We start from the raw sequence: 123,804 nt of genomic DNA, 5'->3' as shown, positions 1-123,804 counted from the left end.
TTCAAAATTACATTTCACTTTGAAATGTATTTGCTTTTCTATTTTGTTATAAATAATAAAGAATAGGCTGGAAAGTAAAATTAAAAATATAAAAGTTGAAATAATATACAGTAAAATAGAAAATCAAGAGATGACAAGACAAGAAAAGACAAAGATGTTCTTATTTTTCATTTTGAAAGGACTTTTCATTTTGAAATGGATTTGATTTTCTATTCTGTTATAAATAATAATGGAATAGAATAGATTCTAAAATATAAAATAAAGTAGAAGATCAAGAAATGAAAAGTCAAAACCCATTTGAAACATTTTGATCAAGTTATCCCATTTCAATGTTTAATTTCTGAGTGATTTTCATTTTGGAATATATTAATAATATAGTAGACTATACAATAAAATGCAATATATAAAAATGAAATACAAAATAAAATTCAAGATCAAGAAATGACAAGAAAAGCAAAGTTGAAATTGAAATGGAACTTTCTGATATTTTGTTTTGTAATTTATTGGATTTCATAGTCTATATACACTAGAAGATAAGATAATGTACACACACACACATTGTTTCTCTTGATCTTATATTTTATTTTAAAATATTTATTTAAAATATTTATTATTTATAATGAATTATTTAAAATATTTATTTTAAAATAAAATACAAGATCAAGAGATTAAAAGAAAAGTTGACACAGGACTGGAACATTTTAAGCAGATTGAAAAGTTCTAACTTTTCATTTCAAAATGTATTTTAGCTTATAAATTATAAAATAAAGTAAACTAAAATAAAAAGAACAATCACATGCAGAAAAGTGGAAATCAAAACAAAAATGTTTGGCTCAGAACAATACATTCCAATTTTTTTAAAATTTTGCAATGATTTTTCATTTTGAAATGTATGTTATATGATACGATAGAATAGCATAGGAAAGAAAAAAAATACTATGAAAGTAGCAAGAACATATACCAAAATTAAAAGAAAAAATCAGATTCAAAACTTGAATTTCTCAACAATTGGTTTCACAGGAACTTTTAAAATCTAATTTTAAAATTAAAACAGCTTTAATTGGAAGGAATTTCCTCTACATCAAACTATTAAATGGCAACAGTGGCAGATTTAAGGGGACCAGTGGATACTCTGGTCTTTTTTCTTGTTAAAATACTCTCTGACTTTAACTTGCAATATAGTTTATGTGTTTGTTCACATTTAATGTGGTGGGAACGTAGTGTCTAGGGATTCAAGCGCAGAGTCTGGAGCCAGGATTTCTGGATTCATTTTCCACCTCTGGGAAGGCAGTGGGATCTAGTAGATTAGTGGAAGGCGGGCTTAGAGGCTAGACTCATGGGTTCTAGCCCCCCCCCCCGGCAGAGGAGTGGGGTCTAGTGGGTAGAGCAGGGGGGCTGGGAGCCAGGACTCTTGGGTTCCTTCCCTGGCTCTGGGAGGAACATGGTATCTAGTGGTTAGAGCTGGGAGCCAGGACACTTGAGTTTTATGTCTGCCTTTGGGAGGGGAGTAGTGGCTAGAGGTGATAGGACTGGAGCCAGGACTCCTGGGTTCTATTCCCAGCTCAGAGAGGGAAGTGGGTCTGTGGTGAGAGCAGCGAGGGGGCAGGTGTTGCAGTCTGCTCCCAACTCTGCCACCATAATGTGTCCTTGGGCCAGTCACTTGGCTTCCCTCAGTTTCCCCCAGCTGTCAAACATGACTTGAAAGTCTTTCCTACCTCACAAGGGGATGCTGTGTGAAGTCACAAGGGGAGGGGTCAGGGTCAGTTTAGGTGAAGGAATTACAGCCCTCCCCAGTTTCAGAAACACATATACACACCGTTGTGTGTGGGGAGGGGGCGGTATCAATTCTGCTTTCGATGTGATGTAGCTTCCCACAGCTATTGTTAATAAAAGCCTTCAATGCAAAAGAGTCTGTGTCTATTCACAAATCAAGGAAATAAGGGGCTCTCCCTAGCTCCTCCCACATCATAGGATTTCAAAGCAGGTAGGTCCCTGTACAACACAATCCTCCTTTTTTTGTTGTTCCAATCAGTCATGAAATGGCATGTCTTGTACTAGGCAAATAATGGATATTTCGAAAATTAGTGCGTGGAGGGATTCATTTTGGGTTGAAGCTAAAAATTAGATTTTCAGAAATTTTTGGAGAATCAAAAATTCCCCAAAAATTTCACTTTGGGCCAAAGGAAACGTTTCTTTCAACAAAATTGAAACATTTCAACTGTTTTTCAACATTGGAGGGGAATTACATTGGAGCGGATAACAAGCGGAGTGCCCAGGGGTCAGTCCTGGGGCCAGTTTTGTTCAACATTAATGATCTGGAGGATGGGGTAGATTGCACCCTCAGCAAGTTTGCAGATGACACTAAGCTGGGGGAGTGGTAGATACCCTGGAGGGCAGGGATAGGATACAGAGTGACCTAGACAAATTGCAGGATTGGGCCAAAAGAAATCGGATGAGGTTCAACAAGGACAAGTGCAGAGTCCTCCACTTAGGACGGAAGAATCCCATGCACAGCTACAGACTGGGGGCTGACTAGCTAGGCAGCAGTTTTGCAGAAAAGGACCTGGGGGTTACAGTGGGTAAGAAGCTGGATATGAGTCAGCAGTGTGCCCTGGTTGCCAAGAAGGCTAACAGAATATTGGGCTGCATTAGTAGGAGCATTGCCAGCAGATGGAGGGAAGTGATTATTCCCCTCTATCCGGCACTGGTGAGGGCACATTTGGAGTATTGTGACAAGGTTTGCGTTCCCCCCACCCACTACAAAAAGGATGTGGACAAGTTGGAGAGAGTGCAGCGGAGGGCAACAAAAATGATTAGGGGGCTGGAGCACAAGACTTATGAGGAGAGGCTGAGGGAACTAGGCCTGTTTAGTCTGCAAAAGAGAAGAGTGAGGGGGGATTTGATAGAAGACTTTACCTGAAAGGGGGTTCCAGGGAGGATGGGGCTAGGCTGTTCTCAGTGGTGGCAGATGACAGAACTAGGAGCAATGGTCTCAAGTTGCAGTGGGGGAGGTTGGATAGTAGGAACACCTTTTTCACTAGGAGGGTGGTGAAGCACTGGAACAGGTTACCTAGGGAGGTGGTGGAATCTCCATCTTTAGAGGTTTTTAAGATGCGGCTTGACAGCCCTGGCTGGGATGATTTAGTTGGAGTTGGTCCTGCTTTGAGCAGGGGGTTGGACTAGATTCCTCCTGAGGTCCCTTCCAACTCTAATGTTCTATGATTCTATGATTCTTATTAAATTACAAGACATTTTGAACAAAGAAGTCATTGCAAACCGGGGGAGGGGAGGAATCAAAATGTTTCAACCGCTGTGAAACAATTTTGATTTTTTTAAAAATCAGTTGAAGGAACTCTCAAAATGTAACATTGTTTAGAAGCAAAAACCTCCAAATGTGCAACCACTTTTAAACATTTTTGAGGTTTCTTTAAATGAAATTAAGCACAGAAACAAATGCTCATTTTGAATTAGAAAAAAGCAAAACTTTTCAGTGTTGTTTAAATCTTTTTAATGGTTTTCCTAATAGAATCAAAGGAAATCTCAAAATGAAAAATCAAAACATTTTGTTTAGAAAAAGACTAAACAAAGAGTTTGATTTTTTTCTGACTTTGTTTTGATAAAAGAAATTTAGCAAAACCAACACAAATTTACAAAACATTTTCTAGAGATCTCCAAACCTGCATTTTTTTTCTGGCTTAACAGTTTTGATTGAAAAAAATCCCCCTCAGCTCCAATTGTGTTATCATTAGGCTTCAGAATTAACAAATGATTACAATATAGGGTAGCAGGACACATGCCTCTTGGGGCTACCATGCCAGGCTCACAGCAGACTCAGGCAGATGCCCCCTGGTCAGTTCAAACTAAGGCCCAGTGGTCACATTATTGTCATTAGGTTTCAGAGTTAACACTCTACTGAGCGCATCACATTCTGTCTGCAAGCCAACTGTTTGTTCAGGCTGCCTGCAGACTCAGACAGCTGGCATTGCATTGGTTACACACCGTTCTGTAACTATCATCACAATAAAATTTGGATCATTAGGTCTATGGGTCCCCAATCTTAGTTGGGGTGGCTCTGTACAGCACCCAGCACAATGGAAGACCTGATCTTGGTTGGGATCTGTGCAGCACCTGACACAATAGGGCGCCAATCTTAGCCACAGTCTGTGCAGCTCCTGATGCTATGAGTGTCTCAGGGGGTTATCTCACAGATATCATCATGCATGCCACATTTTTTCAACCTCTTGCAATTTCAGATCACTGCCTGCCCACGCCCAGCAATTGTCATATAAACCTCCAAAGCTCAGAAAGGATTAGGAGCCAAGGGCGGTGTTGTTGATGGTTGTGACAACGGGTGACGTGTCACCAACACTCAGCCGCAATCTATGCTGATCGCGATGGGAGATAAATTGGGATCTGGCTATACCAGTTAGAGGAGAATCCCAGTTGCCAGCTTCTGGATTTTCATGCTGCCTCCATCTTTGACAGCATGACTTTCCCTGCTGGCCTTAGAATTGGAGACAAAATTCCCATCCTGTTAAGAAGCATCTGAGTGGAAAGATCTAAGAGGTCATGGTGGAGAAGGAGCCCAGCGTGAGCTCTCAGTGCAGCTGTAGCTCAAAGGGTTCATGTAGTGCTTTTACTTCTGTACCAGTGAGACCCATACCAGAACACTGTGTCCACCTCTGGTGTGTGCATGTTAAACCAGCTGTTAAAAAAATCAGACAGGAGCCACAAAAATGAGCCGAGGGCTTGAGAAAAAATGAGACACTTACAGAGCTCGCTCTGTTTAGCTCAATGGAGCAGTGCCTTGATTAGGGGGGATCAGAGAAAATCCTGGACACTCAAGGGCTTCTTTCACCTTCATCTGGTGTCGAAAGAAAAGTTCCCAGTATCTGTGTCGTGGGGGAAGTTTGCATTCAGAAACCACATCTTTCCTGTATTATGACCAAAAAAAAATGATTTAAAATCCCAGTGTCATGAAAAAAGTCACATTAACTATATGGGGGGGATCTTTTTCCCACAGATGCCTTCAGAAACTAAAGACAGTTCTTCCATGTTTTAGGTGAAAATAAACCCCCTTTATTTAACTAGCAAGTTGGAAGAACTAACAGGAGTCTCATTCAGCGGGAGCCTTGGTGCAACTTGCCCCTGTGAGCATCAGTGTGGCGTGGTCGGTGCACACAAATTCACTGCATTCTCCATGTGGCTTCCAGCGCTTCTGGTCCGCTGAGCTCGGGCAAATATGACAGCGGCCACTGCTGCGTTGGCTAAGGAGCTGGTTTTTACAGTAGCTGAGGGGCAAGATAATAGGGCCACACATTTGGGGCACATTTGTGGCCCACTCATTACCCGGGAGTACCCAGGGCTACCTCATCACCGCCTGCCCACTGAGTATCAGCCCCCTGAGTCCACCACTGCGGGCAACGCAAGCACGTCCCAGTAGGCCTACGCGGGTCCCGCTCTCTCTTTATGGGTTAGCAGCAGGCACGCTTCAGCCCCTGAGCATCTCCCCGGTCTGCAGGACCCTCCCAGGATTTACAGATCCACTGCTTCCAAGGAAGGAGAGCGCCCCAGTTTACCAATCCCCCTCAGAACATGGCTCCGCTTAACACTCAGCACTTAGAGAAGCCAATAGCGACACCAGGCCCGTGTGTATTTAGCACAGCAGAGAGAGTCTAGTGATAGCAAGTAAAATCACCGGAAACAAACGGTTGCGTGGAAAATAAAGCCATAACCGCCTTGTAGAGCCCCCACATAGCTAACAAGATATTTTCCTGTCTAGCTAAGTATTGCTCACTGGAAGATCCTTACAGCGATTTACACCCTGATTGGCTGTGATCCTCTGGCCACGAGGCAAACATGCGGTCCACTTACTTCCTAGGTGAAGGATCCCGCTGCAGGTCCCTTTGCCGCAGAACAATCTGTTGTCCATATTCAACAACCCAGCGCCCCCTCCCTGCTGATTGTGAAATCTACTATCTGATTGTGAAAAAGGAAAGCTACGGGACAGAAAGATCTCTTGCTTAACACTGATTGACCTTTGCAGTTGCACCTAAAGGGAGAGTCAGGGGTTTATAAATGAGTAATCGCTGACAGAGCCCAGCTGGGGGAGAAGCTGGGAAAGGGCTATAAAGAGAGGAAGTTTGGAGTAGCCAGGAGAGAGCCTGCAATCACTCTCTGAGAGAAGAGAGGTGGGAAGGAGGAAACCTCAGAGAGAATAAGCCCTGGGATTCTCACCCTGGAAGAAGGGTCAGCCCCAGAGGAGCTGCGGGGAAAGGAAATCTGAGAAGGCAGGTGGGAAGAAGCCCAGGGAAACAGTGGCAAGGAAAGGGACTGTGCGGACCGTGGCTGCTGGTTAAGGGTCCCTGGGCTGTGTTCCCCTACTAGCCACAGGCACAGGACCATGAAAGGTGCCCTTGGGACAGCTGATCCAGGGAGACTTTGATACTGCAGAAGTGGGCGATGATACAGTGAGGTGATCGGACAGCCGAGTGGCAAATAGGTGAATCACAGGAGGAGAGCTCTCCTTGGTGCCGTGCAGGATGGATGCCATCATGCCACGCCTGGCCAGGAGGAGGTGCTCTTTCAGTTAGCAAACCCCATCGCAGGGCTACGTTGTGAGGCAGGCAACGCCCCATCACACAAGTGACCTGGCAGGGAGCATTGTCCTGTCCAAGGCACGGGCGCCTCCTGCCTACACGTTAAGGTTTGGAAACCAGAATTTGTGCTGTAGATACACAACTCCTTTGATATTATCCATGCACGCCATTCTCAACGGCTCTCGACAGAGACCTCACCTGCCCCCCCTTTGGAGAACTAACATTCAGACACCCGACCTAGGGGATCCCTGTGAAACCCTCTGCACCCTGTGCCCTGTGCCAGTGAGCGGCCAGAAGTCAAAGGGGTAATTAACCACTGAAACAAGCCCTGACAGGCAGTGGCATATGTCCCATCCCTTGATGGCTTCCAGTCCAGCCTGGACACCTTTCTGGAAAATGCTTTAGCCCAGCACAAGTTACAAAGCTCAACATGGTGGGGAGAGAAAGTGGGAGAAATTCTCTGGCCTGTGAAATGCTAGGTGATTGAACAGCCCCTTCCGGCCCAAACTAGCTATGATTCAGCTTTCTCCCTGTGCATTGGTCCTCTGTCCAGAGATTTGGCATCCCTACAAAATGCAGTCCATTGCTGCTTCCCTATCGGGCTGGAGTGTCCCCATGGCACCAGCCGGTCCCTAGAGGGCAGTATCAAGACGCCATGCGGCATTGGCTTACCAGCTACATTTCTGAATCATGTCGTCCAGCCCACCCACTCATCCAAGTCCAACAGGTTACCTGTTGAGCTCAATGAGCAAGCACAAAGCGACAGCCCTCATGAAAAAGGGGAAAGAAAGCGAGCAGACGCCGTGCTTTGCTTATACATGCTCCATGCCAGGGACTGCATTTGTAGCAGGCCCCGGCATCGTGGGGCCCTGGTTAATATCACTTCCCTGGATCTGTTTGATGATCCAGCATTTCATAGAGATAGGAGTCTGAGCTCTGGGAGCCTGGTAGGAATCCAGTGCGATGCTGATGCCAAATGGATTCTGATCTCAATGGCCCCCAGGGATAAATCTGGAGTGACACTCTCCCCCCCTCCACACACACACACTCCCTCCAGATGCCGACACACAGCAGCTAAAGAACTGGCCCTGCTACCCTTTACAGGACATTCATCTCTTGCTCAGAAAGCAGGAGACACAAGAATCGGAGCAACTGGCCCACCTCTGAGATCAGCCCCTTTCCACACCTTCCCTGGAACCTGCAGCAGGAAGCAGATGTGAGGCTGTGATGGGGAAGTCACCTGGGATCTTGCATAGCTGGGGTGGGATGATAAATCCTGAAGATGCAGGTAACAAAAGGAAGGTAACAACAGTCGTCATCGATCAGAGGTGTAACCCTTCTGCCAGTCGCAAACAGCAGCAACCAGGGCCAGGTTCAATATCTAGGGGGTCCTTTCAACAACACAACACGAAATCGGCTCGAGCCCCCACCCAGTCACCTGGGACAATTACACACCACCCCTGGGGTGCCTCTAGAGGCAACACATCCCCTCTCGCAAGCACCGAGACTGAGTGTAGAAAAGAGACTTTTGATTAAAGGTGACGGAAAGTGCGGGCCCCTTACTGAATGGGGGAGGCAACCTAGTGACAGAGGATGTGGAGAAAGCTGAGGTACTCAATGCCTTTTTTGCCTCTGTCTTCACAGACAATCTTAGCTCCCAGACTACTGCACTGGGCAGCACAGAATGGGGAGGAGGTGAACATCCCTCAGTGCTGAAGGAACAGGTCCAGGGCTATTTAGAAAACTTGGACATACACAAGTCCCTGGGACCGGATGCAATGCATCCAAGGATGCTGAGGGAGTTTCCTGATGTGATTGCAGAGCCATTGGCCATTATCTTTGAAAACTCGTGGTGATTGGGGGAGGTCCCAGACGACTAGAAAAAGGCAAATATAGTGCCCATCTTCAAAAAAGCAAAGAAGGAGGATCCGGGGATCTAGAGACTGGTCAGCATTAGCTCAGTTCCCGGAAAATCATGGAGCAGGTTCTCAAGGAATCCATTTTTTTAAGGTTTTTAGATTTTTAAATCTATTTAGGTTTTTAAGCTGCGGCTTGAAAAAGCCCTGGTTGGGATGATTTAGCTGAGGTTAGTCCTGCTTTGAGCAGGGAGTTGGACTAGATGCCTCCTGAGGTCCCTTCCAACCCTCATCTTCTATGATTCTATGATTCTGAAGCACTTGGAGGAGAGGAAGGTGATCAGGAACTGTCAGCATGGATTCACCAAGGGCAAGTCATGCATGACCAACCTGATTGCCTTTTTTGAAGAGGTGACTGACTCTGTGGATGTGGGGAAAGTGGTGGACATGATATAGCTTGACTTTAGCAAAGCTTTTGATATGGTCTCCCACAGTATTCTTGCCGGCAAGTTACAGAAGTATGGGTTGGATGATTGGACTATAAAATGGATAGAGAACTGGCTATCTCATCGGGCTCAATGGATAGTGATAAACAGCTTGATGTCTAGCTGCCAGCCAGTAACAAGCAGGGTGCCCCAGGGGTCAGTGCTGGGGCCAGTTTTGTTCAACATCTTCATTAATGATCTGGAGGATGGGGTAGATTGCACCATCAGCAAGTCTGCAGATGACACTAAGCTAGGGAGAGTGGTAGATACCCTGGAAGGTAGGGATAAGATACAGAGGGACCTAGACAAATTGGAGGATTGGGCCAAAAGAAATCGGATGAGGTTCAACAAGGACAAGTGCAGAGTCCTGCACTTAGGAAGGAAGAATCCCATGCACTGCTACAGACTGGGGGCTGACTAGCTAGGCAGCAGTTCTGCAGAAAAGGACCTGGGGGTTACAGTGGATAAGAAGCTGGATATGAGTCAGCAGTGTGCCCTGGTTGCCAAGAAGGCTAACGACATATTGGGCTGCAGTGGCAGGAGCATTGCCAGCAGATGGAGGGAAGTGATTATTCCCCTCTACTTGGCACTGGTGAGGCCACATTTGGAGTATTGTGTCCAGTTTTGGGCCCCCCCACTACAAAAAGGATGTGTACAAATTGGAGAGAGTCCAGCGGAGGGCAACAAAAATTATTAGGGGCTGGAGCACAAGTTTTATGAGGAGAGGCTGAGGGAACTGGACTTTTTTAGTCTGCAGAAGAGAAGAGTGAGGGGGGATTTGATAGCAGCCTTTAACTACCTGAAAGGGGGTTCCAGGGAGGATGGAGCAAGGCTGTTCTCAGTGGTGGCAGATGACAGAACAAGGAATAATTGTCTCAAGTTGCAGTGGGGGAGGTCTAGGTTGGATATTAGGAAAACCTTTTTCCCTAGGAGGATGGTGAAGCACTGGAATGGGTTACCTGGGGAGGTGGTGGAATCATCATCCTTAGAGGTTTTAAGGCCTGGCTTGACGAAGCCCTGGCTGGGATGATTTAGTTGGGGTTGGTCCTGCTTTGAGCAGGGGGTTGGACTTGATGACCTCCTGAAGTCTCTTCCAACTCACATCTTCCAGGATGAATAAAAGGGGGAAAATAACCCGGCAGTAACTTGCGAAAATGCCACAAGCAGGATTCGCATGCATAAAACCATGAACAAAACACCCACCCCAGAGTATGTGGGGCAGTTTCCTTTTACCTCAGGTTCTTCAGACGAGCAACAAGAAGTTCCTTTAATGTGCCCCTCCCTTCATAGCCTCCCACCCAAAGGTGTTGTCCTTAGTCAGGGCAGACCAGAATCTAGAGGTGCAGCTGTGGAGTTCACCTCCCACCCCACCTTGTTCACACTGCTGTCTGGCCACTATGTTACGCCGCCCCGCTGGACGCCTTCCGTCCCGCCAGCTGCCTTGCCGGCCGCTCGGCCCACTGCTCCGATACATACCTTCATCTTTCGCTGCCACCTGTTCCTTGCAGGTCAGTCTCCTGAGGTTCCTTCCAGCTCCCACTGATTTTCAGTGCTTAGGGATGGTCTACTCTACAGACTTTTGTTGACCAAAGTCAGCTTTTTGTGGCAAAACAGTGGTGGCGTACTCACCACGTGAGGTAGAGCTGTCCTTTGCTTTGTTGCATTATACAGCTGATTGAAGGAATAGAAATGCACATCAGTAGCTGTGTTTGCATGTACTTCCTATTCCCCTGTGCAGCTAGGCAGTGTGGTGGAAAAGTGTGTTAATACACATCGAGATTTCATGGGAATCCTCCAGAGAGATCTCTAGGAAACTTTCCTGGAGGGACTCACCAATCCTTTGCTGGAGATTCCTCGGCAGAGCTGCTTTGTTTCTTCCCCCATTGTAGGAAACTTTCCCATGCCAATTGGCAATCACTTGTGCAGGGACCAAAACAGCACACAGGTGAGCATCATAGTGACCCTGTTTGAAGCTGCTTGCATGGAGGAGATGCACCTTGCATCTCTGCTTACTCTCAGGAGTGAGATATCAGCTTCTATGGCCCTTGCCTTTTGAAAATGGTGGCACAATTTGAAATTTTGTCCCTATCTACCTGCATCAATACCCCAAACAACCACTCAGAACCTTTTCCCCAGGCACAACTCACCATGCCCACCGTGATCATCGAGCTGTGCGCTCACCAGAGGACAGTGAGAAAGAGGTGTATTTTTACATTAATGTATAATGCTGTTAGTGCACTGACAATCATACTTCTGTTTATTGTGCTTATACAGATGTGCCCTTGAGGAGAAACCCCTCCACACCTGCCGTGTGCCTAGGGCTGATAAGAAAATGAGCACGGAGAAGCAAAAAGGAGATGTTCCAAAAACTCCTCCAGTTCTCTGAGGTGGAAAAAAAAGAAAAAATGGCATGTATGTGTATGAAAATCAGAAAATTAATAGGCAGGAGAAGAGAGAAAACCAGGAGCAAGAGATAGCAGGTCACGAGGACATGATAAAAGCCAGGGAGGAGCATATGGAGCTGCTAAAGTCACCTATAAAAATGCAGACTGAATTCATGCATGCTCACCGCTCCTTGCAGCGAATACAAGGCTGCTTTCCATACCCTCCCCAAACTCCACCCACACATTCCTACCAAACTCCCAGCCCATCTCGGGACCCTATTCACTCCACCTCTTCAGAAAGCTTCCAGAATGATAGCAGGACTTACTCCCAGCTGTCATAGCCCACACTGCTGCTCACTGGTTGCTCCCCTCCAGCCAAGCTGTTGTGAATATTTGTTATTTAACAAAGTCATACTCTGTGAAGGATAAGCAATCATTATTTGTCTCTTGCACACGGTGGTTTCAGTTTACATTGATACACAATGCAAGATGGATAGAGGTCATAGCATGGCACAGTGCTGTTTACAAAAATATTTTATTGGTGCTCATTATCAGAATGGTTCCTCAAGGCCTTCCTGATTCAAATGGCCCCTTGTAGTGCACCTCTAATAGCCTGACATCTGGTTGTTCAGAGTCATCTGCAAGGCGATCCACCTCTGCGCTATCCAGGGGGAAACTTTTCACCCTTAGCTTCACAAATATTATGGAGCACACAGCAGGCAGCGATAATCATGGGGATATTTTCTTCATTTAGGTCTAACCTGCCATAAAGGCATCGCCAGCAAGCTTTTCATCAGCCAAGCGCACATTCAATGGTCATTCGGAAGCTGCTCAACCTGTTATTGACGCGCTCCATGCTGCTAACCAGGTTGCCAGTGTAAGGCTTCATGAGCCATGGCAGTAAGGGGTAAGCTATGTCTTCCAGGATCACTATGGGCATCTAAACATCCCCCATTGGAATCTTTTGGTCTGGAAAGAAAGTCCCTGCTTGCAGCTTTCTGGACAGGCCAGTGTTCCTGAAGATGCGTGCATCATGCACCTTCTCTGACCAACCCAAAATGGTGTCAGTGAAATGCCCATGATGATCCACAGATGCTTGTAGTACCATAGAGAAGTACCCTTTTCTATTGATGTCCTCCATCGCAAGATGGTCTGGGGCCAAAATTGGGATATGCATCCCATCTATCTCCCTACCACAGTTAAGGAATCCCATCACTGTAAAGCCATCCACTATTTCACGCACATTTCCAAGACTCACAGTCCTTCATAGCAGAATGCGATGAATAGCCCTGCACACTGGTGATAACAAAGCTCCAACGGTGGACTTCCCGAAACCAAACTGATCAGCAACTGAGCGGTAGCAGTCTGGAGTTGCCAGCTTCCACACAGCGATTATCACGCGCTTCTCCACCAAAATGGTAGCTTTCATTCCAGTGTCCTTGTTCCAGGAAGATGGTTTGTGTATTCAAAGGTTCTGCAGCCACTACTCATCACCCCAGACCTGCATAATGATGCGATCCCACCACTCAGTGCTGGTTTCACGTGCCCAAAAGCGGTGGTGCACTGCGTGCAGATGCTCCATGAATGCAAACAGTAATCCACCGTTGTTTGTTTGCATGGCACACAGCGGATTAGACTCCTCGGATTCCTTTTCCAGTTGGTAGCTCATGATATGCTGCATGACCAGCCGCGATGTGTTCAGCACACTGACAACAACGGAGGGGAGCAGTGCAGGATCCATCTTTTCAGCTAGAGATGGCGAGCACAAAGGAAACTGGGGCCATTGAAAAATGCCACGAAACGCAGTCAGAAACCCATGGAACGACAGGACGGAAATCACTGCATCGTGTGACGCTGAGCCCGCACCCATGATGCTCTGTGATCCTCTCCACCTTCCCACAACTCCTAGTGGCACAAGATGGGGAGTGGCACAAGATGGCACTGCCCACAGTGCACTGCTCTCGCTGTCGATGTGAGAGCACCAAGTGTGGGCCACTTCGGCGACACGATGAGTGCTGTGTGAACAGGCACAAGTGCTGTAATTGTAGCACTTTGTGATCAGTGCTGTAATTTGCGTTGACAGCACTCTCTAGTGTAGACAAGACCTTAGTGGGGAAACTTCACTGAGAAGGCAGGCTGGGCAGGAACGCTCTCCCCCAGCAAGTGATTTCAGCTCACTTAACAAAACAAAAAGGCTCCAGCCAAAGGGATCATTTGGGCAAAGCAGTCCCATCATGCTGAGCACCTAAGCCGGCTGGGTGCGCTCATGCAAATACAGTCTGGTCCTGCCACCAATTCACCTCCCCCCAGCCAGCTTGGGAGGGGAGAGCTCATTCAGACCCTGCTTATAGAGGAATATGCGTCACCTAAGGAAGGCATCTGGGTTATCGCTTCCTCTTGATATACGGCCAAAGAGGCCGGTTGGGCAATGACAGCCCAGCGGGAGGACAGGCTCAGGGACATTTCTGGGCCGAGGAGAGTTTGAGAGCTGATTTGCACGGCTGTAAGTAACTGAAAGATATATAGAGCGTTCTAGGCACTAGACCCCCACTCCCCTCCCAGCCCTAAAGATAGAACCCAGAAGTCCTGACTTCCAGCTCCCCTGCTGTAACCACTAGACCCCACTCCTCTCCCAGAACCAGGGATAAAACCCAGGAGTTCTGGCTCCCAGTTCCCCCTCTTCTCTAGCCCATGGATTGCTTTGCCTCACGCACTGAAAGGTCGGGAAGTCAAGGCCTCTCTGGCAGAGACAGGCACTTCCCAGGGAGGCAATCCGCAGTAATAATGGCCTTGCTTGAAGGCTTTCCAGCTGGGCCTGGTGACAGGTGCATGATTTATGGGAGCCGCCCTGTGATGGGCTTGTCCTTGTAGCTTGTCCCCTCCCTCCTGTTTGCCACGCTCAATCATCCAGTCCTGTCAGGATGCTGGGCAGCATTTCATGCTGATCCCTGTGATGTAATATGTAGTCCCCCCTCCACTCCCATAGCCAGGGCTAGAACCCAGGAGTCCTGGCTCCCAGCCCCCCTGCTCTAACCACTAGATTCCACTCCCCTCCCAGAGCTGAGAATAGAACCCAAGAGTCCTGGCTCCCAGCCCCCCACCCCATTCTAACCCACTAGACCCTTTTAGCCGGGGACTTAGGAGAAAGGATCCTTGTAGCCAGAGTCCTGTGATGGGGCAGGGGTCTGTATTTGCCCTCTAGTGGTCAGAGTACTATTTCCCTATCCCCCTAGTGCCTCGAATCCGCGGGGCCGGCGGTAGGGTAACCCGTGTCATCCCACTCCCTCTCCTGGGTTCCAAACCAGGGCCATGGTGCTGGCAGTTCAGGTTAGGCAAAGCCATCACCAGCCTGCTCTGTGAGTCACCTCCTACAGCCCACTCCCCCTTCCCTCTCCAGACGCCCAGGGCGGTCCAGCTGTTGGCTTACAACACGTCTTCAACTGAAAGGGGTCCAGCTGTTCTTCTCCCTCACTCACAGGCGGGGGCTCCGCTGTTTCTCCCCCCACAGCCTGCAGCCTCCTATAAAGGTCTGCTCTGGGCGGCATGGGACATCAGCTGTACCCCTGCAGGAGCTAGCAGCATAGGTCTGCTCCCTTTTCAGCTGCACCTCCACAGAGAGATGCTCTTGGCCATCTGTTTCCCAGTGTGGGGTTGGTACAGCCCATCATGGCCCCTGAGACACAGTCCTTCTAGCCAGGGCCCCTGAGACATGGTCCCTCAAGCCAGACCCCAGATGATGTCTTCTATACCAGCTCAGTTGTGCTGGGATAATTTGCAAGATGCTTTGCAGCACGGGTGCCTTGAAAAGAAGAATTCCATTTTGCAAAAACAAAAAAAAACAAAAAACAAAAAATGGAGGTTCCTTTCAATCCACATCGTCATGAAACTCAGATCCAGCTTCAAGTTCTCACGGTGCCTAATTTAGTAAAGGGACGTGAAGTGAGGCCTTCTACCTCTCAAATGAGTGCTCTGCACACACCGCTATTGGTGCTTCTGGGACCTTGCTCTAGAAAGCGGTTTTCAACCTTTTTTCATCTGCAGACTCCTTACAAATGTTGAATGGAGGTGTGGACCCCTTTGGAAATCTTAGACATAATCTGTGGACCCCCAGGGGTCTGCAGACTACCTGTTGAAAACCACTGTTCTAGAAAGTCCATCCTGGACTTAAGAAATTTTCCCGACAAAAATGTCATCCAGTTCAAGATGTTTATCTGAAAAGTTTTGCCAAATCAGCCTTTTCCAACCAAAAAAGGTTGCAGTGAAACTTTCCTAACCAGCTCTGCTGTAGGTTGGTCTTCCACATGAGCATAGTCCAGCTGATATAACTCACAAGAGACACTATCTTGCAGAAATGACTTGGGTCTTTCTCAAATGACCATACAGATATTTTAGGAACTGAGGAATCATCAGATTGGCTCAGACCACGAGACATCTAGTTTAGTCTCCAGTAATGGCCAGTACTAGATGTTTCAGAGGAAAGTAGAGACTCTCAGTAAACAGATGTGGGAGAACCTGCACTCTCAAGATTCCCATCTCAGCTTCTTCTCTAGGCAGACAATAGCCTTGAAACAGGTGTTTTAATATCCCTTCTGAAATTGTATCATCAGTTCTGAGCACTCTGGATATTCTTGTTCTCAATAGAAATGTCCAATCCCTTTTGTAAGTCTACGAGTTGCGTTACTGAGTTCAAGCATGGTCTAGCTAGCCCTGAAACATGTCCTCCACAGTGACCCATACCAGAGCTTCAGAGGGAGTGCACAGAACAGGGTGATTTTGAAGAGACCCACCCCTGTTCTCCCATCCTGGCTTCTAGCAGTCAGAGATTTAGGGTTGCCCTGATAATGAGGTTGCATCCATGACCATCTTGGCTACTAGCCATATATCTAGCTTTTTTTTTAACCCAGTTATATGTTTGGCCTTCACAACATCCTCTGGCAATGAGTTCCACAGGTTAACTGTATATTGTGTGAAGAATCACTTCCTTTTTTTTTTTTTTTGTATTAATCCCGCTGCCTATTAATTTCATTGGGTGACCCCTGGTTCTTCTGTTATGTGAAGGGGTAAATAACACTTCCCCATTCACTTTCCCCACTCCATTCATGGTTTTATAGACCTTTATCACTTTCCCCCTTGGCTGTCTGCTTTCTTAGTGCCCCTAATATAGAAGTCATTCCATACTCTTGACCATCTTTGTTGCCCTTCTCGGAACCTCCTTCAGTTTCACTATGCCCTTTTGGAGATAGGGCAATCAGAACTGGAACCAGTATTCAAGGTATGGGTGCACCATGGATTTACACAGTGGCATTATGATATTTTCTGTCTTGTTTTCCCCCCCTTTCCCAATGGTTCCTAACATTCTGTTAGCTTTTTGACCACTGCTGTATGCTCAGCTGAAATTTTCAGAGAACTATGCGCGATGACCCCAAGACTCACTTCTTTCTTGGACTCAGCAACACCAGGGACAGGGAATCCTTCTGACTAATCACACATTGGTTTGGGAAATTATTTCCTTTTTCAATTTTGGTTTGGGAAATTGGTTTGGGAAATTTTGGTTTGGGAAATTATTTCCTTTTTCACTTTTTTTGTTAATTGAATCGAATGTCCCCATTTCCTGGATTATGAAGCATGATGGATTTTTTGGTTAGCTGGCAATTCCAAAAAACCTGGGGAGGGAGGGAGGTGTTTAAGGTGGAACCAAAAATGAATTTTTTTTTAAACTTTCAACAAATCACGGGGAAAATTTGTTTCAAGTCAAAGAAATATTTTGTTTCAACAAAATCAAAAGGTTTTGTTTACATTTGGACCATTGAAAATGTTTTTATTTACAAAAAAAAAAAAATCAAAGGAAATTTTGAAAGAAAAGGCCTCCTGTGGATGTCCAGGTTTTATCCCTGGCTCTGGGAATGGAGTGGAGTCCATTGGGTTGGTGTGGTGGAAGTTGGGAGTCAGGACTCCTGAGTTCTATCTCCAACTCTGGGAGGGGAGTGGGGTTAAGTGGTGGGGGGGTTACAGCCAGGACTCTTGACCTGTATTCCCAAATCTATCAAGTCTCTTCCCTGCCTCAGTTTCCCCCTCTTTCAAATGTGTATAACACCACCCACACATCCTTTGCCAATCACACCAAGACTTGGGCCTGCAAAGCTCCACCAGGCACAACTCGCTCGCCTGTCATGATTATCCCAGGCAGACTACACATGACAAAGAGAATTCCAGCAATCTGCCTACACGTCCCATTGTCCCTCATCCTCCTGCAACATTTCTAGGTTTCACTGTCCACCCACTCCAATTACAGAACAATTTCCTGGCCAATTGTTCCCTCCCTTAATACTCATTGCTCTAGGCGCCGTGGGCCAGAGACACCAGTCCGACTGGACTTTATTTTATTTGTTTATTTTGTTTTACTGGTATCTCCTCCCAGAGTAGGCGTATCAATGAGTCAGCTGTTGGGTATGCCATTCATTGATCAAGCTACCAGTATCTCTAAGAACCAGAAGATCAAGCTCTCTTATCACATAAACTTCTCCACCCCTCTTGATTTTGTGCCCTGTAGCCTCATGGGCCATTGTTCTAGTGAAGTCAGATCTCACGATAAGGCAGGGTTTCCAGTCCTTTAACCATTCTCGTGACTCTTCTTTGATTCCTTTCCAATTTATCAATATCCTTCTTGAATTTTGGGCACCAGAACTGGACGCAATATTCCAGCCGCGGTCACACTAGTGCAGAGGTAAAATAATATCTCTACCCCTACTTGAGTTTCCCCTGTTTATGACTCCCAGGATCACATTAGCTTTTTCGGCTACAGTTCAAGTTCTCGTTATCCACCGTGACCCCCAAATCTTTTCCAGAGTCACTGCTTCCCAGGAGAGAGTCCCCCATCCTGTAAGTATGGCTGACATTCTTTGCTCCTAGATAGATCCATTTACATTTAGCCATGTTACAACACACACTGTTTGCTTGTGTCCAGCTTACCAAGTGATCCGGGTCACCCTGTCTTCTTTATTTCCTACTCCCCCAACTTTTGTGTCATCTGCAAACTTGATCAGTGATGATTTTACATTTCCTTCCAGATCACTGAGAAAAATACAGGTCCTTGCAGGATCTCCCCCGTAAACACAGCTACACCCTCCCGGTACATGTGCATTATAGGTCCCCATCCTGTCTCCAATCTGCGGAGGCTATGTGTTGTTAAAGCTCCTAGCTACAGCACCTTGAACCTGTTGCTCAAGTTGCACCAGCGCATGCTCTCGGTTCTGGAGAGCCCCAGTTTCATCCGTGGTGGTGGCCATCTCACACCTGCTCAGTGGTGATTCCCTGTTTCCCGCGGCATTTTGAGACAGAAAGCCAGCTAGATCGAATATAAATTCTATCCAGGGTTTCTGTTTGTATATCCAAAGATTGCAGATGCCTCTGGGGCCCACAGCATCACCCTGGGAGCTCTCTCGCCAACATAAACTCATTCAGGGCTGGGTTACAAGAGGGCTGTCTGTAACACATGGGAGGTGACTCTTCCACTGACGGGGCCTCAGCTGGAGAATTGTGTCCATTTCTAGCATCACACGTTAGCAGAGATGTGGCCAAACTGGAAAGAGTCCAGAGGAGAGCCATAAAAACCAGGGACAGGCCTAGAACCTGGGTCTCCAAGGTGCTGCCTAGCCACTACAATGTCACTCAGCAGGGGTGTGGATTAGCACATAAACCCTGTGCAGATAAATATCACAGGAAGTTCCGCCTCAAGGCCAGACTGACAGCTTCCCTCGTGGTCCCTGATTGGTCCAGGCCCTTTTATTTAAGCCCAGGAGGAATTCCAGAATGCATCTGTGCGACCAGGTGGATTCCCTCACCAGCTGTAGTGATGGATCTGTCTCTTGGCTTGCCTTTTGGCGTCTGACTCCTGGCTCTTCCAAGTGCCAGTCATGGCAAAGACAACCTGTGAGGAGAGGTTGAAAGAATGGGCCCATTTAGTCTAGATAGGAGAAGGCAGAGGCAGGAGCTGATCATAGTCATCAGATAGGTTCAGGGCTGGTAGAAAGAGGACGAGGATCAATTGCTCCCCGCATCCATTGAGGGTGAGACAAGAAGGAATCAACTCAGTTTGCAGAAAGGAAGATTTAACTTCGAGATTAGGAAAAAAATCTAAGACTAGCTCAGCACTGGACCCAGGCTTCCAAGGGAGGTTAGCGGATCCCCGCCATTGGAGATTTCTAAGAACAGGTGGGACAAACAGCTGGATGGTCTAGATTTAGATGGTCTTTCATCAGCATGGAAAGCTGGACTAGATGACCTGCCAAGGTCCCTCCCAACCCTACTATTCTGTAAGGAGGGATGATTTCGCCTTCCATTCGCCTTGGTGCTTTGACAAAGCCTTCAGCTTCGAGCAGGACTGTGTTTGTCTTTGGATCAAGGACTCACTGGCTGGCACCTTCTGGTGTGACAGACCCATGATGAGTCCTTCTCAGCAAAGTGCAGGCGCTGGACTCGACGTGAACTCCCGCTGGAGAAAAACAAGCTGATAAATATCTTTCCCTGTGGCATGCATGGCACACCCTTCCCTCGCCCAGTAATACACAGCCTCCTCAGCTGTCCCTGTAGGGTCATGGTGAATAATATGGGTTGATTACAGCCACTGCTCGCCTGCCATCCCCAGACTCTTCACAAAAGTTAACGACATTAGCCTCGCACCGCCCCCGGCGGAGATCAAGTGAGCATGTTAGCAGGAAGGAAAATGAGATACAGATTTGCCTGAGGTCACAACAGGGGATAGAACTCAGGAGTCCTGGCTCCCAACCCAATCCCTGCTCTAACCACTAGACCTTATTCCTCTCCTAGAGCTGGGGATAGAACCCAGGAGTCTTGGCTTTCAGCCCCACTGCTGTATCCCACAAGACTCCACACCCCTCTCAAAGCGAAGGAAAGAAGTCAGCGGGGTCTGGGCAGGGCCCACCACAGTAGGGGGACCAGAGCCACACCGTATCTGTGCAGCGCCTGACATGACAGAGGCCCTGATCTCAGTTGTGGCATCAAGGCCTTGCTTAATTATCGTGTTCCCAGCCTTCCTGGACCCAATTTCATGGTAACTTTTGAAGCTGTTAAAGGGCAATTACAGCCATACAAAAAAGTAATGCCTGGGGGATTCCAGCAAAGATCCTTTCGGCATGCTAGGTGCTGTACACCAGAAGATAGGCTGGAAATAGGCCACTGGCCAGTCCCAAGCCTTCCTCAGCTTTTACCGAGGGCTTGGCACGGTAATGGCGAGCTGGCTGCTGAAGAGTTGTCGGCTGCCTCTTCTCCTGGTGTAAGGAGACAGAAGTCACCGGTGTTATGCAAAGGGGTTCAATAGCTCCTGACCTCACCAACCGAGTCGACTGGCTGAATGTGCTTGTTTTGCGTGACACGCCTGAGTGAAACCAACGCAAAGGAAGCAGCTGGGGATGGATCAAAGGCGTGTATCTGCCTGTGCTGAAAATGTCATCACAAATTTTACTCCAGTGGAGTCAGGGCCGGATTCTGATCTCAGTGACCGTGGTGTAAACCTGAAGCAACCCCACTGACACCAATGGAGTCAGGGCCGGATTCTGATCTCAATGACCGTGGTGTATACCCGGAGCAACCTCACTGACGTCAATGGCATAAGGGCCAGATTCTAATCTCAGTCACGGCAGTGTAAACCCAGAGTAATACACTGACGCCGATAGAGTCAAGGCCGGATTCTGATCTCGGTGACTGCGGTGTGACCCCAGAGCAACCCCACCGTTTAAAGGTGGATTAGTCTAAGCAGTGGGGTCCCCCCAGACACAGACATTTTGCAGGGGGGGCCAGTACAATTGTGCCCCTTTTCCCCTCCCTGACCCACTCGGGCCTGCAGAGGAGGCTGAAAGGAAAGACCCCGTGGTGCTCTTTGGAAATTTTGGTTACGCCATGAAACCCTCCCAGCTCCACCACCTCTGCAAGGCCCTTATGGCAAGTGGGGGGAGCTGGCCGGGAGGGAGCAGTGTGGATGTCGGGGGGTGGGGAGGCACAACCCGGCAGGGCAGTGGGATGTCTCAGAGCAAGGGGGCAGGGCGGAGGGAATGTTATAGGCGCTGGAGCAGGGACAGGGAAGCCTGAGCAGTTGGGGTGGGGGGTGTCACAGGGCTTCTTTAAGGAGAGCCGGTCCAGCTCAACCCACCTGCTAGTAATTAACTGCCCAGCTAATTGGCCAATGAGCCCCTGGCCCTGATCCAAGGCACCGGGGCCCAGTTGGAGGGATTTGAGGGGACCTGGACCAAGGAAGATCTCCCAAGGGAAAGGAGGGTAGGAAGGGATCTCCCAGGCAGGGGCAGAAGGCCCAGCCAGACAGGAGCCGTGGGCACCAGGAGAAGGGCTGGGATCAAGGTGTGGGGTGCCCTGGGCATGGGATGGCTGGACTCCGGTGCAGTCTGTCCCCGTGGGGCCTCGGCCGCAGTTGCTGTGCAGAAAGCAGACCCTCAGAAGCAGTCGCCCTTCGCTACGTCTCATTTCCACTGTCGTAGGCCCCGCTCCCCAAAGGCGCATAACTCCCATTGCACTAGGAGCTGGACGTTATTTATTCAGTGCATTACGGTAGCACCCACGCCAGGCTCAGGATAATCCTGGCCAAGGAGACAGCGGCAGTGGAAAGACCAAGGGAAGATCTGGGCTGTGGGACATGGGAATGCTGAGAAATTATGTGTGGAGAACGAGGAAATCAAAAGCCCCTAAAACTTGGTTAATGTCGAATTAAGGTTGCCTTCCAGATGGTGGGTAAATTTAAATGGCTGAGAAACCAGGGAAGTGAAGGGTTAAAGTAACACCACTTTATAACCACCACACAACCCAAAGAGAAAGTACACGCTACGCCCACAAGCTTAGCCTTCATGCTGCCCTCTTTGAGCGATCCCCCCTCATGCCAATAACACACATCCGAGCAAGAGATGAAATGTTTTAACTGACATTTTTTTCCAGTGAAAATAGAGCTTTGATGACCCACAATAGTTTCACAAATTTGTGTTATAAGAACAATCGTAGTGGGTCAGTCCAACTAGCCCGGGTCCTGTCTTCCAACAGTGGCCAAGGCTTCAGAGGGAACAAACAGAACAGGGCAATCAGCGAGTGCTCCATCCTCTATTGTCCAGTTCCTGCTTCTGGCAATCATGGTCACCATGGACTGCTTCCTTCTCTTTGTTCTCAACCATCTCCATGATCATTGGAAACTGCTTTCTTTTGTGTACCTCTTTCTTCTTGCATGTGTGCTCTCTCCACGTGCTGTCCTAGCTCTGCCACAGGTAGCTGATGCAACATACCTCAAGAGCACTACCCAGAAAAATCCTAGACTCAGTTCGGTAGCGAAGGCGCTCGGCTAGGTTTCTTGCCAATGAAGCATAGTCCTAGCTCCCTGGATCAATGTCTACAGGTGCACTAACACGCGGGCACATTACGTAGGAGGTGGCTCATTCAGCAGCAGGAATTTTTGCTGCCCCTGAGGCAGGACGAAGAGTTAAGGCAAGGTACCCTGACGCTGATAGACTGAGACAAATAACTAGAACACACAACTTACGTACGACCTGGCGTGTTTCATGCCATTTGTTTGTTACCTCCCCTTGTTTATCTTGTCCCTATTCATTCTTCTGTCAAACCATCTGATCTCAGACTAGATTGGGGGTGTATCTGCACTAGCTGTAATATTTACATAAATATCTTGTGCCTAGTACACTAGCAACAACTTTGCCAAGTTCATGTATAGGACAGTGAATTTGTAAGCATCTGCTTTAATACCTGGTCTGACATTGGTTCAGGCCCCAGATCTTGCACCAGGCCCAGTGCTCCCAGATCTCTCTCTCTCTCTCTCTCTCTACTACAGTGTGGTTGCAATACAGTGTGGGAATTTGGATTTGAAATGAAGGCTTCCTGCCTCTATCACTGTGACCTACCCACCGCCAAGTCCTACTTGTTATAGAATTTCCTGAACCTATTATTAGTGACTTGTGCAATTTGCCCTCTAAATCGATCTAAAGGCAACAACATCCTATGTCATAGAATCATAGAAGATGAGGGTTGGAAGGGACCTCAGGAGGTATCTAGTCCAACCTCCTGCTCAAAGCAGAACCAACCCCAACTAAATCATCCCAGCCAAGGCTTTGTCCTGGGTTCCAAACTACCCCAGTCTTTGCCTTGAGGTTTCCTTCTGGGAAGCTGCCCTCCCTCTCTTGGCGCTGAGCTCTGGGCCTCGCTACCAGCCTCCCCGCAGGACTCAGAGCTGAACCGGGGTGTACTTGATCTCTCAAGGTACACATGCACCTCACTTCAAATTGCAGATCTAGCTGATCCCTGCCATCATTCAGAGCAGCTGCACCTCACACCGTGAACGTGGCGGGAGCGCACGGAGATGAATGTTGAAATTCAAATCCCTGGAACGCAACGTGAAGGATGCCACCTTCTCCTCATCCTCCTTCATCTCTCCTTATTGTCGAGCCATGGATTTTAAGCCCAGAAGGACCATTAGATCACTTCGTTGGATCTCCTATAAAACATAGGCCATTCAATTTCATCGAGATACCCTTTTGCGGAGCCCGGTAACTTCTGTTTGACTAAAACGTCTCCCAGAAATGCAGCCAGTCTGGACCTGAACCCATTGAAAGTTGGGGAATCCATCACTTCCTGTGGGAATGCGTTTACTTTTCCACCACCCTTCCTGACCCATTCCCAGGGAACAAAGCAGAGCTGGGCAACCTTACTGTGCATTAATGGCATTATTGGGCATTGGATAGATGGATAGATAGATAGATGTGGTGTGTGGGGATGAATGGATCAACAGATAGATGGATAGATAGATAGATAGATAGATAGGTAGATAAGGATGAATGGATAGTTGTGTACAGGGATAGATGAATAGATGAGTGGGTTTTGTTGGATTAGAGCAGGGGGGGCTGGGAACCAGGACTCCTGGGTTCTATCCTTGGCTCTGGGAAGGGAGTGGGTTTTAGTGGTTAGAGCGGAGGTGGGGGTGGATCTGGCAATATCAGGACATCTGGATTCCATCCCAGATCTAGGAGAGAAGTGGGTTTGAGTGAGTCAGAGCCTGGGATCTGGGCACCAGGACTCCTGGGTTCTATCCTGGTTTGAGGAGGGGAGTTGGGTTCAGGGCCATTTTAAGATCTTCGTAGGTCCTTCGACCAAAATAACTAATTTGATTTTAAGATATTAATAAATAGTTTTTTAAATTAAAAAAGAAATTATATATCAAAAATTTTTCGTAGGCACTGAAAGTTTCTAGGCCCTAGGCACTGTGCCTATTGTGCCTAATGAATAATACAACCCTGGTTGGGTTAGGAGTTAGGACTTATGCTAAAAGCTTGCCACAAAAGAAGGGCCCCTGCATAGGGAGATCATCTCCCTAATTGGGAGCCTCGCCCCAATAATTACAGCCTTCTCAGCATCTGCTTTTCCAGGAAGTGTTGGGCAAACAAGGCCATCCAGGCAGAGTTCCAAGATCCTGGCTCTCTTCAGATCTTCAGTGAGGTCCGAGCCACCCACCTAGCACCCCCTGGCTCTTTTGCTACTCAACTGACCCCAGCTCCCAGGAATGGGGAGTTAGCCTAGGGGATGGGGGATTCATTGAAATCCCTGGCAGGAAAAATGGTGGGGTCAGGGAGAATTAGCTGGGTTTGTCTCCTTTGGGCCTCATGCAACCCAGACAGGAGGTGGGAATAAACCCAGGAGTCCTGGCTCCCAGCCCCCCCAGCTCTCACCCACTAGACCCCACTCCCCTCCCAGAGCTGGGATAGAACCCAGGAGTCCTGGCTCCCAGCCCCCACTGTTCTAACCACTAGCCCCCACTCCCCTCCCAGGGCTAGAGATAGAACCCAGGAATCCTGTCTCCCAGCCCCCACTGCTTTCACCCACTAGACCCCACTCTCCTCCAGGAGCCGAGGAATTGCTTTAAAAATGTCTTTTCTGTTGTTTGCTGGTTGTCTTCTGAGATGTCTTAGTGACTCACATTGAGATATTTCTCAGCAGCAGGGACGAGCACAAGGGGGGGAAAGCAGGGGTGCGGCCTCTCCAATAATCATTGGGGCCACAGAACGAATCCAGCCCAGGGACTGTGGGGGCGGGGGAGGAGGGGCCAGCGAGCTCCTGCCAGGGCTGGGGCTGGGGGGGAAGCAAGCTTCTCCTAGGACAGGGGAAGTGGGGGTGGGAGGGACACAGAACATGCCCCTCCAAAAGGGATCCAATGTAAATTCCTGCACACGACCCTGGTCGGGAGTGACCGGAAGAGCCCTTATCCCCCTCCCCCTCCCATGCTACTTGTGTGTTTAGTTAAATACCTGTCAACAAAAACAAATGATTATTTTAAACAGTCTGAAAAAATTCAGTTCCCCTCTAACTTCACAGGGGGCACGTCCACATGTCCAGCCCTGCAGCTGCGCTGCTGCTCTACGCCAAGAGCAGAGAGCTCTCCCGTCGGCATAACAAAGGCACCACCACAAGCGGCGCTGGCTTCTCGTGGGTGGGAGAAGCTCTCCCGCCGACACAGCCCTGTCCACACCGGTGCAGCGGTTTATTCGCCCCCTCGTCCCCCTCTGAGCAACGTAAGCTCTGCCGACATCAGCTGTAGCGTGGATGTAGCGTGGGGTTCACGGCCTTTGTTCCTGCACAGTCACAGTCCTGACCGGTTTGCAGCCTGTCACAGAGACTTCCGGATAGCCTGCAGGAGCAACGCTGGAGTTTTGTTACTCTAGAGTACCAGAGTATTATCCCGCACAAAAACACTGTGCTCTTCTGCAGTAATAATCGGAACAATTAATAATACTCTGGTATTCTACAGCAATAATACAATTAGATGTAGTCGTGCATGAAAGTACTCTGTTATTGTCCAGAAATAATACCACTGATTATTAGTACTTCACAAAGGTATTCTTGTATTCGCCAATAACAATACAGCTAGGCTATTAGTAGCATGCATAGGTACTCTGGTATTCTCCAGTAATAATACTGTTGGTACTGCAGAAAAGACTCTCATTGGAGAATTACTGTAATATACTAAAGGACTTTTGTAGCCCTGTTAAGAATACTAAACGTAAGAGTGAGTTTACTGATGTATTGTTGTAAAGAAGCAGAGCACTGTTTCACAGGACTAATACTTAACCGAGAGTATTGCTGTAGTAAAATAATGATGGAACTGGAGTATTACTCAAAAATAACAGAGGATTTTCTATAACCCTGTTAAGAGAACTCCAGCAGCCGGGGACTTATTGGAGTTCGGTTATAAAATACTTGAGTCTTTTGTCTCTGTGACAGGTTCTACAGCACTTATGCTTCTCCTTTTGTGAGTACGACAGCATGTGTGAGCTTGCTGGAGGTATTGCCTGCATATATTTGTACAGTATCAATAACCTTATTGGAGTCTTACAGCAGAATACTAAGGTATATTTTATAGCCCTATTGAGAGGCTTGAGGTTTTTATCCCAGCATTGTCATAGAATTTACCAGAGTGATTTTTCATAGTACTACTGAGGTAACTACAATATTTCTTATCAAATACCAAAGTATTTGATGCCCTATGAAGTGCGCCACGGTGACAGTGAATTTACTTATTAATGTGGAATACCGGAGGATTATTGCTCAGCACTATAATAATGTCTTTAGAGAATTGTCTATAAAGAACACCACAGTATTAGTGAGCTTATTGAGCTACTGCTGTAGGGTACCAGATTTTGTGTATGGTGCCGGTAATCTAATTGTAATATTACAAGAGTCCTTTCGCATGATACTGCAATAACTGGACTATTACTCAGGAATACCAGAGGATTTTTTGTAGTTCGGCTTCCATACTAGTAATCTTACTGGAGGATTACTTTAAAATATCAGAGTACTGTACCTTTTGAAGCACTGAGTATCATACTGGATTGTAGCATATCAGTAAAATCTAAGAGTATTGTGAGCATGGAGTATTACTGTAAAGTATTAATGTGCCTTTTGCTGTTCTATAGAGTATTATTCTACCAGTGAGCTTGCTGGAATAGTACTATAATATACCAGAGTATCTTTCATAGCTGTGTTAAGAGTACCAAAGTCCTGGCGATCTCTTTGAACTACTACTTACAACACCAGTGTATTTTGCAGTCCTATTAACAGTGAAAATACTAATGATCTTACTGGAGTATTCCCATAGAATATAGGAGTACCTTTTGCACCTCTATTCCATGTTACTATATCAGTGAGCTTGCTGGAGTCTTACCACAAAATCCCAGAATACTTTCTGTCGTCCTTTTAAGGCTACAGTAATGTGGGTGATCTAAATAGAGTATTACTGGAAAACACCAGAGCACCAGCTGCATTTTTCCAAAGAGTACCACAGTACTAGTCATCTTACTGGATGAATAGCGAAGAATTCTTGGTATCCCCATTAACAGCATTTATGTTATCAATGAGCTTGCTAGACAATTACTCCAAAATACTGGAGCCTCTTTTGTAGTCATCATTAGAATACCATAGTATTAGTATTCTTACTGGAATAGCTCTGTAAAATACCAGAATACCTTTGGAAGTCCTAATAATACCACAGTACTAAGATTTTCCTCAGAGGATTACTGTACAAACACCAGAGCAACTTTTGCAGCTCCAATACATCCCACCCCGCCACTGAGCTTGCTGGAGTGTTACTGTGCCATCCCAGAACCCCTGCTGTAGTAATGATACAGTAGAACCTCAGCGTTACAAACGCCGTAAGAATGGAGATTGTGCGTAACTCTGAAATGTCTGTAACTCTGAGCAAACCATGATGGTTGTTCCTTTGAAAGTCTACAACTGAACATTGACTTAAAGCAGCTTTGAAACACTCCCATGCAGAAGAAAAAGGCTGCTTTCCCTTTATATTTTTAGGGGTTTTCATTTAACATAGTACTGTGCTGTATTTGCTGCCCCCCACCCGCAGCTGCCTGATTCATAGATTCATAGAAGATGAGGATTGGAAGGGACCTCAGGAGGTTATCGAGTCCTACCCCCTGCTCAAAACAGGACTAACCTCAGCTAAATCATCCCAGCCAGACCTTTGTCAAGCTGCAGCTTAAAAACCTCTAAGGATGGAGATTCTACCACCTCCCTAGGTAACCCATTCCAGTGGGTTCACTACCATCCGAGTGAAAAATATCCAGCCTAGACCTCCCCCACTGCAACTCGAGATCATTGCTCCTTGTTCTGTCATCTGCCAACACCGAGAACAGCCTAGCTCCATCCTCCCTGGAACCCCCTTTCAGGTAGTTAAAGGCTGCTATCAAATCCCCCCTCACTCTTCTCTTCTGCAGACTAAACAAGCCCAGTTCCCTCAGCCTCTCCTCATAAGTCAGGTGCTCCAGCCCCCTCATCATTTGTGATCTTCTGGTTCCAAACAAGGTGTGTGGGTGACTGGTCAGTTTTGTAACACTGAGGCGCTACTGTACTAGGAATTGATATCACCGTATTTGTGTCTTACCGAAGTATTACTGGGCCCCTTTTTTCAGCGCCAATTTATTAGGGCTGTACCAGAGTGCTGCATTATTAATGGCGGGGTATTGCCTCAAGCACTTACCCCCCCAAATCAGGGTCCCTGACCCCGGCTGCAAAGGAGGGAGTCCAGGGAAAGGGGAGGATCGGGAGAGGGGAACCAAGGGAGCAGCTGGTGCACATCTGGCGAGCGGCAGCAGGGAGGTTTGGGAAGAAGGAGGGACATGTGCCGACAGCCACCCAACCTGTCGGTCAGCATTCTAGGCAGACTAACTGGATGGATATATAACCAAGCTGGGGTGCACACCCCGTCCTGGCTGGGTGCATCGCCTGGAGACCTGGCTGCTTCTCTCTCTGGGAGCTTTGGGATCCCCTTTGGGTTCAGTGATTGGAGCCACTAACGAGCAGCATGGGGCAGCAGAGAGCGGAGACCAGCGGGTTTTGCTGGGTGAGCAGAATGGGGGCCCTGGTCCTGCTCGCTGGGCTGATAGGTAAGAGAGTCTGTCTGTCCGTCTGTCTCTGAGTTCTCTGCCTACAAAGAGGAAGTGGGGAAGCGGAGAGGCATGACTCCTGGGTTTTCTCCCCAGCTCTGGGAGGGAAGTGGGGTCTAGTGAGTAGAGCGGGGGTGGGAGGGCTGGGAGCCAGGTCTCCTGGGTTCCATGCTTAGTTCTGCAAGTCAAGGGTGGGAGGCATCCATTGAATGTGAAGTATTCTCTGCACTATGGCAAATCCACAACTTCTTGTTGCTGGTGGAGTCAGTTTAACTAAGGCCTTGTCTACACAAGCGCTTATGCTGGCAAAACTTCTGTCACTCAGGGATGTGAAAAAAATACCCGCTGAGTGACATAAGTTTTGCCGGCATAAGTGCTTGTGTAGACAGCGCTATTTTGGCAGGAGATATTCTCCCACTGACATCGCTACCGCTGTTCATTTAGGTGGTTTTATTATGTCGGCGGGAGAGCTCTCTCCTGGTGACATCATGCAGCTACACATGCGCTGTTACAGCGGCACAGCTGTACCAACATAGCTGTGCTGCTGTAAATTTTAGGTGTAAACTAGCCCTAACTTGCTGCATTGGCTGAGAGTCTGTTTTCCCTGTTCTGATTCTGTGTCAGTATCAATCACTGGTTGCAAAATTGACATCAGATTGCAGTAGCTGGGTTGTTAAAATGCTTTGGTCCACAAAAAACCAAATATACAACATTCTGGGTCAAGTCATTTGTAATGGAAAAATCTTTGTCTTAAAAAAAAAAATTGGGATCCAAAAAATGCCAAAGTCTGGGTGGAAAAAAATATTTCTGGAGGAAAAAATAGGAAAAAACATCTGTGTAAAAAAAATTGATTAAAAGAATGCAAAAATCTGGGTTGAAAGACATTTTTGGTGCAGGGGGGAAAGGCAAAAATTTGCCCAGAAATACTAAAGTTTGGATAACAAAAATTGAGATGGAAACTGGTTTAAAAAAAAAAAAAAAAAAAAAATTGGTGGAGGGAAAAAAGCAGTAACTTGTCTAAAAAAAGAACTACTAAAATCTGGGTCATACATTTTGGGGTCAAATTGCAGTTGAAAGGGGAGTCAGTTGAAAAATGCAAAAATCAAAGTTTGGTGGGGAAAAAAGTTAAGATTTGTCCAAAAATATTAAACTCCGCAGCAAATGTTTGGGTTGAAAATGTAGCTGGATCCAAAAATATCAAAATCTGGGTCCAAAAAAAAATTGTGCAAAAATGTAACATTATTTTAGTTAAAATAATGCAAAACCAAAAAAGCATATATTTTTTATTTTGGCACAAAAATGGGTTAAATTGTAATAACTGTCCTAACTCTGTGTCAATACCACGCTTGCTCTACTGTGGCTCATTTCATACACAATTTCATACACGCTTTTGGTTATGTCGCTGGGCTCTTTCTCTGAACTTTTGGTAGCAACCTTTATATTGAGTTTCAAGTCCATTCTTGTCTATGTGACTCCTCCCTATTCACTGTCGCCTGCAGATTTAAGTCGGGATCTGGTTAAAATGCAGACACCGTGTAGCTGTTTCCCAGAGCTGCTCTGCCCCAGAGGTGGCTATCTTTCTTCTCAGTTCCATGCTCTGCCCCCATTTGAAACTTCTCTCCTAATCAAATGAAGCCTCTGACACGTGCTTTTGAGTCCCGTGACTGTGCTGGGCGCTGCACATACACATAGAGAGAGACAGTCCCTGCCTCAAAGAGCAGACAGTCTAAACAGACAAAGGCTGGATCATTCTTGCCATTTTATAGATGTGGAAACTGAGTCCCGAGCAAAGCATTGACTTTGCTACAGTCACACAAAGAATCTTTAGCAGAGCTGGGAAAAAAAATCCAGGAGTTCTTGCTCCCAGCCCCGCCAGCTCTAGCCCACTAGACCCCACTCCCCTCCCAGAGCTGGGGAGAGAATCCAAGAGTCCTGACTCTCCTGTCCCGAAATGCTCCAGACTTATGCCAGGGGATAAAACTATCTCGCTGGTACTGCTGCACTGCTTAGCTGATGCCCGACCTGCCCGCACACCACAGCCGAGCTGTGCCAGGCGACCAGCTGTGCCCATCATGACCACCACAAGGCCAGGGAAGATAAGCTGGGTGCTGTCTTCCCAAGCCCTCATCCCCGGGTCCAGGGTGCAAGTACCGGCCGGCAGAAACCCACGCCTCAGGGGAAGTTGAGTTGGGCTGTTTAATTGGCTAATGAGGGACAGCTGTAATTCTTAACGAGCCACTGCCCCAACAAGCCTTGCAAAAGACGGGGTCATCCATGTGTGCCATGTGGGCGGAATAATGGGTCTCCAGGGCGCTGGCTGCCAGCTTACACAATCGGAAGGGGTGGAAGGAGGGGGCATGATACCAGGTTGGATGGGCCCATGGGTCTGATTCAGGGCATCCAGGATGAGAGCGGGATACCAGGGTAGACGAGCCTGTGGATCTTATCCAGGGAAGCAGGAAGGATTAAGGATGCTTGGGTGTGCCTAGCACAGAGACGCGGGGTCCTGCCGGTAGCCAGATGTGTTATGACATGAAAGGCCGAGCCACATTCCACGGTACTGGAGCTCCCGCCTCTATCCCTCACTTCTTTCTCCCTAATCCTGGGTAATTGCCGCCCCCGTAATTAAACACAGGGCCATGAAACCAGCTGTGATGTGCCTGCTCAGCTCCCATCACGTCCCTGGAATGTGGACCTGCCTCTGGGAGCAGCCGGGGGACAGCCCTAGTGCCCAGACCCTCAATTCCAGAAGCAGCACAGGGGTGTGAATCTGAGGCATGGAGCCAGGGGAGTGTCCCGAGTATGCCCGAGACTTCAGGCAGCCTGAGCCAATCGCTCAGAGAGGTGGGAACCACCTTGAGTGAAACCAACACTGCCTGAGTCTGCAGAGAGCCTAAACCAATTGCTCCAAGCAGACCGAATCAGAGCGTGGTGGGACACGGTTTCCCATCCCTCACATATTTTCAAGAGTTTTCACTTTTTTCCTGTCTGAAATCAGACTGAAATGTCAAAATCCTGACAATATTAGTGAACTGAAACAAACTTTTTTTTTCCCCCCCCATATTGGGTCAATCAAAAAGTTTCTTTTTGATTTCCACCTTTTCCTGAACCTTTTTTTTCCCCCCACCCCCCATCACATCTCCTTAAATTTCCAAACAAAAATCTTCTTGAGGCTGGAATTTTTCAGTCCCAAAATGTCCAAATCAAACATTTCAGATGGCTCGAAAGACTGTTTTTTCTCGAGTTTGTCTCAGGTAGGGAAATTTGACCAACTCACACCTATTTCGCTAAGAGTTCCCGTTTTCACGAATGGGCATATTTTAATGGAAAAAATCCCAAATGTTTCCAATGAACTCTATTCAAAAGTCAGATGGCAAATAAAAAGAACCCCATGTTATTATTTTTTAAAATCTCATTTTTATGATCTTGTCCTTGCTTGGGACCTGGCTCGTGGTTTTGAACAGTTAAGGCTGGCAATATTTTACTGAACTGAATATCTATGGAAGGTAGGAGAGACTGACCAGCTGGTGCTGAGATGCAGCCACCTCTGGGGTGGGGCAGCTGGGGAACAGCCATATAGTGACACCACAAGGGATTGGCTCACCCGGCACTGAGATGCGGCCACCTCTGGGGTCGAATTGCGTAGTGGCTGATCTCTCTGCTGCCGCCTGGTGGTGAATGGGTGAAAGGACCCTAGAGCAATCACTACTGAGGCAGCTGCACCTAGGTAGACCGCCTGGTTCTCCCTCTGACCCTGCCTCTTTGCATTTCAGGTGCCCAGCGAAGTGAGGCAACCAAAGGTGAGTCTTGAACAGCTCTGAGTGACCACCACAGCCTGCGATTCCCCACCCTCTCCACAGCCCCCTGGGCCAACCCGATCTCAGCCAGGATCCTATCTTCTGTCTCCTTTCTCAGCAGCCTGCGGGCAGCCCCCCGTAAACCTGAACCGGATCGTGAAGGGGCAGGACACAGTGGAGGGCGAATTCCCCTGGCAGGTCAGCCTCCAGTGGAAAGGGGTCCACGTATGCGGCGGATCCCTCATCACCGATGAATGGGTGGTCTCGGCCGCTCATTGTTTCTACCAGTGAGTAGAGGGGTTCTGCCCCCGCCCCTCCAGCTCTGCCAGTGCCCCTCACTCCCAACCCACAGCCCTCTGCTAGCCCAGCCCTGGGCTCCCCCCAACTCTGCAGGTGCCCCTCACTCCTGATCTGCCACTGATGCGTTTCTCTTCCCCCCACCAGAGTCCGGAACCTGTCCCAGTACCAGGTGGTGCTGGGGGCCCACCAGCTGTTGAATCCAGGCCCCAACTCGCGCACCTGCTTGGTCCAACGCATCATCAACAACCCCCACTATGCTGGGCGGACCACCAGTGGAGACATCGCCCTGGTCCACCTGGCTACGCGGGTGAATTTCACAGGCTATATCCTCCCCATCTGCCTCCCGGATGCCTCCGTCTTCTTCCCCCCAGGCAAACGCTGCTGGGTGACCGGCTGGGGACACCTGCGCTCCTGGGGTAGGTCGGGATGGGAGGCCCGGGGCAGGGATGGGGCTCTGGAGTAGGTCTGGGGGAGTGCAGGACCAGAAGGATGGAAGGTATTTGGGACTGGCAGTGATCAGGAGATCTGGAGTCTGAGTGGTGGGTGAAAGAAAGAAAGAAAGAAAGAAAGAAAGAAAGAAAGAAAGAAAGAAAGAAAGTCTGACCCTTCATGGTAAAACAGGGGACAAAGAGTGAATGAAAGCATTAAAGAAAAGAAGGAAAGGAAGGAAGACGTAATGTGAAGGCGAGTGGGGCGCACAGACAGAACTACAGAGTGTAAAAATGAAAGAATGAGTCCCCAAGTTAAAGACAGGGGGCACGGCGGAGAAAGAGAGAAAGAGATGATGAATGAAAGAGTGAAAGAACCTTGGACTTAAGGGGAGGGAGCAAGAGAACGAACGAATGAGAAGACAGAGGAAGAATGAGAGGGTGCTCTGCGGAGGGGGGTGACGCTGCCCCCCTTAGGCCGGCCTGAGCCTAGTGCCTCACCACCAGCTCTTGGTGCCCCTTGCAGTAGACCTGCCCCCCCCGCAGACCTTGCAGAAGCTGCAGGTGCCCATCATTGACTCCAAGACGTGCAGGTCCCTGTACCAAACCAACATGCAGGGTCGGCCACCCTACAGGGAAATCCAGGATGACATGATCTGCGCCGGCTACGCTGAGGGCATGAAGGACGCCTGCAATGTGAGAGCCCTCTGGCCAAAGAAATCAGAAGTCCTGGCTCCCAACCCTCCCCCAATCCTCTAGATCCCACCCCCTCCCAGAGCTCGGGAAAGAACCCAAGAGTCCTGGCTCCCAGCCCAGAGAGCAGGCGGGTGTATACAGGGTCCCATCACACAGCAGGCCACAGCCACTAGACAAGACCTGGCTTCTGTGCAACCAACCCTTTTGCAGCATCGTAGTGCAATAGTTATCCACCAGCCAAGCCCCATCCCAGACGTGGCTGCATTTCAGTACTGGGCGAGCCATCCCTTTGTAACACCGTTGCCTGTGTCCAGCTGCTCCATCCCAGAGGTGGCTGCATTTCAGAGCTGCCATCTGCACAGACCCTCCCGACCAAGATCAGGACCCCTGTTTTGCTGGGCAATGCATTGATCCTGACCGAAATCGAGGCCCCATTTTGATTAAGGAAATCTGTGGAAGTGCTCATAATAGTTCCCAAATCCCCTGGTTCCCAGTCCAGTGCACTAACCCTTCTCTCTCTGCTCCTTAGGGTGACTCCGGTGGCCCTATGGTGTGCCTGGTGAACGAGGCCTGGGTGCTGGCCGGAGTCGTCAGCTGGGGTGAAGGCTGTGCCAACAGAAACCGCCCCGGAGTCTACAGCCGCCTCACGTCCTACCAAAATTGGATCCGGGAATATATCCCCAACCTGGAGTTTGTCAAGGATTCTAATGGCCAGGAACCTCGTGACAGGGCAGACATAAAGGGGCAAAATCACCGTGAGAAAGAGTTCATGTGTTTTGATAAAAAGGAGTAGCTTGGCAGCTGGACATCACATCGACGGATAAATAGATGTGTGTTCATATACGTGCCAGAATTACGGGTATTTGTGGAAATGGTGTGAATTTCCTGGAATTTCAAACATTTGACTTTAGGTATCTCTAAATATTTCAGGCCTTCTGATGTTTTGTAAGTGAATTGCTTACGGCTTTCGCAAAGTTTTTTGTCTGGGAATTTCCTTAGTTTATGTGATCTGCAAAACCTTGCTGCAGTTAGTTATATTTTTCTTCTGATAAAGCATATATTTTGCTATCAGAGGTGCGGTAGCTTTTTTCAGTCACACACAAGATAATGCAGCATTCCAATATTTCACCACCGGAGTGTATGACTTCTTTGGTCCAGAGACGTTTAGCTGACGGAGGTTGCACACTCTGCTGGCTGTGCCGTTGGGGAAACGTGACCTTCTCAGCAGCTGTTGTTAGACTCCTTCGCCCTTGCATTTTTGACACAGCTTGGTGACTCTGCAGGCAGTGTTTGTGGAACCCTTGGTCCAGAGAGATTAGTCTCAGGGAGTCTTCATTCTTGGATGAAGTTTATAAACTCTGTGTCCTTGGGTTGAAGTTCTCAGAAGGTTCCACATGTGGTAGGAGATAACAGGGACAAATGAGTCTCTCCTCTGCGAATGCCAATCCAGATCCTTCTCACCACTTGTTTAACAAGGGCTCAGGTCCTCAAAGGGGCTGAATTTTAATGGGAGTTTGAAGATCTCGGCCTAGGAGTCTGAGCTGAACCCTAGAGAAGCCAATGGCTCATTACTGTTGTTTGGTTCTCCAGCTCCACCAAGGGGAAGAGCAGAGGGAATTGTCTCAGTTTTCAGCAAGGCTTAGATATCAGGAAATATTTCCTAAATCTAAGGTGAGGTCAGTGCTGGACGAGGTTTCCTGGGCGGTCCTGGAAATCCCATTGCTGGAGGTTTTTAAGAACAGGTTCAGGCTGGACAAACACCTGTCAGGGAGGGTGTTTGGTTGACTTGGTCCTGCCTCGGCATGGCGAGAACAGAAAAGATGCCCTCTTGTGGCCCCACCCAGTCCAACTTTTCTGTGACAGGCACCTCTCGAAAATTGACACATCCTGAATTGTTCTCCTCCCCCAGAGCTCACCTCCAATCCGCTGGCCACTGTTGAGGCCTTTTTTTGTTGTTTAATGTTTCCAGCGTGCGTGCTGGATATGCTCACGACTGGATTCTTCTTTCTAAGCCAATAAAATCCTTTCATCCCAAACGCAGCCTTTCCGAGTTAATAAGCGAGGGAAATAAACAGCAGCTGGGAGGCCCTTCTGTTCCAGACATTCAGGGTGGGAGAGGCTTAACTTCAGATCCTCCGGGTTTGTTTGTTTTTTTTTTGGGTCTGCCATTAAAACTGGTCCAAGTTGCAACGGTAGCCACAACTCAGAGAAAGCACAGACAGGGCGTCTCCGTCGGGGAATGGATGGTCGGGGATGGTCCTGCCCCGGGTGGGGGATGGGCAAGGTGAGCCCAGATGGGGCATCTCCGTCACGGCTGCAGGACAAGCTAACGGGTTCACTTTAGTGCTGGCACGACGTTCCCTTCCCAGAGACGGGAATTCAGGGTCCCCTGGCCTCCAGCCAGTTCTCTGCCGCAGACTCAGGTGGGGGTTGCGCAGGGGATAAGAAGGGAACACGTGCAGCTGTGCACATCTGGATGTGAGCCAGAGACACAGCTCTCCCCCCACCACCCTGCAAGGCCCAGAGGCGCTGGGAAAGGAGGCAAAGAGGTGAAGGGGGAGCTGGTACAGACAGCTCCCTGCTGGATTACTTCCAGCCCTGGGTGAGCTTGTGGGCACCAGCCAGATGCTGCCGGCTCTCACGGTTGAGCTGAAAGCTATATTAAAATCAGAGAGGACATTTAACCCTCTAGAGCTTGCACTTAGGATCCTCCCTTGAGGCTGGGGTAGTGTGTGTATGGATTGAAGCCAGGAGTCCTGGCTCCCAGGACCCCCTGCTCTAACCACTAGACCCTCCCCTCCCTTCCCAGAGCTGGGAATTGAACCAGGAGTCCTGGCTCCCAGCTGACCCTGATAGCCCCCAAATGGAGCCTCCGTCTCCGCCAGGCAACATTGCTGGCCCAGGCCTTTTCACACGCGAGCCTGCGAACGGCGAACAATATGTTCACGCCAAGCTCCCTGGAGGGCGTGGATGTCCTTAGCTCAAGCCATGGCTGAGATTCTCCCCCCCCCCCCCCTTTCATTTCCTGCCAGATGTTGCGTTTTACACACAACCCCTGAGCTGTGATTTATAGACTGTAAGCTGATCCCCGGCCTTTGGGGGTGTCGGGGGGGGCGGGGAGCGGAGCTGCTGAGTGGAAAACACAGGAAGACGGGAACAGAGCTAGCCGGGATCCAGGTCGGCTCCGGCCATACAAATCAGGGGCTCCAAACTGGGCTGGGACAGCACAGAGCACCATGGAGGTAACTTGCACCTGGGGCGCTGGGCGGGGGGCTGGAAAGTAGGGGGCAGATTCAGCTAAGTGAGAGCAGAGGGGGAGCTGGGAAGTGGGGCCACGCACTGTCTTATATCGCATTAAGATCTCTGCTTCTGCAAGTGGGTCTGTTTCAATGCTAGCAGGCAGCAACTGATATAAACTCTCGTTATCCAGCCAGCCATCGTCACATGGATCTAGTTAGCAATTCCCGGACATCCCTTCTCGCCCTCTCTATCTAGCCATACCCATGCATACCCCTTTCTATGTACCTAGCTGTCTACCTATCCCCATAACTCATTTCTCTTTATCTATCTATGTATCTATCTATCTATGTGATTAACATAATTAATGCCAATCAACATGAGTTTATGAAAATAGTTCTTGTCAAATTTACTTGAGATTTTTGTTGCTGCGATTACAAGTTTGAGTGATAAAGGTAACAGTGTTGATGGAACATATATAGACTTCTGCCGGACATTTAACTTCGTACCGCATGATATTTTGATTAAAAACCTAGAAAGATTTTTTAAAATGTCCATGGCCCACATTAAATGGATTAAAAACTGACTAACTGATAGGTCTCAAAATGTAACTGTAAACAGGGAATCGTCACCGAGCGGGTGTGTTTCTGGAGGGGTCCCAGGGAGCAGGGAGCGGGTTCTTGGCCCTACGCTGTTTAACATATTTAACATATTTATCAACGACTTGGGAAAACCATGAAATCATCACTGATAACGTTTGCGGATGACATGCAAATTGGGGGAACAGTAAACAATGAAGAGACGAGTCACTGATACCCCGCAAGCTGGATTGCTTGGTAAACTGGACTCAAGCAAACTATGTGTTGTAATATGGCTAAATGTAAATGTATGCATCTGGGAACACAGAACGTCGGCCGTACCTGCAGGGTGGGAAGCCGTGACTTTGAAAGAGATTTGGGGGTCATGGTGGATAATCAGCTGAACATGAGCTTCCAGTGCCAAAAGGACCAATATGCGATCTTTGGCTGTGTAAACAGGGGATTGTCGAGGAGAAGGAGAGAGGTTATTTTCCCTCTGGGTTTGGCCCTGTGCAACTGCTGCTGGGATCCTGTGTCCAGTTCTGGTGCCCACCACCCAAGAAGGACGTTGATCAATTGGAGAGGGGGTCAGAGAAGAGCCATGAGAATGTTTGAATGACTGGAAAACCTGCCTTAAAGTGAAAGACTCCAGGAGCTCAATCTATTTAGCGTAACAAAGAGAAGGTTCCGGGGTGACTTCATCCCAGTCCATCAATACCTAGATGGGGAACAAATATATAATAATAGACTCTTCCATCCAGCAGAGAAAAGGTCTAACATGATCCAACAGCTGAAGGCTGAAGCTAGACCAGTTCAGAATGGAAATAAAGCATCAGTTTTTTGCAGTGAGGGGAATTAACCATTGGGAAGTGAACATTTGGAAATGGCGAATTAAAGCGAGGCACTTCTATGACAATCAGGGTCCAGCCACCTCCAGGGAAGAACAAGAATAAGCAACTGAAGCAGCTGTCACTGGATGCCCAGCGGGTCTTTCATGGAACGTGAGGGCCGGTCGGAGCGCCGTAGCCAGGGTGTCCGTGGAGAGCCTGGTCGTTGTAACCATGGCACCACTGAGAATTCAGGCAGGTTTCCCTCCTTCAGGGAGGACGAATTACAGGGGAAAAGTCCGAGTGTCGTACTGGTCTGGGAGAGTCCCAAAACATCACCAATTTCCAGGCTATGTGGAACTATTCATTCAATCTCGGGGGTGGGAGGAGGGGAATATATGGGGCTCTGCCCCCCATCATCTCAGAGCAGGGAGAGGGTGTGACTCAGGGGTCTGTAGATGAAGATCCTTTCCTCACTCAGTGTCTCTCTCTCTCTGGTTGCTACAGGCATCCTTGCTGGTCCATTTCCCGCTGCTCCTCTTCCTCCTGGCTCGGGTTCCCACGACCAATGGTCAAGCCATCAATGGTCCAGGTAAGTCCCGACTCCCATTCCAAGCCGCATCCCGGCTGTGCGTAGCCTGCCCTGTCACCTGCTAGCGACTGGCCAGGGCATAGAGGCCCTAGAGGGTCAATGCGGTGCTGCTAGAGGGCAGAGCTTGAGAGTGCATGCCCAGCTCAGGATACACTGCGGAAAGGGTCTTGCTAATGCTCTCTCCACCGGGCAGCCCAGCAGAAGTTGTGTGCGGACGAATCCTTCCCCCTGGATTGTGAGGACATCTACGACCAGGGATCAGAGCTGGACGGCTTCTATCTGATCTACCCATCCGGCCCCAACATCCCTGTGCCGGTCTACTGCGACATGACCACGGACGATGGGAAATGGACGGTATGCAGAGGCATGGGTACAATCCCCCCACACACACACTCTAACCACTAGCCCCCACTCCCCTCCTAGAGCTGGGGATAGAACCCAAAAATCCTGGCTCCCACCCCCCACCCCCCACCCAGCCCTGGGTGGCTCCCCTGCCCCATTCCGGTAGAGATCTGTCCCTGATTGGCTCAGCCCTAGATCCATCACCCACAGAGGTTTCAGGCCATAAGAGACGTCCTGCCAGACCTAAGGCAGGGCCCCGGCATCTGACCCCTCCCTCTCCATCACACCTCCAGGTGTTCCAGAAGCGCTTCAATGGCTCAGTCAGCTTCTTCCGGGGCTGGAACGACTATCGGTTCGGATTCGGCAGGGCCGACGGGGAGTACTGGCTGGGTAGGTGATGGGACTGGTGCCTGGCCCCGCAGCCGGCAGGGTCAACCTCCCCCGGCCAACTCATCCTACCCGTCCTAATCTCTGCCACACTGTCCCTCCACCCATCCGTCGCTCTGTGCCTGTCCACTTCATCTAACCTATCCATTCACCCCTCCATATCTCCCTCCATCCACCCCACCATGTCCCCCTCCATCCACCCATCCACCCATTCATCCACACACTCCCCTCATCCCTCTATCTACTCTATCTATCCATCCATACCTATACACTCTCCCCCTGTTCCCATTACAATCATGGAAGATGCAGGTTGGAAGGGACATCAGGAGGTATCTAGTCCAACCGCCTGCTCAAAGCAAGACCAACACCAACTAAACCATCCCAGCCAGGGCTTTGTCAAGCCGCAGCTTAAAAACCTCTCAGGATGGAGATTCCACCACGTCCCTAAGTAACCCATTCCCGTGCTTCACCACTCTCTTAGTGAAAAACTTTTTCCTAATATCCAACCTAGACCTCCCCCATTGTAACTTGAGACCATTGCTCCTTGTTCTGTCATCTACTACCATTGAGAATAACCTAGTGCCATTCTCCCTGAATCCCCTTTCAGGTAGTGAAAGGCTGCTATCAAATCCCCCCTCACTCTTCTCTTCTGGAGACAAAAAAAAGCCCAGTTCCCTCAGCCTCTCCTCATACATCTTGTGCTCCACCCCCTAATCATTTTTGTTGACCTCCACTGGACTCTCTCCAATTTGTCCACATCTTTCCTGTAGTGGGGGGCCCAAAACTGGACACAATACTCCAAATGTGTCCTTACCAATGCTGAATAGAGGGGAATAATCACTTTCCTCAATCTGCTGGCAATGTTCCTACTAATGCAGCCCAATATGCCATTAGCCTTCTTGGTAACCAGGGCACACTGCTGACTCATCTCCAGCTTCTTATTCACTGTAACCCCCAGGTCCTTTTCTGCAGAACTGCTGCCTAGCTAGTCAGCCCCCAGTCTGTAGCTGTGGTTGGGATTCTTCCTTCCTAAGTGCAGGACTTTGCACTTGTCCTTGTTGAACCTCATTCGATTGCTTTTGGCCCAATCCTCCAATTTGTCTAGGTCACTCTGTATCATAACGCTGCCTTCCAGGGTATCTACCACTCCCCCAGTTTAGTGTCATCTGCAAACTTGCTGAGGGTGCAATCTACCCCATCCTCCAGATCATTAATGAAGATGTCTCCCCCCATCCTGTCCCCAACTTCCCTGCTCCAGCCCCACAAGCCACCTAGGCCAGATGCCCTGGGGGGAGGAGGGGATGGCTCTGAGCCCACAGCAGCCTCCTGTCTTCTGGGGTGGGGAGGAAGGAAAGGGGCTTGTACCAGAGCAGGGGGCTTTGCAGAGGGGGGTGTCTATCATGCTTGGTCAGACCCTCTGTCCTGGCCCCAGGGATGCCCACCCCCAAAGATTTAACCCTTTCCCTGCTGGATCACTCCCAGCACATACACAGCCTCCCTCCCCCACCCCGCGGTTAACACTTTCCCTGCTGGATCCTCACACACGTTCCCTCCCCCCGCCCCGGCGCAGGCCTGCAGAACATCCACCTGCTGACCCTGAAGCGGAAGTACGAGCTGCGCGTGGACCTGGAGGACTTTGAGAACAACACGGCCTGGGCCAAGTACGCCGATTTCTCCCTGTCGCCCCACGCCATCAGCGCCGAGGAGGACGGCTACACCCTGCACGTGGGGGGCTTCACTGATGGCGGGGCAGGTGAGAGAACCCAGGCGTCCAGGCATGGGACCCACGGAACCCCAGGCCCCTCCTGCAGGCAATGATTGAACCAGGGGGTCCTGATTCCCACCTTCCTGGTCCAACCCGCCAGCCCCCACTCCTCTCCCAGAGCTGGGGATAGAACCCAGGAGTCCTGACACTGATGAAGAAGTCAGTGTTAGTCTCCTCTGAGTCAAAACCCCAGCTATCTCACCCCAGAGGTGGCTGCATCTCAGTCCAGGCAAGCCAACCCTGGGCAGTGTCCCTGTGCGGCTGTTCCCCAGCTGCCCTGCCTCAGAGGTTGCTGCATCTTAATGCTGGGGCTTGTTGTCCTGCCACTCAGAGCCCTGACATCACCCCCTCCACCCCCTCGTCCCCGCTGTATTGTGAGTGCAATCCCACACCAGATGAGGCAAGGGGACCAATGGACACTGATGCCGTCGCTTGGCAACCCTGGTCATCCAGTTCCAGAGACCAATCCCAGAGCTTTGATGGGGTCCCGGGGCCTTCCTTAGCTTCCCTCTCATCAGCCAAAAACCACTGAGGAAACCAAAGGAGGCCAGGAATGGAGATGCCCCCATCCGGGCCCATCACGTCGTCCCTTCCCCTCTCTCTCTGTCTCTGTCTCCCCCCATCCAGGTGACTCCTTATCCTACCACAACGGGCAAAAGTTCTCCACCTTTGACCGCGACCAAGATCTCTATGTCCAGAACTGCGCCGCCCTCTCCTCTGGAGCCTGGTGGTTCAAGAGCTGCCACTTCTCCAACCTCAACGGCTTCTACCTGGGCGGCGCCCACCTGTCCTACGCCAACGGCCTCAACTGGGCCCAGTGGAAGGGCTTCTATTACTCGCTCCGCAAGAGCGAGATGAAGATCCGGCGCATCTGAGCAGCCGGGTAGCTCCCGCCTCCCCCGGGATTAGGGCCAGGGAGCCAGGTGGAGTTAGGGGGAAGGAGTGGCGGGGGGCAGGGAGGAGAAGGGTGGAGCCGGGGTCCAGAAGGGGGGTGGGGGAGGAACCGTCGGGATTGGGCCTGTAGGAGTGGGCGCCGGGGCTCACTGGGGCTGGGGACGTGAGTTTGAATCCCGGCACTGGGGGTGCACCAGCCCGGTCTCAGGGTTTGGAGAAGAGACAGCAGGGGGGCTGCGGGTCAGGACTGAGGGGCCCTGACAGAGTTGTGATGGGCGGGGAGCCCAGGTCTGGGCTAGCAGGGGGCTGCAGGTCGGGAGTGAGGGGCACCCACCCCAGAGACTGGCTCCTGTCCCCTTGTCCCCCACTCTCTGTCCCCTAATAAAGCTCTGTCCCCTGAGACTCCTCTCTGGCTCTTTGCAGGGCACGGGGAGGGGGAGGATGCTGGGGGTGAGTCGTAGCCCGAATCCCTGCCAGAACACGTGGGGTCCCCCAGTCCCTGCCAGAAACTCTCCCCCTCACAACAGTCCTTGGAGTGACACAAGGTGTCAGCTCAGTTTGCCCCCAAAGGCCTTGCATTGGGGAGAAGGGCTGGGGGTGCTGCCATCCCGGACGCCTGGGTCCCATTCTTCATCCCACTACTGGAACCGCCTCTCCCAGCCCCATGTCAGGTTTTGGCGGGGTCCCATGTTAGCCAGGAGGGGAGGGCCCCAAGACTGGGGGTGAGATGGAGGCATCTCAGAGAGAGTCATCGCTGGTCACAAGTCTCAACCCTGCCTCTCCTGCTACCCAGTCCCACAATGCATCGCAAATGATCCCACCGTGCCTCCTGCAAGGGGCCTATGGAGAGACACCACAGGCATCCCACAATGCACTAGTGTGGTGGCTCCCTGGCATCTGAGCTGCCCTTCTTCCACAACACACGGCAAATTACCCAGAAGCCCCTGCTGCCCTGCCCCAGACAGGATGGGATCCCTAGTGTCCCTCGATGCACTTAGGTGGCGGTTTCATGGCTTTGCCCCACAATGCATTGCAAATTTCCCAGCAAGCCTTTCTGCATTGAGCTGGAGAACCATCACCAGTATCCTACAATGCACTGGTGTGGTGGCTCCATGGGGTTCGCGCTACCTTTCTCCCACAATGCAATGCAAATGTCCTTGCTGCATGACGCTGTACAGAGGGGCCTCACTGGTATCCCACAATGCTTTGCTGCACAACTGTCCTTGTGTCTGCCTCCCTGAGGGAGATGGGCTGGGCTTGGACCCCACAATGCATTGCAAACTACCCAGCAGCCCTAGCTACAAGGCCCCATTCAGGTTAGCATCGCTAGCCTCCCACAATGCACTTGGGCATCAGCTACATGGCTGCCTCCAACAATGCACTGCAAATTGCCTAGCAGCCTTTGCTGCACCGCCCTGAACAGGGTACAGTCACTAGCGTCCCACAATGCACTGCATGGAGCTGCTCCCTCCCCTGCCCCCAGGGGCATTGTGGGGGCGTGGCTCAGGGCTGACTCCTCTCAGGCCTTGCCCTGCTCCTGGGTGCCAACCCCTCCACAATGCCATCCTTCCATCAGCCTCCAGGCAAAAAGTCTCACTCCAACTGGGGGGCTTGGCTGGCTCAGGGGGGTGGGGAATGGGACACAGGCCTTTCCCCTCTAGGGGGTACTAGGTCTGACTCTCCTGTCACAGTGCTAGGTGCGGCACAAAGACATCACCCCTCTCGTGCTGCCTAAAGAGGGCAAAGATGGAGGGAAGAGGAAAAAGTCTCTGGCATCCACACGGGGCTCAGATTTCCGGGCAGAGACTCTGCGCCACACGCTCGCCACAGTTACTCAGCAATCACTCACGAATTTCCCTGGACACTGAGGAGCCACCAGCAGAGCGGGCAAAGGCCCCGGCCAGAGTGGTGCAGGGCTTGCCACTGCAAAATGCAAACGCCAACAATAAACAAACAGGGCGGAAACTTGCAGAGCCGGCGCCCCTCAGAGGGGAAAGGCCCCGTGTCTCGGTCCCAGCCCCCCTGAGCCAGCCAGCCCCCCCGGGACAGGAGCTAGATTCTTCCTCCTGTGCTTGTATCCCAGATTTCTTGGTCAACGCCTGGGCGCAGACGGACGTTCCAGTCCTAGAGCTGCCCGCTTCTAGATCCCGTAAGGCCCAGCTGTTCCCTCCGTGCATACCACTTCCCACGGCTTGGGGGACCTAACCAGACGCGGAGCCCTGAGCAGAAACAGGCATGGACGAGAGGATCTCAGAATATCTTCCACTCCGGGAGGAATGACACGGTTTAGAGGAAGGTGCCCCGCTGGGCAGAGTGGGGGAGAGAACCCAGGAGCCCTGGCTCACAGCCTCACTGCAGGGAGAAGGGCACGGCAGAGGGGTGACCTTGGTGGCCGGGAGGGCATGGTCCCGGGAGAGCAGGGCTGGGCAGATTCCGAACTGGGCACGGCTCAGAGAAACTGGACAGAGTCCGACCCTTCGGCCTTAGCACCTGCTGCTGCCCCTCTGCAGGGAATCCGTTGGACCAACCACAAGATGCTGCCTGGCCCTCTCCCCATCCCCCTCCCAGAGCCAGGAGAGAACCCAGAAGTCCTAGCTCCCAACCCTCTCCCAGCTCTTACCCACTAGACTTCACCCCCCCGCCCTGGGTCAAGGCGAGAACCCAGGAGTCCTGGCTCCCAGCCCTCTCCCCCCCGCTCTGACCCACCAGACGTGTCTAGGCAGCTGTGTTTCCTGGCTTGCTGCTGTTATATCTGGCCACTGCCCAAGGCCCTGCAGCCAGAGCGAGACAGCTGGAGGGATGAGCTCACGGCACACGGGGCCCGGAGACGCCGTTCCCCGGCCAACAGCTCCGCCGGGCCCCTGATGGGCGCCCAGCCTGTATCCCTACGTGCCCCAGGGGGCTGCAGGCCAGCAGTGAGGGGCACCAGCAGAGCTGAGGCCGGGTTGGGCGCACTGGGCCCATCTAGCCCGGTACCCCACCTCCCTGCTAATCCAGATGAGACTCCCCCTCATTCTATTTAACTTGGTTTCTCCACCCCACCCCACCCCCACTGCATGTATCACACGGAGCCAGCCCCTCCCAGGTGATGATATGATCCCTCCCCATTCCCCACCCTATGCTTGTGCCCCCCACCCTGCTCCTCCTCCCCCACTGCCAGGACCCCTCCCAGATCCTCCCCCCCCAGCTCTTCCCACCTCCCCCATTGGGGGATCCCTCCCCCATCCAACCCCACCAACCACCCATTGCCCCTCACCCTGGTCTCTGGTCTCCCTGCAGCCTGCGCCCGCCCCTCCCACGCTGGCCGGATTGTGGGGGGCAGGGCAGTCACGGAGGGAGCATGGCTGTGGCAGGCCAGCCTGTGCCTCCTGGACTCACAAGTCACGCATCGATCAACAGTGGGTGCTGACAACCCCAGAGGTGACGGGGGCAGGGGTGTCCCGGACACCTGGGTCCCATCCCCTGGGGAGCAGGGCGACGGTCCCAAACGTCTGGGTCCCAAACCCTCACTCCCTGTGGGATCTGGGGGCTCTGCTGAACGGGCTGCCTGGGTCCCATCCAATCACGTCCCCCGGGGGCTGGGATTGATGCCATCCCGGGCGCCTGGGTCCCATTCACTGCCCTGGTCTCTGGGAGCTCTGCAGGGGCTCCCCCCCATCGCCTGGGTTCTATTCCTCATCCCAGGCTCTCCCCTTGCAGCCTCTCTGACCCCGCCCTGGAGACGCCTAGAGGAGACGCCTGCCAGGTGAACGCCGCCCTCCAAAGGCTGCTCCCTGTAACTGCAGCCTCCCCCGCCCTCTAGTGGCTGCTCCCTGTTACTGCAGCTTCCTCTCCCCACGGCCCTGTGAGTTAACCATTTAGCTCCCGCGCCGAAGGCAGGGAAATGGGCTGCTGACGGGCGTCACGGGTTCAATTCATTGCACTGTCTCTGGGAGAAATCATCCAGCAACCCTTGCTGCACGGCACCTCAGCCTTCCCACAATGCATTGCGCAGCTCCAGGGAAATTATTGCAGTGCCTCAGCCTTCCACAATGCACTGGGTGCTGGGTGCTGGAGGGGGGATTACTCAAGGACCATTGTGGTGTGGTGTCTTGAGCTTCCCACAATGCAGTGGGGTGGTAGCTATGATTGGCATCTCCTGCTCTTCCTGGACCCTGTAAGCACAATGATTTTGAACGGGACTAGGAGAAATTCCCCAGTAGCCCTTACCAAATGTAGGGGGATGTGACAGAAGACCCTTGGCTGAGTGGGGGATGGGGGACCCCAAAAGGTTGAGGGCAGGGAGGGAAGACCCGGGGAGGGCGGTATTGGTGTGATGGGAGCTTCCCTATCTGGGTGGGGGAGAGACAAAGGGGACCCCAGATGGGTGGAGGAGGGAGAGATGACAGCCCCCTGGCTGAGTGAAGGAAATGGATCCCCAACTGGTTGGGGATGAGGGAGCCCCACTTGGGTGGGGGAAGGAAAAGGGGCACCAGCCCTGCCTGGGTGACTAACTCCCCACCTCTCTGTTTCAGGGTGACTCCAGGGGCCCCCTGGTCTGCCCATGGCGGGGAGCCTGTCTCCTGGCAAGGATAATGAGCTGGGGGTTCTTGTGTGCTGCCCCCAACCAAACAGGGGTCTACAGTCAGGTCAGTGCCTCCAGCCGCTGCATACGGGAGCACGTCCCAGATACGTCCAGAGGTGATTGGATACTCCAGCGCCTCCTGCAGGGTGAACCCAGGCATCCTGCCCCAACCAGCTGCTGCTGGCTGCTTCCTGTGGGGAATGGGGGCGGAAAGCCTGGTAAGGGGTGCCACGCTGCAGGGTTATTCCAGGGCTGGGGGAGCAGTGGGCTGTGGGTCAGGACTGAGGAACACCGGCAGAGCTGGGGAGTGGGGGGGACCAGGATAATTCCTTTCATGTTCTTTTGTTGCTTTATTATAACTACAATTTAATCATATAATTATTTAATACCAATTTATAGGTTTAGCACATTCTAATGTGCCGAGTAATGGTGACTTCCTGCTTGTGGCATATGTAAATAAGGCAAATTAAAACAGAAATGGGGGGTAGAGGAGACTGAAGCCACAAATATGTTGACAATCACACCCCCAACTCCTGCATAACAGTGACACCCGCCTGGTTTGCTGTGGGCCGGGGATACAGATCTTTTTCATTCGTGAATGTTTCCAAGGCAGAAATGGTATAAAATAGATCTATATTTTAGGTTGGGGCAGGGGGAACATGTGTCTGTGTGTTTGTGTCAGGAAAAAAACTGGTTCAAAACCTGTGTGTGGACCAGAATGAATATGACACGCTGAGCAGGGGACTCAGCTTTGGCGCCTCCGGCTTGAGTAGCTGTGCCTCAATTTCCCCTTTTTAGAGGGAGTGTCTTCCCTAGCTTCATTCAAGTCTGCACCAAGGGGGGCACTTCTCCCCACCCACCACGCCAGAGGCAGCGGCCTGCTGGGTTGGGCCCGTGGGTCAGGTGCAGTGGCACTGCCAGGCCAGTCTTCCAGATTATTTCCCATCATGCAACCTAACCTCTTTGTGCCCCTCCTTGGCACCCCCATTTCAAGTGTGTCTTTGCAACAGGCATCCTAACTGGGTGGGGGGAGGGAAATCACCCCCCGGCCCTCCAGGTTAGACCTTCGTTGGGCAGCTGGCAAATTTATGCCCTATCTTACAGATGTTGCATCTCAGGTCTTTGGGATCCCTTGGCTGGGTCTACATAGGTTCGCCATCCTGCCCTCAGACCCAAGAAATTACCCCTTTGCACCCAGTGAGTAGTGATAGAATGTGAATAGGTAAACTGAGTCACACTGAGCATGCCTTAAAATTTCCCACACTCTCTCTCTAGCATTACAATGCCGCTGCAACCACCATTCATGCCAGACCCAAGCTATCCCCGGACCAACCTCAATCATGGCTGCACTAATTATTTCCAAGAGAAAATGTTTTAAATATTTTATTACACTGAAGCAAATAAAACTTCCAGTAAATTTTTAAGAACCAACTTTGGAGAAGTGGGGTCTACTTTCCTTTTGATTTAGCTTAATTTGCTCTGTAGAATCAAAATCCATCTTTACTCCTAGACAGAGACATTTATACTTTAATTTTTTTTTTAAACTAAGAAAATTCTCAGCCAAAAAACCTTTGTTATGCTGAATAAATTCAATAAATTGTTAACCATGGCCTTTCAATCCTTGATGCCTGATTTTATTTAATTTAATTTGGTCTCCACTGAAGAATACACTCTTTCTTTATAGCTAGATGTGATGTAGTGGTTAAAAAAAAGAAGAAGAAGAAGAGGGTACAGTAAATTTGATATTTCCCAACTGAGATGTTAAACTCCATATACCGCAAAGGAGATACAGGTAAACTCCATTTATCCACGCTTACCCTTGAAAACACTACTCATAGATAGGAAGAGGTATTTTGTTAGAAGACCCTGCCTTTCTGCAAATAATTGGAAATTCCAAGACAAAAACTTTGTGAAGTGAAGGATGTAGTTACATATCCTTATATTCGAAATCTATTGGAGATGTACATTTAGCAAAAGGTTTTGTCGTTGGAAGAAAGATGGGGAGCCTGACCACACAGGAAACCAGTTCCTAGTCTTGACACACTGGGAATGCAGCCGGAAAGCCCCTTGCCATACAGAGCTAGGCAGGGGGAACCAACCAGCATGAGCGGCGTCTTTTGGTGGTGTCCCTCAGGAAGCAGGTCAGACTTGCAGGAGGAAGTGGCTTGACAGCATAGTACCTGGGAGCATGAGGGCTACATGGATGGATGCCCACGGAGATGTCCAGGATGGGGGATGCTAGCTGACTAGAGAAAACTGCAGCAGCCCCAGAAAAGGATGGGGAACCAGCTGCTGTGTGGTATGGAAACTGGCTGCTGGCTGCCTTGGGGAATAGACAGTGCTTTGCTCTGCCACCACCCCCAGCCAGGTTCCCCGTCTCCAGAACCAGCATGATGTCGTGGAGACAGGAGACGAGGGGCAGACCCTAACAGCTGAGGAAGCGGAACCTGCCCCCAGGCTGGGAGGTTCTTGGCCTCCACATCCAAGACGAGACGTTGGGCGCTAGTGGTTGAAGACACCCTTCTAAGGGGGCTGCCCTCTGCTGACCTGATCTGGCTGCCTGCCCAGAGACCATGTCCGAGATGTTACGGAAAGGTCACCGAGGCTCATCCACCCCTCTGACCACTACCCCATGCTTCTCATCACCGTGGGCATGAATGGCACCATCCAGTCTGGTCCTGAGCAGAGCAGCAGTGACCATAGAGCAGGAGCGAAGGTGAGGGGCTGGGGTGCAGGTTGTGTTCTCATCCATCCTCCCAGGTGAGGGTCAAGACCTGGGCAGGGACATGCACACCCTGGAGATGACAATAAGGTCCTAGGAGCAACAAGAGGCAAATCAGTGAGGGAATCTCCTCAGCATCTAAGATGTCTCTACATGCACCCAAGGGATGTGGGGAAGAAATGAGAAGAACAGGAAGTCTTAGTACATGGGGTAAGTCATGACTTAACTGGCATCACAGAGAGTTGGTGGAATGAATCTCATGGTAGGAATATTGGTCTAGAGAGGAATAGCTTGTTCAGGAACAACGTACAAGGGAAAAAGGGAGGAGGAGGAGGTGTTGCATTATGTAACAGAAATGTATACACTTGTTATGAGGTCCAGAAGGACTCCTGTTCAAAGCCTCTGGGTGAAGATAAAAGCAGGGGGGGTGGAAATAGGGGTAACGTCATGGTAGGGGTCTACTGTAGACTTCCAAATGAGAAGATGGAGAAGGCATTTCTAGAACAACTACTGAAATATCCAAATCACAAGACCCGGTCGTAATGGGAGACTTTAACCACCCAGACATCTACTGGAAAAGTAACATGGCAAAACACAAAATATTCAGTGAGTTCTTGGCATGTGCTGGAGACAACTTCAAGTTTCAAAGAAGGAGGAAGTAATTGGAAGAGGTGGGGGCAGCTATTTTACACTTAATTCTGGCCAACAGGGAGGAATTGGTAGCGAATCTGAAGGTGGAAGGCAATTTGGGTGAAAGTGATTGTGAAATGATAGATTTCATGGTTATAAGGAAAGGAAGGGGTGGTAGCAACAGAATAACGACAATGGACTTCAAAAAAAATGCCCTTAACAGAGAAGTGGTGGGTAAGGTCCCATGGTGTGTCCAGGGCAGCCACCTGAAAATGTTAAGTTCAGGGCCTGCTGTAAAAGGAGAGCAGATTCTCCCAGCACTGGTGGGTGACACTGAAGTCAGACTTCCCAACCAGCCACAAACTGCTTCTGATTCCCCAAACCGGTTATCAAGAAGCCCAAAATAAAAATATACACAGCCCCCTTTTATTGCATTTCAGTCTCTGGCTTCCAATCAGCCACTAGGTCCAGTAAAGAAACCAGTTATTTAAACTCTATGCTCTTAACCAAAAGGTTTCTTCTGACCCCAAAGAGTCAGCCACCGTACCAGATCAATATACGTTTGGATCTTACCCAAAATACCATGCTGCCAGCCAATCCTTTAGTAACTAAAATTAAAGGTTTATTATAAAAAGAAAGGAACAAACCGTAAGAGAAATGTTAAAGGATTAAAGCAATCAGATACATACAAATGATTTGAAAGTCCATATATATCAGGTTTCTAGAAGAATTGTGGAGTTTGCAGGCTTGTATAGTCCCTCTGGTGTACATCCAGTACTTGGATGGGTCTCAGTCCTTTGTTTCACAGCTTCAGTTGCAGATGACTTGATCCAGAGGTAGATAGGTGGCTGAACCTGACTGAAGACAAAATGGATCCCAGGCACCTGCCTTTTATGTCCTCTGGCCCCTGCCATGCTGCTTGTGGAATTTCACAGGAACCAAAATGGAGTCCAGAGTCACACGAGTAAGTCCTGGTGACTCATCAGGTATATCCCTGGCTTCTCCCTCTGTGCCCCTTGCACCTGTGAATGTCTTAATGGGCTATTAAGCAGGCCATCCCTGCAGGCCATCCCTGCCATCCTGTCTGGGGCATTACCCAGACCCAGCACAATTTGAAATACAGATATAGCAACCATATCCATAACTTCCATTACACATATAACACATGAACATAAACATTATCATCTTACTTAGCACATTATATCCTTTCTAGCAGTACCTGACATGGCATATCTCACATGATGTCAAACAATATCATAAATGCCCCCCTTCCCCGCAATCCAGCCAGCATGACACATGGGAAGAAAATCTAAGGAAGAAAAGAGTTCTGGAGAGTTTGCAGTTTCTCAGCGAGACAATATGAAAGACACAGCTACAAACTATCCTGATGGAAAGGAAAGCTAGGAAGAACAGCAAGAGGCCCATGGATCCATCAGGAGCTTTTTAATGACCTGGAACTCAAAAAGGAATCCTACAAAAAGTGGAAACATGGACAAATGTATGAGGTATACAAAAGAATAGCACTAAGAATAGCTTGTAGGGACAAAATCGGAAAGGCTAAGACACAAAATGAATAACACTAAGCAAGGGACAGAAAAGGTAATAAGAAGAGGTTGCATTAGGAGCAAGAGAAAGATGAAGGAAAGCGTAAGTCTATTACTTAGCAAGGAAGGAGCACTAATATCAGATGCCATCCAAAAGGCTGAGCTGTTTAATGCCTATTTTGCCTCAGTCTTCTCTAAAGAGATTGTGATAGGATGCTTAACACAATTAATATTAGCAACAAGGGGGAAGACACACAAGCCAAAATAGGAAAAGAGCAGGTTAAAGAATAATTAGATAAGTTAGATGTCTTCAAATTGGCAGGCCTGACGAAATGCACGTAGGCCACATAAGGAACTAGCTGACGCAATCTCAGAACCGTTAGCAATTATCTTCTAGAACTCAGAGCAGACGGGTGAGAACTGGGGAAGGGCAAATATAGGGCCTGTCTTTAAAAAGGGGAACAAAGAGGAGCTGTGGAATTATAGACCAGTGAACTTAACTTTGATACCTGGAGCAAATTATTAAACAATCAGTTTCTAAGAACTTAGAGGATAACAGGGTTATAAGGCAAAAACAACGAGAGTCCGGTAGCACCTTAAAGACTAATACATTTCTGTGGGCATAAGCTTTCTTGGGCTGCCACCCACTTCGTCAGATGCATGAAATGGAAATCACAGATAGGAGGTATACATATACATCCAAGGGTGAGAAACATAACAATGGGGAGGGCAAGTGCTAACAAAGTCCATTCAGTTAGAGTAGATGAGGCCTATTCACAGCTGTTGATTAGAAGGTGAGAATGTGTGAACAGTGACAATTATTTCTTGTAATGAGATAACCATTCCAAGTCCCTATTTAGACCCAGTCTGAATCAGACAATATTTTCATTAACGACTTGGATACCAGAGTGGAGAGTATGCTTATAAAATCTGCAGATTACACTACACTGGGAGGAGTTTCAAGCACTTTGGAGGACAGGATTAAAATTCAAAACAATCTTGACATATTGGAGAATTGATCTGAAACCAACAAAATGAAAGGCAATAGAGACCAGTGCAAAGTACTTCAGCTGGGAATAAAAAAATCAAATGTACAAATACTGGAAATAAGTGTCTTGGTGGTAACACTGCTGAAAAGGATCTGGGGGCTAGAGGGGATCACACATTGATGCATCACAACAGTGTGATGCAGTTGCAAAAAGGCAAATGTCATCCTGGGGTGACTTAACAGAAGTGTCATTTGTAAGACACTGGAGGGAATTCTCTCACTCTTCCTGGTGCTGGTGAGGCCTCAGCTGACGTACTGTGTCCAGTTCTGGGCACCCAAACTTGCAGAAATATGAGGAAAAGTTGGAGAGTGTCCAGAGAAGAGCAACAAAAATGATCAGAGGTTTAGAAAACCTGACCTCTGAGCAAAGATTGAAAGAAATGGATGTGTTTCGTACTGCAAAGAAAGGGGGATCTGATAACAGGCTTGAAAGATGTCAAAGGTTGTATGAGATCCAGTGTTCTCCATGCAGAGGACGAGAAGTAATGGGCTTAACCTGCAGCAATTAGGGAAAACCTTCTAACTCTAAGGCTTCTTAAGCTCAGGACCAGGTGACCGAGGAAGGTGGTGGAATCCCCATCACTGAAGGTTTTTAAGAGCAGGTTGGACAAACCCCTGTCAGGAATGGTCCAGGTTTACTTGTCCTGCCTCAGCGCAGGGGATGGATTGGACGACCTCTCGAGGTCCCTCCCAGCCCAACGTGTCTATGGTTCTGTGATTGATGTTGGTAGAGCCATTTGTCCAGCGAGGGGTTAGAGATGGGTGTCTTTCTCAGAACTGACCCGCAGGTGGGAATGATTAGACGCGCGTGTTCTTTTAGGGCAACGGCCACTCTTGTCTCTTGTGCTCTGCCATGGAGAGGGCACTGATGCCCTGAATCATGAAATGTGGCACTTGTACAGGAGGTTATTGATGGAGCTCAACGGCTTGTGTTCTCCAGTTATACTGGGGCCACTGATGGGATTCACATGCCCATGCTTTGCCCCCCAACCGCCCACCCACCAGGCCTGAGAGGTCATCAAGAGGAAAGGGTATATCTCCGTGGCCCTCTGAGGCCTGTCTGATCGCCATGGTAGGTTCACCCATGTTGGGGTGGTCAAGAGAGGTCCATGGTGCTAAGACTGTCAGAAATACAGCCCATGAGACTTGGGACTTTTGTCTCCAAGACCAGAATTAAGTTGGAGACCAGCTTCACGGGTCAGCTCCGCTGGCTGATGGAGCTATTTACGGGATACCCAGGTGGTAGAAAGGAGCTCTTCCACTGTACCCTGCACTGTGGCAGTGGTGTGCAAGGTGGGACGACTGACTGGTGGATGGAGGAATCTGGGGCTAAGGCCGGAAGCGGATCCACCTCTGACCATGGCTACTTGCCGTGCATTGCACAAGCTTTGTGTGGAGCAGGAGGGGGCGCCGGCGGAAGAGACCCTTGCTTCGGATTTGGCTCCCTTACTCGGAAATGGGGGGCTGCATTCTTAGGAACAATGGGTATCACGTAGGAGGAAATAAGGAGGTGTCTGAGACTGGAGACTATTAGTAGTTGCAGGACTCCTGGGTTCTATCCATTGCTCTGGGAGGGACGTGGGATCCACTGGGTTAGAGCAGGAGGGATGGGAGCCAGGACTTCTGGGTTCTATGCTCAGCCCTAGGAGGGGAGTGAGGTCTAGTGGGTCAGAGCGGTGGGCTGGGAATCATAGCTACATAGGACTGGAAGGGATGTCATGGATTGTGTAGACAAGTTCTCTGCTACCACAGGCCACCCTCTCCTATCAACCCCTCCATAAACTCATCAAGGTCCCTAGTGAGGGTGTTTGCTCCCATTGGAGGCTCTTCAAGATTCTTCCTTCTCTGGAGCCTTCTTCTCATTCCCAGGCCCGCATGGTCTTGGGCCAGCGCTGTCCTTCAGCTCCCACAGCTTCTTCTCTCCCCTCCAGGTGCTCCCCCTCTGATGTACTCAGAACCAGCAACCACACCCCCTCTTGGCCCATGGCTGAGCCTAAAGGAGCCCAGTCCTTTGAGTCGCCTCTCGTAAGATCCGCTCTCCGTTCCCCTGATGACTCTAGCACCTCTCTCAGCACTGAGTCCTCTTTTTTGAATGTGGGCGCCCACATTTGGACTCCTGGGTTCTTTCCCTAGCTCCAGAAAAGGAGTGGGAGCTAGTGGTTAGAGCAGAGGGGATCTGGGAGCCAGGACTCCTGGGTTCTATCCCCAGCACTGCGAGGGGAGGGGAGTGGGGTGTGGTGGGTCAGAGCAGGGGGGAAGAGGACCTGAGACCACTTTGGACAGGGATATATTTCAACCCTAGATTCCTTCAAGATCTGAACATCTGCTGACTGTGCAATGAGTCTAGCCAAAGAGCTGAGGAGGGAAATGGATGTAAAGGGGTGTTGGATAAAATCTGCCCGTTAAACCCAAAGTTGCCACATTTTGGTGTTTCAGTAACAGTCACGTTTCTTGCCGGTATCAGAGATCTTGATAACAAGTTCCCCCTGCCTAGGAGCTGCTATTAAAACCTCCCAGCCCAAGGTGAATGGGAGGAAGCAGACAGAGAGCGGGAGGTAAGAGCTAACCCTCGTATTGCCGACCCCAACATTTTCAAAAATCATGAGTCAGGCTCACCAAAAATCATGAGATGATGTAACAATAACAGATGTGGGGTTCTTTTTATTTGCCTTCTGCTTTGGGAGCCTTTAAGGTGCCCTGGGGTCACATTCTGAAGCTTTCTCCACAGCCCCAGAGGCTAGAAACTTACTTTTTCTTTATGAAGGAAGGTTGAAATTATCACATCTCTGCCTGACTCCAGGAGCTGGAGCTTTAAGGAAAACAATCATCATGAGACTTGTGACAAAAGCATGAGAGTTGGCAATGCCGTAACCCTCCTATATAACCCCGGCTCCCATTTCCAACTCCGCTGAATCAGCTGGTCCCCTGCCCTGGGGGCAGATCAGAGCTGGCACCTCCTAGAGGAAAAAGGCCTATGCCCCATTCCCCACCCCCTTGAGCCAGCCAGTCCCCCCACCCTGGCGGCCCCTAGAGGGGATGTTCCCACATGTCTGGCTATTCTGATTTCTGCTCATTTTGGGGCTTTTTCAGCTGAACCTCCCCCACCAGTGAATTTTTAGGGGATCAGATACCAGGATGTCTCCCCAGAAAGTCGCCCTCCTGCTTTTCTCTGCAGCATGGGTGCTGCCTGCTGGAACCTCAGAGGTAAGTGCCTTCAAAACAATATCCCCGCCCCGCCCCAGACATGGCTGCATCTCAGTGCTGGGAGAGCCATCCCTGTGCAGCATTGTGTGCGGTTGTTACCCAGCTGCCTGCCCCAGAGGTGGCTGCATCGCACCATTGGGGTACGTGACACATCCCATACAGATGTCATGAAGAACAGAGGATGCTTTGGAAAGTTGCATGGAAAATGTCAGGTTATGGGGTCTAGAGGTTAGTGGGGAGGGAATCTGGGAGCCAGGACTCCTGGGTTCTACCTACAGCTCTGGGAGGGGAGTGGGATCTGGTGGTTAGAGCAGGGGAGGCTGGGAGCCAGGACTCCTGGTTCTATTTCAGTGACACACTCTATGCCTCATTTTTCCAGCAATCTATGAAAAGTAGGTAGACTGTAGAGGATCTCTCACATTAGCTGAGGTCAGGGTTTTGCCCTGCAAGTCAAGTGCAAATAGAGGGAGGAGACGGATCAGAGTGAGGGGCTTGGCTGGGGAGGCTAAACTGAGGGGGGGCAGGGATCACTGGGGGGGACTAGGGGCCCAGCTCAGGAAGGGATGACAGGCTGGAATGAGGAGCCTGGCTGGAAGGGACTGGCTGGCGTGGGGGGCGAGGGACCATTCTGGGGGGACTAGGTGAAGTGGGGTGTGTGCCAGGCACTGCACAAACCCTGAACGAGATTGGGGGGGCCCCCCATTGTGCTGGATCCTGCCACACACACAGGCCAGATCTACACTGAAAATTTAGCTCCCCCTTGTACCATCGTTGGGGGGGTGGGTGAAAAATTCACAGCCCTGAGCCCCATCATTAAGCCAACCCAACCCCCAGCGCCAACGCGGCTAAGAACCCTTCTGTCGCCCTGGCTCAGAGAGGTTGAGTCACAACCCCCCACCATCAGCGTCAGACACGTCCCCACTGCAGATGCTGGGGCAATATTCCCTGCAGCGCTCGTGGTACACACAGACCTGGCCCACTGAGAGACAGTCCCTGGTCCAAATGAATCCCGGCCATGCCAAAGGACCAGCCAGGCCCTGGAGAAACCAAGTAGCTGAGGTCCCAAGCGGGGAGAACGCATAGGATAGCAGGAGGAGGGGAGACATTAAATTAGGAGGGGATCTGCCAGACAGAAAGGGGGGAGGCCTGGAAAATGGGGCAGGGCGAACTAGAGATGGAGCAAACCCTGGGCAAAGACTCCCAGCACCGCTCTACCCTACTCCCCTCAGAGCCAGGAATAGAACCCAGGAGTCCTGGCTCCTCAAATACCCAGCCTCTGCCCCGACCACTAGAGCTGGCCGTTCCCACCACACTCTGCCCATGTTCTTCCCCGCGTGAGCGGCTGGCACGAAATAGTTGTGCACTAAACTAATTCGTCATGCACCGAGTGGCACGCCTGACTGTGAGCCGTACCTTCTCGTAGGCCAGCCCCAATGGGACCTGCGTGGGAGAAGGAAACCCCATGCTAGACCTGGCCTCGTCCTCGGTGGATGACCTGTACAGAGGCTGTGAGTACGCCATGATGCAACACCTCCCCTACCTGATCCAAAAGGAGCTGGCCATGAACAAGAAGTTCTACCTGGCTTGGGACGCGGCCAAGGAGACGTGGATGAGGAAGCATAATGTGAACATCTTCCCCAACACGACAGCTTTTTGCAGCGTTGCCGTGGTGGCCTACACCTCCGAGAAACCACCTCTGTACAGGGAGTTCAATGCTGCAACCAGGACGGGCTGGAAGGGACCCCACGCCTACTCCAGCTACCCCTTCAAGGCCTGGCATTTCCTGTTGACCCAGGCGCCCAAAGAGATATGAGGGATAAAGCCCAGCTGTGCTACCATCTACAGAGGGACCAACATAATGTTCTCCATCTGCCCATTATTTCGCTTCGGCCAGTTCACCTCCACCTCGAAGAGTTCGAAGGCGGCAGCCAACTTCGGCCAAAAGACATTCTTCGTGCTGGTTTCCTGCACAGGATGCTCGCTGCGGCGCCTGTCCCTCTACCCTGCAGAACAAGAGGTGCTGGTGCCGCCCACCGAGATGTTCCAGGTCACCCAGGTCCAGCAGCAATGGCAGGGGAAGATAGTCTACGCCAGATCGGTGGGGACATGCAGCAACCACAACTGCGCCTACGTGGGGAAAGGTGAGGACAGGGAGGTGGGAAGGACGATGGAATTTCACCAGGGTGTTCAAACGTAGCTACGGCTCAGTGGAACACGGGGCCTTTCCCACTTGGGGGCACCGGCTCCGACCCGGCCCCAGGGCAGGGGACTGGCTGGTGCAGGGGCCACAAGGAAAAGTAACTGTCTCTTTTTTCTTTCCCAGGAGACCCCTATGTAAAGAAGTGCCCTCCTCACCAAGGTAGGACGGGGTCATCCCTCAGCTGGGCAGCTTGTGTGTGTCAGGGTAGGGACCGTTAGTAGTTGCAGGACTCCTGGGTTCTTTCCCTGGCTCTGGGAGGAGAGTGGGGTCTAGTGGATTAGGGTGAGTCAGGGGGGCTGGGATCCAGGACTCCTGGGTTCTTTCCCTAGCTCTAGGCAGGGGAGTAACTTGGGGGGGGGGGATGGGAACCAGGACTCCTGAGTTCTCTCCCTGCTCTGCCACTGACTCCCTGGTTGTGTTTGGGGGCATCCATGTGCCCAGTTGCCCCCACTCTGCCAGGGGAAGAACAGAACTGACCCAGCTGCTCTAAGTGCCCTGGGGTCTATGGCTGAAGGGTGTGCTGACGGCTAACAGTGCAATTTTGCATCTCTCAACAGTGCTGCATTTGTGAGGCTCCCACCACACCGGAGCAAGGAAGCAGCAATCGCAGGGCTGCCTTTTGCCATGAGCTCTGTGGATTGTCGTGTGCATGGCCTTGTCTTCCGGGCGGAGGAGGAAACCATTTATTTTTCCGCTATAGCTAATGGGGAATAATGATAGAAAAATGCAGCTGACCCCTACCGCTTTGCTATTTCCCGTATAAGCTTCCTCTCTTGCACTTTCCCCAAGAGCTGCACTGCATCCAGAGCCAGTATCCGGAGGTGCATTGCTCCGCTGCTCGGCCCTGCTGGGATTTTTCCCACGATGCATTGTGGGAGGACAGGAAGGTAGAACAAGAAGTCAGGGGCTCAATCTGCAGCAAGGGAGATTGAGGTTCAACATTAGGAAAATCTCTCTAACTCTCAGGGTCGTTAAGCCCTGGACCAGGCTTCCAAGGGAGGTGGTGGGATCCCCATCATTGGAGGTTTTTAAGAGCAGTGTGGTCAAACACCTGTCCGGGACGGTCTAGGACTAGCTTTACTTGGCCCTGCCTCTTCACAGGGGGCTGGGCTGGGTGACCTCTCCAGATCCCTTCCAGCCCCACATTTCTATGACTCTGAACCCTCTCAACTTCTGGGAGTTAAAGCAAGCTAAGCAACTCCCGGGATTCCTCTACCAGCATACCATACATAACCCACCTGTTCCCCTCCCGCCGCCAGCTGGCAACTCACCGCCTCTGATTGCTACCGGCTAATAGCTGGCCAGCTGGGCACTGGCAGAGCCGCCATTGGGGCTGTTGTCATGGCCATGTGTACTCCTACAGAGAGAGTCAGAAAGCTGGGCAATCCAGGATTGTCTAGGAATTAAAGATGAATCTTTAATTAAAGATTACATCACATGCTGAAACCTCCAGGAATACGTCCAGCCAATGTCAGCAACCCTAGCAGTGCAGTGGAGGTTGCACAGTTGGGGTTCCCCAGTTGTATCGGGGCCAGTGATGGGACCCTGGCATTGCCCCTCAGAACTCATCAACGGAAAGAGGGACTTACCTTCTGCACGGCCTGGATTCGTAGGTTCCTAGATTCCCAAGCCAGAAGGGACCAGCTGGTCTGAGCCTCCCATGTCACACAGCCAGAGAACACCCCCAAAATCATTCCTAGAGCAAATCTTTGTGAAAACCCTCCAATCTTGGTTTTCAAATTGTCAGTGATGGAGAATCACCACGACGCTCGGTTAGTCATTCCGATGGTGAATTACCCTCACTGTCAAAAATGCATTTCACATTTTCAGTGTGGGAATTTGTCTAGCTTCAACTTCCAGCCGTTGGATCGTGTTAGATCTTTGTCTGCTAGATGGATGAGCCCATTATTAAAGATTTGTTCCCCACAAAGGTACTTATAGACTGGTATCAAGTCACCCCTTAGCCTTCTTTTTGTCAAGCTAAATAGATGGTGAGCTTTGCGTCTCTCACCCCAAGGCCAGTTTTCTAATCCTTTTATCATTTCTTGTGTCTCTTCGCTGGACCTTCTTCACCTGACCCAGTTGATGCTTACTCTGTTTCTCTATCTGCCACTACAATAAACATGCTCGCATTGCAATGTGTTGGATTTCTTCAGCCGCCACGGGACCACCACCCCGAGCCAGGGAGCGGGGTGCTGGAGGTCAGCGCCTTTGATCATTCATGGATATGAACCTGTTAGAGGGTCTCATCCACCACGCAGATGCCGTTAAGCATACTAGCTGGGGTGGGGGGCTAGGAAAGGTGCAGGAAATGTAGATGCCGGTTTTGTGACTGGGCCTGAGGACGAAGGATGGATATGCTGCATCCTCTGGCACGGGACTCCGTTCACTTTATCCAGCTTTGCTTCTTTTACTCCTGAAGCTCTGAGTTTGGGCGGTGGCCCTTTAAGCCAGGCCCTAAGGGACTTCAGAAGTCTGAGAGCATGAAGAAGGAAGAGGGTGGGAGGGTTGACTGGCTCAAAGGGGTGGGGAATGGGACATGGGGCCTTTCCCCTGTAGGGGACACCAATTCCCACCCAGAATATAGGTAGGACCCAGCCACACCTGCCCATATAACCCGCTGTCCATGGAAGGAGAAAGATTCCAACATCTAGGGCTGGGCAAAATTTTTTACATGAACCGTCCCCACTGCCAGAGGAAAAGGCGGTTTGGAAAACTCCAAAATGTTTGAGCTGCATTTGTCTTTGTTAAGGGGAAAGGTCCCAGGGAAATGCTGGGCTAATCGAGAACACCGTCTCTGAAACAAGCGGCCCACAGAGACTCTGGTAAGAGAAGGAGCAAAGGAATTTGCTAAACACGATCTCCATCTACTGGAGAGCGAGGGATGGAGCAGTGCAATCTCAGAGCCTACTGGTGGGTAGAAATAAAGGGGTGACCCTGCTCCACTGAACCCCGAAACTGTCAGCAGTAGGAGGGCCAGCTTCAATAGCCGGGGTACAAAACAAAACTGGCTTGAGCTACTGTTGGCCAAAATCTTGTTTTTGAAATATATGTAAGAACAGAGCCACAAACACACAACCCCCTTCCTACCAAAAGGCACATCAGTCTGAATCAAAAGCTAAAACCTCAAACTGACTCTTACTGTTCTACCCTTTTAAATGTTAATTCAAGTCTGTCTGTACTTTGTATAATTTTAAGATTGTTTGTAAATGTCTGTACTATGTCCACTGGCCAGTTTATCTGTTAATTTTACCTACTTCCAATATATTTGTAAAAATCCTATTCTAAATACAAAAGCCACACTGTGCAATGTAATGTATCTATCTAATTGTGAAAGATACTGTCAAAAATGAAATAAGGTTTGCTCTAAACAGCTAGGAGTTGGCCCTGAGTGATTGAAGTGTGAATGGCTGAGCAATTGAGTTGGGTGTAGACAAAAAGAGTGATTGAACAATTGGTCTGAGTAAGGGAGATCGAAACAGACATGAAGAAAACACCAGCCTCACCTAAAACACTTGAGGGAAGCAGAAAGAAGCAAAGATGATCAAATGGCCGAAGAGGAGCCCACCCTGATGACTTTGGAGCCAGTGCACTTCAAAGGACAAAAATCTAATCAGGCTTGCAACAATGTGGGTGATTGAAAAATCACACCAAGGACAGTTGCAGCATGACAGTGCAAAACCCATAGACTGACATGGGGTCCTTTCCCTATAAAATGGGACAAGAAGATGAAGGCTGGAGGTTCGGGTCTACAACATCACATCAGCCAGGAGTACCGATGCGCATCAACAGAACCTTGCTCCTCATCCTCATGCTCTAGTCACCTGGCCAGTGACTATCATGAGCACCAAGAAGCTGGTAACTATGACATCTGGAAGATCCCTATGTATGTTTGTCTGTCTCTATCTGTGTGTGCCTGTCAGTGTGTGTGAATGTGAATGAAAGCATCAATTGAACCATGTCTCTGTAATTTGTAGTATTGATATAATGTTAATACTGTTTTCCTAGTGTTTACATTATTATTAATGCTATTTCACTAAGTAGAGCACAATATTAATGTCATTACAATGTTGATACTTTTCTTTTCTTTGATACTATCTACAGAAGTTTCTGTGTTCACAATAAATGCGGCTTGTTGCCTTATCCCCTAATAAGATCCTGTAATATTTGTTATTTGGGTAACACTACCACGCAGAAATCTGGGAAAACGAAACTCCTCAGTGCTGCTAAGCGCCAAGTTTTCCCCGCTCACCAGCAAGGAGGCTGTGGACCAGAAAAGAAAACTTTTACTCAGGGGAAAGGGAACACGGTATTCATTCGGGAAAACACCGCAAGAATGACTCCGAAGTATGCAAACAACAGGGAGAACATCTGCCGGCACCACCACCACCACCCCTCCCACTCACTATTTTGGGCTTTTGGCCTTTGCCTCAGTTTCCCACCTGGTGGGGATCCTTCCACTGCACCCCATTCACCGCTTGTTGGCCGAGGTCAGCAAAAGTCCCCGAGTCTTGGGGTGTGCTCCGGTGGGTTGGCTGATCACATGACACCTCAGCCACTGTTGGCTAGCGTCACACTAGGGTGACCAGATAGCAAGTGTGAAAAGATCGGGCCATGGGAGGGGAAGGGGGGGATAATAGGTGCCCATATGAGACAAAGCCCCAAATATCAGGGCAGTCCCTATAAAATCAGGACCTCTGGTCACCTTACGTCATGCTCTCCTCTGCTTTTAGCTGTGCCAGTGTCTGCTGAGGTTCTATCACCTAGCCCAGCCCTTGGTCATTTCATCTCTTAGTGATTTCACGGGGTGCTGCAGAACGTCACAGCAGACGTCTTCTCTGCAGCGTTATTCACCATGCCACCCCTTTACGGACTCTCGGGCTTCATTCTCAGCTGTAACACATGGCCCAGATATTTTCATCCTCTTCTCTGGAGAACATTGGAGTCCTAGATATCAAGCCCAGAAGGGACCCCCTGTGATCATCTAGTCTGACATCCTGTAGAAACTAGGACAGCCCTGACTTGAATCCTGGTCAGACTAGAGCAGATCTTTTAGAAAAACATCCCATCTTGATTTCAGAATGGCCAGCGATGGAGAATCCACCACAATGCTTGGTAAATTGTCCCCATTGTTAACTACCCGGGCAGTTCACAACTGGACCTTTATTTCCTGTCTGAATTTGTCTAGTTTCAACTGGCAGCCATTGGACCCCGTTAGACCTTTGTTAGACCATTGAAGAGCCCATTATCAAATATTTGCTCCCCATATAGGGACTTATAGACTGAGATCAAGTCACCCCTGAATTTCCTCTTTGTTAAGCTAAATAGATTAAGGTCCTTGAGTCTATCAATATCAGCCAGGTTTTCTAAGCCTTTAATCATTCTTGTGGCTCCTCTCTGTTTGTTTCTGTTAATTTTGGGGGGTTTTTTCATCTCCCCCTATACCCTCCCAAAATAAACAATTCGGTGAAATTGACAGAACATTTTGCACTCACCACATCTCCATTTTTTCCTCGCAAAGAAAAGTTTGGTATGAAAAATTCCGCTGGGCTCTAGATTTAAACAGCCTCGATCTGGGGTCCCTCAGTGGTCTGACATGCTGGGCAGATATACCCTGTGAGCCCCGCCAGCCGCTCGGCCTTTATAGCACCTCTCCTTGGCTAGCGTGTTCAAATAGTGATCACCTCGGAGATTAATAGTGTCTAAAGAATTCATTTCCCCAAACTATCAAATCCTGCAACTGTCGACCCAGGTTGCCTGTGCTGCCCCCTCACACCGCTCTGGCGACACTGTGGTTAAAAAAGAAATCCAACACATTGTGATGCAGGCGTTTATTGTAGCAGCAGATATAGGGGCTGGAGAATATGAGGGTGGAAAGGTCACGGCTGATACCCCTACCTAGCCACACGGTACAACACACTGATGCATCCACACACACACACACGGTCCTGATTCCCTCCAGCAGGAGGCAGCGCTGTTCAAACACACACACATCAATCCACAGAGCTCCTGGCTAAAAGCATCCCTGGGGTTTCTGCTTCCTCTCCTTGCTCGGCGCGGCAGGGGCCTCACAAATACAGCACTGCAGGGAGACACAAGCGCACACCACGTTAGCCGTCAGCCTGCCCCTTGGCCATAGACCCCCCACGGCAGTTTGCATGGCTGGATCGGTGCCATTGCCCTGCCGGCACAGTGGGAGAAACTGAGACACAGAGAGGGGCAGAGATGCACCCAAACTCACCCAGGGAATCAATGGCTCCCCTACACACACACTTTAACCCACCAGACCCCCCTTCCCTCCCAGTGCTGGGACTAAAACCCAGGAGTCCTGCAATTGTCTCCACCCTCATGCACACACCCTGTCCAACCAGGGAATGAGCCCCCCCAAAAAAGTACCTTGGTGATCAGGGCAGCTCTTTGTACTGTTCCCTTCTGGAAAATAGAAAACAGACCATTAATTTTTCCTGCCCCTCCTTTTTCCTGCCCCTCCTGCCCCAGCACCTCCCCTTCCCTGGACCCCACCCCCACCCTGGGGCCAGATCCGAGTTGTCACCCCCTAGGAGGGAAAGGCCCCCTGTCCCACTGATCTCCCTGCTGGGCCCCTCCTCCTCCTCCCATCCTCACCCCTCTCACCTTTCCCCAGGTAAGCACAGTTGTGGTTGCTGCACACGCCCACCGACTTGGCATGCACCGTCTTCTTGTTGGGCCTCTCCTTGACCGTGGTGACCCGGAACATCTCATAGGGGGGCACCACCATCTCCTGTTCGCTCGGGAAGTGGGACAGGTTTCCCACCAGGAACCCCTGGCAAGAGACCAGCACAAAGAAGGTCTTGCGTCCAAATTCCTCCGCCTCCTGCTTGCTCTCCGAGGTGGACGTGAATTGGCCAAAGCGGAAGCGGCTCTCGACAGAGAACTCTATCCTGGCTCCTCTGTAGACTTTGGCACAGCTGGGCTCCTTGGTCCGTAGCTTCTTGGCCGCCAGGGTCAGGAGGAAATGCAAGGACTTGAAGGGGAAGCCGGCGTATCCCTGGGGCTTCTTCCACACCGTCCGGGTGGCTGAGTTGAACACCTCGTAGAGAGGGGGATCTTCCAAAGTGAAGGCCAAGACCGCGACGCTGTAGAGGGCTCTCAGCGTCTTGGGGAAGCTGGCCTGGTTCTCCATCTGCATCCACATCTCCTTGGCTTGGTCCCAGGCCTGACAAAAGAGTGAGCTCTCCTCCAGCTCTGCTTCCAGCAGTGATGGGAGATGCTGTTTCATCACCTTCACGCAGCCACGGTAGATGTCGTCCAGGGCATCGGAGGCCAAGGTCAGGGTGGGGTCCCCCTCTGCCGTGCAGGTCTCGTTGGGACTGGCCTGCAAGGAACATCAGCTCCAGGTCGGGCGTGACGCTTAGCACACACTGCCACAGGAGTGATCAAGGCAGGGGAGGACATGAATTGCACACAGGGGAATCTCCAGCAGTGGAGTCTAGTGGTTAGAGCTGGAGAGGGGGCTAGTTTCACTCCTCAGCTCTGGGAGGGAAGTGGGGTATAGGGGGTTAGAGCAGGAAGGCAGGACTCCTGGGTTCAATCCCCACCTCCAAAAAAGGAGGGGGCTCTAGTGGGTTAGATAGGGAGCTGGGAGACAGGACTCCTGGGTTCTATCCCCTTCTTTGCGAAGGGAGTGGGGTGTGGTGGGTTTTGAGCAGAGGGGACTCCAGATTTCCATCGCTGGGCGACCTTGGGCAAATCTCCACCTCTTTTTATGCCTCTGTTTCCCTTCCCATTCTTTGTCTATTTAGACTGGCAGCTCTTCGGGGCAGGGCCTGTGTCTGCACTGTGCCCAGCACAATGAGAGCCTTGATAACTCCCCTGAGATCTGTGCAGCACCCAACGCACCAGGGCTCCTGCTATTGGATGGTGCTTTGTGGTGCTACTCTAATACAAATTATACTAGCCAGGATCTACCTTCTACAGATTGCTGGAAACTCAAGCACAGAATGTTTCTGTAGAATAGAACTTAGCTGCCCAGCACTGAGATGCAGTCACCTCTGGGGTGAAGCAGTTGGGGAACAGCCTCACACAATGCTGCACAGAGGCGGCTCTCCCAGTGCTGAGATGCAGCCACCTCTGGGGTGGGGATATTGTTTTGATGCCACTTACATCTGAGATTCCAGCAGGCAGCACCCACGCTGCAGTGAAAAGCAGGAGGGCGACTTTCTGGGGAGACATCCTGGTATCTGATCCCCTAAAAATTCACTGGAGGCGGGGTTTCAGCTGAAAAAAACCCAAATGACCAAAAGTTAGAATAGCCAGACATGTAGGAACATCCCCTCTAGGGGGCACCAGCTCACATCTGCCCCCAGGGCCGGGGACTGGCTGGTTTGGGGCAGGGGGTGGAGAGGAAGAATGGGACATCAGGCTATATGTGAAGGTTCACTCTTACCGTCCCGCTCTCTGTCCGGTTCCTCCCAGTCACATTGAGTCAGGAGGTTTTATAAAGCCCAAGGCAGCCCCAGGGGAGGAGGAATCTGTTCCTAATCTCCTCTATCTGCCCCAAATCATGGCCGTTACTGACAAACCCAGCTGTGACCGGTTTGGGTTTAACACGAGATGGATTTTATCTGATTCCCTATGAATACATTCCCTCCCCCTCCTTTGCTCTTTTGCTAAGTTTGTTCCTCAGTCAGCAGATATTTTAGATTGTTAAGAAATTTAGGGTTGAAATAAGTCCCCCAAAAAAGAAAACCCAGGAGTCCTGGCTCCCAGCCCCTGCTTTGCTCTAACCACTGGACCCTGCTCCCTTTCCTGAGACATGGATTGAACTCCGAAGTCCTGGCTCCCAGCCCCCCCTGCTCTAACCACAAGACCCCACTCCCCTCCCAGAGCCAGGGATGGAACTAGAGTAGCGCAGGAACCAGATTCTCCCTTTAACAGGAAATTTGCAGATTTCAAAAATATTTGCAACCCAGAACAGAACAAAAGCAAGACCTTTCCCAGCTTCCCACCAAACACTCGCTCTGCTGACAGAAAGAAATGTTTTGTTCTGATTCTGACTCAGTGGCAATTTTATATTAAGTAAACTTTACATATTTCATATTTTATTATAATGAATATAAATATGATACATATCAATGTCACACTTCATATATTTCACATAGACTCTCGTATATCATTCTGATTTTTCACTTTTTAAGTAGTTTCTAGACTATTATATCATGCAAAACTTTTTTTAAATAACAAAACAGAATCTTTCCAATGCAGAACATGGAATCGTTCCGATCTACATCCCCCCCCCCCCACCCAAAAAAAACCCCAAAATATTCCAAGTTTGACAAATCAGAATGTCCTGATGGAAGCTTTTTCCATCAGAAATTTTCCCACCAGCTCCAGAGAGAACCCAGGAGTCTTTGGCACCCCCACAGATGCCATAACCAACCCCCCGGCTTTGCCTCTTATCACCTACCCACCAATAATAGATGACATGGCAGGCGTGCCCCTGGAAGCTCAGCTCCTGTTAGGAGCAAGTGTGTATCTGCACTATTGTTGCTTCACACGATACATGGCCTAGCCCCACGGCCTCCTGGTCTGCAGCTAGAGTCCAAAACGCCATCATCACACTGATAATTAATAACATACAGCACCAAGCGCAAGGCCAGACTGTATCCTGCCATGCTGTGACTCTGAAAAGGCTCTAAGGATCATACCGGACAATCAGCTGGACAGGAGCTCCCAGTGCAACACCATGGCCAAAAGCACTCCTGGGATGCACAAACAGGGGACTGTCGAGGAGGAGGAGAGAGGTTATTTTCCCTCTGGATTTGGCTCTGGTGCGACCGCTGCTGGTAGCCCATGTCCAGTTCTGGTGCCACCACCCAAGAAAGATGTTGATCAATTGGGGAGGGGAGAGAGAAGAGCCAGGAGAACGATTAGAGTGAGAGACTCAAGAAGTACTGGCTATTTAGGTGAACAAAGAGAAAGTCCACCAGGGGTGACTTGATCATGGCCCAACGGTAGCTCCATGGGGATCAGTCATGTTTTCATGGGTTCTTCAGTCTAGCAGACAAAGGTCTAACACAATCCAATGGCTGGAGGCTGAAAATAGACACATTCAGACTGGAAATAAGGTGTAAATTCTTAATGGTGAGAGCAATGAACCAAGAGAACACTTCACCATGGGTTGTGAGGGATTCTCCATCCCTGGTGCTTCTTAAATCAAGAGATGTTTTTTTGGGAGACCTGCTCTCGTTCAACCAAGAATTAATTCAGGCCGGTGCTACAGCAGGTCAGACTAGGCTAGGTGATCACAAGGGTCCCCTCCGGGCTTGGAATCCAAGAATTGCCTTTTTACAGATGGGGAAACTGAGGCATGGAGCTGGTAAGTGTCTTTTCCAAAGCGTGCAGAGCAAGGATTTCAATCTGGGTCTTCCAAGTCCTTGTCTCCAGCCATCCTCTCTCTCGAGCATGCGTCCAATCTAAGTTAGATCAGCATCTCTCATCGCTTCCTGCCATGCACAGGTTGCCCCTCGAGGCATCAGAGGCTCTATCTGTCTTGTGGGGCATCGGGTCAAAGCATTGCATGGAGGGAAGAGATAAATCTGCCGTGCCACAAAGAGACGCTTATCGCCGGGGCCATTTCAGCAGCTGCCTTGACAAGCTAATGTTTGTTTCCAACCCCCGTTGATGCCCATCTTTAACCCCGGCCTTGCAAGCAGCTTAAATTGCTCTGCTGACACAAAGAACGTCATCCTCTCAGAATGGGAGGCAGGGGTTATTATCCCTGAGTCACAAGTGGGTAAACTGAGGCACTGAGGAATTTTTCTATCTAGTCAACATTTTTTGGTGTGTGTGTGTGTGCGCGGTGCGGGGGTGAGATCTCGATCACTCTTTTAAATTGTTTTCTGTTTAATTTAAAAATTATTGTCACCCATAACAAAGCGTTTTGCCTTGGAATTTCTTTTGATTTTTTTTTCTGCATACTTGATTTGTTTGTTTGCGATCTTAAGCCCTTATGAAAATTATTTTCTCTTTAATTTAAGGAAAAGTTATTTTTCAGCTTTAACAAAGTTTTTTGTCTGAAACTTTCCTTAGATTTTTTTTGTTTTTGTTTTTTTTTTGGTCTATTCATTTGTTTTGTTTGTTTGTATGTGTGTGTCTTTGTGATCTCAATCATTCTTGGTATTATTTTCTTTTTAATAAAATGAAAAGTTATTTTCATCCTTAACTATGTTTTTTGCCTCGAAATTTCCTTGTTTCTTTAAAAAAGAAATTGTTTGCAAAGAGGATCTTTCTTCTAACAACAAAACCTCTTGCTGAAGTTTGGTCTCAACTTTTTTTTTTTTTTAATTTAGTGTTACATATTTACATCCATCACTTCACCTTGACAGAGTTTTTTGTCTTGGCATTTCCAAATATTTGCAGAAATGCAGATTCTTCTAAAAATCTCTCTCCCTAAATATAAAGAATTGCTGCATTCTTCAGTCCAAATCAATATTAACTGAAATAAAATCAGGCAGCAACGTATATAAAGTCAATTGATAAAGATATATTGAATTTCTTCAGCATAACCAAGTTTTTAGCTGAGAATTACTTTTTTTTTTTTTTTTTTTTCCAATGGAAAGTGTTTGCAAAAGGGCTTTCTGTCTGGCAACAAAGATGGATTTTTATTCTATAGTCCAAATAAAATTAAGAGAAATAAAATCAGGCAGCCAAACATCTAGTCAGTTATTAAAGATGTCTTCAACATTCTTCAGCATTGCAAAAGGTTTGGACTGGGGAATGTCCATAGTTTGATGTTTATTTTCAAGGGTTTGCAGAAAGGAAATACTTCCTCTGCCTAGAAGTGAAAATGGATTTTTATTCTACGGCACAAATAAAACTGAGTCAGAAAAGACACAGGTATCGAGTTAAAGATTTATTGAAATATTTTTCCTGTGTAATAACGTGTTTAACATTCTTCTATTGGAAGTAATTTGTGTACCTGTGACCGAGCTGGTGAAACAGGGACAGAAGAGGCCTGGCCCGAACAGTGGCTGTGGAAGGCGGTGATGCCAGAGGGAAGGATATTCCTGACACACAAGCTCTTTATTCATTAAAAATAAATAAACAGAGGTCATCAATAGCACAGTGCAATTCACAGTCATCCAAAAAAGCAGGATTAGAGCACACCCTGCTGAGCCCTCCCCATCCCTGATGCACAGTGCCCCCTGCTGTCCTCCCCCCCACGCTCTGCCGCACAGCGCCCCCTGCTGGGCCCCCTGCCTGCTCCCTCCTGCATTGCACCCCCTGCTGGCCCCCCCCCCACCCTGCTCTCTGCAGCACAGCACCCCCTACTGCACCCCCCTCCCTGTCACACAGCACCCCCTGATGGAACCCCCCAGCTGCTCCCTGCTGCACAGCCCCCTGCTGGGCCCCCCACTCCCTCCCTGCTGCACAGCCCACCCCCCCCCCACTGCGTCCCCCTGGCTCCCTGCAGCACAGCGTCCCCTGATGCCCCCCCGCCGCTCAGTGCCCTCCAGGGCCGTGGGCGCCAGTCCCCAGTCTCGCCCGCAGCTATAGCTCCAGCAGCCTCAGGGGTTCAGCGTTGCGCCTGTCCTTGTTGACCCCAGGGCTGACCATGGGGTAGAGGGGCTCGGTGAAGGCATCAGAGAAGGTGTAGAGGTGGGTCATAGTGGCAGCATCGTAGAACGACACCTGCCCCCCCTCGTAGTCCAGATACACCCCGATCCTGCGGGGCTTGGCCCTGAGCGCCAGGTGTCTAGAGGGGGAGTCAAGGGCCTTGTAGTCAGCACCGTTGCGGAGCCAGATGGCCCAGTAGCCATTGGCCGGCTTGAGCATCACCTTGGCCTCCTGCCTGTTGACCGAGGCCCGAGCCAGCCCGATGTCCCAGCTGGTTTTGTCCCCAACCTCCACCTCCCAGTAGTGGCGGCCCGAGGTGAAGCCGGCTGAGCCCAGCACACACACGCTCTTGCTGAAGCGCTCCGGCCCCTCGGGCACGTCCTCCTGCATCTCGTCCACCAGCTGGACGGCGAGCAGGTCAGACGACAGCTGCAGGTTGGGGTGGTTGGTGGCTGAGTCCAGGGTGACGCGGGGCAGAGCTGTAACGGGGGGGGGGGGGGAGGAGGTCTTAACTCACGGGAAGCACACATCCCCATGGAGGTACCCCCGTCCCGGAGCAGGGGGAAGATCCTCTCTGTTCAGACCCCGCCCACAGCCCTATCCCGATCCCAAAAACACACCCCTCTGTCCAGACCACGCCCATAGCCCCATCCCTGATCCCAAAGACACGCCCCTCTGTCCAGACCCCACCCACAGCCCCACCCTTGATTCCAAAAATGACCCCTCTAATCAGACCCGGCACAGAGCCTTGCCCTGATCCCAAAGACACGCCCCTCTAGCCAGACCCCGCCCACAGATCTGCCCCCTGATCCCAGACATTCACCCCCGCAACCCAAACTCCACCCCCATTCCCAGAGACTCATCCCTCTATCCAGCAGCCACTCCACCCCGATCTCACACACCCCCCTCCCAATGCAGCCAGGTGAGGCGATGGGACTGGGGGGGCGTCACTTACCGAGGCTCAGTGCTGATTTCATTTCCCGCCACACCATGTACTGGATGGGCCCCTTGAACTGGCCCAGGCTGAAATCTCGGGGTGCAGGCAGCTGGGCCCCTTTTTCCTCCCTGGGGCAATATCTGGGGGGGGGAGCAGGGAGCAAGAGGGGTTAGGAGAGCACAGACAGACTGACCCCTCATGGACAGACCTTGCACAGGCATCTGGTCCCCAGCAGGGATGGAGACGACCCATCAGGGTGATTATCCCGGGGTGGGGGGTGGATCTGGGACACTCACTTTTCCAGGAAGCTTTTGATGTCCTGTGAAAAGAGAAAGTAGACGTGAGCGATGCAGACACAGAGGATGCAAGGGGCTGTGGGTCGGGAGTGAGGGGCACCAGCAGAGCTGGGGGTGCCCAGGGCCAGGCTAGCAGGGGGCTGCGGGTCAGGAATGAAGGGCACCGGCAGAGCTGGGGGGAGCCCAGGGCTCAGATAACAGAGGGTCGCCAGGGGACGTTTACCTTCAGGAAGATGGCCGCGTCCTCTTCTGCCAGCCGAGCCTGGATGGCAGCGATTTGCTCCCCCGTGCTCCGGATAATCTCCTGGGCATTCCTCCGGCTGGTCTCCAGCTCGCTCAGCAAAAGCTCCTCTTCCCGCCTCAGCTCCTGTCTCAGCGCCGCCTCCTTCTGCTGCAGCCACTGGTGCAATTCGATAAACTGGGTGGACAGGTGCTGCTCCAGTCTGAGACCCTGGGCCTGGGAGAGAGAGGGTTGGGCTAGCGGGAGGCTGCGGGGCCGGAGCGAGGGGCCCCAGCAGAGCTGGTGGAGAGCCCCAGGCCAGGATAGTAGGGGCTGTGGGGTGGGGTTGAGGGGCACCAGCCCTGGCACGGTGAGGGCCTGAGGGGGCACGTTGAACTTACTGCAATTTCAGGCACTTTCTGAGCACTCCGGTCCTGCAGAGATTTCGTTTCCTGGATCCTGGCCTCCAGTGAGGTCCATGACACGGTTAAAGTCTCCTGCATGGAAGTGAACAAGTGGACGAGGCCGAAATAAGAGCCCGCCCGGTGCTGAACTGCAGCCACCTCTGGGGCAGGAGGTTCTGGGTAGTCTGGGGTGTAATTAATACCCAGAAACAACAGGCAGGCCATGAGGCCAGGTCCCTGGTTGAAATCCTGGGGTCCCGGGTAATCGTCCACCTGGACTGACTGGGAACGTAGCATCAACCTCCAGGTCTGCCTAAGGCTTCATGGCTTAGTTAGTGTCATAGACGGAGGATCCATGCTTATGTTTCAGGGCAGTGGGTGAGGTGCCTCAGAAGGGGGTCAGGAAGGAAAACACCGCCCACTCATAATACAGCACAATGCCCCCTAGTACGGCACTGGGGCATTGGGGCTAACACTGACTGCCAGGGGAGAGCACCTGCTACTCAGCCTCCCCCACCACGATTTATGCAGCACAGCAACCCCTACCCAGCCCCCCATGCCCTGCCGCACAGCACCCCTCTACTGACCTTATACTGCTGCACGGTTTCGTCCAGCGGGAGGCAGCAATGCCCCCAGTGCTCGGTCTCTAGTGCCCTTGTGAGGCTGCCATGGTCCATGCAGAACAGCGGCTCTCCCAGCAGCTCCTCATCGCCAGCCTGCCCCTCCCCAGCAGGCGTGTTCTCCCGGGCCCTGTCTGCCAGCTGACCCAGGGCACGGTTGGGCGTGTACTTGCCCCCGGGCACCGGGTGCCGGCACTCTGGGCAGCAGCAGGGAGAGGCTTCCCCTGGCTGGGCCGGGGGGTCCCCCCAGTAGCGGGCGAGGCAGCCCTGGCAGTAGTTGTGTCCGCACTCCAGCATGACAGGCGCCACAAAGAGCTCAAGGCAGATAGGGCAGTGGAGCTCGGCCGGAGGGTCGCTGGGCATGAGCCCTGCCATGGTGCTGGGGTTGCCCCTGGGGCGATCCCACTAACCCTCTAGGTCTCTGTCTCTCTCCCTCCTTCAGCCCCCCTCCCACCCCCCACGCCCTATGGGTCTATCTTTCTATCCCTCCCCGTGTCTTTACCGCTCCTTCCGTCTCGCTCTCCCTCTCTGTCTCTATCACTCTTTCCTTCCCCCTCTCTCTCCCTGTCTCTTTAGCTATCACTTTTCCCCTACCGTTTTCTCTCTCCCTCCCTGTCTCGGTCTCCTCTCCTCCTTCTGACTTTGTCTGGCTTTCTCTCCTCTCTGTACCTCTCGCTGGCTGCCTCGAGCGTCCCGTCCCAGCCCAGATTGGTTCTTGCCCCCTGGGCCTGGGGCCTGGCATTCCGCAGCAGGCAGGGCGGGGACAGCACCAGCCAAACCTGTTCCTCATGCTGCCTAAAGGACGGCGGGGGGCTGGGAGCCAGGACTCCTGGGTTCTAGTCTCAGCTCTGGGAGGGGTGTGGGGACTAGCGGTTAGAGCAAGGGAGGCTGGGAGCCAGGACACCTGGGATCTCTCCCCAGCTCTGGGAGGGAAGTGGGGGCTAGTGGTTAGAGCGGGGGGAGGCTGGGAGCCAGGACGCCTGGGTTTTCTCCCCATCTCTGGGAGGAGAGCAGGATCTAGTGATTAGAGCAGGGAGGCTGGAAGCCAGGACTCCTAGGTTCTAGCCCCACTCAGGGAGAGAGGTGTCATGGTTTCAGCACCGTCACTGCTGTCTCATGCGCAGGGCTCCTATGTGAATAAGCTCAACGCAGCTTAGTTGCCTCTGATGTGACCTCATGATGCAACGCTGGTGACTCATTCGGGAGCCAGGAGCCTGCAGGGTGGGAGGTGGGCAGGGACTCAGCAGGAGGCGGCCCCCTCCCCTCGGTAGCTGTGCTGATCTCAGACTTCGGGAACACACATCATCTCTCTGATTACATACTTGAACAGCATCTGGAACAATGGGGTCACAGCCCCACGTTGGGGCATTTGGGCACTATTGTATTCTGAATGCTAAGCTTACCAAAGAGACTAAAATGCAGCCATCTCTGGTGTGGTGCCAGTTGGTAACAGCTGCATATCACACTGCATCAGAACAGCTCACCCGGAGCTTGACATGCAGCCTCCTCTGAGGCAGGGCAGCTGGGGAACAGCCACATAGCGACCAGGGATGGTTCACCCGACACTGAGATGCAGCCACCTCTGGGCTGGAGCCCGCTGCAGCTAACAGGAGCAGCTGTGCAAGAGGCAGAGCTGAACCTGGAGCATTTAAACCTCTCTTTGGTTGGTTTTCCCAGCCCCCCTTGTCGCTAGGGTCCAGCTGGAGAACAGCTTACTCCACTAGCCCCGGGAATCCTGCACTGTTTCCTCCTAGAGACTCCCAGATACTTTGCTCTCCCATCTCAGCCTCTCTCCTTGCCTCAGGTCACTGGGATCTCCTGCCCAAACTCATTCCCTGTAGCCCATGTATGTAAAGGAGCACAGTGGGGTTAGAGCCGGCGAGCCAGGATTCCTGGGTTCTCTCCCCAGCTCTAGGAGGGGAGAGGGGTCTAGTGGTTAGCGCAGGTGGGCTGGGAGCCAGGACTCCTGGGTTCTATCACTGGCTGTGGGAAGGGGTCTAGTGGTTAGAAAAGGGGGGCTGGAAGCCAGAACTCCTGGGTTCAATTCCCAGTTCTGCCCCAAACTTTGTGTGTGACCTTACCGGGTCACTTCATTTCTCTGAACTTGTTTCCCTAGCTGTAAAATAGAAGGATCCTGCTTTTTATCTATTTATACTGCTAGCTCTTTGGGGCAGGGACTGTCCCTCACTGGGTCTGTGCAGCGCCCGGCCACATGGAGACCTGAACTTGGTTGTGGCATTGAGATGCTAACGCAATCTGAAAACTACACAATGCCACACTCCCCCTCCCCCTGAGAGACACCACACTTCCAGATTTTTTAAAATCATTTATCGAAAGTTTAAATGCCAAAAGTGTTACCATAAAATACACAAACACATGGAGGGGAGGGGAGGGGAAAACACACACACGCACGCACGCACACAAATACACAACTGGCTCTGATGAACTGGGGCCAGAGCTAGGAACCAATTCCTGGGCTAAAACATTTCTGAGGTGCGCTTGCAAAATGCCTGCAGAAATATCCCTTCTCTCTGTTTCAGAGGACAGCTGATCGGTATTTGGGCTGCAGGAAGCCTTTTCCGGAGCTTAGTTCTCCATCCCTTGTAGATCTCAAAGGAGAGAGAGACAGACCCCAGTTGACCCTGCCGGGGACCTGTATGGGTATTTTAGGGGTAGGGTCATCCTCATGCTGGACGTCCAGATCTCCCAGTAGAGTGCTGGGGAAGACTGTGGGAAAAGTCAACCCAATTTCACTGGCTCTCAGACCTATCCCCAACACAACACAACTTTACTGCAGTCATCCTACTGCCCCCGCAACGCAGCAGGAGAGATGAATACCAGTCAAAACTAGCACCAGGGTCTCATCCACAGAAATTGGCTCTCAGGGGATGGGGTAATCAGACAACACAGGTTTGTGTGCATTGATTAAGGCACCTGCAAGGCCTCTAGACACCTGAGTTTGGTTCTCTGCTCCGTCACTGATTCCCTGGGTGAATTTGAGAAGACGAGGGATTAGATTACAGTAGACAGTGAGACTGGATAAAACAGGAAAATTAAAGAGATTGAGGATTAGAGTAGACATCCAGCAGGGATTAGATCAGGTGACTGGAAAACGGATTTTCCATTTCCTGGAAAATGTTGAGGTTTTTCTTCCGTCCCAAAATTGCAGGTTTTTTGCAAAATGAAATTCAGAGGAAAAAAAGTTCATTATGGATCAAAATGTTTCATTTTGGTTCATTCAAAACTTTAGGATTTTGTTGTTGTTGTTGTTGGTACAAAATAAATATCAAAATGAAAAGTCATTTCCAAACAAAATATCAAAACTTTTGACATTTTCAAATAAAAATATCTGTTTTTGTAAATCAAATTTAATTAAAATGATACCATTTGGGGGAAAGGGGGAATTAGTGTCAAAATGACTTTTTTTTTTAAAAAAAAAGAAAACTCTTGTTTTGACAAAAATCTTCTGAACCACTTCAAGGGATTAGATTTGATAATGAGATTAGTTTAGGCAGATAAAAAGGAGAAGAGATATTACACAAGACACAGAGTGAGGATTACATTAGACAGGTAAAAAATGAAAACAAGAATTAGATTAGCAAAATAAAAAGAGGAATGGAGATTAGGTTACATACAGAGTAGGGACCACAATAAACTAGTGGAATTACAATTGGACAGATAATGGAGTTTCGGGTCAAAAAGAAAATGAATTTTAAAACTTCTGGTAAATCAAAAAGGAAAAAAAAATCTGTTTTCAGTCAAACTAAACATTTTGAGACTTTCTTTTTTACGTTTTTCGTATTTTAAAAATTAAACTACAGGAAATTTCTGCACGAACAGTCATGTCAAGCAGACAAATCAAAACTGGGAATGTCAGAACAAAAGGTTGCTACTGTTTTATAGTTTTCATGTTTTAAAAAATTGTATACAATTTGGAATAGAAAAATCAAAACGTTTCAGTTCTACGATGTCATTTTTTTTTAGTTTGTTTTTCAACCAAAACAATTTAGCAAAACCAAACACAAATTTGCAAACTGTTTCGGTTTCACCGCATTTGCCTTTTTTTGGGTTGAAAATGTCACACAGCTCTTAACAAAAGTTGCAAAAAAGGCTAATGTCATTCAGAGTGTATTATCTGGTGCATCAAGGCATGGGAGGCAATTGTCCCCTCTGATCCACCAAAGTGAGATCTCAGCTGGATAACGTTGTCCAATTCTGGGCACCATTTTAGGAGCGATGTGGACAAACTGGAGAGACTCCACTAGAGAGAAACAAAAATGATCAAGGGTCTCGAAAACCTGACCTGTGAGGAAAGGTTAAAAAACTCAAGCATGTTTAGTCTGGAGAACAGAAGACTGAGGAGGGATCTGAGAACACATCTTCAAATATGCTAAGGTCTGTTATACAGACAACAGTGATCAACAATTCTCCACGGCCACTGAGGGCAGGATAAGAAGTAACGGGCTTAATCTGCAGCCAGGGAGATGTTGGGAAACACTTTCTAACTCTAAGGGCCATTCAGCTCTGGACAGGGTTTCCCAGGGAGGTTGTGGAACCCCCCGTCACTGGAGGTTTTTAACAACAGGTTGGACAAACCCATCAGGGATGATCTAGGGTTATTTGGTCCAGCCTCAGCACAGGGGGTTGGACACGGTGAACTCCAGCTCTGCGTTTCTCTGCTTCTGTGGGACCAGAATAAACAGTTAAAGAGGATCAGGGAGGAGATTTGACAGGCAAATGAAGATGAGACTCGACAGAATGGGATTAGACAGGTAAATTACAGAGAGTGGGTGGGCAGGTCGAGCAGAGAAGGGGAGATGGTTACATGGGAGAGATGAGGAACCTGCGTCGATTACGCAGGGAGAGATATCACCCAGATTGCCTAGAGGGCTTAGGCGCCTGAATCGCACAGCAATCCAGGCCCTTAGGATCCTACACCCTGTTGACTTTTAGCGACCTTTGTGCTCCTAAAGACCTAGAGTTAGGTGTCTAAGTAGCTTTCAGGATCTGGATCATAAGTGCCTAAATCAAGGGGGGGGAGCAAGGTGGGTAGTAGGTGAGGGAATGAGAAATCAGAATTAGAGGAGGGAGACACAGGCAGGAGCAAGAAGAGAAATGGCAGGAGGCAGCTGGATTGATGCAGCAGGATGATGATTCACATCCCATGGGATCAAGCCCGGGCTAAATCTGTGACACCATGGCGTGGGCAGGGAGCAAACCGAGGCCTCAGTAATGCCAGCCCATTCTGCCAAGGGTGGGGATTCCCCAGGCAGACATCACGAAGGCGGCTCATCTTACTAAGACTGAAGGGTGAGCCACGCCCAGGCTCCAGGGCAATTCATAGGGGTCAGGAAGGAAACCAACACACACCCATACTGCAACAAAGTGTCCCCTAGCCACACTCTGGGACATCAGGGCTAGCACTGATTGCCAGGGGAGAGCACCCCTGCTGAACTCCCTTCCCCACAGAACAGCGGTCCCATCCATGTGTGGAGCCATCCTGAACCTGCCTAGCTTGATATCCGATGGGCAAACCAACAACAGACCCAGGCGTCAGGGGGAAGGTGTCTGCTTCTTGCTTGGCCTGTCAAGGCCCTGATGCGCAGCCAGTCCTGACCCCAGGGGGAGGGAAAGGGGTTGGTCCCAGCCCAGGGCAGTGCTCTTGACCTCAAGCGTCCTGGAGGTCCGGAATGTCTGAGAGGATCATGGGAGAACCCAGCTGCAGCTCCTGCTGGAGGGACTCCATATCGGCGGGATTCATCCGATGGACCTCCAGCCAATCAGCCAGCAGAGACGCAGAGAGAGGGGCTGAATCGCCCTGGCTGTGGGAGAGAGACAGAGAGATCAGACAGACAGACGGATGTAAGGCCAGGCCAGCTAATAACCTTGAGCCCTTTCCCAGTGGATTCCCATGGTGTATTGACTCCCCCTTCAGAGAGGGGAATTGTGGTGCATTGTGGGAGATGTAGTCCAATGAGGGAGCCCATCTCAGAGGGCAGAATGAGAAAACCCATTTACTATTCCCATCATGCACTACAGCAGCTCAGCCAGAAAGAAGACCATGGTGCATCATGGGAGATATAGTCTGACCAAGGAGCCTAACCTACAGAAAGCATGAGGCACCTGAACAACTCCCATGAATGGGCCTAACGGACCAGAGCTGGGGAGGGGGGGACTGGGAGTCAGGACTCCTGGGTTCTATCCCAGCTCTGGGAGGGGAGTGGAGTCTGGCGGGTTAGAGCAGAGGGCTCTGGGAGCCAGGACTCCTGGGTTCTATCCCAGCTCTGAGAGGGGAGTGGAGGCTAGTGGTTAGAGCAGTGGGAAGCTGTCCCTGCTGTGGGGAGCTCTCACCTGTCCCTGTTCTCCCCCACCATGTCGAAGGACTGATTCAGGAACTCCTCCAGATCAAAGCCCACGCCGTAGCCGGCCCCGCTGCCTTTGGGGGTCACTGAGAAGACAGGTGGCAGAAGATCCTCCACCTGTGAGGGCAGTGAGACACAGTGAGCCTGGCACCTCTCAGGGGCCATCTTGCCCATCCATACCTGGAGCAGAATCAACCCCAACCCTCTGCTCCCCAGCAGAGATGGAGACACCCCATCCAGGCCCACCCCACCCCACCCCACCCAGGGCAGGACCGTCCCCGAAGGTCTGTTCCCCAGCAGAGATGGAGACGCCCCACCCGGGCCCACCTCACCAGATCAGAGCTGACGCCCTGGAGGGGAAAGGTCCCGTTACCTGTGACTTGGAAAGCTGCTGTGTGACCATGGTGATGTCAGGCGATTCCGTGGGGACGGTTTCCGCTGACGTGGCCGTGGCAATCGGGGGCTGACCGGACCCTTTGACTCCTCCCACTGCCGGTTCCAGAGCCCTCTTCCCCATCTCCTGCAGGAAGACGGCCGGATCTAACCCCACGCCCTCCCTGCCTGGTGCCACAAGGTTGCCCAGGGCACGGACTGGTGGCCCCTCTTGCGGCTGTCCCTCGCTAGGGGTCATTGGGGCTTCCCCAGGTGCCGGCCTCGCGGCCACGGCCCAGTTCTCTGGGCAGTGGACACTGGGCCATGCACTGATCCCCGCCAGGCCAATGGGGGCTGGGAAGATCTGTCCTGGGGCATATTTGACACTCAGGAGGCACTCAGGTTTAGCTGGAGCTTTGTGGCAAGCCACGGGGGCCACCAGGACTGGAGGGAAGGGGCTGGGCTGAGCCGGGAAGTACTGGACCACATTGGCAGCTGAGCCATGGGCAGGATCTGCAGCCACAGGCAGCACAGTGAGTTTGGGGCCTCCAGTGGCTGGCACCTTTTCGGGGAAGCTCAAGAAATCAGATGTGGCTGGGAGGTGACCAGCCGATGCGGCTGGGAGGTGGCTAGGGGCTCCTGGTGGAACGTGGCCAGCAGGCACAGCTGGAAGGCGGCCAGCGGTTCCTGAGGGAACGTGGCCAGCAGCCATGGCTGGGAGGTGGCCGGCGGTTCCCGGTGGAACGTGGCCAGCAGGTGCGGCCGGGAGGAGGCCAGCGGCTCCCGGTGGAATGTGGCCAGCAGGCGCGGCCGGGAGGAGGCCAGTGGCTCCCGGTGGAACGTGGCCAGCAGGCGCGGCCGGGAGGTGGCCAGCGGCTCCCGGTGGAACGTGGCCAGCAGGCGCGGCCGGGAGGTGGCCAGCACTTCCTGGTGAAAGGTGGCTAGCAGACATGGCTGGAACGTGGCCAGTAGTTCCCAGTGGAACGTGGCTGGTGGGCGTGGCTGGCATGTGGCCAGCAGGCATGGCCCCTGGAGGGACACGACCAACCGACGTGGCTGGGACATGGCCCGTGGGCCCGTTGTGAGCCGCCTTCTGGTGGTTCCGGTCAATCATCTTGGTCCATCGCTCCAGGAGGCTGCGGTCATTGTCACTCAGCACTAGCCCACCCAGCACGTCCCCACGCCGCAGCTCCTTCCGCTCCTTCTCCTTCTGCTTCTTCTCCCGCTCCTTGGCCCGCTCCTGGCGCCGCTTCCGCTTCTCCTCCCGCTCCCGCTGGCGCTCCTGGGCCGTCACCGGCTTCCGCATGTCCGGGGGCTCCGGGACGGAGCACAGGGAGTCTGGGGCCAAAGCAGAGAGGAGTCAGCTCACTCCCAACCCGCAGACCTGCTAGTCCAGCCCTGGGCTCCCCCACAGGCGTGCCAGTGCCCCTCACTCCTGTTCCGCAGAGCCCAGCTAGCCCACATGAGGCAGAGACAGGAAGAAACAAGCAAAATTACACAAAATACTGTCCTGCATAACCTCCTGATAAACAAACAAGTAGGCGCACTGCCAGCAGATGGAGGGAAGTGATTATTCCCCTCTATTCGGCACTCGTGAGGCCGCATTTGGAGTATTGTGTCCAGTTTTGCCCCCCCACCCCCCCCCCACAGGAAGAATGTGGACCAACTGGGACAGTCCAGGGGAGGGCAACAAAAATGATTAGGGGGTGGAGCACAAGACTTATGAGGAAAGGCTGAGGGAACTGAGCTTGTTTAGTCTGCAGAAGAGAAGAGTGAGGGGGGATTTGATAGCAGCCTTTAACTACCTGAAGGGGGGACCCAGGGAGGATGGAGCTAGGCTGTTCTCAGTGGTGGCAGATGACAGAACAAGGAGCAAAGGTCTCAAGTTGCAGTGGGGAAGGTCTAGGTTAGATATCAGGAAAAACCTTTTCCCTAGGTGGGTGGTGAAGCAATGGAATGGGTTACCTAGGGAGGTGGTGGAATCCCCATCTTTAGGGGATTTTAAGGCCCAGCTTGACAAAGCCCTGGCTGGGATGGTTTAGTTGGAGTTGGTCCTGCTTTGAGCAGGGGGTGGGACTAGATGACTCCTGAGGTCCCTTCCAACCCTGATCTTCTATGATTCTATGAAACTAGGGAAATACTATCTAGATGCAGCTACTATAAGGTGGGTGCATAACTGGTTGGAAAGCCATTCCCAGAGAGCAGTTATCAGTGGTTCACAGTCAAGCTGGAAGGGCATAACAAGTAGGGTCCCGCAGGGATCAGTTCTAGGCCTGGTTCTGTTCAGTATCTTCATCCATGATTTAGATAACGGCATAGAGAGCACACTTATAAAGTTTGTGGATGATACCAAGCTAGGAGGGGTTGCAAGTGCTTTGGAGGATAGGATTAAAATTTAAAATGATCTGGACAAACTGAACAAATGGTCTGAAGTAAATAGGATGAAATTCAATAAGGACAAATGCAAAATGCCCTACTTAGGAAGGAACAATCAGTTGCACACATACCAAATGGGAAATGATTGCCTAGGAAGGAGCGTTGTGGAAGGGATCTGAGGGTCACAGTGGATCACAAACTAAATATGAGTCAACAGTGTAACACTGTTGCAAAAAAAGCAAACTTCAGAGTGGGATGTATTAGCAAGAGTGGTGTAAGCAAGAAACAGGAAGCAATTCTTCCGCTCTACTCTGCGCTGATTAGGCCTCAACTGCAGTATTTCATCCAGTTCTGGGTGCCACGTTTCAGGAAAGATGTGGACAAATTGGAGAAAGTTCAGAGAAGAGCAACAAAAATGATTAAAGGTCTAGAAAACCTTGAGGGAAGATTGAAAAAACTGGGTTTGTTCAGTCTGGAGAAAAGAAGACTGGGGGGCAGGACATGATAAGTTTTCAAGCACATAAAGGATGTCACAAGGAGGAAGGAGAAAAATTGTTCTTGTTAACCTCTGAGGACAGGACAAGAAGCAATGGGCTTAAATTACAGCAAGGGCAATTTAGGTCGGACAGCAGGAAAAACTTTGGAAGCTCTAGAACAAATTTCCTGGAGGATGGTCTAGTTATTATGCAGTCTTGCATGGAGTGCAGGGGAATGGATGAGATGAGCTATTGAGGTCCGTTCCAGTCGTACACATCTACAAGTCTATGAAAATCAGGAACAGAACCCAGGAGTCCCAGCCCTGCTCTAACCACTAGACTTCACTCCCCTCCAAGAGAGGAGAGAACCCAGGCATCCCAGCCTTTCACCTTTGTTCTTATTGCGCAGAGCCGACTTCAGCAGCGCGGCCTTGAGCGCTGCCTTGGTGTCGTCCGAAATGGCCCCCTCCCTCTTTGGTGGTAGAGCCTCTGGCTCAGCCTTTACCTCAGCCGGCCCGTCAGGGCGGGGGGCAGCCCCAGGCGAGGTCAGGTCAATGGTTTCCGGAGGATAAGGGACTTCCACGGGGGCTGGAGACTCCATGGCGTAGTCTCCCCCAGTGGATCCGGCACTGGGCATGTCAACGTCCTGGCAGCGCAAGGGGTCAGCGGCAGGCGGGGTGGTGGCAGCCGGCCGGAGAGCGGGTTTGAAACTGATCTGCCGCCGGATCCCCTCGCGACGCTCGTGGAAATCGCGGATCTCAGCCACGATGGCCTCCTTGATCCGTTCCTTGGTGAGCACCTGCTTGTCGAAGTCAAAATCAAAGGCCGGCACACAGTCTGGCTCGTCGTCCGGGTCGTGGTACTTAGCCACGAAGGGGTGCTTGAGGGCCTCGGCCACGGAGACCCGCTCACGGGGGTCAAAGCGCAGCATCTTGGCCAGCAGTGCCAAGGCCAAGTGGTCGGCCTGCTGGTAGAGGGTCTCCCATGGCACCGGCTGGCGGGAGGGCAGGCTCTGGATGTAGGCGCGCACTCGGTCAGCCCCAATGGCGTGGATCACCTTGGCAGACGGCGTGCCCAGCACTGTCATGATCAGCTGCAGCTGGTGGATGTAATTCTTCCCAGGGAAGAGCTGCTTGCGCCCCAGCATCTCAGCAAAGATGCAGCCAACGGACCACATGTCAATGGCCTGCGTGTACTCGTGGAGGGAAAGCATGAGTTCCGGGGCACGGTACCACCGGGTGGCCACGTATTCAGTCATGAAGTATTTGTACTCGTCCGGCTTGGTGCACAGTCCCCTGGCCATGCCGAAATCGCCGATCTTCAGCTCGCAGTTCTCGTTAATGAGCAAGTTGCTGGGCTTGAGGTCGCGGTGGATGACATTGGCCGAGTGGATGTACTTCAGGCCCCGCAGCAGCTGGTAGAGGAAGTACCGGACGTGTTCCAGGGTGAGAGGCTGGGAGGAGTGGATGATCTGGTGAAGGTCACTCTCCATCAGGTCTAGCACCACGTACCTGCGGCAGGGCCCAAGCATCATTTTTTCAGGCCCAGTACAAACTTGTAACACTAGCCCCCTCCCACACACATCCCACAATCCATCAGCCCATACATACGATCTCATGAGCCATGAACATTTTTTTCCTCATGGTAATGGGGGTTACAGCCTGGGCTGGGCCCCCCAGGGCCTCCGGGCCCCGGTAAAGTGTAACCTTCCCCCACCGCCCATGTGCAGGCCCTGTGGTGGGAAGGTCAGCAGGGAGTAGAGCCAGGCATCCTGGCTCCCAACCCCCCTGCTCTAACCCACCAGGCCCCACTCCCATCCCAGAGCTAGGGATAGAACCAAGGCATCCTGGCTCCCAGGTCCCCTCCGCCTTCCTGCTGTAACCCACTAGGGCCCACTGCCCTCCCAGAGCTGGGGAGGGGACCCAGGCATCTGGGCAGGCACTCACACGGATTTGAAATCATCATAGGGCACGGCAGGTTTCAGGATGTCTTTGATGGCGATGATATTGTCATGCTTGAAGTGCTTGAGAATCTTGAGCTCACGGAGGGTGCGCTTGGCGTTCATCACCACATCGAATGCATTGGGGATCTTCTTGATCGCCACCTGCTGGCCTGGAGGGGAACAGCATGGGAGGGTCAGAGCAGGCACCTCTGCACAGCCTTCCCCTATGGAACCCAGGAGTCCTGGCTCCCAGCTCCCCCAGGCCATACCCCCTTCTCCAAGCCAGGGATAGAACCCAGGAGTCCTATCTCTCCCCCCTGCCTCACTAATCCACTAGACCCCACACCCCTCCAGAAGTGGGGACGAGACCCAGGCGTCCAGGCTGACCTGTGGATCTGCGGCGGGCGGAGCTGACCACGCCATAGGCCCCAGTGCCGATGGTCTCGATGACCTCATACTCGTCCCCCACCTCAAAGGTGACGTCCAGGGAGCGGGCTTTGAGGATTGCCAGGTTCTTGGCTGCTACGGTGGCCCGGTGGGCCGACTCCCGCTTGCCCCGCTCCTCGGCCTCCTCCTCCTCTTCTTCCTTCTGCGGCTCCGCCATGGCGCCCACTCCCCTGCCGAGGGAACACAGAGCGGGGGGAGATCAGTGGGAGGCACCCAGACCCACTCGGCCCTGGGAGCCAGGGAGAGAACCCAGGAGTCCGGGGAGGGGGTAGGGCAAAGGACAGACGGGGGTGCAGGAACTGGCTGGAAATGGGAAGGGGGACGTAGGGGGCGGGGCCTCAAGCGCTTTTTTTTTTTTGTGGTGGGGAAGAGGCAGGACTAGGAGGGGACAGGGTCTTTGGGGGGCAGGGAGGGGACGGGGCCTATCTCCCCCGAGGGGGGGGCTCTAGGGGGCGGGGCTAGTCAGGGAGGGCGGGGCCTATGTCCCCCATGGGGATGGGCTCTAGGGGGCGGGACTAGGCAGGGGGCGGGGTCTATCCCCCCATGGGGAGGGGGCAGAGGTTCCAAGGGGGCGGGGCCTCCTCAGGGGGCGGGCCCCGCGGTGTCTCTCACCGGCTCGCGCCTGGGCCCCCCAGCCCTTCGCTGGTTCCCTCTCGGGTCCGCAGCTCCCTGCCGCTACCCCGTGTGTCCGGATATCGCCGCTCTCGCCCACCCGGCCCCGCCCGGCCAATCACAGCAGAGGAAGGGGCGAGGCCCGCAAAAGCGCGCAGGAGCTGGCCTGGACCAAATCCCGCCCTCTCTCCCCGGGATGGGCCAATCGGAGGCAAGTGTGGTGATCTATCAGCCAATCCGACTGGGACAGGCGCGGCCAGGCACGAGAGAGGCGGTTTGTACACCCAATTCCCGCTCCCTAGGAAGGCTTGGCCAATCAGAGGTTAGCTGCGTGAGAACGCAGCCAATAAAAGAGCGAGGGGTGTGAGTGCTCTTCCCTGGACATGGCAACGGCGCTGTCTTCTCCTAAATCCCGCCTTCTAGCAGAGATTGACCAATCACAGGGACTCTGCGTCCGATTCGCAGCCAATCAGGGAAGGCAAAGGTTGTCCGGAGGCGGTGGAGATAGATTTCTTCCCTAAATCCCGCCCTCTCTCAGATATTGACCAATCAAAGGAAGGCTATGTGGACAAATCAGCCAATCAGAGAGAGAAAATTGATCCTCTATACGTCCCGCCTACTTCAGTAATCTAACCAATCATAAATCACTTCCTCCTTAAAGCTGCCCACTCAGAGCGCAACAACGGCATGGTGGGGTGTTGTTTTAAAGAGCCAAGCTGCCGCTTATGGATGAAAAAATTAAAGGGCCAGTGACCATTAGAACAGCTCAGAGAGGGGAGTGGGGTCCAGTGAGTTAGAGCGGGACAGCTGGGAGCCAGGACTCCTGGGTTCTCTCCAGGACTGCATGCGCGGGGTGGGGGGAGGGAAGGGAAGGGGGAGTGACAATGAAATTGACGCCCCAAGGTGCGGTGAATTGTCACCCCTAGTGTTTGCAGTGGGTAAACACAACTTATCCCCGCCAGAGCTGCCCTGCCCTGCCTGCCCTGCCCTGGCTGAGCGCCAGCGAGCTGGGTATTCGCATCTGGCGCCAGTTTTCATTCCCTGCCTGTGTATGTGTCTGTGATTCTGGCTGTTAGCCTCAAAGAGAGAGAGAGAGAGTGTGTGTGTGTGTGTGTGTGTGTGTGTGTGTGTGTGAGAGAGAGAGAGAGAGATTCCGGCTGTTAGCCTCTGTGTATGTTTGTGCATGTTTCTGACTGTTAGCCTGTGTGTATGTGTGATATTCTGGCTGTTAGCCTCTGTGTCTCTGTGTGTGTGTGTGTGTGTGTGTGTGATTCTGACTGTTAGCTTCTGTGTTCTTGGCTAGGTAGGAATCTCTGTGTGTCTCTGAGCAGCTCTCTCGCTCTCTCTCTCTGGCTGGGTGTGTTTAGCAGTGATTTCATGCACACACCCTACGTGTGATAAACTCTCTGTGAGTAGAGCAAATGTAACCCGTAACCCTGTCACACCTTTCCCTCGGTCTCCGTGCAGAGCACACACACAGAGCAACTCCTGGGTTCTCTCCCCAGCTCCAGCAGGCGAGTGGGGTTTAGTGGTTAGAGCAGGGGGGCTGGGAGCCAGCACCTGCCCACCATGGCCTCTTCTGCCCCCCAATTTGGGTCTCTCTCTGAGGAATTCTCCTGCCCCGTGTGCCTGGACTGGCTGCAGGATCCTGTGACCCTCCCCTGTGGCCACCTGTACTGCCAGGCCTGCATTGAGAGGGCCTGGGGCACCGCCGGTCTCCTCCCTGCCTGCCCTGAATGCCGGGAGCCCTGCCCCGACAGGAGATATGCTCCCTGCAGACTGCTGGGGAAGCTGATCAGCCAGGCCAGGGGGCTGAGCCCTGGCGGGGCAGAGGAGGGGGCGCTCCCAGGGGGCAAGTGTCAGGAATACAGTGAACCCTGGAGGGTTGAGGATGGGGAACTCACCTGTGAGCTCTCCAAGGAGCCAGCCACACACCAGAACCACCAGTTCCTGCCCGTCTGCCAGGCCACTGGGCAGCATCAGGTGAGACTGGGAGCCAGGACTCCTGGGTTTTTATCCCTGGCTCTGGGAGGGGAGTGGGGGCTAGTGGTTAGCATATGAGGCTGGGAGCCAGGATCTCTGGGTTTTATCCCAGGCTCTGGGAGGGGAGTAGGGTCTAGTAGGCTGGGGACAGGACTTCTGGGTTCTTTCTGCTGCTCTGAGAGGGGAGTGGGGGCTAATGGTTAGAGCATGAGAGGGACTGGCCTGTGACCTCTCTCTCAGCTCTAGCCTGTTTGTTGCCCTATAGGAAGAGCTGGCCTCAGCCATAGCCCAGCTGGATTCCAGCCTCCCTCAGCTCCTGAGGCTGAAGAGGGAGGAGGAAGAGAGGATTTGGAACCACCAGGTATCAGGGGCTGGGTTGCTCAAGGAAGGGGTGGGCTCTCCGACCCCTCCCCCAGAGGGGGCTATGGAGAGGTGGCAGCAGGGGATGGGGGAGACAGCAGGGCTGAGTCAGGCGTGAGGCATAGGGATGGGGGATGGGGTGGAGTTACTGTATCTGGCTAGAGTGAGTATGCAAGGTACTTTCAGTCTTACCATAGCTGGGAGAGGGGGTAACAGGGGAACTAGGTGTATAGTGAAGTTAATTCCTGATTACCTGGGAGTATTTGCTATACACAGATGGTAGGTACCTGGGAGTATTAGCTACATGGAGATATTAGGTACTTGAGTATCTGGGAGTATTTGCCATACACAGACAGTAGGTACATGGGAGTATTAGCCGTACAAGAAATCTAGTTACTATTAGATATAGAAGGCTGCTGGGTACCAGGAAGTATTAGCTACAGAACTGCTGGCTATGTGGGAATCATCAGTCTGGGGAAATGCTGACTAGCTGGAAGTATTTGCCTTAGAATGACGCTAAGGACCTAGGAGCGTTTGCTGTAGAAAGATCTTGGCTACCTGTGGGCCAGACAGCATTAGCCACGGACTGAAGTTAGGTGCCGGGGGAACATTCGATCTAGAAAGCTGCTGCGTACTGAGTAGCTGGATTGATGCGAGGTACTGGGGAATATTAGCTGTAGAAGGATGTCAGGCATCTCGTAGTATTAGCTCAGGTACTAGGGAGTATTAGCTAGGCAGCTGCTGCATCCCAGAGAGTATGAGCTGTAGAAGGATCGTGGGAGGCACCTGGGAGCGTTAGCTCAAGGGATGCAGGTCCTGGGGAGTATGAGTTATAGAAGATGTCCGGTACCGGCCATATTAGCTCATGAGATGCTGGAGGGTACCTAGAAGGGTATTAGAGCCACTGAGCACTGCAGGGGGGTCCCTGTTTTCCAGGCGACGGTGCTCAGCCTTGGGGAGCACATCTGTGCGGAGTTCAGGAAGCTGCACGGCTGGCTGGCCACCCAGGAGGAGGAGTGGCAGGAGAGGCTGCGGCGGGCGGACAGCACCCAGCTGCGGGTGATGGAGAGGAACCTGCAGGAGCTGGAGGGGAAATGCCAGGCAGGCCAGGGGATGCTCACCAAGGCCCAGACCCACTTGCCCCAGGAGGATGCAAGGGAAATCCTGATGGTGAGTCCAACGCCCCCTAGTGGGGAAAGGGCCCTATGTCCCATTCCCCACCCCCTGAGCCAGCCACTCCCAGTGCCTGCCCCCAAGTGTCTTAAAGAGACAGAGCAATGCTAATTCCATGTCTCTCTCCGTCCCCTCACAGGGCATAAAATCCTTCCTGGACTGGTAAGTCTGCCACTGCAGAAGCAGCATCATGCCCTGATTTCCCCTCCCCTCTCCCCCAATGCCTTCCTCCCCACTGCTCAGTCACTAACACCTGCTCTGGATGGGGTGGGGGGGGCGGTTCTTCTCTCTAATGTAGGGTGAAGCAGCAACCGGCTACCCCTTGTGGGTCAAATACGGAGTCCATATCGCAGACCCTGGGGCAGTTCAGAGGGCCGATCCAGTACACTGTCTGGAAGGACATGAAATCCACCCTCAGCATAGGTAAGAGATGGGGCTCAGCAGGGGGCTGGCCCCGATACCTGGGTGCAGTGTTAGAGGACGCTGGGCTGCAGGGAGTGGGGTAGAGGGCTCAGCAGGGGGTGCTCTCCTCCGGCCGTCAGGGCTGGCCCTAGGAGGCGCAGTGCAGCCCAGACTCCATGGGGGGCACCGTGTTAAACCAACCGTCCCCACCAACCTCCTCCTCCTTGTCCCTCCCCAGATCTCCCCCAGGTGACGCTGGATCCCGCCACGGCTCATCCCTGCCTGGTCCTCTCGGAGGATCGCACCCAGGTGCGGGACAGCCACCTCCGCCGGCTCCTCCCCAACACCCCCGCCCGCTTCGACTTCTGTGTGGCCGTGCTGGGTGCGGGGGCATTCGCCTCCGGCAGGCACTACTGGGAGGTGGAGGTTGGGCAGAAGCCAGCATGGACACTGGGCGTGGTCCATGCCTCCATCAGCCGCAAAGGCAAGATCCATGCCTCCCCCAGCAAGGGATTCTGGGTCATTCGACTCCGGGGTGGGGCCGAACTCATGGCCAAAGACACGCCCCCCGTGGCACTCCGCCCCCAGATCCTGCCCCACAGGATTGGGGTGTATCTGGACTACGAAGGGGGCCAGGTTTCCTTCTACGATGCCTGGGGCATGTCCCACCTCTATACGTTCAGCGCCCGGTTTGCAGAGAGAGTGTATCCCTATTTCTGCCCTGGGCTGTATAATTCGGGGAGGAACGCTACGCCCCTGAAAATCTGCCCCCTGCCCTGAGCCTGCCAGTCCTGGGCGCTGGGGCCAGATTGGAGCTGATGCCCCCTAGAGGGGAAAGGCCCCATGTCCCATTCCCCACCCCAGTGGATTATAACCACCATCCTAGACATTGAAGGAAACTATCGAACTCAGCTATTTGGGTTCTGCAAAGCAAGAAGGAACTTAGTGCAAGTCCAGCCTGCCTCCTGCCAAGCAGGGACTGTAAAGGCTGCAAACATCATAGCGGATAATCAGCTGAACATGAGCTCCTAGTACGACACCATGGCCAAAAGATCTTAGGGTGCATAAACGGGACTCTTGAGGAGAAGGAGAGAGGTTATTTTCCCTCTGGGTTTGGCCCTGGTGTGACCGCTGCTGGGATCCTGTGTCCAGTTCTGGTGCCAGAAGGATGTTGATCAATTGGAGAGGTGGTCTGAGAAGAGCCAGGAGAATGACTGAACGATTGGAAAACCTGCCTTAGAGTGAAAGACTCCAGGAGCTGAAGCTATTTAGAGGAACAAAAAGAAGTTAAGGGGTGACATGATCATGGTCTATTTAAGTACCTCCATGGGGAACAGAAATGTGACCATGGGATCTTCAATCTAGCAGAGAAAAGTCTAACATGATCCAGCGGCTGGAAGTTGAAGCTAGACCAACTCAGACTGGAAACAAGGTGCAAATTTGTGACAGGGAGGGGAATTCCCCGGGGCCTTAGTGGGTTCTCCCTCACTGACAATTTTTCACTCAAGAGTGGATGGTGCAACGGTGGCATCTTGGACTCCGGCCATAGCTTAGCAGCCGTTGGTGCTAGCCCCTTTATTGTCTGAACAACAGCGCTGCAGATATATGCTTGATCCTTGCAGGAGACAGATTTCCAGGCTGCCGTCTGATCCATAATTGGTAGGTGGGTGATCAGAGGTAGAGAAGCACTTGTGTTTAAGGTATTGGAGTGGGGGCTGGGACTCTTGCATTCTGGCTAGAGCTGGTGGGAAATTTTCCAAAGATGGAACGTGTTTGCATAGGGGAAATGTGCCAGTTTCTTGAAATGGAAAGGTTCTCATGAAATTTCATTTTGGAGAGGGTGGGGGTGGGAAGGATCAGATCAGGGCATTTCAATTTTTTGCTTCAAAATGATTCTTCATTTTGATTTTTTAAAAGTTTATATGCCACAATTATCCATCATACAATATTTAGACTCAGAAGGATTAGATTTATTTTCTGCTACTGTCAGTAAACGTCAGTTTCACGGTAAAAAAATATTTCCATTAGTAATAACCAAACTTGACAGATAAAGAAAAAACTTTGCTGGAGATCTTTAGAGACTATCATTAAATAATTGTCTGGCACTCCCATAATTTCCTGCAACTTGGAAAGTTTAAATTGATAAAAAAAATAAAAGCTTAAAAATAAACATCAGTCAAAATTATAAAATGCAAATCCAAGTGCTCCCAAGCCTAATATTCATATAACTTGAAGTCAAAATTAGACATAGACTATTAAATAAATGATATATGTATATTTATATAATTAGTATTTTATATACACTATTTCATAGTCTTACTTTTTAAAAGTTAAACAATTGTATATTTAATAAAACTATACATAATTGTTTATTGAATATAACTTTTTTTAAAGGTTGAAATTGGAACGTCATTTTGCAGGAAATTTAAAACAAATTCATTTGAGAACAGAAATATTTTTGAAATCTTGGAGTTTCCTGCTTAACAGAAAAGTTGGTTTTTGCCCAACTTTTGTTCTGTCCTTAAGTGGAGGGGAGTGGGGTCATGTGGTTAGAGCAGGGTGGTTGCGAGTCTGGTCCCTTGGGTTCTATCCCCAGCTCTGTGAGGGGAGTAGGTATGATCCAGGGGGTTGGGGGGCGGGCTGAGTTCTATTCCTGGCTTTATCACAAACTCCCCATGTGACCTCGGGGGAGTCACTGAACCAGTCTGGGCCTCAGTTTCCCCATGTGTAAAATGGGAAATGATCTTGCCTATGGCTGTTTAGACTGTGAGTTGTTAGGGGCAGCAACTGTGTGTTTTTTAGACTTGGTCCAATGTTTTCTCCAGAAAGATTTCCAAGTGAAAAATATGTCTTCATTTTACCTGAATTTTTTTTTTTTCAGGAAAATGTCTATTCCAGCTAAAGTAATTGATTTTTCAACCAAGAAATCTCAAAACACTATTGTGAATATAAAAAAACCCAACCTAAAAAATCTGCATTTTAATGAAAACTGATTTGAATTGGAAAAAGCTGAAATTTCAGTTAGTTTTTTTTAAAAGATGATTTTCCTTCATTTCTTATCAGAAAGAGTCAAAACGTTTCACTTTTTTGTAAAAATCAGAATAATTAAAATTTTCACTTCATTCCAATGAGGAAAAATCAAATATTTAATTTGGTGTAAATAGAAGGATTTAATTTAGTTTCCACAGAAAATTAAAGTACAGTATCTCACTTTATGTTAAAAAAAAAAAGTAATTTCCATTCAGTTTTCCACCAGAAAAAGAGAAAATATTTCACTTTGCATTTAAAAAGAAAACCACCACGATTTTCTGGGGGAAACAAAGGGAAAGTGAAAATATTTCACTTTATATATAAATATGAATTTTCATGTAGCTTTGATCAGAAAATGTCTTAAATATTTCATCTTATGGAAAAAGATTTCATTTTCATCAAAATGAAATAAAACACTTGGATTTATGTTCAGAGTGGTGATTGTTGGTTTGGGTCCATCTGGGCAAAAGTCTGTTATGTTAAAACAACAACAACTTGATCAGTTAGTTTTGATCGGGGGGGGGGGGTGTACAGGGGTGCATAGAGGGGCTGCCTGTGTGTTGCACGTGGGGGTGCATCTTGGGGGCCTGTGTGCCTACCAGGAGGGGCGGCAGGGCACAGAGGGACACTGGGTCTGCGCGGGGGGGGGCGCCTGTGGTTGTGGGGTGTCGGAATGGGGGGGTGCAGGTGCACTTGCATGTGGGGTGGGGGAGGTGCAGGGGGGCTTTGGGGAGGAATGGGTGGGTGTGCAAAGGGGGGGCTCTGTGGGGCGGGATCGCTCCCCCCCCCCGCTGTGTGGGCGTTGCTCTCCGCCCATCCCCCGGCTTCAGGGCTCCCCGAGTCCCGGATCCCGGCCCGGCTTCAAACCCCCCGCCTAGGAAGTGCGTAACCAGGAGCCGCGGCCCGCCGGGCGGGACCTTCCTGTTCCCGGCGCCCGGCCGAGACCCGCCCGGCCCCGGCCCTGGGCTCGGCGCCCGCTGGGCCCCAGGGGCCGGATCGCGGCCCCCCCGCGGGCGGATCCAGCCCGCGCCCCGGCGCCGGTGAGTCCAGCGGGGGCCCGGCCCGGCCCGCTGCGCTGCGCTGCGGGGAGGCTGCGCTGGTCCCGGGGACCCCGGCGTGGGGGTGGGGGAGCGGAGCGGGCAGCTCTCCCGGCCCCCCCGCCTCAGCCCCTCTTCTCCTGCCCCTCCCCGTCCGTCCCCCCGTGCGGTGTCTGTCCTCTGCCTCCTCCCCCCCCATGCCTTGCCCTGGGAGGCGGGGACAGACTGACACCCCCCCACACCTCCCCGGGAACCGGGTGCTGGGAGTGTGAGACACCCCCCGGTTCCCTGCCGCAGGAGCCAGCGCGGCTCCCACTTCACACGATGGCACCCCCCGCCCCAGCCTTTGAAGCCCAGGAGAACAGAACCCAGGCGTCCTGCCTTCCTCCTCCTCCTCTTCCTCCCAGGTTCTCAGCCACTGGCCCCCACGCCCCTCCTGGAGCCGGGGAGAGAACCCAGGAGTCCTGGCTCCCAGCCCCCCATAAAAGGGCACCTGCTGTCTCCATGGCCCCAGCCTTAGTTTCCCCAGCGGGGGTGGTCAGTGGCTGGATCCAAGAGGGCCTGCTTCTGAAGGTCTGTTAAAGGGCAGCGGAGACCCATGCCCAACCTTCCCCCATGGGGGCAGACTGCCCCTGAGTCCAGTGTGCCACGCACACACAAGGCACTTCCATCCCTCCTCTGGAGCTAAGTCTATCCTCCCCGTAGCTCTTCTCCGGGTGCCCCCCACGCGTCTCTGGCCAGGGCTGGGAGAGTCCTTCCTACCCTCCTTTCCCTGGGGATCTTCTACACCATAGGTCTCTGCTCCTGCCCCCAACCGGGCCCTGGTGCCTTGGATCAGGGGCTCGTTTGCCAAGCAGCCAGCTGGGCAGTTAATTACTAACAGGTGGATTGAGATGGGCTGATTCTCCTTAAGAGTGCCAGCCACCCTGTGATCCCCCTGCTCCAACCACTAGCCTCCACTCAGCTGGGGATAGAACCCAGGAGTCCTGGCTCCCAGTCCAGAGGGGCCAGGTCCCATCTTGGCCTGTCCCTCCATGAGTTCCTCTCTTCTCCTCACAGCCCCAGCCATGAGCGAGGCGGAAGAGCACAGCCCCTCTCTGTGGGCCGAGGAAGAGCTGGGTAGCCCGGCTGGCTCGGAACAGGAGATCTCATGCGACATCCAGTGCTGGTCGGATAATGAGGAGTGGGGGCCAGACAGCCCGGGAGGCATCGGAGGAGTGGGGGACGTCCTCTCCCAGCCAGATGGCAGCCCCGCATCCTACGGGGGGAGCTACAGTCATGGCTCGCATGAGGACGGCGAGCTCAGGTTGCACGTGGGCTCGCACGAGGAGAGCGAGCTCGGGTTGCACGCCAGCTCAGACGAGGACGGCGAGCTCGGATTGCACACGGGCTCACATGAGGACAGTGAGCTCGGGTTGCATGCTGGCTCAGACGAGGACGGCGAGCTCGGGTTGCACGCCGGCTCACACGAGGACAGTGAGCTCGGGTTGCACGCCGGCTCAGATGAGAATGGTGAGTTTGGGTTTCATGCTGGCTCAGACGAGGATGGTGAGCTCAGCTTCCATCATGGCTCAGACGAGGACGGCGAGCTCGGGTTGCATGCTGGCTCACACGAGGACGGCGAGCTCGGGTTGCATGCTGGCTTGCACGAGGACGGCGAGCTAAGCTCCCATCATGGCTTGCACGAGGATGGCGAGCTGGGGTTCTGCCCTGGCTCCGACAATCCCTCTGGCTCTGACTTTGCTGGCAATCCAGCCCCAGTCACCGCAGCAAGGCATCCTCTGGGCCTGCCGCCCGCCCGCCCCACCCCGTCGGCGCGCCCGTTCCAGTGCCCGGAATGCGGCAAATCCTTCGGCTCCAACTCCACCCTGGCGCAGCACCGCCGCATCCACACGGGCGAGCGGCCCTACAAGTGCGGGGAGTGCGGGCGGGCATTCAGCCGGGGCTCCACCTTCCTCCAGCACCAGCGCACCCACACCGGCGAGCGCCCCTACAAGTGCCCGGACTGCGGCAAAGCCTTCAGCCGCAGCTCCAACCTGCTGCAGCACCGACGGGTCCACACCGGCGAGCGCCCCTACAAGTGCCCAGACTGCGGCAAAGCCTTCAGCCTCAGCTCCACCCTTCTCCAGCACCAGATCATCCACACCGGCGAGCGGCCCTACAAGTGCCCCGACTGCGGCAAGAGCTTCAACCGCAATTCCAACCTGCTCAACCACCGGCGCACCCACACCGGCGAGAAGCCCTTTCCCTGCGGCCTGTGCGGCAAGCGCTTCTCCGAGAGCTCCACCCGCACCCAGCACCAGCGCACCCACACCGGCGAGCGCCCCTTCCGCTGCACCGAGTGCGGCAAAGCCTTCAGCCTCAGCTCCACCCTCATCCAGCACCAGACCACCCACAGTGGCGAGAGACCCTACCAGTGCCCGGACTGCGGCAAAAGCTTCGGCCTCAGCTCCACGCTGCTGCGCCACCGGCGGGCGCACGCCGGCGAGAAGCCCTTCCGCTGCCAGGACTGCGGGAAGAGCTTCAACGTCAGTTCCCACCTGGCGCAGCACCGGCGGGTGCACACCGGCGAGCGCCCCTTCCGCTGCCCGGATTGCGGGCGGGCCTTCGGGCAGAATTCCCACCTGGCCCAGCACCGCAAGGTGCACCGGGGGGCCGGGGAGGCCACCCGCCCGCCCGGCCCCCTCTACATCTGCGGCGATTGTGGCAAGAGTTTCCGGCAGAGCTCCCACCTGGCCCAGCACCGGCGCACCCACACCGGCGAGCGGCCCTTCCAGTGCGGGGAGTGCGGCCGGGGCTTCTCCCAGAGCTCCAAGCTGCTGGAGCACCGCCGGACCCACACCGGTGAGCGGCCCTACGCCTGCCCCGACTGCGGCCGGGCCTTCGGCCACAGCTCGGCGTTGGCCCAGCACCGCCGGACCCACACTGGCGAGCGGCCCTACGCCTGCATGACTTGCGGGAAGAGTTTCAGCCAGAGTTCAGCCCTGGTCCAGCACCAGCGCATCCACACCGGAGAAAAGCCGTACCACTGCTCCCGCTGCGGCCTCTCCTTCCGCTACCTGCTGCAGTACACCCGGCACCAGAAGGTGCATGCCAGGGAGGAGATGCTGGCGCAGGAGAGGGCCGAGACAGTACCATCCGCCTCCCCGGCTCTAGAGGCGGCACCGGAGGCCGTGGCGTTTGGGGTGGCGGCCGCGGTGATTGAGGAGGGGGCGTCTGTGACGCTAGACATGGGGGTGTGAGGTTCCAGCCCCCCCGTGGGGGGCCTGGCAACGTAGAGGGGGGAGGTGAAGTGGTGAGGGAAGGAAGAGGAGGCGGAGGCAGTGGGGGGCTGAGGGGAAGAAGAGAGAGAAGTGGGGCATGACGGGGAGACATTGGTAACCCTCTGAAATTGATGCTAATTAGCATGGCGGGTTGGGTTGTAATAAAACACGTATCTGTCTTTTGTACGCAGCCTGGGGCACATGGGGGGGAGCAGTGGGAGCCAGGACTCCTGGGTTCTATCCCCAGCTCTGAGAGGGGCATGGGGTCTGGTGGGTCAGAGCTGGGGGGCTGGGAGCTGGTGGGATGAGGATACCCTAGATACAGCATAATATTAGTGACATTAGCACGTAAACAGTGTTTCCCATTGTCATAGAGGGTGTTAGTTTAGTAGAAACCGGGACGTAGAGAAGCAGCAGAGAGATATAGCAATGGGGAGTGGGACCATGGGCCTTCTCCTTTTCCCCCCCGGGGTGCCAGCTCCAGTGTGGCAGGGTGGGGAGGACACTAAATAGGAAGTGAATTAAGAGGCATTTAGCACAACTTCACCAGCACAACAGGTACTTGACAGGACTCTGATTTCTCCTCTGCCCTGGTCCTTTAGCTCCAGCAATACACAGAGAAAGCAGAGGGATCTGAGTTAGACAGGGAGATTCGATACATCAAGGGGAGGGGGTCTAGTAGTTAGAGCAGGGGACCCGGGGGGTCAGGACTCCTGGGTTCTATGCCCGCTCCTCCCCTTTGCTGTCATTATGTAACCATGAGGTGTGTGTCGCTCTGTGCCTCAGTTTCCCCATTTTTTAAAGTGGGGATCAGTAATGCTTCCTGTGGGTGGGCTTCTCATGTTTAACCCATGAACATCTATGCAGCCCTTTGGGATACTCTATTAGTGAAGCCTGTGTGGGTTGGGTAGTTATTTCCCTCCCTTCCTTGTGTGGGGGTAGGAGGTGGGGCTGTGTGTGTCATCCCAGCTTGGGGTGAGGGCAGTAGAGTCTGGTGGTGGGAGATGGAGGTACCTAGCAGCAATCCTGCCCTGCTTTCAGCTGGGGTCCTGTATTCCTTCCCCTTCTTGTAATAAACACTTATTGGCATAGCGGCTGCTGTGGTCTTCTTCTGTCAAACTCCTTGCAGTTCCCCACTTCCCTCCACAAGCCGAGGAGAAAACCCAGGAGTTCTGGCTCCCAGCCCCCCCAGCTCTGACCACTAGACCCCACTTCCCTCCCAGAACAGGGATAGAAGCCAGGAGTCCTGGCTCCCCCTCCTTTCTCCTGTAACTACTGCACCATTCTTTACTGAATTCCACCCATCTATAATTTATTTTTTCCCAAGTCCTCCTATGGTGTGTCCCATTTTTACCTCGCCCTGGGATTGCCTGAATCCTCAGTCTCTTGTAAGACCGGTAATAGTTTTTGTTACAGTTTGGTGTATTTATTAGCACCCTGAAACCCTCCTCCATCCAGCAGAAGCGGTCAGTTTTTTTGGCACGCACTTTCCTTGGCTGGTTTGCGGGAGAGCCTCTGTATTTATCATGTGCGCCATGGCAAAGCCAAACGGCCTCTCCTAGGCCTCCATCCAAAGGGGTGAGCCCTCTGGGTTGGCCCATGAAGGAGAGGCGTGGGAGAGAACACACAGAGACATGCCACTCAGAAGTCTAACCCATCCTCTTTGCTTGTTAGCAGCTCACCCGTGAAATACATTAATCCTTATAAAAAAGGTCAGCCCTTTGTAGATTCCCAGGCCAGAAGAGACCGTTGGGATCAACTAGTCTGCCCCAGGCCAGAGAACTGCCCCAAAAAAATTCTTAGAGAAGATCTCTTAGAAAACCATCCAATCTGGATTTAAAAATGGTCAGTGAGAGAGATCCCAACACAACCCTTGGATTATTGTTCCAATATAATTACTCTCCCCATTAAAAATTGACACCTTATTTCCAGGCTGAATTTGTCTTAACATGAACTGCCAGCCATTGGATCGTCTCAGCCCTTTCTCTGCTAGACTGACGAGCCTGTTATTGAATATTTGTTCACTGTGTGGGTACTTAGAGACGGTAATCAAGTCACCCCTTAACCATTTCTTCGTTAAGCTAAATAGATTGAGCTCTTTTGTGTCTCACTATATGACTTGTTTTCTAATGCTTTCATCGGTCTTGTGGCTCTTCTCTGACCCCCTCCAATTTATCAACGTCCTTCTTGAATTGTGGACACCAGAACTGGACATAGGATCCAAGCAACGGTCGCACCGCTGTGTAATATGGAGGTAAAATAACCTCTCTGCTCCTATTGGATGTTTCCCTGTTTATACGTCCCAGCTCTTGTGGCCGAGTTACCTGGGAGTGCATGTTCAGCTGGTCGTCCATGATGACCCCCAAATCTTTCCCCTCCTCACAGTTTCCTCTTTCCCCAGGGAATCTAGTTTATGCAGCTGCTTCCCGCAGCTGAAGCTGGTGGAAAAACAGCAGGAGAGCCAAAGCAAACGGCTAAGATTTCAGTCTCCTCTGTTGGGTGCCACCTTCGACTGGCCTCAAGAGATGACTTGAGTCGATCTATCCTCTGCTAAGCCTGCTCACCCAGGTAGATCCTAGAAGGTGCAGGTTGGAAGGGACCCCAGGATGTTGTCTGCTCTCACCCCCTGCTCAAAGCAGGACCAACCCAACTAAACCATCCCAGCCAGGGCTTTGTCCAGTCGAGCCTTAAAAACCTCTAAGGATGGATATTCCACCACCTCTCTAGGTAACCCATTCCAGTACTTCACCACCCTCCCAGTGAAAAACCTTTTCCTGATATCCAACCTAGACCTCCCCCACTGCAACTTGAGACCACCTCACAAACCGACAAAACCATATTTCCATCGACCATCAGAATTTACAGCAAGGCAAAGTAAGACAAATGCTGCGTGGGAGCTTTTGGGGTTGACTGAAGGATATTTACTTTGTACATTCTGACCACTCGTATTTTAACAGTACGAAAGCTTGAATTGCCCCATCTCCTGTCATTACATAATGAGAGTTGTCCGGCCCCCAGGATGTCCCCTGACTGTAAAAGTTTAAATCGATACAAATAAAAAGAAAGCTGTAATTTAGCTCAACTGTGAAGGTTTAAAAATCCATAAAGATCAGAAATAAAATGCTTAAGACTAAACATGGATTTTAGCTGTCAAATACCAAAAGTGAATTCTGTCAAACCTAATTATGACTCTCTGGGCCACGGAGCTGTTGGAATTTCAGCCTGGCATGGCAATAAAGAGACACCCGTGACCCCATCACAAACGCATATACAAAATCAAAGCGTGTTCATTGGCTGGACGGCGTGATCACACCCTGCAAGTCCCTGCAAGATCCAGATAACCCACTGATGATTTCACAGCCATGAGCAATTTGTGGCTAGCTATTTTGGCCCCAGGAGGAAATTTCTGACTGCTTCAGGTTGGGGTTTCTGGAAAGGAATTAGATAAGCTCACGCCCCAACACAAGTTCCGATATCTGAGGTGCTTTGGTAGCCCGGTTTACAAGTAAACAGGTGTGAATCTGGAGTGAGTCAGTTATCTACCATGCAGTTTTCCAGGGGGCTGCTCAAGAGTTACAGCAAGGCAGATGGGATTATCTGGCCACGACCCCATTGCAGGCTAGGGATGACACCTGACTGAAGAATCTAGCTTCCACAGAAAGACCCATTCATGTCTCTCCCCTCAGCACTTATCTGGCATGAGTTTTGAAGCTCCTGGAGGGGGGAGGGGCAACAGAAAGGGGGTAGAATACACCAGATAACCCAGTCTGACTCCCAATCCTCACCCCTGGCTCTTACTCACTGGACCCCCACTCCCCTCCCACAGCTTGAGATGGAACCTAAGAGTCCTGGCTCCCAGCCCCCCCTGTTTTAACCACTAGACCCCACCCACCTCCCAAAACCAGGGGTAGAACCCAGGAGTCCTGGCTCTCAGCCCTTCCCTCCCCCAAGCAGAGTGGGCTGTGAAGGGTGTAAACGAAAGGAATATGTGGCTGCAGCATTTTATGCCTCTTCCTTTGCAAAGCCCCATGGGTAATAGCTCCTGCAGTGGGGCATTGTGGGAAGTGTAGTTCTGATTGCAGAAAGGAGAATAATTAGGATTTTGCCTCATTTCCAGGCAAATGTTCTCAGTGAGAACAGACCTGTCTTATCCCCCTGGAGCGAAGTGTTAATCCTGGAATCTAATAATGGCGATATAAATTCTGGGGCTCTCAATTAGATTTCACTGCCAGATACCCAGAAAAAAACTGTGACAGATAGGCTGGGACATTTCACTGCTGTAAGGAGGGGGAGTCAGGACTCCTAGGTTCTATTCCCAACTCCAGGTGAGTTCTTATGATTAGAGCAATCAGCTGTCACTAGAATTTAAGAGTCCTCATTATCAGGCCCCCTGTTCTAATCCACCAGGCCCCACTCGCCTCCACGAGATGGGGATAGAACCCAGGAGTCCTGGCTCTCAGCCCCCTGCTCTAACCACTAGATCCCACTCCCCTCCCAGAGCTGGGGAGAGAAACCAGGAGTCCTGGTTCCTAGTCCTCCCCCCTACCAACCTAACCTCTGATGGGAAGGGGGCTTGCAGGACAGGTGTAGCTGTGCCATCTCTCACTCCCCTCCCCCTGTTCCTGTCCCGTGCTGGGCTTCTGCCCTGCCAGTTGGTTCTGATCCAAACCCCGGACAGCTGGCCCCCAGCTGGAGGAGTCTGTCAGTCTGGACTCACCTGACCTCCACCTCCAGGGGCCCCAACTCGAGAACCAGAGATAGTGAGACCTGGGGCGGGTACGCCAAGGAACGGGGACCTCCACGAGACGGGTAGTAAGAGGAAGGTGGGGGGAGGGGAGCAGGTAAGGCGGTAACTCAAACGGGGCATGGGGTGGGGAGGAAGAGGCATGTTGACCCATACCCCACTTTCTGGCCCAGATTCCAAGCTCCTGACTTGGGCAATATCCTTCAGTGAGGGAAAGCTTCTGATACCACGGTGATGGGCTGTGGAGTGTGAAATCTGAAATAGAGAGAGGGAGGGAGTATATGCAGATAGATAGACAGATAAACAGATGATGAGAAGGGTGTATGGGGATAGACAGACAGATAGATCATATGGGGATAGATAGGGTAAATTACACTGAAATTAATGGACTAAGGGCCAGATCCTCAAGGCTGTTTAGGCACCTAACTCCCATTGATTTCATTGACTTAAGCAGGAGCTAGGTGCCTAAATGCAGTTGAGGCCCTGAGCCAGAGGGCACAGTTTTCCAAAGTGCCTATGGGAATTAGGCGCTCCAGCTCCCACATGAGATGGGGGTCACACCCAGGGCTTGGCCTCCTAGGCCCTACAGTAACACAAGTAAACACTAACGAGTTTGAAACTGAGGCTTCTGACTCCCCCCAGGCCATTCTGACAACGTTGCCTGGGCACCTCACCATTTGGGGTAGTTTGCTGTGTGGGGGGCACGGATTCCAATAGGTTGGCGCCTTGTTGGGGGGAGCCTGAGTCTAGACCGACTGTCCTTGACACAGATGTCTGTGCATCTGCTGGTGCGTGTCAGGGATGGTGTCTGACACCCCCCACGGACCATCTTAGCACATGTTGACATTTCACATTAGTATTTTATTCCAGTAGCACCAAGATCAGGGCACCCGTCCTGCCAGGTGCTGCACGGACTATGACTGGGCTCAGGGCCCCCCTTGTGCCGGTCACAGCAGAGCCCACAGGAGACACGGACAAAACAACGAGCGGGAGGGACTGACAGGAGAAGCTGCTTGCCCAAGGTCACCCAAGAAGCCGGTAGCTAAGCTAGGAATTGAACCCAGGAGTCCTGGCTCCCAGCCCTACCCTCCGGCTCTAACCACTAGACCCCACTCCTGTTCCCAGAGAAAGGGAGAGTACCTGACTCTCTAGCTTGACCTCACCCTGCCTCAAACTAGAGCCACGGCCCATATTTTTAGGCAAGGCTCCTCATGAACTGACGGAGTCACATTCCAAGGGTTCTGGTGGATTCTCGGTCATTTGGTGTCATTAAACAACAACCTGGTGTCTCTCTCCAAGACGCCCTAGCTCACCCACCAGACACAGGCTGGATGCAGGAATCACGGGGCGAGGTTCTCCGGTCGGTAAAGCCGACTAGATGATCACAGCGGTCCCTTCTGGCCTTGGAGTCCATGAACCTATTGATCTTCCATGGGTGCCGTGTCTCTGTGACTCATATGAATGGATTAGAGCTACCCCTAGCTTCTTAGCCATCTATGCGCCCCACCCAAAGCTACAACCTACCCCCTCATCGTCCCTTCTGGCCAGATCCAGGACATCCTCCAGTCCAGGCCACTTATTGTAACTTCTGGCTCCTCCGCCCTCCTGTTCCCCCATGGCCCTAAAGATCCATGATCCCCAAGGCACAACAAGTGCCATAAATAGCCCCACCGCCTCCGGCCGTGCCCCTCTACAGACATTGCCAATGGAGCCCCACCGGCCCCAGCTGCTCCGCCCCGCCCTGCCCACTCAAGCATGGAGTTTCTGGTGGGTGCGTAGGTGGGTCCGAGCCCGGAAGCTCTTCCCGCACTGGGTGCAGGGGTATGGGCGCTCCCCGGTGTGGGTTCGCAGGTGCTGCTGGAGGTTGGAGCTGACGGTGAAGCTCTTGCCACAGTGGGGGCAGCGGAAGGGCCTCTCCCCGGTGTGGGAGCGCTGGTGGATGAGGAGGTGGGTGCTGACGGCGAAGGCTTTCCCACACTGGCCGCACTGGTAGGGCTTCTCGCCGCCGTGAGTCCGCTGGTGCTGGGTCAAGTTGGAGCTGCGGCTGAAGGCCTTCCCACATTGGCCGCACCGGTGCGGCTTCTCGCCTGAATGGGCCCGCTGGTGGCGCGTCAGGTTGGAGCGCAAGCCAAAGCGCCGCCCACACTGGGAGCACTGGTGAGGCTTCTCCTCGCTGTGGCTGCGCCGGTGCTGGGCCAGCTTGGTGGCCTCAGCAAAGCCGGCCCCACACTCGGCGCACCGGTACGGCCGCTCCTCCGTGTGCCCCCGCTGGTGCACCAGCAGCTGGGAGCTGACGCCGTAGGCCTTACCACAGATGCCGCAGCGGTAAGGACGCTCGTCCGCGTGCCGGCGCCGGTGCCGGGCCAGCTGGGAGCGGGCGGCAAAGGTTTGGCCACAGCGGGCACAGGTGTGGGGCTCGCCGGCCGGGTGGCAGGCCCGGCGGTGCTGAGCCAGCCGCCGGGCGTGGCGGAACGCCCGCCCACAATCGGCGCACTGGTGCAGCTCGGTGCAGCGGTGTGTCTCCTGGTGACGCTGGAGATTGGCTTTCTGGCTGAAGCCACGGCCGCACTGGGAGCACTGGTAGGGCCGTTCCCCTGTGTGGGTCAGCTGGTGCTTTGCCAAATTCGACCGCTCACAGAACCCTTTGCCGCACTGCGGGCACCGGTGGGGCTTCTCGGCCAGATGACTCTTGCTGTGCTGGGCCAGGGCCGAAGCGGTTCTGTAGGCCTTGCCGCAGTCGGTACACTGGTGCGGCCTGTCCGCCAAGTGGGCCTGGCGGTGCCGGTTGAGGGTGGAGCTCTGGCCGAAGGACTTGCCGCAATCCGGGCACCTGTAGGGGCGCTCGCCTGTGTGGGTGCGTTGGTGCTTGACGCAGGCCGAGCTGCGGGAGAAGGCTTTGCCGCATTCGCCGCAGCGGTACGGGCCCTCCCCAAGAGGGGCCTGGCAAGCAGGGGCGGAAGGAGTTACCAGCTTGATGACTTCATCCGTCTTGGCATTGGGCAACAGTATCAGGGGCAAGGGTTCCCCTGGGGCTTTCACATCGACATCCCCGTTGAGGGGCTCCATCTTGGCCATGGTCATCCATGTTGAATGTCCCTCCTGGGTCGTCAGGTCAACCTCCCCACTGGGTGGCACCATTCTGCCGCCTTCAGCCTCCTCCTCCTCTTCAGTCTTAGGGATAGGCAATGAATCTGAGGCCAAGCACCCTGGTTGGCCTGTCCCAGGAACGTCCCCGTTTGGAGGCATCATCTTGGCCATAGTCATCCACGGTGAACATCCCTCTTGGGCCTTCATGTCAACATCCCCGTTGAGAGGCTCCATCTTGGCAGCCGCCTCCTCCTCAACCTTGGTCAAGCACATTGCGGTCCAAGGTTGCCCTTGGGCATTCACAAGAACCTCTGCATCAAGGGGCGCCATCTTGCCAGCCTCCTCCTTGACCATAGGGACAGTCGGTGAGAAGGAAGCTGAACATCCCCATTGGGCCTTCCCAGGAAGGTCCATATTGGGAGTACACGTGTTGGCCACAGGCATCCATATTGCATGTCCCCCGTGGGCCTCCACAGCAACATCCCTGTTGAGACGCACCATCTTGATGACTGCCTCCTCCTCGGCCTTGGAGCTGGTCAATGACACCGAGGTCAAGCATCCCCCTTGGGTCTTCCCAGGAACATGTCCAGTTGGTGGCGCCATCTTGGCATCTCTGGTGTCCTCCTCCTGCTGGCATCTGTGCCCATGACCTGAGAAAAAGAGAAGGGGGTGCTGAGTAAAAGGGCCCCCAGAGAACGCCCACTACGCACGGACATCTAATTCACGGGGGAGGGACCAGGGTCTGGTGACAGAAGGAGAGAGACATCGGATTGGGGATGGTTGCGCTCACCCTCCTGGGTGATCCAAGACACACAGGGGGCTCTGTCTGGAGAGAGATGGTACACATTGGGGACACATGCCTTAGAGAGGAGACGGACAAGAGGGCATGATTCTCCATCCATCCACCCACCCACATACATGCCCATATCACCTACTCCCATACACACCTCTCTACCCATCTCTCTCCTCATACACACCCCCATCTATACATCCATCCCCACACAATCCCTCTCTCTGTCCCCCATATACCTCTCTATCTAGCCATCTATCCCCATACACCTTTTTATCTAATCGTCTATATATCCATCCATCCATCCCCAAACACACCCACCCATCTATCCAGCCAGCCAGCCAGCCCCACACACACCCATCTATCCATCCATCCATCCCCCCCACACAGACCCATCTATCCAACCAGCCAGCCAGCCCCACACAACCCTGTACCTATCCCATCAATCCCCACACTTTTCTCCATCATTCCACATACATTCCTCTACCTATTTATCTATCTATCCCCATTAGCCACTCTCCATCCACCCATCAGCTCCCATACACCTCCCTCTGTCCCCATACACTCCATCTATCGAGATCTCTATTCCCATATAATATCGCTATCTAATCTGTCTATCCATTCCCACACACTTCTCTCCCTCCAGCTCTCTATATATCCCCTGCACATCATCCATCTATCCCATACACCCCCCTGTATCCGTCACCCAACACAGCCCCTTTCTCTTTATCTATCTATACATCCATCCATCCCCACCTCTATCTCTCTCTCTATGCATATATATACACACACAACCACACACCACATCTATCTGTCTCTACACTAATACTAATTCCTCTACCTACCAACCCAGCTGGGTTCTGCAACCCCTCACCCTGAAATCCCGTCACTGCAACGCCCTAGCGTACAGCACACTCTCTGACACCCTTCCACTCCCGGGATAAAGGGTTGCAGGATGGACAGACAGTGTCCACTGGGATGGATAGGGGTGTGCATGGGGGCAGCTACACATATATGACATGGGCAGATGGACAGATACAGGAGCACGTTTGGGCATGGATGATGGGGACAGAGGGGTGTGGGGATGGATGGATGATGGGGACAGAAGGATGCGGGGATGAATGGGGAGAGAAGGGTTTCGGGATGGATGGAAGATAGGGACAGAGGGGTGGGTGGCTGATGGGGACAGAGTGGTGCGGGGGGGGGGATGGATGATGAGGGCAGAGGGCTGGGTGGGTGCATGGGCGGCTGATGGGGACAGAAGGATGCAAGATTGAATGGATGATGAGGGCAGAGGGGTGCGGGGATGGATGGATGGATGGATGGACGGATAACGGGGAGGGCAGATTCTCACCCAGGCAGCCCCCGGCCCTGGCTCTGGGTGCGCGGCCCCTGGCGGGGCTGGTGGCGGCGGGAGCCGTGTGCGTGGGGGCGGGTCCCGGTCCCGGTTCCATGCAACGAGCTCAGACCCCGCTCCCCTCCAGTGCAGCGCGGCTCCAGTCCGGGGTCAGGATGCGGATTCGGATCCCCATTCAGATTCGGAACGGAAGCAGCCGCAGATAAAACAGGGCCGCCTCCGGCCCAGCCCTCTGCAAAGCGCCATGGGGAATGTAGTTTTCCAGGCAAGGGATTGTGGGACGGGTAGTCCCACCGCTTGTGTCAATGGGACCCAGGAGTCTTGTCATTCAGCCACCCCCCTCCCCGTGCTCTAACCCAGAAGACGCTGCCTACCCCCTCCCAGAGCCCGAACCCAAGACTCCTGATTTCCCCGCGTTTCCAGCCTTTCCTCGGGACTCCGGTACTGTGAGCTTCCCCATAGCAGTGCCCCAGAGGGACTCGCTGCAGTGATCTTCTCCACAGCAGTGCCTCATCTGGGCTTTTCTGCCCCAGTACCCTACCAGCGCCCATCCAGCCCCCTGTCCCGCCCCCTCCATGTTGCCAGAATCAGACCCACAGTCCCATCTTGCCTAGCAGTCAGTACACGATGCTGCAGAGAATTGCTGGAGATCCCTTAGTGAACAGTTTGAGAATAACCTCCCCCAAGAGGAAATTTATTCCAAACCCCTATATTTCAAGCTGGGTTTATGCCCAGTATTTCCTTGCAAGAAGCCTTGGCTAGTTTTCTGATCCTGACTATTACAAACATGGATGTTCCGTCTGCTTATATGAAATACCCAGTCCTTATGGAAATCTTGCCAAACCTGTGGACTCTATATCATGTGGGGGTGAGTTCCGCAGGTTATCTGCCTGCTCAGATTCCCTGGAATCTTCTGCTCAGATAACACATGCACAGCCCCGCCTTCCCTCTAGCAGGGGGCAGCCCTGCTCTTTCTCTCTCTCTCTATCACATGCACGCACACATACAATTCAGGATATATACACATTGTTTCGTCTCAAAAAATCACTGCACACTTTCTACAAAGGCAGAGGGAAAGTCCAAAAACACGGATTATCAGAAGCTAGCACAATTCATTGTCCATATACCTCTTCTCATACAATGTGTGTGTATTTGCATGTGCATGCACCCCTATCGCAGCAGATCAGGGTCACGTTTGTGTGTGTTTTGCATACTCACTAGCATACACACACACATTCATATTTCCAACCCCATACACATCTACAACATGTACTTTTAATCACATACTCAATATACATAGTTGTAATCACCCACCCAATATTCATCTTTCTACTCTCTCATACAAACACATGCACAGTTTATATTTAAACCGAGACTCACACACGCATGGCCTTGATAGTGTTCGATTTCTACTTCTTTATAATTTAGATGGATATTGAGGTTTATTTTTAAGCATTTTTTTTTTTTACTTTTATCCATTTAAATTTTCACAGTTGTGCAAAATTATGGAGTTTAATCTTTTTTCCTCCAATTTGTATCAATTTAAATGTTGACAATTGCGGGAAATTAAGGAGAGCAAGGGGGGTGGGGAAGGGGGTCAGACAATAATTATTTAATGACAGTAGATGTTGAGATTCAAAAAGTTTAAAGCTTTACAACCATTAACACAGAAATTGTCAACATCACGTCAAAATTTACTTAAATCAAACTCTAATTAATTCTCTAGCAGCATTTTTCTTACTTTGCATATCTGCCAATTTTGATTTGCGATGGAAATAGTTTTCTGTTGCGTTGTGTGTGTATATGGTGAAATCGACATTTGCAGACATTTACCGATAAAAATCCAATCCTTGCAAGTCTGGACAAATGCAATTCATATTCTAATCTCACACACAGATATGCAATGTATATTTTGAAGCACACACATTTTATATTCCTAATCTCACACAGACACACATAAATAACTCACGTGTCTAATCTTGCACACATATAGACACAAACATATAGACTGTGTTTTTAGTCACACATACACACAGTTCATATAGCTATTCTCACACACGTCTGTGTGGGTTTATCTATTTGATGGCGGGGTTGTCTGTTTTTCATTGCTGCCCATCATTACTGTATCTGGGTGCCTTCTGCCTAAAATCAATAGCCCTAGCGGATTTCATGCATTCTCCAGCACGTCGTTCTTTTGAGCATGAAAGCTCTGCTAGCAACATGCTTTGCTTTGGTGTTGCTTGATTTATTTGCTTGGCAAGACAAGGTGGGTGAGGTAATATCTTTTATTGGACAAGCTTCTGTTGGCGAGACAAGCTTTTGAGCTTACACAGAGCTCTTGAGGTTATTTGCTTGGGGTTATTTTCAGGGAGCTTTTGAATATACGGGATATCAAGGTTGATCCATCACACTACAGGTGAACTCCTGCCCCCATTGCACTCAGTGGGAGTTTCGCCCTAGATCTCCATGCACATATACACACTAACAAACTCCAGCCTTCTTGATTTTTCTCTTATCAAACTTTAACTTCTATCCTCTCACAACAGAAAAGCCAGAGTCCTCCGTCACCCACAGGTTGGTTCCATTCCCAGAATACAGGGCAAAGTCATTTACAATACACTGCTCATTCACAGAGCTAAAAAGGAGACATTACTATGTGAAGGCTACCACGACATGAATCACACACATAAATAAATCAGTCATTTCCAACAGCCTAGCCACACTTATTCTGGTTCTAAGAGTGGAGGCTTATATGCTTTACCCGCGAGAGTAGTGAGTGTTTAGCCCTGAGTCTATAGAGAATGAGTGCAAGAGACACTAGACAAGTAGACGACGAGACAGACAAGTAGAGAGAGAGAAGGGTACGTATGTGCTGGATAGGTAAAAACACTATAATCTGATAGATAGATAGATAGATAGATAGATAGATAGATAGATAGATAGATAGAATCTAATGAGACAGACAGACACAGAGTGTATTATTGATAGAGGGATAGAATTCATGTACCCAGTGTAACCTACTGTCAATGCAGCTGTAAAATGTCCAGGTCAGGTGGCTGGGGCTGAAAGCACAGCTCAGAGTCCCCTTGCCCCACAGCAGCATTGGCAAACGAGTGATCAGTTAGCACCCACATCCACCGAGACAGGGGAGTGCACCCTAGACAGCGGTTTTGGCCTCTGGGGACTAGAAGCAGTCACAGAGAATCTCCTAGACGTTCACACGCTTCCAATCTACACTGATCTGGTTCTGGTTTTGTTTTTCTTTTTTAAAGCCCAGTCTTGCTTGCATTAACGCCATTTCCATAACGGGCAAAAAACCCAGCAGCAGCATTGCCACAAATCTGCCACGTACTCCTTTGAGGTTGTATAATGCTGGCCTCTGGCATTAGAGGGACTACAGCATTTAAAGGCGCAGTACCCTTCCCAGCCAGTAGTAGTGCTAGAACGGTCCTGTCCCTGGGGTGGGACACCACCGCAGGGGATGTCTGGCACTACAGGGTGGCGCTGTCGGCAGCAGAGAGAAGGCCTAGAGCAGGAAATATAGGGCTCAGTTGGGGGGGTCATACGATTCAGCCCCACAGAGGTAGAGAACTAGACTGATTTTGATGGTCCATCTGGCTTCCTTTATCCTCCAGCACACACTCCAGGGCCAAGCTGGCCTCTAGCAATTGGGGGGAGTGAAATTCTGCTTCGTTTTTGCACTAGACAGTACAAATTCAGCGGGTTTTTTGGCTGGAGGAAATTTACCAGTTTGAGTGGATGTGGCACAGGGATGACACGAAAGGTTGTTCTCCTCAGACACTATCAATAAAACTGTAATATCCAGGGCATGGTTCTCCCTGGCCCATTACCTCATGGAAGAGTTAGACAGAGAAAGAGAGAAAGGGAAAAGCTGGGGAAATTCTTAGTTCCATTGTCTTCAGTCTTGTGAAGCAAAAGCTGGAATCTCAACTTTTCTCATCCATCAAAAGTTTTTCATCAACATTTGAAATGACAACAAACAACTTGCAACTTTCGAATTTCGATCTCCTCTGTCAAAATGTCAAATGTGGTTGATTGCAATGTTTCTTCACCCCAATTTAGAATCTCAAAACATTTCATACGTTCACATTTCTCATCCGTATTCAGTACTTTGATCTTTTCCATGAGAATTTTGAATATCATTGAATTCTTTTCACTTGCAGTTGAAAATTCCAGCGAATTTTTTTGTCAATTTCAAATTCCAAGAAAATATTTTCGACATTTCAAATTTTGGTATTTTCATCCAGATCTCATTGTAGTATTTTCATCAGAAATTGAATTAAAACATTTTCATCAACCCTTTGAATGTCAATAAAAATGGTCAAAAAGGTCCAATTTCAATAAAAACATTCATCAATATTTCTACAAAAAAAATTCATCCATGTTTTGAATTTCAGTATTTTTCATCAGAATTTTTAATCTTGCTGACATTTTTCCTCAAAAATTTGAATTGCATAATTTTTCATCCACACTTCAAATTTTAGTGAAAACATTCATCAGCATTTCAAATTCACACAAAAAAAACTTTCTTGGACATTGAAAATTTCTGTTTTCCATCAGAACTTCAAATGTCATTGAAATATTTTCATCACAATTTAAAATTCTACTGAATTTTTTCATCAATTTCAAATTTTAGAAAAAGTTTTCATTGACATTTCAAATTGGGACATTTTTCATCAAAATCTCAAATCCCTTAGAAATTTTTTCACCAAAATTTGAATTCCAACATTCTCATCGCTGCCTCAAATATCAATGAAAATTTGCATCAAAATATCAAATTTCCATGAGAACTTTTCAGCCACCTTTCAAGTTTTGATATTTTCCATACCAATTTTGAGTACCAACAAACTTTCCTCCTCACAAAGTCACTATCACAAGTATTTCAACAAAATATTTCCAGTGACAGTAAAAATGTTGCTATTTTCCATTAGAATTTTGAATCTCAAATCCCATGCAAAAATTAAAATTCCAATGACATTTTCCATCAATTTCAAATTTCAACAAAACATTTTCATTGACATTCCAACTCTGATTTTTTATACCGTGATGGCAAATCTCACTGAATTTTTTCTCAATCAGACTTTGAAATTCCAGTGAAGTTTTACATCAGTTTCAACAAAACATATGTTATCAACATTTTGAATTTTGACATTTTCCAGTAGAATTCTGAATCTCACTGAAATATTTTCTATCTACATTTCTCATCACATGTCAATGGTTGTAAAAATTCATATCCCAGTAAAACCAGTCATATTTCAATGGAAGTTTCAACAACAACAAAAAAGTCATTACATTTCAAATTTCACTGGAGTCAGAGAGTGGAACAAAAATTCCACCCCCAAAAAATGTGGGGAGGTGGAATTTCTATCCCATTTCACTAACAGCCTCCAAAACTGACAAATATTTGTAAAGCAGAATCATAGAATCATAGAATATTAGAGTTGGAAGGGACCTCAGGAGGTCATCTAGTCCAACCCCCTTTTGAGGGGAATAAATTTGTTTTGACATCATCTCTATGCACCAAAAAGAAGCAGAGGTCGTAAATTAATCGTATTTATTATCCAGATTGTGGTAACGTCTATGAGCACCAGCCATGACCTATGACCCCACTAGCACCCCCAGTGCTAGGTGGTGTACAGACATAGAACAAAAGAGCTTACAATCTGATGCCTGCACCGTGCCCCTTATGCATGTGTCGGGGACTTGGGGGGTAAGTCCTGGCCACTGGAATCTGGATCAGTCCCAGTGTACGGGATAGCATGAAATGAACAAGGAGCCAGTTTGTAGCTTCAGAAGAGAGAGGCCTAACCCTGCTTGCTTTTCAAGGGACCTGATCCTTGATTTTAATGTCCGGGCCTCCCCATGGCCTCTCTACTCAGTCCGGAGCAGTAGCAGCTTGGACTCCATGGGTCCTCTTCCATAGTTGGCAGAATCACACAGAGGAGGACACAGGAACACCTGCCCCAGAACAGAGCAATGGGCCCATCTACCCTGGTATCCCACCTCTTTCAGTGACCATCCCAGCTGCTTCAGAGAAAGGCAGATCAATGCCCCCTTTTCTCCCCAGTGGACAATACTGGAATATCTTGCCCCCCAGGGAAAAGAAGATTCCACTTAACCCCCAGTAGTTCATACCCAAGTAGGATGGGTTTCATTTCCCTCCTCTCCAATTATTGCTTATTTCTGTGTAAATAATGGATTTTTTGGTTCAATGGCCATTCGGAAAACTTGGAGGGAAGAAAAATTCCGTTTTTTGGGTCAAAACTGAATGTTTTTTAAATGTTGGGCAAATGCGAAGTTGAAAAAAAGTCCCATTTGGGGGTCAGACAAAATGTTTTGTTTTGCTTTTGAGCCTTTTTTTTTTTTTTTAAATGCTTTTGAGTTGTTCTTTTAATCAAGTCGAGAGTTTTTAAACCAAGTGTCATTGTGAATCAGAACCGTGAAATGTTTTCACTTTTTCGGGATTCTTCTGAGGGATTTTTCCAACTGAAACGATTTGCTAAAACTGACGAGAAGCCGCAAGATGTTTTACTGTATCCGGATGTTTCACTCCCCAGAAGGGTTTCAGGCAAAAAATGGCTCCCGGCTCTAGTTATTCCAAAACCCTCTTGGACTGTCACAACTTTGAATGCCCACATTATCCTTAGCAATGTTCAATCCTTATTCTTTTTATTTTATTTTTAATTCTAGGTTCTGTTCTTATGTAGTGGCAGGTAGTTCCCCTGGCTGAGTGGTGCATGGAGCGAAAACAACACATCCCTGGATCAGCTTTCAAACCGTTGCCATTGCAGTTGGAGGGAAGTTTCCCCCCTGGATTCCTCCAACGCCGGGAGCTGAAATACACGTTTAATCGAGTGAAAGGATTAGGGGAGGAGATCTCAAAGCGCTTCACCAAGGATTCTGGTATCTGTAGCCCTGTTTTACAGATGGAGAAACTGAAGCACAGAGAGGTGATGTGATCTGTCCTGAGGCCACCCAGCAAGCTAGTGCAGAGCCAGGGATGAAACCCAGAAGTCCTGGCTCCCAAGCCCCTCCCCTCCCCAGCGCTGACCTATTAAACTCCACTCCCTTCCCAGAGCTGAGGATAGAACCCAGGCGTCCTGGCTCCCAGTACACTACCCCTTAGGCCACATTGCCTCCCACGTTTGACTGGAGGCCTGGAAAGGCTGCTGTACAGAGGAAGAGACTTCGGCTGCCTGGAGAGGTGAGGGGAACCCGACCCATAAGCACCTAAATGAAATTTGTGAGAACAAAGGGCTCTTGGATCTAGCAGACAAAGGCCATATGGGAGCCAGTGGCCAGGAGGGGAGGAGAGAGAAATTCCAAGTGGGTAGAAGAGAAAATATTTTGCCGGGGGGGGGCGGGAAGGAGTTGGGTAACAGCTGTATGGGGATGGCTGACTTGGTACGGTAATGCAGCCACCTCTGGGGTGGGGCAGCTGGGGAACAGACACAAAGCGACACCACATGGGGAAGGTTCGCCCCCCCCCCCCCAATGAAATCGGATCCCTCAAACGGATCCCAATGTGATCTAAGTCAATTCCCTCTAATGTATCTCAGTTCGATCCCCTGCAAACCCAGGTTCCTCCAGATCCCAGCACAATCCCTGCAAAACCAGCTGCCCCAGAGCCCAGAGCAACCTATCCCACCGCCAAGCAAATCCCAATATCAGCCACTCCCATGTCCCTCAACCTCCACTTCCTCACCCCCAGTCTCCTGCCCCTAGGCCCTCAAACTTTCACGCCCCACCAGCCACCCATGATCCAGCCGGGGCCCCCTCCCCGCCCTGGTCAACTCCCTGTCCCCCAGCCCAGCCCCTAGCTACAAACCCACCATCTCCACCCGTGGGGTGCTCGTCAAGTGCCCTCAGCGGCCTCACACCCTGTCCCCCAAGTGGTTCTGGAGATGTTGCAGCAGGACAGAACCCCCCTGGGAGCCTTTGCCACATTCCGGGCGCGCCAGAGACATCCCCCCGTCCTGGCACGCGGCCAGGCCGCGGCCCGAGGGCTGGAGGCGCGGCCGAACCGGAGCCGAGCCCTCACGGGAACTGGGAGGAAAAGAGTTGTCTGCCGCCTGGATCCTTGGGCCCCGACCGGCCACGTGGTTTCCGTGGCGCAAGAGGACAGCAGAGATCTCGGCACAGCTTTTGCGACTCTTCTCCCCAGGCCCGACCGGCTCCACTCCAGCGTGGACCTCCCGGTGCCGTGCCAGGGCCGCCACGTCCGGGAAGCCACGCCCGCACTCTGGGCACCGGAAGGGCTTGGGGTGGGAGGCCAGGTGGTGGGAGAGACCTGAGCCCTCGGCAAAGCTCTGGCCGCAGTCGTGGCACTTGTAGGGCTCAGTGGCCAGACGCCGGATGAGGCTAGCCATTTCCCCCGAGCCATGGCGGCTACCGCGAGCTGCACCATCGGGGGAGGGATCCACCCCACCATGGCCTCTTTCATGGATATCTAAATCCGAGCCGTCATACAAGGGCTCCCCCATGGCGTGGCCTCCTTCGTGGCCACCAGAAGCCGAGCAGTCGTGGCAGGGCTTGGCCACGGTGTGGCCTCTCTGGTGGGCACCTAGAGCCGAGCTCCCGCCAAACCCCTGTCCACAGTCCGGGCACCTCAGCTTTTCCCTGATGTGGTTCCTCTGGTGCTGGGTGAGGGCGGAGATGTCGCCAAAGCTTTGCCCACAGTCGGGACACTTGTAAAGCTTTTCACGCATGTGGGTGATCTGGTGTCGGGTGAGAGCTGTGCTGTCCTTACAGCTCTGCCCGCATTCCGGGCAGATGCACGGGGCATGGATCTCCTGGTGCTCGGCCAGCGCTGCGCTGTCTCCAAAGCTTTGCCCACACTCACTACAGATGCAAGACGCATGGATCTCCTGGTGTTTGTCCAATGCTGCGCTGTCCCCGAAGCTTTGCCCGCAATCGTTGCAGATGCAAGACACGTGGGTTATCTGGTGCTTGGCCAACGCTGCGCTGTCTCCAAAGCTTTGCCCGCAGTCGGTGCAGATAGAAGACGCATGGATCTCCCGGTGTTTGTCCAATGCTGTGCTATCTCCGAAGCTTTGCCCACACTCACTACAGATGCAAGACGCATGGATCTCCTGGTGTTTGTCCAATGCTGTGCTGTCTCCAAAGCTCTGCCCGCAATCATTGCAGATGCAAGACACGTGGGTTATCTGGTGCTTGGCCAACGCCGAGCTGTCTCCAAAGCTCTGCCCGCAATCGGTGCAGATACAAGGTGCATGAGTCTCCCGGTGCTTGGCCAACGCTGAACTGTCTCCAAAGCTTTGCCCACACTCGTCGCAGACACAAGCCTCCCGGCCGTCCCGGAGCACCCTACCTGCCGCCCCACCACTATGCCCTTCCTCCTGGTGCCGGCGCAGCGCCTCGCCCTCGGCGAAGCGTTGGCCGCACTCGTGGCACACGTGGGGCCGCTCCTCCATGTGGATGCGCTCGTGGGTGATGAGGTTGGAGCTCTGGCTGAAGGCCTTGCCGCACTCCCCGCACCGGTAGGGCTTCTCCCCGGTGTGGGTGCGGCGGTGCTGGATGAGGTGGGAGCTGCGCACGAAGCTCTTCCCGCACTCGGAGCACTGGTAGGGCTTCTCGCCGGTGTGGATCCGCTGGTGCCGGATCAAGGTGGAGCTCATGCCAAAGCTCTTCCCGCACTCCCCGCACCGGTAGGGCTTCTCGCCCCGGTGAATCCGCATGTGCAGGGTGAGGTTGGAGCTGAGGCTGAAACTCTGCCCGCATTCGGCGCAGGCGTAGGGCCGCTCTTCGGTGTGGCAGCGCTGGTGCCGGGCCAGGGCCGAGCTGAGCCCGAAGGTCTTGTGGCAGGTGGGGCACTTGTAGGGCTCCACGCCCATGTGCAGCCGCTGGTGCTTCACCAGCGTGGCGCTGTGGCCGAAGCTCTTCCCGCACTGCAGGCATTCGTAGGGCTTCTCGCCGGTGTGGGTGCGCTGGTGCTGGATCAGCTCCGAGCTCTGGATGAAGGTCTTTCCGCACTCGGTGCACCGGAAGGGCTTCTCCCCAGCGTGGATCTTCTGGTGCTTGACCAGGTTGGCGCTCTGGGTGAAACCTTTGCCGCACTGGGCGCACTTGAAGGGCCGCTCGCCCGTGTGGGTGATCTGGTGTTGGATGAGGTCGGAGCTGCGGTAGAAGCTCTTCTTGCAGTCGCCGCACTGGTAGGGCTTCTCGCCGGTGTGGGAGCGCTGGTGCTTGATGAGGTTGGTGCTCTGGCTGAAGGCCTTGCCGCACTCCCCGCACCGGTAGGGCTTCTCCCCGGTGTGGGTGCGCTGGTGCTGGATGAGGTTGGAGCTCCAGCTGAAGCTCTTCCCGCACTCCGAGCACTGGTAGGGCTTCTCGCCGGTATGGGTGCGCTGGTGCTGGACCAGGTGGGAGCTCTGCGTGAAGCTCTTCCCGCACTCGGTGCACGTGTTGGGGCGCTCGCCGGTATGGATGCGGTGGTGGCGCACCAGCTTGGACCACTGGGTGAAGCTCTTGCCGCACTCAGTGCAGATGTAGGGGCGCTCGCCCTTGCGCTGTGGTGGGAGAAGGGGCCGGGAGGAGGACGAGGGGGGGTCGAGAGGGGGAGGACAGCCAGCTGGGCTCCCGGAAACGTTCTCCCACCGCCACTTGGGGCCAGCAAGCTTGAGATCCTGGGGAGGCTTGTCCTCCGGCGACGTCCGCTCTGCTGAGGGAAAGGGAAAGGGAGAGAGATGGTAAGAATGCGTCAGGATTCCTGGATTTTATCCCCAACTCTACTAGGAGAATGGGGTCTAGTGGTCAGAGAAGGGGGGGCAGGGAGCCAGGACTCCTGGGTTCTCTCCCTGGTTCTGGGAGGGGAGCAGGGGCTGGTGATTAGAGCAGGGGGCTGGGAATCAGGATTCCTGGGTTCTCTCCCCAGCTCTGGGAGGGGAGGGAGGGGGACCTAGTGGTTAGAGCAGTTAAGGTTACATTCACCTACAGGACCAGGGATAGAACCCAGGTGTCCTGGCTCCCAGCACCCCCTCCCGTGCTCAAATCCACTAGGACCCTAGTCCCCTTCCCGGGAACCCAGAAGCCCAGACTCAGTTTATTCCTGGACTTTCTCCAAGCCAGTCTCTCTAATTCCTCATCTGTGTGGGTACCTCCTGAGATCTCCCTTTCCTTGGAGCCCTGGAGATCCCGGACGCTCGGCTCTTCCTCTCTCTCCATCCGGGTGGTCACAGCAGGAGAAGAATCTGGATAATCTGCACATGAAGAAAAGAAAAACAGATAATTACACAGGGAGGATAGAACCCAGTGGTCCAGGCTCCCTGCTTTAACCTTTTAGACCCTGCTTCCCCCCACCCCAAAGTAAGAGAGAACCCAGGAGTGTTGGCTCCCAGCCCCCTCCCCCCACCACTCTAACCATTAGACTCCACTTCCCTTTCAGATCCCTGATCCCCCACATGTCAGTGGGGTCCCCCCGGATTTACACAGAGGTCACTGAGATCCAAATCTGCCCCGACGCCTGATTCTGGTGAGAAGTGGAGTAGAACAACCCCAGGATCCTGCAGTTCTGCCCTCCCTGCCTGGGCTGTTCAAGCGAAATTTACAGCCCTCGTCAAGTTTCCATGCAGGTTTTTTTTAAATCTTCAAAACAATTTGAGCCCATTAGCTAATTAATCCTCCCCAGAGCACTGTGAGGTAGGTATTCTTAGCCCTGTTTGACACACCGGGAGCTGAATCAGAGCTACGAACTAATTTGCCCAGGGGCACACGATGAGTCAGTGGCAGGGCTGATATTTCGGCGCTGAAATCCCTGGCTGCAAGTCATGTGCCCGGATCACACCTCAGAGGCACTGTCACCCAGATCAGAACCCAGTCCTGGCTGCACGGGCATCAGTAGGGTCACTCCGGATTTACGGTCGGGTCAGCAGAGATCGGAACCTGGCCCTGACTTCCTTATAAACAGATTTAGGCGCCGTGCTTTAAAGCCTCTACTTTGGACACTTGGATTTTTGCCTTTAAAAGGCTGACAACACCTTTTTTTTAAAGCCAAGTAACAGCCTGGAGACTCTTTAGTCAACTATTATTATGGCTGATATTACAGTCACACCATTCTGCAGTGAATTATGCAGACCCCGACTGAGATTGGGGGCCCACTGATGTGCCAGGTACTGCACAAACCCAAACTGAGACCAGGCCCTGTTGTATAGGGTGCTACACTACAGAAGCCCCCCTGCAGACCCCACTACCCTCCCAGACCTCAAGATAGGAACCAGAAGTCCTGACTCCTAGCACCACCGGCTCTAACCCACTAAACCCCACTACCCTCTCAGAGCCGGGGAGAGAACCCAGGAGTCCTGGCTCCCACCCTCTCTTGCTCTAACCACTAGACCCCCCTCCTTCCCAGAGCCATGGAGAGAACCCAGGAGTTCTGACTCCCAGCTCCCCCTGCTCTAACCCACCAGACCCCATCCCACTCCCCTCCCAGAGATGGGGAGACAACCCAGGAGACCTGACTCCCAGCCCCACCAGATCTCACTCCCCCACCAGAGACAAGGAGAGAACCCAGGAGTCCCCCGCTCTAACCATCAGACCTTACTCCCCTCCCAGAGCTGGGGCTAGAACCCAGGAGTTGTGGCTTTCACCCACCAGCTAGAAGGACAGATACAATAAAGGGCTTTGGATGAGCGTAGCTTTTTCAACCCATCTGTGCCAGTTTCAGCATCGCTCCTTCCCATGCAGCCGTCTACTGTTTTGGGGAGGAAAAGCGGGAAATGCACAAAGCGACGTTGCTGCAAACCACAACCACCCAGCAACGCTTTTGCCTGGGCCTCCAGCGAATCCAAGAAGACAGGAGGTGGACAGGACGCCTGCCGAATGGCTGTTGGTGTAGTGACCATCCTCTGTATTTATCCTCATCGAGAGGTCGGGCGGGAAGGGCCCTTAGACTGTCTAGTCCAGGACGAAGTGTTATCTAGACCATCCCTGCCAGGTGTTTGTCTGACCTGCTCTCAAAGACCTCCACTGACGGAGATTTCACAACCTCCTCTGGTGATTTGTTCCAAAGCTGAACGACCTTCACCGCTAGGAAGTGTTTCCTAATGTCCAACCTAAATCTCCCTTGCTGCAATTGGAGGCCCTTCCTTCTTGTCCTGCCACAGAGAATAAGGAGAGCAATTTATCTCCCTCCTCTTTATAACAAGCTTCTATGTACTTGAAAACTATCCTCATGTCCCCCCCTCAATCTTCTCTTCTCCAGACCAAACAAGCCCAGGTTTTTGCAGTCTTTCTTCACAGGTCATGTCTTCTCGACCTTTCCTCCTTTTTGTTGCTCTCCTCTGGACTTTCTCCGGTTTGGCCACCCCTTTCCCGAAGTGCGGCGCCCAGAACCAGAGCCAGGACTCCAGCTGAGCCCTCACCAGCGCTGAGCCAGTGGAAAAATTCCTTCCCGCATCTTGCTTACAAGACTCCTGCTAAGACACCCCAGAACTATGTTTGCTTTTTTTGCAACTGCATCCCCTTGTTTACAACCACTGGCTCCTTTTCCGCAGGACTCGCTCCTCGGCAGGCTCTGCTCATTTTGCATTTGGGCAACGGATCGTTCCCGCTTCTTTCCACTCGTCCTGATTGAATTTCATCCGATTCAAGAGTCGTGCCTAGAACGCACCTGACTTCCTGTGTAACCCACGCTGGAGAATTGCTCCTGCTTTCCCCAGCACTTTTGTTTGGCTAAAGCGAGAGGGCAGCCAGTCTAGACTGGAAGACCTCAAGAGACAGAAAACCCACCCCTGCCTGTAAGAGTTTGTTCCCATAGTTAATCGCCCACAGCGTTCACACTGCGGGGCCTTATTGTGCACTGGAATTGGTTTGCTTTCTCTGCGAGCCACAGATTTTTCATTTGGCTGCTAGATTCAAGAGCTCTTCAGTAGCCAGGATTGTTGCTGATCCACAGGAATCGAGTTGCTTCTCCCTCTTCCTTCGGAGAAGCTAACCGGCCGTGCACTTTAAGTCTCTCCCTGCTGGGTGTTTTCTCCAGCCCTAGACTCTTTTTTGTGGGTCCTCAATGTCCGGACACTGTCACCAGAAACTGCCTGTTCTACTTCAGGGGCAGTCGCCAGGGCAGGGCGGTGCAACCACCACCCAGCTCTCGTTAATACAGCCGAGGCGCAAATTAGCCCTTTGTGTCACCTGGAGCTCACCTTGTGTTGTCTGGCTATTGTGAACCCAAATCCTTTTCAGAGTCACTGCTTCCGAGGAGTCAGTTCCCACTGCCCTCCCCAAACCACAGAGAGAACCCAGGAGTCCTGGCTCCCAGCCGCCCCCCTGCTCTAACCCACTAGACCCCACTCCGCTCCCAGAGCTGGGGATAGAACCCAGGAGTCCTGGCTCCCAGCCCCCCACTGCTCTACTCACTAGACCCCACTCCCCTCCCAGAGAACCCAGGAGTCTTGACTCCTGGTCAAGCAATGTTGTGAGGCCTCTCTGAACCCACTCCACACCTGGAATCGCAGACCGCAGCCCTAGACACAGTGCCCCCAGGACAGTTCCGCAGTCTCCCCCAGAGAGGGGAAATCAGCTCCCTACGCCGCGCGTCTCCAGCGTCTCTTTGCACCGGACACCGCAGGATGGCACCAGAGACATTCGGCGGCATTTTAACCCAGATCAACAACACCTCATCCACCAAGGGATTAGCAATGACTGTCCCGCCCCCACCGCCGCTACTTGAGGAGCAACGGGAAAGATGGGCAAGGTTTGAACATGTGCGTTTCTGGGAGAACCAGCACCCCTAACCCCCACTGACTGGGTGGAGAGGACCCTGCTTGGCTCAGCTAGACAGACCCCCCCACCAGGGAGGGCTGGGAGCCGGGACGCCTGGGTTCTACCCCGGCTTTCAGTGTAGAGTGGGGTCTTGTGGTTAGAGCAGAGGGAGCCAGGACTCCTGGGTTCTCTCCCCAGCTCGGGGAAGGGAGTGGGGTCTAGTGGGTTAAAGTGGGGGGCTTGGAGCCTGAACTCCTGGGTTCTACCCCAGCTCGGGAAGGGGAAGGAAGTGGGGCTGGAAGCCCGGACTCATGGGTTCTCTCTTCCGCCGGGAGGGGAGTGAGGTCTCGTGCAGTAGAGCTGCGCCTCCCTCTGACGCTCCCCACCTTCACCTCCCTCTATTGTTCCCGCTGTGTCCGGGGCCCCACTCACCGCTCCAGCCGGCGCTGCCCGGGGAGGGGAAAGGGAGGCAGGGCGGGACGGGGAGCGCGGTGCCCCCCGGGCGCCCCCTCGGGCTCGCAGCCGGGCGGGGCCGGGGCTGGGCCGGGGCTCAGGCAGGGTGACTGGCGAGCGGAGGAAGGTCCCTTTACGTATCCTGTCCCCAACCCACCCACCCGCTTACGCTACTTCCCGCTCCCGCCTGCTCCCGGAGCCAGAAAGGAAGCTCTATGGTAGCGAGCCAGCGAGCCCCGCGGTGGGTTCGAGCCCCACCTCCGCCAGGGGCCGCGGATGGAGTCCGCACTCCTGGGTTTTCTCCTCGACCCTGGAAGGGGAGGGGGACTGCAGGTTGCGAGTGGGAGCCAGGACCTCGGGGTTCTCTCCCCAGCTCAGGGTGGCGGGGGGCAGTGGATTAGAGCAGAGGGGCTGCAAGTGGGTACTGGGTGTATCCAAAAATACAAACTTTTCTGTATTTCCTTCTCCTACACACCCGAACAATCCCATTTGTGTCTCATGACAAGGTGTAACTGGGGAGGGAAATTTGAACTAAACAAAATGGGGGATCAGGAATTAGTTGCTGTGAGTGGACACATTAGACCTCACTCCCCCCCGGGGTAGAACCCAGGAGTCCTGGCTCACCCATCCCGGCTGTAACCACCAGACCCCCCTCAGTCCGAGGATAGAACCCAGGAGTC

At 51.9% G+C, this 123,804-nt stretch overlaps 8 protein-coding genes and 2 pseudogenes across 11 annotated transcripts; 5 read left to right on the top strand and 5 right to left on the bottom strand.

Moving 5' to 3' along the window:
• The first annotated feature begins 29,208 nt into the window (after positions 1-29,208).
• LOC137144802 (serine protease 27-like) lies at positions 29,209-35,304 on the top strand. The gene is made up of 6 exons (XM_067535289.1): positions 29,209-29,290; positions 33,064-33,090; positions 33,209-33,374; positions 33,532-33,803; positions 34,342-34,511; positions 35,041-35,304. Exons 1-6 carry the CDS (start codon positions 29,209-29,211, stop codon positions 35,302-35,304), a joined length of 981 nt encoding a protein of 326 aa, XP_067391390.1.
• Positions 35,305-37,450: 2,146 nt separating this feature from the next.
• LOC137144796 (microfibril-associated glycoprotein 4-like) lies at positions 37,451-43,178 on the top strand (annotated as a pseudogene).
• Positions 43,179-56,776: 13,598 nt separating this feature from the next.
• Positions 56,777-59,616, top strand: LOC137144801 (NAD(P)(+)--arginine ADP-ribosyltransferase 2-like; annotated as a pseudogene).
• A 4,956-nt stretch (positions 59,617-64,572) lies between these two features.
• On the bottom strand, positions 64,573-67,289 carry LOC137144795 (erythroblast NAD(P)(+)--arginine ADP-ribosyltransferase-like). Its single transcript, XM_067535284.1, has 4 exons — positions 67,188-67,289; positions 65,679-66,399; positions 65,442-65,477; positions 64,573-65,127 (listed from the first exon to the last, which is right to left on the bottom strand). Exons 1-4 carry the CDS (start codon positions 67,254-67,256, stop codon positions 65,114-65,116), a joined length of 840 nt encoding a protein of 279 aa, XP_067391385.1. The 5' UTR covers positions 67,257-67,289; the 3' UTR covers positions 64,573-65,113.
• A 4,258-nt stretch (positions 67,290-71,547) lies between these two features.
• On the bottom strand, positions 71,548-74,482 carry LOC137144791 (zinc-binding protein A33-like). The gene is made up of 6 exons (XM_067535280.1): positions 74,087-74,482; positions 73,497-73,592; positions 73,099-73,332; positions 72,876-72,898; positions 72,598-72,719; positions 71,548-72,121 (listed from the first exon to the last, which is right to left on the bottom strand). Exons 1-6 carry the CDS (start codon positions 74,480-74,482, stop codon positions 71,577-71,579), a joined length of 1,416 nt encoding a protein of 471 aa, XP_067391381.1. The 3' UTR covers positions 71,548-71,576.
• A 5,305-nt stretch (positions 74,483-79,787) lies between these two features.
• MAPK7 (mitogen-activated protein kinase 7) lies at positions 79,788-86,811 on the bottom strand. Its single transcript, XM_067535226.1, has 7 exons — positions 86,707-86,811; positions 86,035-86,264; positions 85,652-85,817; positions 84,096-85,216; positions 80,855-82,191; positions 80,471-80,598; positions 79,788-79,941 (listed from the first exon to the last, which is right to left on the bottom strand). Exons 2-7 carry the CDS (start codon positions 86,249-86,251, stop codon positions 79,788-79,790), a joined length of 3,123 nt encoding a protein of 1,040 aa, XP_067391327.1. The 5' UTR covers positions 86,252-86,264; positions 86,707-86,811.
• A 1,464-nt stretch (positions 86,812-88,275) lies between these two features.
• On the top strand, positions 88,276-91,483 carry LOC137144789 (nuclear factor 7, brain-like). Its single transcript, XM_067535279.1, has 6 exons — positions 88,276-88,689; positions 88,955-89,050; positions 89,986-90,219; positions 90,362-90,384; positions 90,521-90,645; positions 90,863-91,483. Exons 1-6 carry the CDS (start codon positions 88,276-88,278, stop codon positions 91,402-91,404), a joined length of 1,434 nt encoding a protein of 477 aa, XP_067391380.1. The 3' UTR covers positions 91,405-91,483.
• Positions 91,484-94,588: 3,105 nt separating this feature from the next.
• Positions 94,589-99,059, top strand: LOC137144753 (zinc finger protein 345-like). Its single transcript, XM_067535224.1, has 2 exons — positions 94,589-94,694; positions 95,751-99,059. Exon 2 carries the CDS (start codon positions 95,759-95,761, stop codon positions 97,931-97,933), a length of 2,175 nt encoding a protein of 724 aa, XP_067391325.1. The 5' UTR covers positions 94,589-94,694; positions 95,751-95,758; the 3' UTR covers positions 97,934-99,059.
• Positions 99,060-103,538: 4,479 nt separating this feature from the next.
• On the bottom strand, positions 103,539-108,009 carry LOC137144754 (zinc finger protein 497-like). The gene is made up of 3 exons (XM_067535225.1): positions 107,930-108,009; positions 106,125-106,435; positions 103,539-106,034 (listed from the first exon to the last, which is right to left on the bottom strand). The coding sequence occupies exons 2-3, from the start codon at positions 106,386-106,388 to the stop codon at positions 104,448-104,450; spliced, it is 1,851 nt and encodes a 616-aa protein (XP_067391326.1). The 5' UTR covers positions 106,389-106,435; positions 107,930-108,009; the 3' UTR covers positions 103,539-104,447.
• Positions 108,010-113,547: 5,538 nt separating this feature from the next.
• On the bottom strand, positions 113,548-123,370 carry LOC137144762 (zinc finger protein 629-like). Of its 4 annotated transcripts, none has more exons than XM_067535235.1 (4): positions 123,104-123,370; positions 119,071-119,172; positions 115,786-118,634; positions 113,548-114,888 (listed from the first exon to the last, which is right to left on the bottom strand). In XM_067535235.1, exons 2-3 carry the CDS (start codon positions 119,135-119,137, stop codon positions 115,828-115,830), a joined length of 2,874 nt encoding a protein of 957 aa, XP_067391336.1. In that variant the 5' UTR covers positions 119,138-119,172; positions 123,104-123,370; the 3' UTR covers positions 113,548-114,888; positions 115,786-115,827. The 4 variants fall into 4 exon arrangements, with proteins under 4 accessions (XP_067391336.1, XP_067391335.1, XP_067391338.1 ...); XM_067535234.1 differs by having other exon boundaries at positions 113,548-114,786; XM_067535237.1 differs by having other exon boundaries at positions 113,548-114,786; positions 115,995-118,634.
• Between the last annotated feature and the right edge of the window lie 434 nt (positions 123,371-123,804).

This window comes from Emydura macquarii, unplaced genomic scaffold (assembly GCF_026122565.2).
Source record: "Emydura macquarii macquarii isolate MOO-44397 ecotype Brisbane River unplaced genomic scaffold, CSIRO-AGI_Emac_v2 contig_3485, whole genome shotgun sequence".
NCBI classification, from domain to species: domain Eukaryota; kingdom Metazoa; phylum Chordata; order Testudines; family Chelidae; genus Emydura; species Emydura macquarii.
The sequence above is the reverse complement of the archived record's forward strand: the minus strand, read 5'-3'. Positions and strand labels throughout refer to the sequence as shown.

Bases quoted from the DNA above. Each gene is read 5' to 3' on its own strand.
- LOC137144802 (XM_067535289.1), top strand. From the start codon at position 29,209: ATGGGGCAGCAGAGAGCGGAGACCAGCGGGTTTTGCTGGGTGAGCAGA. The intron at 33,375-33,531 runs GTGAGTAGAGGG...TCCCCCCACCAG, and splicing joins GCCGCTCATTGTTTCTACCA to AGTCCGGAACCTGTCCCAGT. The intron at 33,804-34,341 runs GTAGGTCGGGAT...TGCCCCTTGCAG, and splicing joins GGGACACCTGCGCTCCTGGG to TAGACCTGCCCCCCCCGCAG.
- LOC137144795 (XM_067535284.1), bottom strand. From the start codon at position 67,256: ATGTCTCCCCAGAAAGTCGCCCTCCTGCTTTTCACTGCAGCGTGGGTG. The intron at 66,400-67,187 runs GTAAGTGGCATC...TGTTCCTTGCAG, and splicing joins TGCCTGCTGGAATCTCAGAT to GCCAGTCCCAACGAGACCTG. The intron at 65,478-65,678 runs GTGAGAGGGGTG...TCTATTTTCCAG, and splicing joins CTGTGCTTACCTGGGGAAAG to AAGGGAACAGTACAAAGAGC.
- LOC137144791 (XM_067535280.1), bottom strand. From the start codon at position 74,482: ATGCCCAGCGACCCTCCGGCCGAGCTCCACTGCCCTATCTGCCTTGAG. The intron at 73,593-74,086 runs GTCAGTAGAGGG...ACTTCCATGCAG, and splicing joins AAACCGTGCAGCAGTATAAG to GAGACTTTAACCGTGTCATG. The intron at 72,899-73,098 runs GTAAACGTCCCC...CTCTTTTCACAG, and splicing joins ACGCGGCCATCTTCCTGAAG to GACATCAAAAGCTTCCTGGA.
- MAPK7 (XM_067535226.1), bottom strand. From the start codon at position 86,251: ATGGCGGAGCCGCAGAAGGAAGAAGAGGAGGAGGAGGCCGAGGAGCGG. The intron at 85,217-85,651 runs GTGAGTGCCTGC...GCCCTGCCGCAG, and splicing joins TATGATGATTTCAAATCCGT to GTACGTGGTGCTAGACCTGA. The intron at 80,599-80,854 runs GTAACGGGACCT...CTGCCCTCACAG, and splicing joins AGCAGCTTTCCAAGTCACAG to GTGGAGGATCTTCTGCCACC.
- LOC137144789 (XM_067535279.1), top strand. From the start codon at position 88,276: ATGGCCTCTTCTGCCCCCCAATTTGGGTCTCTCTCTGAGGAATTCTCC. The intron at 89,051-89,985 runs GTATCAGGGGCT...CCTGTTTTCCAG, and splicing joins AGAGGATTTGGAACCACCAG to GCGACGGTGCTCAGCCTTGG. The intron at 90,385-90,520 runs GTAAGTCTGCCA...TCTCTAATGTAG, and splicing joins ATAAAATCCTTCCTGGACTG to GGTGAAGCAGCAACCGGCTA.
- LOC137144753 (XM_067535224.1), top strand. From the start codon at position 95,759: ATGAGCGAGGCGGAAGAGCACAGCCCCTCTCTGTGGGCCGAGGAAGAG.
- LOC137144754 (XM_067535225.1), bottom strand. From the start codon at position 106,388: ATGGCGCCACCAACTGGACATGTTCCTGGGAAGACCCAAGGGGGATGC. The intron at 106,035-106,124 runs GCTGGCAAGATG...AAGGTTGAGGAG, and splicing joins TCCCTATGGTCAAGGAGGAG to GAGGCGGCTGCCAAGATGGA.
- LOC137144762 (XM_067535235.1), bottom strand. From the start codon at position 119,137: ATGGAGAGAGAGGAAGAGCCGAGCGTCCGGGATCTCCAGGGCTCCAAG. The intron at 118,635-119,070 runs GTACCCACACAG...CCTTTCCCTCAG, and splicing joins GGAAAGGGAGATCTCAGGAG to CAGAGCGGACGTCGCCGGAG.